This window comes from Petaurus breviceps, unplaced genomic scaffold (genome assembly GCF_028583685.1).
Source record: "Petaurus breviceps papuanus isolate PSGF00001 unplaced genomic scaffold, PetGlider_PUasm1.0 38, whole genome shotgun sequence".
NCBI lineage: Eukaryota > Metazoa > Chordata > Mammalia > Diprotodontia > Petauridae > Petaurus > Petaurus breviceps.
This window is the reverse complement of record NW_027186304.1, coordinates 86,081,166-86,225,344: the sequence shown is the minus strand read 5'-3', so window position 1 is coordinate 86,225,344 and position 144,179 is coordinate 86,081,166. Positions and strand designations below refer to the sequence as shown.

Sequence of the window (144,179 nt, the reverse complement as noted above, 5' to 3'; positions counted from 1 at the left end):
GCCAAGACTGGTTATTGGGTTCAACTACATTACTTTGTAAGTGATGAATTAGTTACGGCCAGAGGAAATGAAAGATCCCTATGAGGGATATGTCAGGATCCAAGATCACCCCCTCTCTTTTTACTATTAGGAGACACCATGTTTTCCAGAGCTAAGGCCCAGCAAACAAGCTATGCCCTGAGTTTGGCATAACAATAATCCTTTGCACTCACCCTCTGGATAAACACTGATGCAATTAAGTCACAGTACTGATGGTCCCTGAACTTGGGCAAGCACCAACAGGTCCAGACATGAAGCTCTCCTATGAATAGATTTTTTGTCACTAGACAACCTTGCTTCATGGTTGCTCTTATGCCTCACTACTATTGCTACCTATATTGTTTGATTTTTTTTTTATCTAGCCACAAATATATAAATCAAGGTTTAGCCCCATGATCTCGGGTCTCCTACTAAAGGAGGCTCTGACACGTGTGTCTAATTTCTCTCCCCCAAAAGAATAAAGAAAGCTTTTTGCTTTTAACCTGTGGGAACCCTTTGGTGTTTTTGGAGTTAAAAATGGTTGCAAAACCTCTGTGAATGTTTGGTCATTTTTAACCAGAGCTAACAGAAAGGACAGCAAAGACTGGAGAGAGCACCATCCCTTCTGTATTCCTATTCACTGGATTTGGAGTCCACCCACCCTCACCCCCATGCTGTGAATCCCAGGTACAGAGTTTCTTGGCAACATTTAAAGACTAACTCTAATAGGTGCATGAGTCAAGTTCAAGTGGGTAATCCATTCCCCACTCACTAAGGTACAGCAATGATGAACTAAACAACTGTGTTTCCAAGAACTCCTGGGTTGAAATAGCTTTCTGAGGGAACTTGAGATTTAAGGTAGGTCATTGTGCCAAAAATTTATTAGATATTCTATTGTTTTTATGATGCATTGCATGCAAGTTATCATGTACTATTTATCTTCTTATTGATTCCATGCTGGATAAAAACAAATGTATGAAGTATCCAAGCACGTTTGCTTGATTTTGTGAAGAGATGACCCCATTAGGCCAACATTACAAATCTACATATCCATTTGCAATGACTTGTTACTTCCCCAGAAAGGGAGAAGAGGCAAGAGATAGACGGTTGCTGACTCTAAGAGCCATGGAGAGCACAACACTAACACAGCACTTCTATTCTAAAGTACATTATAGACAAGCAGAGTGAGCATGGGACACCCCAGGACACCTATACTTTGTGCTGAATAGGATTGGGTGAGTGGTTATCATTGCTACCTGGTGATTAAATATTAAAAAAAAAATTGTACTAGGGTGATTCTAAAACTCAACTGAGGGCCTTGCCCTCTTCTCCTTCTTTCAGTTTTTAGCTCAATTAAAAGTCAATGTAGTCCAATTAGAATCCCTTCCAGAGGCCAACAGAGTATTAGTTCCCTCCCACCCTGTTCCAGAAATAGGAAATTAAGTATACTAACCCTAAAAAGAAAACAAAAAAGGGGCAGCTAGGTGGTGCAGTGAATAGAGCACCGGCCCTGGAGTCAGGAGGACCTGAGTTCAAATCCGGCCTCAGACATTTAACACAAAAACTAGCTGTGTGACCTTGGACAAGTCATTTAACCCCAATTGCCCTCCAAAAAGCAAAACAAAACAAACATTTTATCCATTTGCTTTGAAGAGATTTTGACAAAGGAAGTGAATGCCTCAATAGCAATGAAAATAATGTGATAAAAAACCATCTGCTCAGAGAAGAAACAACAGAGGGAGAAAATAAGCAATATTTAAACCATAATCATGCTTTGCTTGTGCTTCCAGGGTTGTATCTCTCTACCGGCTGTCTCATCCTATTCCTGGTCCAGGTTGATCGTCTTCTTCTGAGGAGGATGGGGTCCACCCAGGATTGGAAACAAAACCTTTGTTCTAAGAATCTCCTCCTCCATAAATACACCTCAGCACACCTCAAACCTCCCTCAGGTTGACCTACTCATCACTAGGGTGACAGAAATGTACTCCACTTGGGTTCTGTCAGTTCTTAATTTATAACGGTTTTGTTTCCTTTTCTTCCATTCCATTCTCACTGGCATCACCCTACTCCACATGACCCTATCCTTGTTTTACTGCAACTGCCCCCAATCTACCTAACACTAAATAAATTGGGCCTATACACAACTGCTAGAACAATTTCCCTAAAACTTTGTTTTTGGCAGGTAATCCCTTAACTTCTTAAAAACCTTCAATGGCTTCTCATTGCCTAAAGGATAAAGTAAAAACTCCCTAACTCACCATGATCTAGCCCCTATTTATCTCCAGTTTTATCTCCTATTACTCCACTGCAGGAGTCCTATGTCCTAGCCAAACCCACCTACTCATTTTTCTCTTGTAGAAGTGTGAATTCCTGCCTCTCTCAGCTGTTCATAGGATCATAGATGTAGAACTTGAAGAGACCTTAGAAGCCATCTAGCCCAACCCTCTAATTTTATAGACAAGGAAATATAAGTGAAAGAGATTAAATGACTTAACATATGCAAGCTAGGTTGTACATTGGATAGAGTGCCAGGTCTGGAGTCAGGAAGACTCATCTTCCTGAATTTAAATCTGGCCTCAGACATTTACTAGCTGTGTGACCCTGGACAGATAATTTGACTGTTTATCTCAGTTTCTTTCATCTGCAAAATGAGCTAGAGAAGGAAATGGCAAACCACTCCATGATCTTTAATAAGAAAACCCCAAAGGGGGCCACAAAAAGTTGAACACAACTGAAAAAACAACTAAACAACAACATACCAGCAATAATAAGTGGCAGAGCCAGTGAGGATTAGGAAATGAAATTCTAGTCCATTTTGACCATAATTTGGCATTCTCTCTGTCTGGAGAGACAAGAATTGGGCAATGGAATTCTAGTCCCCATGTCTGAAAAGGCCTCCTCTCAAGACCTAACTTCTTTTTTTTCTATATCCAATGCTGAAGTTTTATCTATCAAAATTAAAGAGGGAACATTTCCAAAGTGTCTATTTTTCTTTTTTCCCACATAATAGTGTTTTATTTTTTCAATTACATGTAAAGGCAGCTTTCAACATTCATTTTTATAAGATTTTGAGTTCCAAGTTTTTCTCCCTCTCCAAGTCAGCAAGAAAAATGATATAGACTGCACATGTACAATCACTTCAAAAATGCTTCCACATTAGTCACATTGTGAAAAAAGAATCAGAACAAAGGGGAAAAACCACAAGAAAGAAAAGCAAAAAATAACAAAAAGGTGAAAATAGTATACTTTGATCTGCATTCAGACTCCATACTTGTTTCTCTGGATGTGGACAGCATTTTCCATCATGAATCTCTTAGAATTGTCTTGAATCATTGTATTGTTGAGAATAGTCAAGTCTCTCATACTTGATCACTGCACAATATTGCTGTTACTGTGTACAATGTTCTCTTAGTTCTGCTCACTTCACTCCACATCAGTTCTTCTAAGTCTTTCCAGTTTTTTCTGAAATCTGCCTACTCATCATTTCTTACAATACAACAGTATTCCATTACATTGATATACCACAACTTGTTCAGCCATTCCCCAATTGATGGGTATTCCCTCACTTTCCAATTCTTTGCCACCACAAAAAGAGTTGCCCAAACTATTTTTGTACATGTGGGTCCTTTTCTCTTTTTTATGATCTCTTTGGGATACAGACCTAGTAGTGATATTGCTAGATCAAAGTGTATGCACAGTTTGATTGCCCTTTGGGCATATTCTCCAGAATAGTTGGAACAATTCACAACTCCACCAACAATGCATTAGTGTTCCAATTTTCCCGCATCTTCTCCAGCATTTGTCATTTTCCTTTTCTGTCATATTAGTCAATCTGATAGGTATGTGGTGGTACCTCAGAGTTGTTTTAATTTGCATTGGTCTCTTCTGAAAATGGTAAGCAGTTTGGTATAGTCTATACATGTGCTATCATGCAAAACATATTTCCATAATAGTCAGAGTTGTGAAAGAAGAAACAGATCAAAAGGAAAAAAAAACATGAAAAAAATAAAGTGAAAAAAGTATGCTTCAATCTACATTCAGAGTCCATCTGTTCTTTATCTGGATGTGGATAGCACTTTCCCTCACAAGTCCTTTGTACTTGTCTTGGATCATTGTGTTAATGAGAAGAGCTGAGTCATTCATAGTTAGACATCACACAATGTTGCTGATACTGTTTTCCTGGTTCTGTTCATTTCACTTTGCATCAGTCTATACAAGTCTTTCTAGGTTTTTCTGAAATCTGCCTGTGATTATTTCTTATTACACAATAGCATTCCACTACATTCATACTCCACAGCTTGTTCAGCCATTCCCCAATTGATGGGCATCCTCTCAATTTTCAATATTTTGCCACCATGAAAAGGGCTACTATAGATATTTTTGCACATGTAGGTCCTTTTCCCTTTTTTTATAATAGATACAGACCTAGTAGTGGTATTGCTGGATCAAAGGGTATGCACAGTTTGGTTACTCTTTGGGCATGGTTCCAAATTGCTCTCCAGAATGGTTGGATCAGCTTAACTTCTTTCTTGTTTATTTTGTTGTTATTTCTTCCTATAACTCATTTAACTTCTTTAATTAACTTCTTTAATTTAACTTAATAATACTATATCACATGATGAACAAATATTTAGTATTGATATTACTTCATTGTCTATTTTGCTCTTAGCAAAATGCAGTTTCCTTCCTTGTTGCTTTTTATTAGATCTAGTTTTGCTTTTGCTTTGTCTGAGATCAGAATTGCTACCCCTGCTTTTTTTTTTTTACTTCAACTGAAGCATAATATATTCTGCTCCAGTCTTTAACTTCACTCTGTGTGTCTCTGCTTCAAATGTGTTTGTCATAAGCAATATATTGTAGGATTCTGGTTTTCAACCCATTCAGCTATCCACTTCAGTTTTATGGGAGAATTCATCCTATTCACATTCACAGTTATGATTACTATGTATTTCCTTCCATCCTATTTTCCCCCTCTTTATCATTTTCTCTCTCCTTTCATCCTTTCCCTCTTCACTGGTATTTTGCTTCTGACCACCACTTCCTTCAATCTTCCCTCCCTTCTGTCAGCACCCCCCTTCTACCTTTTCTTTCCCCTTTTCCCTCCTACTTCCCTATATGGCAAGATAAATTTCTACACCCAACTTAGTGTGTATGTTATTCTATCTTTGAGCCAAATCAGATGAGAATAAGATTCAACAAATGTCACCCCCTTCCTTCTTTCCCTTTACTGTAATACGTCTTTTGTGCCTCTCCATGTAATATAATTTGCCCAATTCTTCCTCCCCCTTTCTTCTTCTCCAGTACAATCTTTTTTTAATCCCTTTTAATTTATTTTTACATTATTACATTAAAGTCAACTTATACCCACACCCTCTGTCTATGTATACTTCATCTAACTGCCTTAAGAGAGATACAGTTCTTAAGAGTTATAAGTATTATCTTCCTATGTAGAAATGTAAACAGTTTAACTTTATTGAATAATATTTTTTTTCTTTCCTGTTTACCTTTCTATGCTTCTCTTGAGTCTTATATTTGAAGACCAAATTTTCTGTACAACTCTGGTCTTTTTCATCAGGAAAGTTTGAAAGTCCTCTATTTCACTGAATGTCCATCTTTTCCCTTAAAGATTATGCTCAGTTTTGCTAGGTAGTTGATTCTTGCTTGTAATACAAGCTCCTTTGCCTTCTAGGATATCATATTCCATTCCCTCTGATCCTTTAATGTAGAAACTGCTAAGTCCTGTGTAATCCCAACTGTAGCTCCTTAATATCTGAATTGCTTCTTTTTGGTTGCTTACAGTATTTTTTCCTTGACCTGATAATTCTGGAATTTGGCTATGATACTCTTTGGAGTTTTCATTTGGGGATCTCTTTCAGGAAGTGATTGGTGAATTCTTACAACTCTTATTTTATGCCTGATTCCAGGGGTCCTGGTTCTTTTTTTTTCCTTATCATTACTTTCAGGTAGTCCAATAATTCTTAAACTATGTCTCCTAGGTCTATTTTCCAGGTCAGTTGTTTTGCCAATGAGGTATTTTACATTTTCTGCTATTTTTTTCATTCTTTTGATTTTGTTTGACTGATTCTTGATGTCTCACAGAGTCATTAGCTCCCAGTTATCCAATTCTATTTTTTAAGGAGTTTTCTTAAGTGGATTTTTTTCCTATTTGTTCAATTGTATTTTTTAAGGAATTGTTTTCTTCATTCATTTTTTATCCCTCCTTTTCCAAGCTGTTGCCTCTCTCTCCTGCATAACTCTCATTTATTTTCCCAATTTTTCTTCTACTTCTCTTATGTGGTTTTTAAAATCCTTTCTGAGCTCTTCTAGGAAGGCTTTTTGGGCATGAAACCAATCCATATTGCCCCCTGAGGCTTCACCTGGAAGCACTTTGACATTGTTGCCCTCTTCTGATTTTGTGTTTTGATCTTCCCTGTCACCATAGTAGCTTTCTATGCTCAGGGCTCTTTTCTATTGCTTGCTCATTTTTAGACTATTTCATGACTGTTAAAGTTGAGCTCCTTTCCTGAGGTACAGGGGCAGTATTCCAAGATTTTTGTCAGGATCAGGGGCCTGGTCACTGGCTTTCTGCTCTGCAGCCTCGGGTGATGGTGGCTTGCCTACAGCACTGGGATATCCCCAACTTGTCGCACCTGTTTCACCAAGGGTTCCAGGGCTGGCAGTTTGACTTCTGCTCTAGGGCTGGAGGTCCCACAGCTGGCCTGCTGTGCCACTGGCCTGCTGAGTTTTGGGGTTTTGGTTGCTGATCTTTGCTGTGGTTAAGAGCCTCTCACTGGCTTGCCCAGATACTATCTATGCTGAGCTGTACTCCCCTTCTGCCCAAGTGAGATAGACCTTTTCTGAAGTCCTTTTAGGTTATCTTAAGCTGGAAAATTGTATCATTCCATCTTTTTGTAGGTTTGTTGGTCCAGAATCGATTTAAAAGCTTAATTTAACACTGTTTCCAAGGGAAACTGGAGAGAATGCAGGCAACGGGGTCATGAAGAGTTAAGTGTTACTGAACAAAGAGACAATAATATGGATATGAAAACAAAAATTGAAATAGGCCCTGCTTCTTGTCTTCAAGGAGTTTACATTCTATTGGGGAAAATAACATGTATACATATAAGCATATGAAGAGACAAGATAACTTGGACAGGAAGGCACCAGCAGCTGAGGGAACCAGGAAAGATGAGCTAAAGCACTTGAGCTTAGCATTAGGAAGCCAGGGGCTCCAAGAGGCAGAAGTAAGAAGGGAGAGCATTCCAGGTAGGAGAGATAGCCATTGCAAAGTTATGGAGATGGAGATAAGAGTGTTATTTGTATATTTCTCTATTTGAATACTGAATTCAATTATTGCATTCAAATATCTGAAGGATGTCATGTAGAAGAATTAGACTTATCTTGTTTATGGGGACAAGTAAAAGGTGTAAAAATTTTAGATGGAGATTTGATTTCCATATTAAGAAAAATAACTTCCTAACAACTAGCACTATTCAAAAGTAGAATGGGCTGCTTTTAAAAGTATTCAGATTGCCCTCACTAAAGGTGTTAAATGGAATTCTGGGGATGAAAGAGTAATGATTCTTGTTTAGGTCTGGGTTGAACTAGATGGTCTCTGAGAGCCTTTCCAATTCTGAGATTCTGTGATTCTGTATTCCAGTGTGGGTGACAATAACTTGGAATTATTGTGCAGTAAATGTTTGTTGACTGATTTTGAAAAGTGTTTTTGGTATCCCTTATCTCTGGGTTTTCAGAAAAGTCCTGTTTTTATCCACCTTTCTCCCTAACTCTTCCTAGCATTTCCTTTAATCTGTCAGTCATTCCTCCCATTACCAGTACTATTCTGAAAACGTGTTTATATTGCCCTATAAACCTGAACACACTCTGTCTACTGGGTGCTTTTCCCATAAGAGTAAAGAGAAGAAAGCATGTAGTATAATAAAAGGGAAACCCAAAGTAACGCAGCTGGTGTTTTTATCTGAATTGTTTCTAAATGAGACTGTTAGCCCCTAGGGTAGCATCACTTAATAATTATATATGATAAGTTAAGAAGTGGCAGGCAACTACACAAGACAATGCTCTAGCATATAGCTAATTTTTTAAATGTAAAATTAAAGACCGAATCTGTTCTCTATCACAATTTCTATATTTAAAGACTATTACACCCTTCCTTTTAGAAGCTGTGATCTCATAAAATATAGGATTTTCAACAGCTGTTCTAGTTTTGCAATGTGACACTTCTTAAGCTCAAACTATGAGTTACAAATAATTCACCAAAATCTACTCATAAAAGATAAGCCCTGTTGTCTTATATTTTGCAGTTGATTAAAACTGAACTTAGTTGTACTTACACAAAGCAAGATAATAAAAATGGAATGTTTTAAACAGCCCTAATTATATTTCCTCCATATACAAAGACTGGTAACCACTCTTGAAAAACAATCCCATTTCCATTTTAAAGTGATATTTAAACTTCACCACTCTGAATCATAGGATTCTAAATCCTTTGCGGGTTTAAAAGTATGTTTTTCATAGTCCACAGTATTTTTTCCTTCATTCAAACTGAATTTACTTGTACTCACACAAAACAAGAGAAAAGGAACAACTTTATGGCAGCAATTATTTCCCTCGAGTAAAAATTGTTGCCATCTCTCTCCATACCTCATTTGATACTGGCCTTAGTAGTCAGTTGTCACTGAATTGCTGAGACCAAAAATAATTTATCACTTAGTGGTCCACCTTCCAGGGGGAGCTTTATATAGTGATACAAATAATTATCTCATTCTAATGCCTAAAAGAAATGAAAACATTTTTACATTATTTCAAGAAGAAAGATTAAAACAAAAATAAAAGATTAGCACATACTCACTCAATCGTGGCCCAACAGGCAGTAAATACTAGCCTATTTACTAGAATGGAGATTTCTTTGAAGCAGCTATTATAGGATCGAAATTAAGAAGAAAAGAAAAAAATGAAGAGGAAAGAGAACAAAGATTACTCTTTGTGTTTCCCAGTCTGCTGCTTCTCTCTAGTGAAAACAACACCTCTTCTTACTAATCTCACCTTTAAGGTAAAATCAACTAATATGTAGGGAAGTAGTGAGAACACTAATTCTGACTCTGAATTTGCAACATTACTGTTGCCATATTGCTGACTTCACAATCTCTTTCTCTTTTTACTTCCCCCTCTTCATTCATTCAAAAAATATTCATCACATGCCTACTTAGACACAATAGAAGATACAAAGAAAAGGATACAGTTCCAGTTTACATGAAGTTTAACAGTCTAATATAGGAAATCATATGTAATTTGTAACCTAGGTTCTAAACCTCAATCCACTCACTATAAGGATTCTTGAATCACAAGAAAAAGGTACAATCTTAGGCACTTGACCCCATAGGATTCACTTATCTTCCTTTTAACTTGTCGCCCCAATTAATCCAGAAAGGGCTCCAAAATTTAAAAAACAAAAGCCACACACTTTAAGTATAGCCTGTGACTAGGGTTTCCCAAAGGTAAATGGCAGGATCTCCAGATCTTATACTGGCATTCAATGTTCACTATAGTCTTTGGGTATACATCTTTTATTTCACACCAGTGAAAATGTGCAAGATGCTAACAACTTCAAGAAAATACATAAAGGGGAGGCTAGGTGGCACAGTGAATTGAGCACTGTCCCTGGAGTCAGGAGGACCTGAGTTCAAATGCGGCCTCAGAAACTTAACACTTACCAGCTGTATGACCTTGGGCAAGTCACTTAACCCCAATTGCACTGCCTTCCCAGTCCAAAAAGAAAAACAAAAACAAAGAAAATACATAAACATGAAACAATCAAATAGCTTCTCAGTTTCCCCCACCCATTTATTCAGACCCAAAGGGAATTGAATTTGGGGTGGCACATTAGCCCTCTGTCCTTCTGCTAAGTTACTGTCTCAGAGTATACTTACATAGTCTACCTAAGACTCATAGCACTTTCCTATGGAGTCTATTAAAAAAAGGTAAATATGCTTTGGAGATTACAGAATAAGCAAATCTCTTCTCATCAGAACCTGTGCTGTCTATTTCACCCACTGGCTTTGCTCTCCAAATAGAATGTTATGTAAGAACCATATGGACCATCCTTTTCTTTCTCTGAGCAGTATGCTTCACTAGGAAATTGCTCTCTGGAAGGCCTACTTCTTGAACTTGGAGTTATCCACAAGGTATTTCCTAAGGCTGGTTCAGTTGTGTTCAACTCTTCATGACCCCATTTGGAGTTTTCTTGACAAAGATACTTCAGTGGTTTGCCATTTCCTTCTCTAGCTCATTTTACAGATGAGAAAACTGAGGTAAACTGGGTTAAGTAACTTGCCCAGAATCACTCAAGTAAGTGTCTGAGGCCAGATTTGAACTCACAAAGATGAGTCTTTCTAACAACAGGCCCAGCATTCTATCCATACCACCTAGTTGCCCTCCCATGACTAGTATTGGCCAGGAAATCACTCTCTCCTTTTAGGAGACTAAACTCCAAGATCACAGTATCTAGTGAATTCAAAATCCACTCCTCCCTTCCCCCCTACACACACACACACACACACACACACTCACACACACTCACACACACGTTTGAGATTCATTAGGAATGTCCTTAAACTCCTCAGGCTGTGTTTCTATAAGCACATTTCTCCCATAGCTATGGACTGCTACTATGTCACCATTATTGCTTCCCTTGGGAGAAGGAAAAGGGAAAGAAAAATCCCCTCCCCTGGTACTCTGGAAGAAGGTATAAGGAACAGAATGAGGAGTTAGTCACTCAAGAGACTGTGTGAACACTAATTTTATAAATCAATATAGCAAGGAGGACTGATCCTATCAGCTAATCATCTACTTCCAAACCATAATTCATGCCTTGTAATCTCATTATCTACATAGTTATACTTAAAGCCATAAAATTAGATACAACTGTCTAAGAAGAGGCTACAGGTAGGTGAAGTATGAAAGGGAGTCAGTGAAGAAAACAGAGAAGTGACAGTTAAGGAGATAAGAGGAGAACCACTTAACCCCAATTGCTTAAAAAAAAAAATAAAAAATAAAATAAAGGAGTTGATGGTCTCTAAGAAATCTATGATCCTACCCATAGAGACATATTAAGGGATTTAAGTAGTAAGTAGGTGTTAAAGAAAAGGAAGCAATATGGACTTTTCTTTCAATAGTCTTGGTAGTAAAAAAAAAAAGTTCAAGGCAAAAAGAATGATAAAGTTGAGTGACAAAAGAGTTAAGGAAAGTTTCTAGTATCATTTCATTATTAGCATCCTATCTACAGAAACTGAAGTCCCCAAGTACGGTTGTCCCAAAGTGGCTGGAAAAATGATATAAGTACTGAAGGGATTAAGAAATAATAATACCTCACATTTTTATAGCATTTTAAGGTTTGCAAAGTACTTTCTTTACAACCCCAAGAACTGAGTATTGCAAGTACTATTATTTTCATTTTACAGATGAAAAAATTGAAGCTTGAAAGTGTAAAATAACTTCCCTCAGGTCACACATTTAGTGTGGGAGTGGGTACTCAAGTGGGAGTTTTCTAAGTCTAAATCACAATTAGTACTGTTTCCACTGTGCCAGATCCTGGATATCAATAGGTAGATAGATAACAGAGGAACAGATACATAAAATAGATAAAACAAGGATAATAGAAATAAAAAATAACTAATATTCATATACCACTTTAAGTTTTGCAAGTTTATCAACCTTGCATTATCCCTATTTTGCAGATGAGTAAACTAAGATTCGGGTAAAGTGACAGTATAGCATTACTATACACTTTTTGAAAGCACATTTGTCTTAGAGTCAGGAGTACCTACATTAATATGTTGCTTTCTACCTTTGTGACCTTGTCACTTAGTCTTTCTGAGTCTCAGTTTCCCCATCTGTAAAAATGAGTAATGGATGGACTAGGTTATCAACTAAAGTCACTTGTAACTCTAAATCCTGAGATCCTGATTTGTCCAACCCACTTTACAAAACTAATTAGGATAGAGATGGGATTCAAACCCAAGTACTTTGAACTCCAAGTTCAGTGAAAAGACTATGCAGACTTCAAATAAGAAGACATTGTTAACAGATGGTAGAATAACAATTAGGAGAAGGAACAGCTTTGGAAGAAAGACTTTAGAAGGAAACTATTTCTTCGGAGAGAAACCAATTAAGGAAAGAAGTGAAAGGCACATGGCCACATTAAAGAAGATGCTGTAGGAAAACTTGTTAACAATTTAACAGGTTTTCCAAAAGAATCAGTAGTAAGGACTCCAGAAGAGTAGAGAGGTGGAAAAAGCCTGGGGGTAACTTTGAACTGGATGGGAATATGAGGGTGAAAGGAGTGGAAATTTCAGATGGAGGTGAAAGAAAGAAGACGTTTGAATGTAAATGAAGAATTGGTCAGGAAAGGGAGTGTGTTGGGGCTAGAATTGCTGGATAAATTGAACCAATGTGATTATACTGAAAGAGCTTATGCAATAACCTCCCAAAATTCGTAATGAAATTATCTGTAACCAAAGTTCCGAAGTTCATTGGTATGGAACTTTCTCCTTGATGGTGTTGATCAATGCACCACTTCTGTGTCATGAGTGGGGTAAAATGGTGGAGAATGAGAGAACTCCTGTCTCATTTCTTCAGTCTCCTTCAAGCTTTCTTCAAGTTTCTGCATCTGTTCAGATTTCAGGTACTTTAGGCTTTCAGCTTCAAGGTCAACCCCAATTCAGGTTGCTGAAGGAAAAGACTCTGGGAAGAAGACATGAGAGGAGCTGGCAGTCTCCATCATGTCTATCCCCAACTTGCTACACTAGACTGAGAGGAAATTCCCTTTGAATGGGATATAAGGCTCTCTCTCTCTCTCTCTCTCTCACTGAGTTACCTTGATGCCAATGGGAGAACTCGTTTATTCTATTGTCTTGTATATATTCTCAGATTTCTGTGCTTTCATTCTGTGATTTCTGTTCTGCTATTGAATTGGATAAATGGATTTTCTTTGATAATTGCTATGTGTGTTCATTGTGAAATTACTATTTAGATGGAAAGGGGTCAAGTCTTGGGTATAGAGCTAACAGTGACCAGAAATTATCTTGACCCTGAAAACTAAGTGCTATGATATGAAAGGGAGCAGATAGATGTGACTCTATCCCAGTATGCCTTCTCCTTGAGGAGAGCAAAGCAGCTGCCTCCAGTCCCAACTTCCTGCTTCCCCTCCTGGCAGAATTAAATTCTCCCTTGGGGAAAGGAATGGGGGAGGGAAAGAAAGGCTACAGATTCTGCCTCTCTTTGAGCTACACGATGGCATGTTACATTCTGAGGACAGCCTTCATTACATATAGTTTCAGCTAAAATGGGCTCCTGCAAATTTTCTTCTCCAGTAATTTACCTGGATTTGATGAAAAGAAGAGTAGCAACTTGGGGGGAAGGGAGAGAGAGAACAGGATGTTGGAATAGATGAGTTGAGTAATAACCCTCAGCAACTTGCCTTCTCAAGAACTTGGCTAGATAAGAGCAGAAGCTTCTTGAATGGGACAAACTGATAGGGCAGGAGAAGAGGATAACTTAATAAAAAAAATCTACAAATGTTTTCTGAGTAAAAGTATGAAACCTGGGCATTGAAAGTGACTAATATATAGAAGGAGTTGTTTTCATCACTGAAACAATCAACTGTGATAGCGAAAGGTAAAAGGAGCCTATGACTGACTCCTGTTGGGATATAGTTATTCCATCAAACTAAGACTTTTTCCAGTCCAACAAACCATGGAACACTTTAACAGCAGTACCAGGAATTAGATTTTTTTTAATTTCATAAATAGTAGTCATTCAATAAATAGTTGTTGATTGCCTTCCTATCAATATTATTATCAAGGATCAAAGCAGGTACTTAATTTTTATTATTATTATTGTTATTATTGCTTTTTGGAGGGCAATTGGGGTTAAGTGACTTGCCAAAGGTCACACGGCTAGTTTTTGTGTTAAGTGTCTGAGTCCAGATTTGAACTCAGGTCCTCCTGACTCTAGGACCAGTGGTCTATTCACTGTACCACCTAGCTGCCCCAAAGCAGGTACTTACAATGACTAAAAAAAAAGAGTCAATATAATAACTCAAAATCTCTCAGATTCTCTACTTCCTCACCAAATGTTTTTATATGTGCTAAATAATATGTAATATAATAAAATATAATTCTGTTAGCTGACAGCAACCTGATCTCTGCTTTATATCATATTAAATTCATTGCCGATTTTCAAGATGTAATTAAGATAAGTTTAAAAATAAACAAGCCAAAATGATTTTTAAATGGAAATTTGAGGAAAGGATATATTTGGAAAGAGATGTGACATAAAACAAAAAAATACCAAGAAAATATGATCATTTTACAAAACAAGTAGATTGAAACTACACAGATCAGGTCCAAATACAGGCACTTCTTTTTGGCTGTCATACAGATCACAGCACAAAAGAAGAAAAAAAAATTAACCGAAGTATTCTTTAAGATGTCAGTTCTGTAAATGGAAATAAATGCTTTGCTATTGCTTTTTTTTAAGTATGTTTCTTAACTCCTGTGTTGCAAATAAATATTAAGCTATAAATGGTAGAACAGTTCTAAGACTAATGGGGACCAAAAAATATTAAAGGGTTCAAGAACTGCTCTATTTAGGGAGGAAGCCAGTTTCAAAAGAAGAGGGATAAGTTGGCTTCTACATTCTCCTTGCTGTACTGCTTCTCAGATCAAACAGAACACCAAAATAGATAGGAATGTCTCTGATCTAGATCTGGTTTCTAGTCCATCCCACACCAATAGAAGTGGAATTATGCTTTACTTCAAATTATTAAGCTCTATTTTCCCCAAGCCTAAACCATTCTCTAGTTCTGTTCAGGATGCTTAGTAGGGATGCATTAACTGATTTAATCCCCAGTAACAATAATACTACTACCAAAATTAGTGAATCCACCATTGTTGTTTTTAACCCCTGTAGGTTGTATTCTAATGAAAGTTACAAAGTCTCCTTGGTTGTTTGCTTCTTTGCACATTAAGGTTTTCTTTCAGTATTTCAGTAAATCAAACAGAAATAGCCAGCTAGTTGAGCTGAAGTTTGCCAGGGCCAATTTCCAGTTCCTTTTCTGGTAGGTTTAGTCTACTTCTTCCCTGCTGCCTTCGCTGACACCTGCCCTTATATTTTTATCTGATTATCAAATGTCTGGTGAGGGAACACTTGGCAGCATTAATGCTCATCCAGTCATCCAAAGGCCACAGAGCCGAAGGAATAACATGAATACCCTGCAATGCAGTGTCCTTGAAAGTCGGCTTCCTTAAGCCCAACGTGACACATCGACCTCTTCCTATGTACTTTTCTTGCATAACTCAGAGATTTATAGCAGATATTCTAGTGCTTATTACTACATCTAGAGAATTAAGATTCTCCTGTTCTTTGGCAGTGAGGACCAGGATAACATCTTTTCACACCTGATATCCTACTCATAGTACAGATTAACTGTTTACAGACCTTCAAAGTAATAATGGATTTTGGGCTCTACATTGCATCATTCATTCAACAAATATTTATCAAGCACCTGCCAAGGGTAAAGTTCACAAATAAATACAATGAAAATATAAGAGTATATAAGAGGTATCATAAGTAGATCGTTCTTTTTATCATGGGAGGATTGGGAACAGAAAAGTGTCGTGGAAGAGCAGGAATTTGAACTGCACCTTGAAAGATGAGTAGAATTTCAACTGGCTGAAATAGGGATACTGGTCAAAGGGGCACATTGCAGGCTTGGGAAACCACATAAGTAAGTTTCTCCTTAAATCAAGTCTAAAACTACCTCTCTGAAATTCCAAATATTGTTCCTAGTTGGGCACAATAGAAACAATCAAAATAAATCCTCAAGGCTTAATGTCAACATATAATTGAAGGCAGTTACCCTGCCACCCCTTCACCATTTTGAATGCCCTTCCAGCTAATCAATAGCCTTTCTAAAATGTAGAGCCCAGAATTGAATACAATATTCTAAATATAGTCAGACCAGGGCAGAATACAGTACAACTATCAGGAACATAGCCCCAGACACTATGCCTTTCTCAATGCAACCTAGATTGAATTACCATTCTAGGCCATTTGTTCATCAGCTCCCAAGATGTTTTTTAGATAAGTTCTTTTCTCAACAGAACACCACCTTTAATATGGAAGCAATTGACAAAATGATTTTTAATTGTCTAGGAATTTGCATTTATTTCTATTAAACTTCATCTTACCATATTTGGCTCAACATTCTAGCTTGTTGAGATCTTTTTGGATTCAATGTATGCTTTATTTGAATCAGTGATAAAAATATTAACAGGGTCAAGCACAACTCTCTGGTATATTCCAATAGCAACCTTTTAAGTCAACATGAACCATTAATGACAACTCTTTGAATTCTGAATTCAATTATTGTACATGTGCTAACACAAATTTCTCCTTCTTGTCCACAAGACTAGCATGAGAGACTTTGTCAAATGCTCTGCTTAAATCTAGGATATATAGATATTTGTGTGTATGTATATATGTATATACAAGTATGTGTGTATTCATGCATGTGTATGTGTATGCATATATGTGACAGATAAAATGTTTATATTTATAGGCATGCGTGTGTTTATGTGTATATACATATACATGTGTAATTTCTCTCTCCCATCAGTCTGGAAACAGTTTTTTAGTAGTATTTGAATATTCAAAAAGATCTGTGATTGCATCAATTTGTAAGTATACTTCAGTTATGTGCATCATAACTCTCTATGCCTGTCATCAGCCAACAAACATTTATTAATTGCCTACTATGTGCCAGGTACTGTGCTAAACTCTAGGGATACAAAGAAAGACCCACAGTCCCTGCTCTCAAGAAGCTCATAATCTAAAGGAATAGACAATATAAAAACAGCTACAAACTATTATCAGGATAAATTGGAGATTGTAGTTTGGACATGAAGAAAGCCAGGGAAGTTAGGAGGCAGATTTGTAGCTCCAGACATGGGGGATAGCCAGCGAAAATGCCAGGATACTGGAAAAGGAATGCCTTGTGCTAGGAACAACAAACAGACCAGTGTGACCGAATTGTGGGGTGGGAAAGGAAGCAAGGTGTAAAAAGATTGGAAATATAGGAGGTGGGCAGTTTTTCAGTGCTTTGAATGTTTGATACTAGAGGTGATAAGAAGTCCCTGAGTTATGGTGAATGGGGATGGTGGGGGGCCATTGTCAGATCTATAAGAAGATTAATTTGATAACCAAGTGTAAGACATACTGAAGTAGAAATAGACTTGAGGCACAGAGACCAACCAGCAGGTCACTACAATAGTCCAGAAACAAGATGATAAGGTTAAGTCCAGAAATGAGTCCAAGTGATAATTAATAAGTCCAGAAACAAGGTTTGTACCAGGGTGGTTGCAGTATCATAGGAGAGAAGGACTCAAAGGTATATGAACAGGAAAGTGCTGGTAAATGTTTAACAGCCCTCCAAGGGAAAAAAAGTATTCAGGATACAGTTTTAATTTCTTCTGAATTATTAACATTTTTCCATCACTTTCTTAAGTCTGGACAATTGACAAAACAATAAATCAAGCCCTAATTTGAAGAATTTGCTGATTCCTAAGAAGTAATGCTGACACTGAAAATTTAACAATCAGCTGTCTCGAGTCTGTATTAGTTGGCTCCAGCATACCCATCATGAGAAATATTACAAAAGCAGAAATAACAGGACTTGATAACTGAGAATATAGGAGAGGGGAAGAGACAGTAAAGAGCTGAAGATGATATCTTGGTTACCAACCTGAGTGCCTGGGAGAATGGTGGTGCCCTTGATAGCAATAGGAAATTTGGGAAGAATAGAGGGCTTAGGGGGAAAGATAATTCAGATTTGGACATACTGAGTTAAAGATTTCTGAGGGACATCCAATTTGAGATACCTATTAGGCAGCTGGAGATGTGAGGTTAAGGCTGGATAAGTACATCTGAGAATCATCAACATAGAGAGGATAATTGAATCCATAGAAGCTGTTGGGAATACCAAGTGGAATACTATGGAGAAAGAGGGAGAGAGGTCCCAGGATAGAACCCTGAGGTACACTCATATTTAGCATGCATCACCTACACAAAGATCTAACAAAGGATCTGAGTAGTGTCCCCAAAACCTAGAGAGAAGAAAATATCAAGAAAAACAGAGTGATTGACATCTGTTAAAGGCTGTGAGGGATCAAGAAGGATGAAGGTTGAAGAGAGGCCACTAGATCTGGCAATTTAGAGATCATTGGTAACTTTTAGAGAGAGATGGTTTGGTGGAATGATGAAGTCAGAAGCCAAGCTGTAGAGGATTAAGGAGAGAGTGAAAAAAATATTAGTGCAGGCAGTATTGTGGATAACTGTCACTCTACTCTCCATCCTCAGCTCAGCTTGATCTCAAGACCATGTAACAAGATGCTCCTTCCAGGATAAGCTAATCACTTCTAATTTCATTCATGTTGACAACTCAACCCTAAATACTCAGATACTTCCTTAGCCTCCTCTCCCTTTGACTTGAATGGTGGAAGGTGTAAAACTTAACTCTTCCCAAAGCTTTCCTTTATAGGGGGCAGAAATTGGATTTTCATCCCACTCCATTAACTGGAACTCTGTTTGGCTTCAACTCCTGCTTGAGTACTCCTTGAACCTCTTCCCATTTCCAAACTTCCTTTTGTGTCTTGTCTTTCCCCATTAGATTGTAAGCTCCTTGGGGGTAGGGATTGTCTTTATTTTTTTATTATTTGTATCTTAGTATAGTGCCTGACACATAGCAGGCACTTAATAACTGTTTGTTGAATTATTGGAGGAGTTTAGCAACAAAAAAAAAAAAAGGAAGGGAGAAACTGGATGATAGCTAGTGAACATGGATGGAGAAGCTGTAGGGAAGCAGTTGGTAGACTGGGAGAAATTAATAATAAGTGAGAAAGGAAGGATGTCAGATGAGGAAATCTAAAAAAATAGAAGATGAGATGAGATGGAATGGGATCACTTGTGCATGAAGAGCAGATAGCCCTGAAAAGGAGAAGAGTAAACTTTTTATAGGAGAAAGAGGAAAAGGAGATAGTTGCAGAAGGCATCTGGATGAACAAAGATGAGGAGGAGTAAAGAGGGAACTCTCTGAATTGCCTTAATTTTTTCAGTGAAATATGAATGGGTGGGAGGGGTAGCTATGGGAGATTTGAAGAGGAATGAAAAGATTTAGAAATGCCACTATGGCAAGTGAGATAGTGAGGTAATTATTTGCTCAGTCATGTCCAATTCTTTGTGACCCCATTTGGAGTTTTCTTGGCTAAGATACTAGAGCAGTTTGCCATTTCCTTCTCCAGCTCATTTTACAGATAAGGAAACTGAAGCAAACAGGGTCAAGTGACTTTCCCAGGGTCATACAACTAAGTAAGTAACTGAGGCTGGATTTGAACTTATTCCTCTTGAGGAATGGCACTCTATCCACTGTGCCACCTAGCTGCCTGAGTGAGGTGATTATGGAGGTGTTAAAGGAACTGCCTTGCCACAGTAAGGGCCCAGTAAAGGTTATGTAACATAAATTTGTAGTAGGCCCGTCACCATGGTTTCATAACTTTCCCCAGGATCGTTCGGTAATAAATGAGTAGGAGCGAAGACAGCAGATTGTGGGAATACGAGGTTGAGACTTGGCAGAGAAAACAAGATCTTTGATAAGATAAAGAGGGAAGGGCCTACAGAGGAAGGAAGAAAAAAAATATAGAGCTGAGTTGGTTCACTAAGAGGTCAAGATGGAGAAGTAAAGAAAGTATAACTAGCATGGGAGTAATGGCCTGGGAAAGAACTGAGCGATTAAGAGATTGGTGGACCCTGTGAGAATCAAGAACAGGGTTTGGAGTTGCAAGACAGAAAAGGAGGAGAAATGACAATAGATTATGATCAGAGAAAGGTATTGCAGAGTGGTGCATTTGTGGATGACACCAAAATCTTTGTATGTGGCTGAAGAGGGGTAGAGAAATAGGTCATGTGAAATGAGTAAGTGGAAGAACTGAGAAACTAAGGTATCTGAGTATCAATATGTATGTTGAAGTCTCCTGGTATGAAAGCAAAGGTTGGAAAGGAGAGAAAGACTATTAGCTAGGCACTGAACTCTTTAAAGAAAACAAGGAGAGGAGATAATCCTAGAGGTCAGCAGAAAAACAACCATGGGAATTTTGATTGGATAGTAGATATGGATGGAATGAACCACAAAGGAGAGGTTATGCTGCTGGTAGAGGGAGAGCCTAGAAGTGGTAATGAGGAAATGCAGGGAGTGATCCAACTGTCTCACCTCAACTAGTGAGTACAGGGGTTTCAGTGAAAGGGTATCTAGTAGGGAAGGTGTGTCCAGGAAGACTGTGTCATCAGGAGCCAGTCAGGTCTCAGTGAAAGCCAGAAAAATAGGAATGGCAAAGAAAAAGATTTAAGATGAAAGTAGGTTTGTTGAATATAGAAGTTATTTCAGAGAGAACAGTGGAAAGGATGGGTGGATTTTGACTGAAGCTTGGGAGGTGGAGGTATTGTGTTGAGGGAAATAGGAATAAGGAAACAGGCAGTGGAGGACAGAAAATGGGGTTTGGATGATGGCCTAGAGGAGTTCAGAATTGCTGGGATGGGAAGTGTCAAACTTGGCGGGAGTTTGTTAATCATTGAGAAATGAGTTCAGTTAGGGAAGCAACACCACCATTCTTGCTGGGAGAGCAACCTGCCCTCTCTTCCTATCATAGAATTCTTTCACGATATTTTTTATCCCTGCTCTTATTTAATATTCCTCTTTGGCTATATGTTGCACACTGTTCACATCCATCATGTGCCTCTCCATCATATTCAAAGAAATAACTTACTTTTATTCCTTTGCAGGCAGTCATAATGTCTGACCCAAGAGTAGAGTCTCAAGGCCTTGGGCAGCTCAGATGAGTGGACTCATTTCTGGGGGAAAGAGCTGAAGGAATGACATTTCTCCTCTTCCTTCAAAGACAGGAGACCAGGCAGGAGATCAAGTATAGCCTTTCTATCTTATCCTAATCATCCTTGTGTTCCCGTAAGTTTGTTACAGGGAATTCACTCAATGTGCTGGAGTTTTTGCTTTCTTTCTCCCAACATTTTGAGGATACCAGTGAAGTCGTCTGATTCTCTGTCCATCATCATTCTTGCTGGGAGAGCAACCTGCCCTCTCTTCCTATCATAGAATTCTTTCACGATATTTTTTATTCCTGCTCTTATTTAATATTCCTCTTTGGCTATATGTTGCACACTGTTCACATCCATCATGTGCCTCTCCATCATATTCAAAGTAATAACTCACTTTTATTCCTTTGCAGGCAGTCATAATCCATGTCTCATTGCCATGTAACAACAATGGTAGGATATTTAGATTTAAAAGTTGGACTTTTGTTTTCATGAGAAGCTTGAGATCCATAAAGGAACTTCATAATTTCTCAAAGGCAACACATCCAACTCTTCTCATGCTGTTCAACTCTGAAGCCATCTCATTGTTATTCTGTAATGTATGTCTTGCATTCTGAAGTTCAAGCTCTATAGGAATTTATGTATGTAGAAAATTGTACGTAGAAAAAGTATGTAGAAATTTGGGCAATAGACATTCTTCATGCACTTAGTCTTTTCTTTGGGCCAAATTCCTTTGAGTGATTACAGCTCTTTTCCAGAAGTCTCTGCAATGTTCTGGGGCTTGATGCATTCATTACAATGTCATCCTCAAATAAGGGCATCTGGCAGACCTTACCATACACAAGGAATCCTTCTTTATGCTAGTAGTTCTTTAACCTGTCAAAAATGGAAATGAGGTTTAAACTTTAAATTTACTCTAGCAAGACCTGTTCGTGATAAAGTCATGAGAATTCTATGTAATACACTTTTCAAACCAGTGCTACATAATTGTTAGTTGGCTACTATTAGGAAGTAAGCATAATTTTCTCCATTTTAGAAACAGGGAAATAAAGATTTAAAGTAATTAAGTGACTTGTCCAAAGTCAATTCAATAAAGCATAGGCTGCTTGTAAATAGAACCCAGATACTAAAGCCAAGTTTTGAAAATAACAGTTCTTCTTTATTAAGTCAACATAAGCATTTTCTTCCACTTTTGAAGCTTCTATTTTCTTTTTTCAACCATAAACCCATGTGGAAAAGTAACAAATAAAAATTCTAGCATTATATAATATATAGAATTTAGTTATTTGACTCTGGCATTTCTTTTGGTACTTACATTCAAGCTAAAAAAAAAGTTTGTAAGGTTATACACAGTTTAATAGGTGTTAACCTTTGAAAAGTAATAAAAAGTCTACACTCATGAAAAGTATTGTTGTTACTATTAATAAAAAATGACTCCACAGAATTTTTCTGCGCTCATATTTTATCTAATGTACCAATAAATACATTCAGTCATACATACTCTGAAATAGGTAAGTATAAAGGATAGAACTAGAACCAATGTGTGGGAGTTGTAGAGGTAGATTTATGTAAAAACTTTCTAACAGCTAACTTGGATGGACTTCCTCAAGTCCATGACATGGTAAGGGAGTTGACTCTGGAGTTTAAAGACCTAGGTCCAACTATTTTGTCTCTGATGCCTTTGTGACTTTGGACAAGTTACTTGATTTTCCTAAGCTTCTCTTTCCTCATCTCAGTCATTCAATAAATATTTATTAAGTGCCTATGTACCAGGAACATAGGGTAGCTAGGTGCTGCCTGAAGTCAGGAAGACTCATCTTCCTTAGTTCAAATCTAGCCTCAGATGCCTACTAGCATTGTGTTCCTGGGCAATGTTTGCCTCAGTTTCCTCATCTGTAAAATGAACTGGAGAAGGAAATGTCAAACTACTGCAGTATCTTTACCAAGAAAAACAAAAATGGGGATGTGAAGAGTTGGACACAACTAAATGTGCTAGGCACTGTACTTGTGACAAGCACTGGGGATACAATTAAGAAAAAGAAAGACAGTTCTTATCCTCAAGGAGTTTATGTTCTGTTGGGAAAAAACTCACATAAAAGGAAGCTAAAAGGGGGAGGGTGTGAAGAAAGATAATGCAGAGGGGAGGATAATGAAGAACTCCAAAGAAGTCCAAAAGTACACAGAGATGAGTGGGGATGAAAAGAAATGGCTGACCAGTACCCCCACCTCAAGCTGAGGATTTGGAGTTCATGGTTCTAACCTCCAATCACAGGGGAAGAAGCAATTGATAAAGTGTAAGTATCAAGGCTGACTAGGTCTTTCAGGATGATAAGTTTTTCCCAATGATGGGATTCCTAGGGGGTATAATAGAGAACAGGAAAGAAGTCCAATGAAAGTGAAGAGGAATTAAGAAGCGTCTTAATAGGGTAAAAGAAGAGCTTGATGCTTAAAGTAAATAAACTTCTTAGCAACTGGTCCCTTACTTCCTGGCAAATGTTGGTGGTGTTTGTCCTCTGTTCTCCAAGAGGACCATTACCTCAGGAGGGTGATGATGCCATGACTTGCAAGTGAATTGGATTTAAGTGAGGGAGGGTTGTGCAAAGTCACTAGCCTCACTCTCTCCTCCAGATCCATCTGGGTCCAGTGGCAAGATATAGTTCAGGACAACTGGAGATGGCCCCTTCCTGGCAAATAGAGGGAGAAGAAATGGAAGCATTGTCAGATTTTATATTCTTGGGCTCAAAAATCACTGCAGACAGTGACTGCAGTCCTGAAATTAAAAGAGTTTGCTTCTGAAGGAAAGGTACGGCAAATCTGGACAGCATACTAAAAAGCAGAGGTATCACTTTGCCAGCAAAGGTCCATATTGTTAAAGCTATGGTTTTTCAAATAACAATGTATAGGCTGTGAGAATTGGACTTTTTTTTTTTTGGAGGGCAGTTGGGGTTAAGTGACTTGCCGAAAGTCACACGGCTAGTAAGTGTGTCAAGTGTCTGAGGCCAGATATGAACTCAGGTCCTCCTGACTCCAGGGCTGGTGCTCTATTCACCGAGCCACCTAGCCACCCCAAGAATTGGACTTTAAAGGAAAGCTGAGTGCCACAGAATTGATGCTTTTGAATTGTGCTGGAGATGACTTTTGATAGTCCCTTGGACAGCAAGGAGATCAAATTAGTCAATATTTAAAGAAATTAATTCAGGCTATTTATTGGAAGGTCAAATATGGAAGCTGAAGCTTAAATGCTTTGGCACATAATGAGAAAAAAAGACACTGGAAAAGACTCTAAAGTTGGGAAAGATTGAGGGCAAAAGGAAAAGGGGATGGCAAAGGATGAGATAGTATCATGGAAACAATGAACACAAACTTGGACAGACTTCAGGAAATAGTGGAAGATAAAAGGACCTGGTGTGCTATGGTTCATGCAGTCACCAAGAGATGTACAGGACTGAAAGACTGAACCACAAAGAAGGTCAAAAGAGTGCAGAATCTGGGTGAAAAATGAAGTGATTGCAGGTTTGGGACCTCTCCTTAAAAGAGAGGATTTGCAATTCATGGCTCTACCCTTCAATCAGAGGGGTAAAGGGTACTATCTGGTGTGAGCACCAAGGCTAATTAGATTCATCTAAAAAAAATCAGGGGCCCCCTGAGGTTCTCTTCCAGCTCTAGATCTATGATTTTCTAAGATCCTAAGAGTTATCAAGTTCCCTACCTGATATAGATCAAGTACAGTCTGGACAGCCCCAGGTGGAAGGTGAAGATGAGAGGAGTTCTAAAGGAGATATCAGTCAAGGGTTTGATTTGATGACCTCTGAAATCCTGACAGTTATATGTTACTATTCTAATGGCAGTTACACAGGCTCGACTGCAAATTTCTTGAGGGCAAGAAATCTATCATTTCAACTTTGAATCTTTCCCTGGTTACCTGGTTGTTGTTTTTCAGTCATGTCCAACTCTTTGTGACTCCATTTGGGGTTTTCTTGGCAAAAATACTGAAGCAGTTTGCCATTTCCTTTTCCAATTCATTTTACGGATGAGGAAATGGAGGCAAACAGGGTTAAGTGCGTTGCCTAGGGTCGCGGTTAGTAAGTGTCTGAAGACAGATTTGAACTCAAAAAAGCGAGTCTTCAAAACTCCAGGCCGGCCACTCTAACCACTTCACCACCTAGCAGTCCTGGTTACCTGGTTACACTTCATAAATATTTGTTGAACGAACAAAATAATGAATTTATAGCCGTATATGCAGCTGATGTCAAACTAAAACAACTGCAACCATAAATGAGCTCGAACACCAGAACGACATAACTAAAGGCTTACACACAAGAGTTTTCATTCAGTAACTATTGCCTATCACAACATCCTTCACACAGTAGGTTTAAGCAATCTTCCTTTGAGAGATTAACCTGCCGAAAATGCCCAAACCAGTACACACAGGAGTTCCTCCACCTCCCCCCCCTACACATAGACACACGTGCACACCTACGAGCACAAACACCGATTCTCACTCGTGACTACACTAGATACACTCTCGTTCCCACAGAGGCTACGGAAGAGGAAAACGCAAACGCTTGCAGCAAGAACCAGTTCGACCACTCCCGCCAGGGAGGCGACAGTCACGGGAGGGGTTGGGGTTGGAAGAAGAAGCGGACTGAGGGGTGGGGGCGCAGAAGGGCCTGGCCTGGGAAACTCGGGGAGGGGACGAGGGGCGGTGCCCTGGCTCACGTGGGCGGAGAGCAGCTGAAGGTCCGTGCTTGAGGCTTGGCTGTCCTCTCGGGCTGAGTGCTGGCTGAGGAGGTGGCTTGGGAAGAGGAGGAGGAGGAGGAAGAGGAGGTGGAGGTGGCGGAGACGGTGGCGGTGGCTACGCCCGCGGTACCGGAGTCAGGAGGAGGAGGTGGCGGCGGGGAAAGGAGGGAAGACCAGGGAGGACGGGGGCAGCGTCGGACTGGGGACTGAAGAGGAGCGAGCTGCCCGGGGCGGTGTTGTAGGCTCGCCCTCCCGCCCGCGCCAGCTCGCCCGGCCCCTGCGTACACCCTGCAGCTCCCCGTGCCCCCGGTGTCCGTGCCCCAGCGCGGATCGCGCCCGGGCAGCCCCCTGAATGACGGGCGGAAGATTCGACTTCGACGATGGCGGCACCTACTGCGGCGGCTGGGAGGAGGGCAAGGCGCACGGGCACGGAATCTGCACGGGGCCCAAGGGGCAGGGCGAGTACTCGGGCTCCTGGTCGCACGGCTTCGAGGTGGTAGGTGGCTACACCTGGCCCAGCGGCAACACATACCAGGGCTACTGGGCACAGGGCAAGCGCCACGGTCTGGGCGTGGAGACGAAGGGCAAATGGATGTACCGGGGGGAGTGGTCGCACGGCTTCAAGGGGCGCTATGGGGTCCGGCAGAGCCTTTGCACCCCCGCCCGCTACGAGGGCACTTGGAGTAACGGGCTGCAGGACGGGTACGGCGTGGAGACCTATGGCGACGGAGGTGAGTTGAGCGCGGGCAAGCGCGAACGGTGTATGTCTGTCTGTGTTCATATGTACGTGTGTGTGTCCCCAAAAGGTGCTATGGTGTAAGCCCAACTGGCACTTCCCTTCCTAGTCTCGGCGCCAACTAAGGCGGCTGAAAGTGGGGAGGGCTCGGCGAGCGCGCGCGCGCGCGTGCACACACACACGTCAGGAAAACTGCCCCAAACACCTGGAGCTCCATGCTCAACAATCCCCTGCCACCACCCCACCTCGTCCTCCAAGAAAAAGTTGATTTTGTTTGGGACTGGTGCACTTGGGGTCATGGTCTGTACACCTTTCTGTCCTTCCCTCGGTCCCGGAGGAGGCGGTGTGTCCACTCCTTGGGGTTACGTGGCTTGAATGTACCTGACATAACGTCAGGTCCTCACTGCCAAGGGGAAGGCGGGAGGGCCAGCCTCCACCCCCGCTCAGAGCTCTGGCCCCAGAGAGCTGATATGGAAGGGGACTGTCACTTGAGATTGTCACATTACGTTCCCGATCTGTCCCAAGCACTCCTGGAGATTGAGTGAGCGCACTTTAAAGCCCTAGGGCTTGGCGGCTCCTAGGCCCAGCGGATTGCTGTGGAGACCTGTAGTCTTCTCCAGACTGGTCAAGCTTCACACAGTATTTTACTTCCAGCCCTGTTTAATTCTTCGAAGTGGGAAACAGACCCGATAATGGGGAAGGGAGCCTCGGATAATTATGCCTTATTAGACTACATTGTGCCTTATTGTAGACAGCAAGGAGAAGACATGAACCCCCAGCACAGTTTAGTAGAGGGAGGGAGTGGTTCTGGATATCACTTGAATTTAGTTGTCAGATTATTCTCTTAAACTAGCATAATTTGTTGCTGGATTGGAACTCCAAGTAGGAATTACCTCATTATTTAAAAAAAAAAAAAAAAGCCTTTGTCACCTAATGAAAAACATAAAATTTCAGAAGCAGAAAAAATGTATATCTCTGTCCCTAGCTGAGGGTTCCATTGTCATGACTGAGTTAGAAAGAATTCATATTACTCATTCACAATGCCAACAGTGAAATCACTAATATTTTTTCTAGTTGTTGGAACCTAAACACCATAGAAGGCAATGAACAAACTTATCCTATGTTAGTACATATAAACAACCTTCTTGGCAAAACTGTTAATAAGGCAGATTATTCCTTTATTATCATTCGAGTTTGGAAAATTTTAAATCATTAAGATACAAGTCAGTTGGTCTGTATTAGAAAGTTTAGCTAAAGATGTTTCCTGTGTACTTCAACAAAATAATATGGTCTGAACAATAATATAAATGACCAGTTTCAAACAATTATTGTTTTGAGGCTGTCAGATCTAAGAGTTTATGCTAAGACTTAAGAGCTTTTAAGAGTTGTCAGATACTTCAATGAATGCACGTCAAACCTATTACAGTAACATTCATACTTACCTATATGATACATTATCCACTTGCCACTTGTCTTACTTAAGAGAATGTCTATATTGTTTAAAATGGAAGTTAAAATTTTTGCATGTTCCATATATAAAATGCCCAACCTTTACATCTTAGTTTATATGATTATTTAGGGCTTTTAAATTATTTCAGTGCATTGGGGGGAGGAGTAAGAGAAGGATGTGTGGAAGAAGGGTGGTTCCTATAAATGGTATTATCAGTTGGTAGGTATATAGGTGGTGGTTCCTATAAATGGCATTATCTGTTGGTAGATATATAGGTGGTGCAATGGAGAGAGCACTAGGCCTAGACTGGACTGGATGACTGGAATTCAATTCCAACCTCAGACACTTCCTGAGCTGTGTGACCCTGGGCAAGTCACCTAATTTCTGTTTACTTCAGTTTCCTCATCTGTAAAATGGGCATAATAATAGCCCCTTCTTGCTACAGTTGTTGTGAGGCTCAAATGATATGATAATTATGAAGTGCTTAGACTGGTACACAGAAAGCGCTATATAAATATTAGCTATTATTATTCGTTGCCTTTATTAGAGGCTTAAGGTCAGATATGCAAGCTCTGCTGCTCAAATATCAATTAAGTCATGACCAGTTAGTTTTCTATTCAAAGTTCCTGGAATAGAATGTGAAATTTGTTCAATAAATGTAATAGGCAATTTCATTACTCCACCATTCTTGTGCATTGTTAAAATTTACTATGAATTGTTTCTTGCATTTTTTCTAATAATTAAAATTCTTAGGAGGCAGTGAAAATGTTTAGTAATTTGAGGGAAGAGGGCGAAGTATGTAATTCCCATAGCTTATTCACAGTATAAACTGTGAATTAGTCTTGGTGGATTTATGCTGATACTAAGGTACATTACATAATTCATGAGTTTAGGCCATTTGTGATACCCAAATATGTCCCATTTTCTGGTAAGCACAATACAAATAATAAAGGAAAATTTAAATATACATAATATTGAAGCCCAAGCAGATATCCAAGGTAGCTTTTTATTAAAACTCTCCACTTGTACATTGGGACTATCTGTTGTTTTAATGTTAATTTTGGAATTGTTATATTTAGACACCACAATATCCTGAAACTTCACCATAGTGAAGAGATCTTTGAGACAGACAGGCATAGAGACAGAGACAGACAGAGAGAACGAGAACAGATAGATGATCTATCAGCAACAACATACTTGCCACAGCCGCTGCTGTTATGTACAAACACTGCTGGTATGTCTGAATTAAAGAATATTGACATGCTTTGTTAAGGTTCTCTCGAGATAAGAGACATTATCAGCCTTGAAAATATTTTTCAAAGCCTTTCAGATCCTTTGAAATGTGATTTGTGAACAGAATTAGATGGTAGGTCTATATTTGCTTTCTTTTGTCTTTGCACATGCTTCTATCTGTGCCTTCAGTCATGTAAGCACTCAATAAATTCCATTAAGTTCTGTGGTTATTTTGATTTTTTTTTTAAAGTAAGGGACATTATGGTCCAGTGAAAAGAGTACAAGTATTATCACCAACATCTTTATCCTACAGATTAGGAAACTGAAAATCCGCGAGGTTAAGTGATTTGTTTATGGTTATATAGGTAGTAACTAGCAGAGCCTGGATTTAAAGAAAGGTCTTTGATTACAAATTCAGGGCTCTTTCCACTATACTTTGCTGTACCTTATAATAGTTCCGTAAGAACAATTATCTCATGACTTTTCTTAAAAATCAGTGACAGATCTGAGTGCTGTTGAGCTTGTGCCGTTTTATCTAAAGTAGGAAATGTTCTCTAAAAACTCAATATGATCATTAAAAATCGGATAAAACTTCACTATTCAATTACTTAATTTTAAAGCACCCCTTTTCTTAGATGTCATCTTACTGACTTTGACCTATCAGTCATCATAGATTAAGAGCTGAAAGGGACCTCCTAAGACATCTAATATAGTCCGTCCCCTCATTTTACATCTGAGGAAACTGACTTGCCCAAAGTGCTCTGGGTAGTCAGGTCAGAGGTAGAACATGAACCCAGGTCCTCTGACTCCAGAACCAGTGCTGCTTCTACTGTGCAACACTGTCCAATTGCCTAATGCTTCTTATGTATATTTTATTGTCTCTTCATTGGATTTCTACCCTTCATAAAACATCACTGCTAAGAAAAACTTGGAAGAAGCTATTTCTACTAATTTGTAACATACAAAATATGTAACAGAAGAGTTAGAATCTCACTGTGATTGCAGGTTGCTTTGAGCCAAATACTTGCGGTAATCAAGTGAACACAGTGTGGAATGCTTTTCTTTTTTTTTTTGCTTTTTTGGAGGGCAATTGGGGTTGTGACTTTCCCAAAGTCACACCGCTAGTAAGTGTGTTAAGTGTCTGAGGTCAAATTTGAACTCAGGTCCTCCTGACTCCAGAGCCAGTGCTCTATTCACTGCACCACCTACTGCCCCTGGGATGCTTTAAATTAGAAAATAAGGTTTAGTGAAAGAGCTAAACTAACAGTATGGTACATAATTTGTTGTATCATTATTTTTTTCTGAAAATGATTCCACACTTGTAAAATTGTTTCTAAAGTAGTAACAGAAAAGCCTTTTCTTTTCCCTAGTTTCATTTATCATATATAAATCTATTCTAAAGATCAAATGCATCACAAAAGTATCACTAAAGAACTTTTACAAAATCAGTTCCATATTATCAGTTTCTATGTTCTATACATATAACTGCCTAGGATGTGAAGTGTGCTGGTAGAGTTACCTAGTAGTTCAGTACAACCTAACTCCTGTAATTACTCTTTTTGCTTCAAGACATTTCCACATTTAAGTTCTCTCTCTTCTTTTAAGGTATGCCCAGATTATTTAACAACTTTTTGATAATGTAAATTTATTCCAATTTAGTTGAATAGAAAACCATATATATTGTAGTTTTGGCCTTGAGTTTGAAAACACTAAAATAAAGTCTTCGGAATATTTGTTTCAAAAATTCATCATTTACATCTGTCAGCATTTTTGGAAATTATTCTAGCAAAAATTAACTTTGCTTTTCTTGATGTTATAAGTTAGAGTAGGAAATACATGTTTCCAGTGCATCTTATTCAAGAACCACAAACTGGATGTTATATTTTTAAAATATTTTTAATCACTAGCTCAGGTGTTACTGTCATCCTGGATGTCTTTGACTGTTTACAAAAGCAAAGGAAAATGGTGAGTTTCTAGATAATTTTGCCCCTCATTCTAAGAAAATTTTAGCATGAAATAGTGGTTTCTAAATTACTATGTCCAGTGATAAAAACTCATAATGCAAATGCTCACCCCAGCACATCATTTTCACAATGTTATTGTGTATATGTGACACAAATTCCTGTATGAGATGAAAAATTCAGTCATTGAATTAAACAATGTGTATGGCATCTTGGAATTGTATAGGCTAATTATCAAGAACAGTGACAGAATAAGTGTTTTTTACATTTAGAATTCCAAGAAAGTCTAACTAAATATTTAAGAATGAGGATTTCTAATCCTATGGTTACAAAGCTAAAGAAAGGTAGACTTTCTTCGAATAAGACTACAAACATAATGTATTTATGAACTATGATGAATAATATGGTTGGAATTGTCTTTTTAAAAATAGCTAAAATACCCTTTAATTTTTATTTGGGAGTGGATGGGTGAAGCCCTAGTATTTAAGAGATAGTATATTCCACATATAGGCTCTCTCTCTGCCCTATTTAGAAGATCTGGCTTTGATTTCATCACCCTAGTAAAAAAAAAAAAAGATTCTGATCAACACACAAAGATAATAGAGTAATTGCCCTGGTTTTTACATTCTCATGGGTATCTGTTTCCTTCTAAGAACCAAAAAATATATGTCACAATTAGGTTATAATTTTGATCTCCATTATTGATTTTCATAAATAGAAGACCTTGGTTATAAATTAACAACATAGAATTTAAAGTATTTCAGATAATAGCTCAGTATTGAAAAAAAAATCAAAAGTGCTTTAAAATTGCTAAAGCCATGAATTTGATACCTCCCTGTATTGTATTTTATAATGGTGATAATAAAAAAAATTTTTTGGTTCACTACTTTATGCTATCTAAGTGGTTAAAAGTATATACATGTGTGATTTTATTTTACTTTAAATCAAGTGAAAAAGTAGAGATGAACATATGAAGTGATTAAATATTGAGCTAAATATGCATATCATGAATTGAGCCTCTTTATAGGGAATTAAAGTAAATTATATTTTGGCTAATCTATTTTCTGTTGGTCTACAGAGGAAATTTATTTAGAAGATTGCACACTATAAGACAAGGTATTACATACTTACTCAGTACCTGTAAGTAACATGATTCCCAACTAAGAATCTGGAGAATTGTGTGTTATATTAAAAAGAAATGATCCTTATCCTCAAGATGGGGAGGTAAGATAAAAGAAATAAGTCAGGTGAAAATTAATTAGCATGTGTATAAATACAAACTAAATCTGTATCTAAATATACACATATATGTATGAATGGATATTATTTAGATAATCTAGATAATCTCCACACAAAGAGATGGAATTGGAATAGCTATTGGAAGAACATAGGATATATGAGTCTGCAATAGGCTATTAAATAGACTTGTATCAGAATCATGAAGATAAGAAGAAAAAAGGCACAAGAGAAAACAAGTGTATATATTTGGAAAACAACAGGCTGGAGATAAGAACTAGGAAGTGGGATAATTTAATAGTTGGCTGACTAGATTTGAATAAGGGTATGATTTAAGGGAAAATTTTATTTAATTGCTGCTTATGACACGGAAAGCTGTCATAAGCATAAGAGGTTTGGAGCAGATTAGTGAATAATGTCATGCATTCAACAAATATTAAATGCTTTCTATGCATCAGGTACTGGGTTCTCACTAGACAGATGTAAAAATGAAACAATTCTTGCTTATGGGGGAGGGAAACGTCCCAATATAACTAAATACAAAATACATACAAAGTAATTTACAAGGGAGTGGGTCCTACTAATTGTGAGATCAAGACAGCCTTGTGTTGCTTGAGAGAAGCTTTGAAGGAAGGTGGTTTATATGCTAGGATGCAGAGGTGGAAAAGGATTATATTCTAGGTTTAAGAGACTGTTTAAAGGCATTGGGATTGGAAATAAAGGATCTTGTACAGGGAATAGCCAGAAGGCTCGTCTGGTTGGAATATAAACTGTGTGAAAGAAAGTGATGTGCACCAAGTCTGGAAAGGTAGGCTCCAGCTAGATTTCAAAGGACTTTAAATAACAAACAGAAGAATCTGTATTTGCTCCTAGAGGTAACAGGGAACCGCAGGAAAGTGACAGCGTCATATCTGTGCTTTAAGAATATAACTTTGGCCTGAAGAAATACCAGAGGGAGGGAGATCAGTTAGGCTATTGAAGTAGTCCTGGTGAATTCTAAGAGCCAAAATGAGGATAAAGGCATTATATGGGTGGAGAGAAGTATTAGAATGTATGTGGATAAGAGAATAATATAATTTAGTAGATATTTGAATGAGGGAAGAAAAGTGTTCTATCTAGTGATGCCAAAGCTAGGTGAAGAGGACAATTTGTTCACTTGAGACGATTATGTTAGTAACTTTCACATGGGGATACTCTATAGATAGTAAAGGGTGAGGTTGGGGTGGGAAGTATATTTCTGGGAGTTGCTATGTGCTGGTATATTTGAAGCCATGGGAATGAACAGATGAAATATCTGAAAGAAGGAAAAGTTTAAGAAGCCTAGTATTGAATTTTGAGTAAGACAGACTAGAGGAAAAAGGAAGAGTCAGCAAAGGAAACCCTAAAAGTACTAGAATCAATATGAAATCTAAAAGGACCATGTTTAAGAAACTCAAACCAAAGAGTCTATTAAAGAGAAGGGGAAATTCTTTATACTTTAAGCTAGGGTAGATCTCACACTGGAGCAAATAATCCCACAATTCCTCAGATACACTTTGCATAGATATTGTAGCAAAAATGAAAAGGGGCCCTTATTTAAGATCTGTACACAATGAAAATAAAGTTTCGTCTTTGAAAGTCATCGTCCTCCCTGCAAAACAAATAAAACAAAACCTTGGTTTTGTTGTTACTTTGTCTTGTCCAACTCTTTGTGACCCCTTTTTTGGGTTTTCTTGGCAAAGATACTGAAGTGGTTTGCCCTTTCCTCCTCCAGCTCATGTGACAGATGAGGCAAACAGGGTTAAGTGACTTGACCAGGGTCACACAGCTAGCCTGATTCTGGGCCCAGTACTCCAACCAGGCCACCACTTAACTGCCCCAAAAGCATGGTAGCTAGTGGAAAATCCTAATCCCGTTATTCATATTTAATCTTGTTTTGCCTTTTTTTTTTTGAGTGCAATTGGGGTTAAGTGACTTGCCCAAAGTCACATGGCTAGTAATTGTGTCAAGTGTCTGAGGTTGGATTTGAACTTAGGTCCTCCTTACTCTAGGGCTGATGCTCTATTCACACCCATATTTAATCTTAATAAAGGGATTGCTTTCTAACTGAATTATTAACACAAAACCATTCACAGACAATACACATTTCCTATCTTGTCATTCTTGTTGCTTCTCTGAAGAAATTTGGTCTCTCAAACTTAAAACTTTTATCATTTGAAAACAGTTTTTGTTCTCTAGTTGGTGATTTCACTGTAAATATTTAAGATACCTAAGGCAGTCATAAGTGTAGAGATCTTCTAGTATGGAAATTCCATCCATCGAATCTGTAATTTACAGAACTTAGAGATTTGTCTGGAGTAATAAGAGATTAGGTGATTTGCCAGTAGTCACACAGCTGGTGTTTGTTAGAGGGAGAATTTTATCTTAAATGTTCTTGACTACCAGATGAACTTTGGGTCCATTGTACTATGCTATCTCTCACATTTAAAGTTATATATGACAAGGCAATTACTAGATTTTTGAAAATAAAGACAAAAATTAAAGCACTAAAACTGAAATTTTAAATCACAGCATTTTACATAGCAGACCAGAAAGTAGAGTTATAGTGTAGCATGAAATTTTAAATAATATCTCCAGGTCTAATTATATACATTTGCTTTTTTTCTCCCATGTGTGTATTACAGATTTGTAGCATTGTCTCTTTTTACTGCTAAATCTAGTAAAAGTCATTGTGGTCATAGATAATTTATTTTCATTTCCTTTTTCCAGACTAACTCATTCCACGCTTTGTTTATTTGCCTTGGTCTTTCAAAGGTACTTATCAGGGACAGTGGACTGGAGGGATGCGGCATGGATATGGTGTGCGCCAAAGTGTACCCTATGGCATGGCTACTGTGATCCGCTCACCCCTCCGAACATCTCTGGCTTCTCTACGCAGTGAGCAGAGCAATGGCAGTGTACTCCATGACATTACCTCTGATAGCCCAGCTGGAACGAGAGGTGGGTTTGTCTTGAATTTCCATACTGATGCTGAATTAATGACTAGTAAGAAAAAAGGAGGCTTATTTAGAAGAGGATCCCTCCTTGGTAGTATGAAACTCAGAAAATCTGAATCCAAGTCATCGATCTCAAGTAAGCGTAGCTCTGTCCGCAGTGATGCAGCTATGAGCAGAATTAGCTCCAGTGATGCCAACTCAACAATTAGTTTTGGAGATGGTGATTGTGATTATTACCCAATGGAAGATCATGTCGATGCTACAACAACAGAAGCTTACATGGGAGAATGGAAAAATGACAAACGAAATGGCTTCGGCATTAGTGAGCGCTCAAATGGGATGAAGTATGAAGGAGAATGGCTCAATAACAAGAGGCATGGATATGGATGTACAGTGTTCCCTGATGGCTCAAAAGAAGAGGGAAAATATAAAAATAATGTTCTGGTTCGTGGAATAAGGAAGCAGCTTATACCAATAAGAAACACAAAAACTAGGGAGAAGGTGGACCGAGCCATAGAAGGTGCACAAAGGGCAGCTGCTATGGCAAGAACTAAAGTGGAAATAGCAACTTCAAGGTATGTAATAGCAAAATAAATATTTTATCAGGTTATATAAGCCAGTAGAATATGCTATATTTGTGATTCTGCTAGAGACATTTTTTAAGTTTCTAGAAATATGAAGTACAGGTAGAAAACAGAAGAATAAATATTCTCCAGTAATGAGAAGATTATGTCCTTACACTTTTAGGAAATTAGGTTCCTATTGTCAAAAAGATATACATTATAAAAATTCTCTTATTTTAAATTGCCAAATTACCAGTTAATGTAGTGATGAAATTTAATCAGTTTCCACTTTTATGTTCTGCCACCAAAGAGTTAACTTTTGGTTAACTGCCAAACACAGAACATTTGAAATGCTACACGAGGGAGCAAGTATTATATGTTCCAGGAACACAATATTGATCTATTTAGGAAGGTACCAAAAACAAACATCCATTTTCATTTTCCTGACTAAGGATGGAGCTTGAACAAAGTAAAATTTCTTGTGTAGATCATTCATGTAACCTTAGTGAAGAGGCAATATACCTTCTCTTTCATTTACAGAGAAGAAAATAGTTGATGATACTGAGTTTTGGAGAATAGAAGATGGAAGCCCAGGTTGGCTGGCAGTCTTTACAGTGAAATGAAAGGTTGTCATCTGCTATAAGCATAAAAGTAGAGTTGGAGAAAAGTGAAAAAAGATTTAGAACTTTGACTGTGAAAAATTAGAGATGGCGTTTGGTGAAGGTAGAAGGATTGTTGTTGAGTGCCAGCAAGGGTTCACCTGAAGCTTTGTAACATAAATTTGTGGCAGATGGCATCAGCTGCGTTTTATGATTTTCTCTCTATGATATTCTAAAGCCCCAAGAAGGAATGGAAAAATATGATGGAAAAGATGAGGATCTGAAGGTCAGAAGTGTAGAACAGAGGGGCAGGGAATTCTAGGGTAATAGAACTAAAGTGAAAGATCAATGAGGCACAACTGAATATAGGAATAAATGAAGTATAAGGAAGATGGGATAGGGAAAAAAGGATGGGCCATGGGAAAAAAAAAAGACAGATACATGTAGTCTTAAAGAATACATTTAGTCGGGGCAGCTAGGTGGTGCAGTAAGTAAAGCTCCAGCCCTGGAGTCAGGAGGACCCGAGTTTGGTTCCAGCCTTAGACACTTAACACCCACACAAAAATACTAGCCATGTAACCTTGGGCAAGTTACTTAACCCTAACTGCCCTCCAAAAAGCAAAAAAAAAAAAAAAGAATACATTTAGTGTAAGTCAAAGAATAAGAGAGGTAAAAGAATAGAAGATTGTGGTGAGAATAAAGAATTTCAGTGTTCTGGAGCTTAGAGGTTTTGAAGTTCTGGGAAATGGCAAGGTCTAAGGTGTCACTGTACCTTTCTATGACTGAAGTGTGTATAGAAATCATTAGCATTGAAGAATTTTGTGTTCAAATTGTTAAGGGGCTGTCAACATGAATATTTAAGTCCCCACAAGACAGCAAGAGACGGAGTGGAGAGGGACTGAATCTGGCACTGATGTGAAATGGGGCAGATACTTATCTCACAAAATTGTTGAATCACTCAAATGAGAGAATGCATATAAAGTACTTTAAAAACTTTGATGTGGTGCATAAATTTACTAATTGTTCATAACAGCATGGATCTCAAAGGAGGAAAGAGGCTATTGAGAGTTTATATTAGGGGAATGGTCTAGAAATAGCAATGGGGAGCCAAGGGGTGAGTCTATCCCTTTTTCCAGGCACTCCTAGTTTGAGGAAGTTAAAGGAGAAATGGGCACCACTGGAAATGGTTAGAAAGAATATAATATCTTAGGAGATATCCAGGTTATATTCAAAATGAAAAAGTCCAAAAGAATGCGGCAGGGTGATACATTACACTCCAAAGATTTTATAGTTCACAAATTCAGAGAAGAGCCTCTTCATTACTTCCTTTCATATTTTGCCTTAGAGACAACCCTACTGTGATCTAGAGAGACTTCTGACACTTACTAGGTATGGTGCATATGAGTCTATAAGAATATCATTTGTAAGAGCTTACTTTAAGAGGGTTGATTAGAGAAAGAAAAAATCTAGAGAGTATTTGGGAAATTGTCTCATTTTCCTAGTATAATTATCATAAGTCAGAGTAAATAGGGACTGGTCAAGGTTTCTTAACATTTAGCTCTTGGCAGCAGAAGGAAATGAAATATTTTAGGGTAGCAGTCATAGTCCTCAGTGGAGGTGAGCTTGTTCCCTATTCCCTGTATCTCAAGGTCATTTCTTCAGAGTTTCTCAAATTTTCCATATTTTTACTTTTACCTTTCCTTGCCATTTAGTTTTCTTGCAATCATAAGGTTTTATATTGGTTTCATATGTTAAACTTTACTTCCTTAACTCACCCATGGATGCTTCTAGTTTTACTACATTGTATTGCTTTTAGCATTAAAGTAATGATTAGCAATTACCAACAACATTAATCTTTTGATTTTGTTAAGACCGCACCTCTTTTTAAACCTTTTCTCTTGTTTTACTTTTAACTTTACACCTGGAAATTTTTCATCTGCTTTTCACTTCATGGACCTAATGACATATTAGAAGCAGTGAGTGCAGGGTAGGAATTTAGCCAAAAGATTTTTATATCCTTATCTTATTTACTTTCTTTAAAAGATTAACTTAAATTTGGGGAAATTAACTTGAATGAGGAGAATAGATCAGAAAATAACAAAAGGTTTTGTCAGATTAGATCAATAATCCATGGTATTTAGATACTTGTTTCAGTTTACCTAAACATCATGAAATTACAGCCAGGGCTCTTGGCAGCATTGCCTTTAGTGATGTTCTTTTTGAAGTTATGGACGCAGAAATGTATTTTGTACTATTAGATTACTTTTGGTGTCAGAAGTAAGGTGTGTAGAAGTAAAGTGTGTACCAGGTGTGCCAGTGCTTCTTGTAAAGCATTGTAAAATTCTTGTAAAACATTGGCTCCACCTCTGAAAAAGAAAACTTAGAGAATGTTCTTACCACATGAAATATTTTTATAATAATAGAAAAATGTGGTTTCATACATTTTCCATCTCATGATTAAGGTAAGTATATAATTGACCTGAGGGGAAAGAAAAGAACCGATCAAAATACTCTTGTACTGGTGTTCACACCCTCAGCCCTGACTTTATGCCCACCTGTGATGCCAAGCAAGGTGAAAGTGTCAAACCCACAAAATTCTCTGGTACTACCTGAACTAGATTAAAATATAATTGGGAAATATTTGACAAAAATCACTAAAAATACAATGCAACATAGATAATGTTCATTTGTAATATTCTAAGTTACCATGTAGTCCACAGGAATTCATGTCTATTGCTTTGATATTGCTGGTGTAAGACCTTATACTTTTGTCCATTAACACATTTTTTTAAGATTAAATATGGACATTTAAAAACTTTATCTTGTTATATTTTACTCATTTTCTTTATTTCCATTCTTTGCCTTTATTATATACTACAGGTATGAAGGAATGGTATTTTTTTATGTTAGCTATTATGACTTCTATTTAGTTTCTCTGTGTGATATCCCAGACTTTATATTTCTGTGTTTTTCATAAGACTTTCTTAATACAAAAAGAGAAAGGGGGGGGCAATCTTGCTGGAGTTTCTGAAGACATTGCTTGGGGGGAAGATACTATGTACATTATTGTCATTATGCATTATTATAGCATTATGTAGAGTCAGAATTTCTAGTTAATTCTTTCCCTGTTCCTTTAATGGCTATTAGTTTGAATCTTGTTCTTGAAGGTACAGAAAGATTAGGCACTTCAGGTGACATGGTGACAGAATCAAAGTTAGAAACTAGACTCTCTAGCCGCTTTCCCACTGATTAAACCACTAGGTAGGTCATTCTCTCAGTAAGAGAGAGGGAAATCAATTAGCAGCTATTGATTAATTTATATTTTGCAGTTCACCTAGTGGTTGTATCTAAAAATATTTTAGCCTTGACCTCCCCTGCACTCCAAAGATTTTATACATAAATTCAGAGAGGAGCCTCTTCATTGCTTCCTTTCATATTTTGCCTTAGAGTCAAGCATATGGTTGACTCTTGAGAAAAAAATTGCTCCTCCCTTAATTATCAGTCAATGATATTTATCTGAAAGATGTACATAGGAGTGACATACTGTATCAAAAAGATAGAATGTAGGCCACCTACATGACAAGCAATGGATTCTGAAGTAGAGAATCAACATGGAAAGTTAATCTGCCTGTCCTGTACACAAAGAGAATTTTCCTCTGAGGATTTATGAAAACGTGCTCCCTGATCCATGAAAGGAAGTTACTTAGCTTAGAGGTATCTAGATGGTTAGAGCACTGGGCCTGTAGTCAGGAAGTTAATGTGCTGTCTCAAAATACATACTAGCAGTCTGACTTACTAAGCCAGTCACTTAATTGATGTCTGCTTCGATTTCCTTACCTGTAAAATGCAGATCATAATAATTACCTATTCAACAGGGTTGTTGAGAGGATCAAAAGAGTATTTGTAAAAATGTCTCATACAGTGCCTGTATACAGTAGGTATTTAATAAATGCTTCTTCCCTTCCTTTATTCCATTCCCACTTAACATTTATTAGTTATCACTAATTGCTAACTAATAACTAAAAACTGTTTGCAAGTAAAACCACAAAAGACTCAGGTAGTTAGCAGCCCCCACTAGCTTTTTCCTGCTTTGCAGGTTTCTTTGGTTTATCCAAAAGGTAGCATTTATATTGATAAGACCCCAGTGCAATAATTTGTTTCTCCCCTGGTACTCCACCTTCGTCTCTTTGGAGTGGTCATAACCTCACAATTATCAGCCCTGGTTGAAAAAGAACCAATTTTGAGATGGTCACAATCTCAATTAGAAGGGATTTCAGAGGTCGTATAATCCAAGAGGGAGAAGAAATGTCCTTGGACTGTAAAAAATTTGAACTTGATTATCTCAATTCCTCCTCCCTGTTAATAAATTAGAAAGAAAATCAGGAGCTCAGTTGCATCCTTGGAGTGTTGTTAGGTGTACTGTCACTATGCTGCTGCCTTCAAACATGCCAAATTTATTACCTGAGATGCCTTAGGAAATAATTTGATTGGCTAATGTGGATTGGAAGCAAGGATGCTCATGGAATCTTAGAGCTACAGGGGACCTAGTTTAACCCCATTATTTTCATGATACTGTTCTTACCTAGATCTACTCCTATCTGTTCAACTTCTCTGTCTTTTCTATTGGTTCTTAGTCCATGACATGCTCACTAACCAAAGGTATCCCACTAAACTCTATCTTTGGCCCTTTCTTTTCATTCTGTCTCACTTGGTGTTGCGGCTAGAGCTGGCACTGGAGCCAGTAATACTTGAATTCGAGTCTCCCATCTGACATATAATAGCTGTGTGACCCTGGTCAAGTCAACTAGCTTCTCATTGCCTCCAAGTAATTCTTAGAAATAAGTTGGAGAATAGGTAGGGATCTGCATTGGTAGAGTGTTGCTTACTTAACTGGTACTGATGAAATTACAGATCCAGTTAAAAAAAAAAGAACAAGGGGAAATTAATGAAATGATAGTAGTATAATCTGAGCTTTTTATGTTCTGAATATTGGGTGAAAAAATCCATACAAGGTAGAAAGAGAGGGTTATATAGTAAAAGGACTTGGGGAGAGGGATCATCATCAAGTAACTCAAGAGCTCCTTGATTTTGGCTGCAGTGTCTTGGTGGTTTTAGATGAACTAATATTGAAAAATAAGCACATGGTCATATTGGTGAAGTAAAAGGCATTTTCCTGTTAAAGAGAGAGGAATATCATGTTTTTAATAGTAAAGTGTTATTTAAAGAGGGAAAGAGAAAGAGTAATATCCAATGTGTCTTACTTGTACCATTGATTGAAATAAGACTTTTGTTTCTTCCTATATTATGGTTCTTTCCTTGCAATAATGAACCAGTTGGCTATAGGAGGCCAAGTATCCTATGGAGTAGGATGTAGGCTAATGACAGTGGAAGGCCTGGCTTCTAACTCTGATTCTGTCACTATGTCATTGGAAATTGTTGATTTTTTTTTTTATGTCTCCAACAATACGATTAAATCTAGTAACTATTAGAAAGACATGAAGAGAATTAACTAGTAACTCTGACTATAAAATGCTATAATAATCTGTAATGACAATAATATACAAAGAGACATCTTTCTCTGAGTATATCTTTGGAAACCCTAGCTGGACTTTTTTTCTACCTTTTCATATTTAAAAAAATCCTTAATAAAACAACAGAAATCTAAAGATAGAGACGCTGTATAGAAAAAGTGAGTGAAACCATAATAGTCTACATTAAAAAAAAATACATGAAGTAGACAATAAGGTAAAGAATCTGGGAAGAGAATTGAAGAAAACGAGTCAAATATAAAAAGCTAAATGGAGAGGGCTACTGAAATGTTGTGATACTGTTAGTACAGCTTGGAGGTTGCTAAGAAAAGACATTTGGATTTCTGCATTTAGTTCTACATAATTAAAGCAAAGTGGAAGGCTACAGGATTAATCAATGTATTCAAGAAAGTCTAAATAGCCAATCCATTCAGAATTTCTTTCCCAACTGAGAAACCCTGCCTTTCTAAACCGCACTGCTTTTTATTTCATTATGTCTCTACAGATGTAGCCTAAACAGTCAGAGTCAGTAGAGTTGAATAATGCACATATAGCATTAAAATCTATCAATAATTATTTTCAGTGGCTGTTAACATTGACTTATCTGTGACAGTGATGGAGGGATTGATGTTATGTGCCATCAGCTGTATTTAGAAAAATAACAAAAGAATTCATATTGCTGTTGCCGCTGCCGCCATCACCACCACCACCGCCACCTACTCCATTCATAATGTAGTTGGCAACAGTGTCTGAAGAGCAGAAGCAAGGGCTGGTAAAGGGTCTGGATAAAATGAACTGCCTTTTTGGTCATAGTGGTGTGTCCCATGGCTAAACTTTTAAAATTACCAGTCCATTGACAGATTTCCTTGGAATTAATCACAAGAATTAAACTTTAATCATTGTGGAGTAGTGTAACATTTTTTTTCTGGAGGATTTAAAAAATTCTTTTAAAAGAAATTTCACAACTTTTCATTGTAATTCACCTTTTAACTAAAAATAACATTCCACTTAATTTAAATAAACAATTGTGTATTGTGGCCAATAGGAAATTACAATTAAACCAATTAAAAATTCTTTCTTTGACTAGAGGCTTTATGCTCTTACTAGAGTTAATCGTGTGGTAGATGTTCCTAATATGTGTTATATCAGACATGTAAACCACTATTTTAAAGCTGATTCCTGGGTTATAATAATTCATTTTACCATGAAATCTAGTATTCATCATGAATAGAAAAGATAGAAATGAATGTTAAAGGTGCAATTTTCCTTAATTAAGTCAACCTTGTTAGCATTGATTTTCATAATGGCAACATATCTAAGGAAGCTCAAGCAGCCAACATCTGCTTCTTTTAATAGCTATACAATCCCTACAAGTTACAATTTACATGAGTGACTTATTTTTTATAAGTTAAAGGAATCAGTGGTTTTCCTTTAATTATTTAAGCTGTGATGACTTTAGTTCAGTCAACATTTTTGACCTCAGAATATCATTTTAATATTAAAGAATAGTCTGGAAGAAAATATGCAAAACTAGAACTTATACAAAAGATAAAATCTTATGGTATTTAAAAAAATATAAGCTGGAACACGATTAACATTTTTTAAATCTTTTTGAAAGGCTATTTTGTGTTCTAATGCCTTCATTTAAAAAAAATCTATACTAATAATTATAATGGAATATGTGGAGGCAATTGGAAAAGGTAAATAGAAATCTCTGGCAAGATTAATATGCTAAAATTCTTTTTTCATTTATTATTCATCATTTGGTCTTTCTAACATTCAAAGGCCTTACTGAGTCAGCTTATATTATGGACCCAAATTGAACTTGCTACTACTATGAGGCAGGAGACCAAGTCTTGCGAAGTTATTTTTTCTTTGTGAATTTTTTATTGTATATTTTGTTTTTATATCATCTTCATTTCCAAATATATACCACCCCTCTTTTCCCTACCCAAAGAACTATCCCTTATAATTACTTTAAAAAAGAAAAAGAAACCGCTTAACCAAACTAAGGAATAGATCAATTGTGTCAGTGTCTATAATATTACACATTCCACATGGTCTCTCATTTCTGCCATAAAGGAGAGAGGCATATTCAACTCTTCTCCAGGGATTTTTGTTCAGCCATTTTTCAAAATCAGTCACATCTGATTCTTCGTGACCCTATATGGGGTTTTCTTGACAAAGATACTGGAGTGGTTTGCCATTTCCTTCTCTAGCTCATTTTATAGGTGAGGAAATTGAGGCAAATAGGGTTAAATGATTTGCCCAGGGATATACACCTAGTATGTGTCTGAAGTCAGATTTAAACTCAGGAAGATGAATCTTCCTGATTCCACACCAGCATTCTGTCCAGTGTGCCACCTACCTACCCCAACCAGTGTTAAATTTGCTTATTTTTTTTTGGAGGGTAATTGGGGTTGTGACTTGCCCAAAGTCACATGGCTAGTGAGTGTGTCAAGTATCTAAGGCTGGATTTGAACTCAAGTTCTCCTGACTCCAGGGCCAGTGCTCTATTCACTGTGCCACCTAGTCGCCCCTAAATTTTCTTCTTTTGATTATACAGAATTCATTTTTCTTTTGTTGTTCTTTCCATTTGCAGTGCTTATTAATTGTGCATATGTTTTCTGCTGAATTTTTCATATTCATCATTTCTTCTGATACAGGAATATTCCATGACATTAATGTACCACAAATTGTTTAGCCAATTCCCAGTCAGTGGACATTAATGTTATTTTCTATTCTTGGGTAGCACAAAAGGTACTGCAATGAATATCTTGGTGTATATGGTATCTTTCTTTCTGTCTTTGACCTCAGGATATATACCTGTCAGTGCAATCTCTGGATCAAGTTAATTAATATTTTGGTCACTATTTTTATAGCATAATTCTAAATTGCTTTCTGGAATGGTTGGGCTAATTCACAGCTCCAATAATGGTAGATTTCATGTGCCTGTCTCCCTGCAGTTCTTTGACATTCACTACTTCTTTCCTTTGTCATCTGCTAATTTGTTGAGTGTGAAGTGAAATTTTAGAATTTTTATTTGTATTTCTATTAGTGATTTAGAACTACATTTTGTAATGTTATTAATGGTTTCTTGCCAAGTTACTTTGTTGGAACAGTGTTTTAAAGTATGTTAGTGAATATTATCTATTGAACATTGTATGTTTCCAATTCCTACCACAACCAGAGAGGGAATCAAAATAGTTTGAGCAAACTACAAGTGATTGTATCAGAGGATAGAGATCACCCTATTACTAGAAATAGTATTCAAGGCAATGCCAGTGATAGCCCTTCTGACAGATTGGATTGTTTACCTAATAAGAGAGGTGAAAACTCAAATAAGGGAGAGTTGAGAAAACTGATTTGTTGTTCCTTTCTTGTGTCTGAAATTCCTGATGATGCTCAGGTTCATAGAGAGTTTTATACATGGGCGTGTGTTTTAAATACATTCTGTTGACAGTTGAGTCTGTCTGTAGTTAAGTGTGAAAAGATATAGCATTTCTAGTGCTCCTTTCATGAGCATATACAAAGATTATCCTTTTAAGTTGCTTTTAGATGACTGTTACTCTGAAAAGACCTAAGCCTTTAGTGGACTATAAGCTCAGTATGAGGTAACAATGTGAATATGGTAGTCAAAAAAGATAATGTGGTTGTAGAGTATGTAAAGAGATTAGAGGATGGTTAGTCCAGGTGAACTCTGCTCTGGTCAGATCATATCTGAAGTATTGTGTTTATTTCTGGCACCACATTTTAGGAAGGATATTGAACCCCAAGCATGATGGAGCATGCCTACAATCTCTGCTGAGGAAGTCAAAGCTGGTGAATTGCTTCAGCTCAGGAGTTTTAAGCTACAATAGAGTTAAAGCCAATCACATGTTTGCACTAAGTCTGGTTCCAATATAGGAAACCATCCCTTAGGAGTTGGAGGGTGGAACCACTGAGTTGCCTGGGGAGGGATGTACTGACCAAAGTCATTAACTGAGCTTGTCAAAACCTTTGTCCTGATCAGCAATAGGATCAAGCCCATGCGTGGCTGCTCTACATTCAGCCTGAAGGAGATAGCCAGATTTAGTTTAAAAGAACCAGTTTGGGGGTTTGGGGGTAGGGGTTGGAGAGAAAGATATTTATGAGGCAGAGAATGTTCAAAAGTAGGAGACTAGGCAAGTTAAGGATTTCAAGTCATGCCATAAGGAAAGAGGTTAAAGTGACTGAGGATGTTTAGCCTAAACAAGAAAAAACTCAAGGAGAACATGATAACTGTCTTGTGAAAGAGGCTCCAGAACTAGTAACAATAACTGAGGCAAAAGTTATAGAAATACTTCATAACAATTAGAGCTATATACAAATGGCAAGTTCTGCTTCAAGATGTAGCAGGTTCCCACTGGCAGTCTTGAAGCAAAGGTGAGGGGGCATGTGGTTGGCAACATTTTTGCCTTCTCTGTGATGTTTTCCTTTATCCTTCAAGATGAAGAATAGTATTGAGGAAAAATCAAGAAATTATGATTAATCGTAGATAAAAAGAGAAAAGATTGAAGAATGAAAGGAATTGGAAAACAGAATGAGAGATGATTTAAGTGGAGGCAGTTAAGTCTCACTGACAGGGCCAAAGAACTATCTGTGGGTTAAGAATATATCTCAAGTATGTAGGATTTTAGCCCTACCCCATTCCACCATCAAGTCTACGTGAAGTCATTTCTCAATATACACAGTAAATCCCCAATAATATTTTTCTAGACGCAGGGAAAAGAAAATAAGGAGGGGAAGAAAAACTAGACAGGAGACATTATATATTAAGTATGTATAAATTTGGGCCTTTAAAAGCAAACTGTGGGCAGATAAACAGCTTTAAGTCCATGATGTAATGAAGGGATACTGTATTAAACACAGCAGACATTGTATTAGAGATTGCTATATCAGCTTTTGTATGTGCTATAAGCTTTGCATATAAAGATAATATTATTGAACTTAACTCTCCACCCCTCACCAGAGGCTGTCCATTTCCCAAGGAAGGTAGAAAAAAAGGCTTGGCTTCTCTAGGTCTCCCCAGGTATCTCTTGCAGTTAAAATGCAGTGTTGCCCTTTAGGAGAAATTCATTTTTCTATCCATGTAGTTATGCTTTATCCCATATAAAAGGCTTCATCTTTGACCATTCCCCTTTAAGGCATTTATTCTTGTATACAATGCTGTGATATAACAATGTGTATATAATTATGTGGTTTAGGAGCACAGGGAGGGGATGATACTATTATCCTAACCCTCATCCCCTCAGCATAAATTCACTAGAGGCTGTTTTCCAGGTTAATAAACATACAAAAACCATTATATTACCTACTTTAATATTATATATGTATGTGTATGTATGTGTGTATCAGCATCATCTTCTGTTGCCATGTATCACAAATCTGCCATAAAGATATTCCTATCAGAATTTATTGGCAGTCATACAACTCCTTATTCACAAATGTAGGCACTAAAGTGGCCATTTGCCCCAGTAATTCCCAGTAAAACTGGGAAGACCAGTATATTCTAATAGAATACAAAGGCAATCTTGAATTAGAGTACTTAAGAGGATTATGCAGTTATCCACATATTTAAGACATTTAAAAATATATATATATATATATATATTTATCTTAATTATCTAGCCACAAACTTTCACTTTATTTAAACAATGCCTATATCTGTGCTCAGAAAGCAAGGAACAAAATGCCCAGCATAGTATGAAGACTGTAACTTGGCAATAGTTAAAGCAGTCTTGAATTTAGGAGTGCTGTTTTAGAAGACTGGAGAAAAGGGCCTAATCATAAAACTGTTACAAACAGGAATGATTCAGCCATAGAGACGCAGGTTTATTTAAACATTTTATCCTTCAGCAAAACATATCTCATTGTGTCCAAAGGTATGAATCATAGTGGGCATTTCATTGTTTTACTTTAATTTATATTGGTTTCAATTGACAAATCTATTTTTTCTCCCTTTCACCTACTACCTCTCCCCCATTGAAAAAAAAAAAGAAAAACAAAACTTTCATAGCATATGCATTATCAAGCAAAACAAATACCTGCATTGGGGATGTAAAAAAAAAAGTCTAAATCTGTACCTTAAATCCATTACCTGTTGGTTACAAGGTATGTACCATCTTTCATGGGTCCTCTGGAATTGTGACTGGTAATAGTGTTCATCAAAGATACTAAATCATAGACAATATTTCAAGGGTTACAAATGTAAGTAATTAAATAGTGAGGTTTTTGCATATAATTTTTTTTACTATATTTATAATGTAAAAAATCTTCAATGTAGTGCTTGTGTAATGATGCTAATACTTAATCAAAATGCTTAGTGCCATCCATTTAAAATTCAGCTTTGGTCTATAGTAGCTGTGGTTTCCTGTGAGTGGGAGATTTTAGCGTGCATATTCACAGAGCTTGTACTCTCCTCAACAGAGCAGCTGCTGGTCAGCCAAACTATGCTGAATTATGTGCTCTGCACACAACTTTCCATTATGGATTAAGCTGACTCTACCAATCTCACTTTACTTAAGACACCAAACTGGACACTTGCAAGACTAGTGCCTTGCAAATCTTTGAGATGCTTTTCTTATTATAGATGAAATATGAACATTGTGTTTAGGAATAGGATCCAACAAATGCCAAAGGTATTTATGTAAGTCATTCAGCTTTAGTACAAAGACATCTTAAAGTATAAAATCAAACCAGATTTTTAAAGCATTTTGCTCCTTGATCTTAGTTGTCACAATGTTTTATGTATATGTTAAATTCATGATAAGTATTTAATTCAGATTTTTAGTTGTGAAAGAATAAAAATTATGCCAAAAAGAGCACAATTAATATTGAAACTAAATTCGTTTCTCTTATCTCTGTGCATAGTAAAAGAAGTAAGTTAATTTAACCAATTAAATTTCATAATTTAGTCCCTTTTATGACACTCCAGGCTATCCTAGAGATGAGTAAATATTTATCTTTTTAAAATATTGTATTTAATAGATTTAATGGGAAAGTTTTCCTTATGAAAATAGAGTTTTTTTTAAAGATTTCCTAGCAATATGTGTGTGCTGGACTTTGTTCAACTTGATTTTGTTTTCTTAGTTAACTGTTTGTTTATTCTTCTACATTAGTGGTTGGCCAACTTTCTCAAGTGGCATACCAGGTCTTAATTTTATCACTTCTCTCTGGCTGTTTTGGGGGAGGGGTGCAGCAAGTGTTTGGGGAACCTGAACTTGTTGGCAGAGGCACTATTAGTCAGTCAGCAAGCATTTATTAAACATTTACTATGTGTGTAGGCACTGTGATAAGTGAAGAGAAATGAAAGAAAGGCAATTTTAAGGATGCATTTTGATGGGGAGACATGTAAAGTAACTAAGTTAGGAATAAGATTACATAGAAATAGAAAAATAATCTGAGAGGGAAGGCATAAGTAGCTGGAGTGGGAAGGGGAGGGAGGATAGAATCTGGAATGACTTTTTGCAGAAGGTGGGGCTTGAGTTCAGTCTTGAAGGAAGCAAGGGAAATCAAGAGGTAGAGGGGAGAGGAGGAAGAATCCCAGGCATGGGAAACAATCAATGGGAAGACATTGAAATGGGAAATGGAATGACATATTTGAAGAATTGCAAATAGGTGGCCCAGTGACTAGAGTGCTGGGCCTGGAGTCAGGAAAACTTTTTCCCTAAATTCAAAGCTGACCTCAGATACTTCCCAGCTGTGTGGCTCTGGGCAAATTATTTAACCCTGTTTGCCTCAGTGTCCTCATCTGTAAAATGAGCTGTAGAAGGAAATGGCAAACCACAGCAGTATCTTTGCCAAGAAAACCCCAAATGGGGTCATGAAGAGTCAGACACGACTGAAAATAACTGAACAACAACAATATAATTGGATCATAGATTTTATGGAGGGAAATAAAATCTAAGAAAAGTGGAGAAGTAGGAGGAAGCCAGGTTTTAAAGTGGAAGTTGGTTGGAGTCAGTAGAAACTTACGGCAGAGAGACCAACTAGAAAGCTTTTACAGGGTAGCAGTTATGTGAGTAGAGAATAGGCAATATGTACAAGAGATTTTTTTGTTTTTTTTTTTCTTTTTTAAAATAAATTTATTTACTTTTAGTTTTCAATATTTATCTCCACAAGATTTTGAGTTACAATTTTTCTCTCCCAGTCTTTCCCCTACCCCCACCCCAAAATAGCAAGCCTACTGACTACCCCTTCCCCTACTCTGTTCTCTCTTATATCCTCCCCCTTCACTACCCTAACTTTCTAGTAGGGCAGGATGGGTCTCTATACCCCAGTACCTGTATATCTTATTTCCTAGCTGCATGTAAAAAAACAATTTTTAAACATTTGTTTTTAAAACTTTGAGTTCCAGATTTTTTTTCCCTTCTTCCCTCCTCAGCCACCCCCACTGGGAAGACAAGCAATTCAATATAGATTATACATGTGTAGTTGCCCCAATCACCTGCATAGTAGTTATATTGTGAAAGACCAACTTCACTTCCCTCCATTCCATCCCACCCCCCACCCCCTCCACCTTCCCTCTTGACCATATCCCCCTTCAAAGATGCTTGCCTCTAACTACCCTCTCCTCTATCCTCCCGCTCCTATCCCCTATCCCCTATTATCCTGTAGGGTGAGATACCTAATTGAGTGTGTATATTATTCCCTACTTAGGTTAAATTCAATGAGAATCAGGTTGTCCCATTCCCTTTCACTTTCTTGCTCTTCCCCTTCATTGTAACAGTTTTCTCTTGCCTCTTTTATATGAGATAATTTACCCTAATCTATTGCTCCCTTTCTTCTTCTCCCAATAAATTCCTCCCTCACTTCTTAATTTTATTTTTAGATATTATTCCTTCATATTCAACTCATCCTGTGCCCTCTGTCTATGTATACATGAACATACAAATGTCCACACTCACATATATATTTATATACACATACATTCTCCTATACATATATATGTATGTATACATATATACACACATATATATTCCCTTCAGCTACCCTCATACTGAGAAAAATCTCATGAGTTACAATGATCATTTTTCCATGTAGGAATGTAAATTGCTAAACTTTAATAAGTTTCTTATGATTTCTTTTTCCTGTTTACCTTCTCATGCTTCTCTTGCTTCTTATATTTGAAAGTCAGATTTTCTGTTCAGCTCTGATTTTTTTTATCAAGAATGCTTGAAAGTCCTCTATTTCATTGAATGATCATATTTTCCCCTGAAGCATTATACTCAGTTTTGCTGGGTAGGTGGTTTTAGTGCTAGCTCCTTTGACCTCTGGAATATCATATTCCAAGCCCTTTGATCCCTTAAGTGGAAGTTGCTAGGTCTTGTGTTATCCTGATTGTTTCCACAATATTCAAATTGTTTCTTCCTGACTGCTTGTAGTATTTTCTCCTTGACCTGGGAACTCTGGACTTTGGCTATAATATTCCTAGGAGTTTTCTTTTGGGGATCTTTTTTCAAGAGGTGATTGGTGAATTCTTTCAATTTCTATTTTGCCTTCTGGTTCTAGAATATCAGGGCAATTTTCCTTGAGAATAATTTGGCTTTTTAAAGCATTCTTCGCCCTATTGGCTTTTTGGGCCTCATTTGCCATTTGAGTTAGTCTATTTTTTAAGGTCTTATTTTCTTCAGTCAGGTTGTTGACTTGCTTTTCATGATTTAGCCCAGGGGCTAAAACCATGTCACAGGTGGGACTGCCCTTGGCTCCCAGAGCTGAGATGGACCCTTCCTGATGGCCTGCCGGGCTTCCTTAAGCAGGAGATTTGTTTCTCTCTGTCACTTTGTGGGTTCTATAGCTCTAAAGTTTGTTTAGAGTCATTTGTTTTTTTGTTTGTTTGTTTTTATTAAGCAATCAGGGTTAAGTAACTTGCTCAAGGTTGCATGGCCAGTTATTTCTGGGTGTGGTGCTAAGTATCTGAGCCCGGATTTGATCCCTAGGTCATCCCGACACTGGAGTTGATGCTCTTACTTGCCGAGCCACCTGGCCGCCCCTAAGCAATTAGGGTTAAGTAACTTGCTCAAGGTTACACAGCCAGGTGTTTCTGGGTGGTTGCTAAGTGTCTAAGCCCGGGATTCGATCCCCAGGTCATCCCGACACTGGAGCCGGTGCTCTTACTCGCTGTGCTACCTGGCAGCCCCAAGAGTCATTTGTTATATGTATTGGAGGAGGTGGAAGCCAGAGCTGCACAGAAGTCCTGTTTCTACTCTGCCATCTTGGCTCTACCCCACCATGTATAAGAGATTTTGTGAAGATAAGATTTTAAAATAGATTGTGTATGTGGGATGAAAATAAGGAGGATGATACCAAGCCTATGAGCTTATGAGACTAGGAGAAAGATAGTATTCTTGGCAGTAAAAGAAAAGTTCAGAATACCGGAGGGTTTGTGGAAAAAGAGAGAATTATATTTTGGACATGTTTTGTTTGGAATAAGAGGAAGTATCTCTATATCACTTTAAGGTTTGCAAAGTGCTTTACATATATTATCTATCTAATCCTCACAATAATCTTGTAAGGTAGATGTTATTATCCCCATTTTGCAATATGAGAAGACTGAGGCTGAGAGAAGTTGGATATTTAGAACCAAGTATCTGAGGCAGGATTTAAACTTAACTCTTCCCATCTCCAAGGCCATCACTTTATCCATTGTGCCATCTATTTCTCAAATCCACTGTGCCATCTCTTTGTCAAAGAGATATCCAGTTCCACCAAAAGGCAGTTTTTGATGTGGGCCTGGAATTCAGGAGAGTTATCAAGGCCTGGTATATTGATCTAGGAATCATCTCCATAAAGATGAAAATTGAATCTATAGGAACTGAAAGCTCATCAAGTGAGATAGTATAGAAGAAAAAAGAGAAAAAGACTCAGGACGGAGCGTTGAGGACACTGATGGTTAGTGGGTGGGATATGATTAAAGACCCCACAAAAGATTAAGTGGTCAGATAGAGAAGAAAAAAAACAATAGTGACCAATGTCACTTAATATAGAGAGGAAAAATACTCCAGAGAAGACCATCGATTCAGGACGTTTAATGTAAGAATAGAAGATGAGACACACTCAGCCTTACCATGTACATGGACAACAAGATTGTACAATTTAGAGATGAGAGATTGTTTAACCAACCAATGAGTCATTTCCTTTCATTCCAAATTAAGTTCTTTCCACTATATCTGAGGTTCTTAACCTTTTGTGTGTGTCTTGGATCCATTTTGGAGTGTGGTGAAGTGAATGTCCCTTCTCATGAAAATGTTTTAAAATACATGAGATACATAGGATTACAATGAAAGCCAATTATGTTGAAATATAGCTATCAAAGTAGTTTTTAAAAGACAAATTTATGGACCCCATATCAAGAACTCCTGCACTATATCATGTAGTCTCTCAGCCTTGTGATTCTAGAGGTTATATATCTTTTGTCAGCTCTAACCTTTGTTATCAATTACTTTTGGCAAGGAAAGTATGTGACACAAAAGGAAGAGGAAAGATATCTGCTACTACTACTTCTCTCTACTACTGTTACCTAAATGTGAAGGAAGCAGTTGATTCAAAAGGATGAAGGTATTCAAGTGCTCATCAGTTAAGTCTGGGTACGTAGATGACACGCAGTTTCCAAAGGGATTTAGTTATCACGAGATTTTCCAGATCCAATTTCCAGTTCACTTTTATAAGCTACAGAGAAATGAAAGTGATGAAATTTCCCTCAAAAGCTTTACTTTTTTAGAATTCATAGAGACAGAGCTGACTTCATGTGGTTCTGTTCCATTTGGAAGAAGTCACAGAAAGTGACATAAACTCAAAGAAGAGATAAGATTCTGACTATCCTAGAACAGTAAGACCAGCCTAACTTATCATCCCCAATGAAGTGAACATGCCTTTTTCTGCTACCTTTAATCGCAACCCTAAAGTCACAATAGAGACAGACCAGCATTTCCTTGGTACTCCATTATGAACTTTCCATATTGACTGTTTCTATGATGTCTGGAAATAGGGCACATCCACCCCTACTTTTATTCAGCATTGTTTATCTTTGTTCTCAACAGGGATACTAGGAGGAAACAAAAGACTTTTCCTTTACATATTTATCTATAGCTGCCCCATGATTTGTATACATCTTTCCATAGATCTGGCTACACAACCAATGGAAATCATCTTGGTTCAGTGATGACATAGGTGCCATGGTGTGCCAATTAATCAGTCAAGAATTTTTTTAAGGGTTTATTGTACGGTAGGCACTGAGGATACAATGACACAAATAAAACAGTTCCTGCTCTCAAAGAAACTTACATTTATTGAGGAAGACATATAGAATTTGGTTTCTAGCTGAGATAATTATGGAAAAAGTGGAATGTGCACAGAGTGTTGGTAGAGACCCCAGAAGTCATCTCATCCAACCTGTACCTGAATGATAACGCTTTCTATAATATACCTAATAACTTTAGCTTGAAGATCTCTGGAAAGGAAGATTTCAATGCTTCCAGAGCAAGCCCATTCCATTTTCTAATAGCTCTAATTGTGAGGAAGTTTTCCCCTACAGCAAACTAAAATCTGCTTCTTTATAAATTCCATGTGGTGCACCTAATTCTGGCCCCTAAGCCAAATAGAACAAATCTAATCAATCCCCCTTCCACATGGCAATCTCATGAGCTAATACACAAATCAAACTATGTGTGTATGTATATATTTATATAATATATTTATACATATTACATATATAAATATATTATGTTTATATAATATATTTATATTTTATATATTTTTATATTATATATATTTATATACATGTGTATGTATATATTGTGTATATATATATATATATTTTAAATCCTCAACATTCCAAATGTGTTTAAATGGATTGTTCTATAATTTGTAGGCTATTTTAAAACTTTTTGAAGATTTTGGATTAGTCACACATTAGTGTACATAGCTATTACTTTCCTAAGTCTTCTGTTTGGTACGTAATTTCTGTTTTGGAGAGGTCTGAGAGGCCATAGAAATCACAGAAAATGCTTAGTCCTCCATCTTGTTGCTTACATGACCCAGAATTTCCAGTTTAATTCTCAGTTCCTTCAATTTACACATATGTGGCATAATCTGAACTCCTTTCATTGTCCTAGTCATATTTTCTAGCTTATCAATGTCATTCCTAAAATGTTCCCAAATCTAAACAGAGCATTCCCTATGCATTCCAGCAGAGTTAGCAAGACCATTACCCATCCTTCCTCTATCCGCTCCAGTCCTGAATACATGTTTCATTTCATATAACTTAACATTACATTAATAAGCCTGTGTGTGTACATGCACATGCATGTATGCCATATCAATCTCTGAACTCCTACTGAACTTAGTCTATTAAACCCTCAGATCATTTTTCGTCTGAATTTCTATCTAACCGTGCCTCTCCAATTTCATGAAATTGGTTTTTGAAGATGTTACAATTATCTCTGTTCAATTTTATTAGACTGTACCTAGTACTTAGGTCTTTTGAGATCTTATGGTATCCTTTTACAGTCAGTCAGTATATAAGATATTCCCTCCTGGCCTTCTGTCATCTGAAAATTTGATAAGCATCCTTATGCAGAATCACAGAATTTTATAGCTGAAAGAGGACTCAGTCTTCTTATCTGTCCCATACTTAAAAGGAATGCCCCTTATAACATTTCTGACAGTTGGTCACCCAGCCTCTGATTAAAGACCTCCAGTGAGAAGTAAACCACAAACTCCAGAACCAGTCTGTTGGACTTTTGTATAGGTCTACTTGTTGGGAAGTTTGCCATGCTTTAATATCTATCCAATATTCCTGGTTCTACTTTCTGAGGTCAAATAGAATAACTCCAATCCTTTTTTTCACATACCAGTCTTTAAATAATGAAAGACTGAAATCACATTCTGCCTTCCCCATTAATCAATACTCTTTGGGTCTGTACATTTAACTAATACTTACTTCAACTAACTTTTCTATTGTCTGGCCTTCTTTGCTCCATCTTGTCCAAGAGAATATCATGTGAGACTGTCAAACACTGCTAAAAATCTAGGTAAGCTATAACTATAGAAATAAATTCCTACCCATTACTTCAGTTTCTTCATCTCTATACAAGAATTTAATTACATTACTCAATCTAGACAGGAATCATTTATTATACATTTACTCTGTTGAAGGACAGGGCTCCATTCTAGCTCTTATTTTTCTAAAGATCCTTCAATTAACTTCCATATTAGAATGACTTTGGCTGCTATTTAAGTTAAGTTAAAACCTATTCCATGTCACTTTCTTCATGATGTTTTCTGTGCTCTCCCAACTGAAGGTGATCTCTCCTTTCTCAACTCTTTCATAACACTGGATTTGTGTACTGAAAGCAGGCATCATTTCATATTCGTCTTTGTACTCCTTAACGCCAAACACATCTCATCGTTACAAAGTGGATCTGTAATAAATGCTCATTTAATTGAATTGTAGAAGTTTTATTGTTTTTTTCTTTAGATATCAAGTAGAGGATCATATGTCATTTATTTCATAATATTGTTATGAAATAAATATATTTATATCATAATATTATGACTTGATTGGGGATAAATCCAGGAAAATGCATTAAGATATGCCAAACATTATTTTTGTATGTGTCTGAGTCAATCAAAAAGTAGCATAAAATACAATGTTGAGGAAATTTATTTCATGTTTTATATTTATCAAACAAGTGTCTCATTGCTTTCTGTTTTAATTCTTGACTAAAATTGCTGAAAAACATGAAAGAAGTATTAATTGGAGAACATGTGATGCCTTCTACTTTGACTACCTTCCTATACCGTATGACTGCAAATTTGGTTGTTCTTTTGTCTATTCATTTTTGAAGCACCACCTATATAGCAAGCCCCTTACTTTTAAAATGTATATAATTTAATTCTTTTTATTTTATGTCTGTCTTAACTTTTATCTTTGTTTTCTTAGACATTGGCAGAACAATTTTTATTCCATTTTAAAGGTCTAAGGAATATTAGGCATTTTTTATAGTGTTAAAGAGAAGATTCGTCCAAAATCTTCAAAGAGTTTTCAAATAACCTACAAAAAATTATGAAACAATCCATTTATACAAATTTAGAATTTTGAGAATTAAAAAAATATAGTGTGATGTGTGTATTAGTAATAAGAACTATCACATACTATTAACAATATGGGCATACTTGGCTTTATAGTCATCAAAGCTGCCACCTGTTTCTTCAAAATCTCTAGGATTTTCATAAGTGAATAAGATATAGGGCAACTAAGAATCTTAGAGATCATCTGGTACAATATCTTCATTTTATAGAATTTTTGGTGGACCTGGAATAAACCAATCATCAAGAATTTACTAAACACTTAATATGCCAAGGCACTGTGCTTACTTGGTCTTACGCATACAAAGACAAAGTGAATCAGTCACGGCTATAGGTTATTTTTTAGACCCTCACATAGCAGACATAAGGTCATCTTGACTGGGAAGGCATTATCAGCTAGAGGGACCAGGAAGAGGCCTCATGCAGAAAGTAGCACTTGAGCTGAATCTTGAAGGAAGGTAGGGTTTCCAACAGGCAGAAATGAGAACAAACAGCCTTCCAGACATGAGGGATAGTCTGTACAAAAACACAGAGATGAGACAAGGATCATTGTGTGTCTGAAGAACAGCAGAGTGAATATGGCTCTTGCATAGTGTGGAGAGGGAAGTAATATAAAAAGAAGACTCCAAAGGTAGAGAAGGGGCCAGGCTGTAAAGACCTTAAAACAGAAGAGTTCTTCTGACTATTAATCTAATGTTCTTTCCACTAAGCCATTTGCAAGCCAATGTGTAAATAGTGATGAAATAAAATTATAATGTGTTAATGCGAACATTTTCTGTATTGTATCATGTTGGTCATGTATGTTTAGAGCATTTAGATAGGCTTTTTCCCTCTCAAAGGCAAGATGGGGCAGTTTTTAGTAGTAATATTTCATAATGATAGCTCATGTTTATATAGGTCTTAAGGTAGGCAGAATGCTTTGCATAAATAATTTCATTTGAACTATACAATGGTCTTGTATACTATACAATGAACTATACAATGAACAATGAACAATGAACTATACAATGAACAATGAACAATGAACTATACAATGGTCTTGAGCTATTATTGTACACTTCATGATTCCAGTGTCATAATGTTGTAAGAATATAAAAAGAAAAAATGTTAACATCTCTTGTTTATGAAAAGTAGTTTTCTGTGCACATTCCCCCCACCCCAATTTGACTGCTTTTATGCCCTCATTCTTAGAAAATCATCACCAGTGTTTCTTCAAGGAAATATTCTGTTAGAAAATTCAGTAAAACATCACTGAGGCAATAAGAGCAATTAAAAGGAAATATTACCCCTCCCATTTGTCCCTCTTATTGAGTTGTTTCAGTTGTATCCAACTCTTTGTGACCCTATTTGGGATTTTCTTGGCAAAGTTGCTAGAGTGGTTTGCCATTTCCTCCAGTTCATTTTACAGAAGAACAAATAAAGGCAAAAAGGGTTAAATGACTTTCCCAGGATCACACAGTTGGTAAGTATCTGAGGCCAGATTTGAACTCAGGTCCCTCCAAGTCCACTACCAGTGGTTTATCCACTATACCACCTACCTGCCTACCCCTCCCATCTAGAAACTTACAATCTAGTTTGAAAGAAAAGTTAGCTAACTGCATAAAGCAGGTTGTGGTTAAAAGCAAGAATGAATGAAACAGAGAATAAGGGCTACATGAGTTAAGAAGTTCCAGGGAACTCTACATGGAAATTATCCTGGTTACACTTTGTTGGATGGGGAACCTGTGGCCTTCTAGGTCCTTAAGTGCGACCCTTTGCCTGAATCCAAAATTCACAGAACAAATCCCCTTAATAAAAGGATTTGTTCTATAAAACTTGGACTCAGTCAAAAGGCCACATCCAAAGACCTAGAAGGTCATATGTGGCCTCAAGGCCACAGGTTCCCCACCCCTGATTAGTTCATGATACTTTATAAACTTAATACAGCAAAATAAATTTTAAAATACCTATAATTCACAGTTCTCATCCATCCAGAGCATCCTTCTCCCCCAAATATCCAGATTTGAGAATTTGCTGTAATTTAAATGAGAAATGCTATTATTTTAAATTTAAATGTACATTTACTTTCTGTTTTTTTTAATGGGGGGAAATATTTGAGGCTTTTGTAATTTCTTTCAATAACTTTTCAGAATTGACAATAACTGGCATTTATAGAGAACTTTAAGGTTTACACAGTGTTATATGTATGTTATTTCTTTTAATCCTCGGTTCTATTTTACTTCCTGGGTTTTGTTAAACCTCTGCAAATGTGTATAAAAGCTGTCCACATTGAAGTCTTCCTATTCACGTTGTTTACTTAATATCCTGTGTGCAAAGTACTTGAGTAGTCTTGGAAGTAAAAAGTGAAAGAAACGGTAACTAACAGAAGGAAAAAATGTGTGTGTGTGTGTTTGCTTTCACCTTAATATCTCTTTCACTATCATCTTGTTTAGTTTTATTCTTACAAAGTAATAGAAACTGGGAAACATTTTTAACAAGAAAGTATTTTTCCTCTTCCTCCCCCCAGAAAGGACAACATAATTTGCGAAAGGAGATGGTGACTTTGCTTGGGTCAGTGTTTTGTATTGGTTTGAAAGGAAATTATACTCATTCATATAAAATACTGATGGAAGAGTGAGGCAGAAAGTATAATTACAGGAGCTGGACAGTTTCTGTCAGTTTTAGGTAACTTGGCTTAACTATAGAATCACCAAAACTCAAAACTGTAAAATCTAAACTAACCTGTAATTAAACAGGCAACCCCTTTGACTAGTATCTGCTTCAAAAATGTCACCTATAGCCATATTCAAATGAAAGTACAAAAATTAATTCTAAAAAAAAAAATTAACGTGACTTTTGGATTATCTGTCATTCAAGATTATCCACACCTTTCCTTTAGAATCTTTAGTTAACAGTTATGTTTTGTTTTACTATAGTATAGAGCAAGAGCTGCTTCAGAGAAAGAGCTAGGTCTGATAAGGAATGATGCAAAATTAAATCCTTCCCATGGTGGGTTCAAATACTGCCTCTTAATACCTAGGTGACCATTTTCCAAGTGACTTGACTTCTCTTGGTCTTGGTTTCCTCATCTGTAAAATAATGGGACTAATTTCTCTCTAATATCCCTTCCAGCTCAAAATCTACAATCTTATTAAAGGGAAGAATTTTGGGTTTTGAGAAGCTGGGGGAAAAAAATGAGGGTAGTGTTTGTTTTTTAACATGGCAGTTTGTATTAATGGAAAGCATTGGGTTTGGAAATCAGGAGAGACCTGAGTCTGAATTCAGCCTCTGACCTTTGTTAGTTGTTCAACCATGGATAAGTCACTAAAACCTCTCTGACCCTCAATTTTCTCAGCTGTAAAATGGGGATAACACAATCTATAGTACTAAGCCCACAGGTCAAATGAGAGAGTAAGAAAAGTGCTGAAAAAAACCACATTAGTTACAATTGATAGAGTATATTGGAGAAAGGGTAACATGCAATCTGAGAGGTTGCTGAGGAGACTGCCTAACTAATCAAAGTGTTAGATTAGAAGGCCTGACTTGTGGACATGTAAAACCAAAAGAAGAAAAGGAAGAAGGAGGAAGTAGTGATCAAATGGGAGAGGGAGAGAGGATTTGTGGGATGATAATTTTAGGTTCTAAGCCTAGTAGATCTAAGATCACAAAATTTGAGGGACATGATTGATTGCTAATGATCATCAGTTTTAGGTGACTGGGCATCCAAGCTTAAATTTTGAGAACCAAGCAGGATATTGGTAAGAAATTAATTTTGTTCAGGTGGTAATTAAAGAAAGGCGTTTACACATCTGTGTGTTCAAGAGGAATAAAAAAAATAAGAAGCTTCAGATTATTTTCTACAGAAATTTTCCCCTTCCTTTCTCCTCCTCCCCAACAATTAATGATGGACAAAGTGAGGGCAGAGGGTGTGAGAGAAGAAGAGAGGAAAGTATGACCAGAAGTGTGAGGAGAACCAGGGGATTTCAGGATCGTATCCTGAAATCAAAGTTAGTTAGGCATCAGAGAGGATCAAAAATGTTAAAATCATGAGATAATGCCCCGGTTTTCCTTAGAGAAACCTAATATGTAAATTATATTAAAAAGCATTTATCAAGTGTTGACTATGTACCATTTGAGATGGTATGGCATAGTGTCCAGAGAGCTGACCTCTAAGATAGTAATCTTTACTTGCAGATCAAACCGGGTGTTCATATAACTTTCTAGTAGCAAAGTTTAAGTAAGGCACTTAAAAATTCTAAACTGCAATTTTCTCTTCAAAAAAGTGAATATCCAAAATGGAGAGGAATGAATGTGTAAAACACTGGCCACAGTATCTTGTTCCTCCAGTGAAAAAAGAATACCAAAAAGAATGGAGGATCCAGGCAAAGTGATTCATTGTGATTGTTATTTTCAGTGCTTTCTACAGTCTTCCTTTCTGCATTCTGTTCAGACATTTTTCAGGTTCATTCAGTCCTTTGAAATAACCTTCTCATGATTCCCTCTTACTCCAAGAGAGTATCTATATGAATTGAAAAAACTGTATTTACCAAGGAACCGACAAGCCTTTGGTTACATGTCAGAAACAATTGAGTTTCCCTGGTTTTCAGTATCTCCAGCATATGAAAATAACGAATCATCTTTGAAAATCTCCTTTTCTTGCTAGTGAACAAGCTTAATTCTGACAGTACGTTGAGTGAAGTGTCATGCTGGACAAATCAACTTTTTTGTTGGAAAAATACTATATATACCTGTATCTTCTCTATTCTTTCTATAGGTGAATTTTTCAGCTTTGTGTTTATTGTTTTTAAAATTTTTTTTAAAAACATTGCACTGGATGTTAAATGTAATGCAAAATACAGGAATATTTTCTTTAAAAACTTTTTCTTATTCTGGCAACACTACAAAATCTTGTAGCTTTCATTAGTCATTCTTTGTAATTATGTATGTCCACATATGTATTTGGTATAAACTAGAGAAGTAAAACTTCCAGACATTTCAAAGCCATATGAAAACATCTTTTTTTAAGAAAGCTGGAAATTTGGGTTTAAATTAAATTGACTATTTATTTTTCATTACCCTTTGTAGATTTAAAGCTTGTTATAGTTTGTTAACCTGCAAAAGGTGTTACGTAATTTGTTTAGCTCATGGGGATTAACAGGTCTGTTATATTTCAGAGTTGAAGGCCCAAAGAAAAGCAAACATAAAAATTTGAAGAGAACAATTTTTTTCAGATTTTTCTATTTTCCTTTTTGCCCTGGCCTTTGTTATTCTAAGTTTAATTAGTTTTTGCCTTCTGCATACCAAGGTCCACAAATTGTACCTGTCAACTATGTAAAGATTGAGATTTGCTGAAAGCACAGATTAAAAACTAGAATTATTCCTAGAATTCAGAAGACCAACACTTAAGAAGAAAATGCTCACTTGTGAGCAACAAGTGTTTTTTCCCACTCCTTGTCACATTTAGCCAGTGTTAAGGACAGAGTAAGTGTTAAGTAAATATTTCTTATTTAGACAAAGTTCTCTGGCTCTTTTTTTTTTTACTGATATAGAAAATGTAATGCAAAAAAAAATTTGTTCAACTCTATAAAATATAATTGCTATGTGTCTAGTGCACATACTGAAAATCTGCTTGTATGTTAAAACATAATAGTAAGGAAACAAGCATTTATTAAGCATCGACTTTTAGGAGAGTATTGAATTTGGAATCAGAAGGCCATCTTGGTCATTGACTTCCTGGGTGATCCTGAGCAATTCATTTCTCTGGATCTCATGTAGTGACCATAGGATTTAGAACTAAAAGGAACCATAGAGATAATTTAGTACAACCTCCTTGTTTGATGGAAGAAGTTCAGAAAGGTGAGGTCACAGAGTGAGTCTACCCACTACCTTGAGAAGTAGCATGGCATTCATTTGCTATGACCACAACCCAAATAAAGCCTTCATTGCCTTTCACTTGGACCTTTTCATTAATATCCTAATATCCTACCTCCTATCTTGTGTCCAACCCCAAAGCTGCCAGAGTGATATTTCTAAAGTACAGGTCTCATCATGTCACTTCTCTTAGCAAATGCCATTGGCTCCTATTAACTCCAGGATCAAATGAAACCCCTCCATTTGTCCTTTAAACCCTTCACAGTCTAGCTCCAACCTACCTTTCTAACTTTTAGTCCCATTCACATTGATTTATTCCAGTCATCTTAGCTTAGGCTAGCCTTCTTGCTCTTCCTCACACATAACACTTCGTCTCTTTCCCATGTTCTTTGCACAAGTTGTTCCATATTCTGGGAGCTTATCCTCTCCTCCCCTGCCTCTTAGAGCCCCTGACTTCCCTCAAGGTTCAGCCCTTGTAAGACTTTTGCTGATTAATACCCTCTTCAAGAACACCTTTTATTTATTTTGTATGTATGGTAGAATATTCTGATAGAATAAGTTTCTTAAGGGGATAGACTTTAATTTTCATCTTTCTATCCCCAGCACCTTCCACGGTATGTAGCATATTTTACAGGCTTTATAAATTCTTGGTAACTGATATTACATATCTTCCAGCCATTTAAGGCTTTCTAATGTTATATGATGCTGATATGGTGAGTAACATTTCATCAAGGAAGCTATTATAATTCAAAAATTCTTAGTACATGAAGTTACCTGTAGCAATTAATTATTCCTTGAATCTTGAAATAGCTGGAAATGCCAACCTGTGCTTCAAGTGGGATAGGATATAGGATTTCAAGTAAGTACATATCATGAAAAAACTGAATTTATGGTAGATAAATGAACACTTCTGCCTATAGTTCCCCAAAATTTCTCCAGCATTCTAGTAAACTGTGGATATAGGCAAAGACAACTAAATTGGGGGTAGTTTTGTGGTCAGGTTTTTATAATTCATGTTACCTTCCTTTAGGTAGTAAGAAAAACATGATGTATGTGGAAGTTTAAATAGCTTTATGCTTAAACATCTGTTCCTTTGTCGCAGTCCCCAAATTGATGAATAGAACCTGATTACACTTCCCTTTTCAGCAGTTTCCCACCTCATTTTGCCTCTCAGGCTTGCTGTGCCTCATTTTGCCTCAGTTAACCTGTTCTGATGAAAGAGCTAGTGCTTTTTTTTTATTTTAAAGCAATTGGGATTAAGTAACTTGCTGAAGGTTACACGGCCAGTTATTTCTGGGTGTGGTGCTGAGTATCTGAGCCTGGATTTGATCCAGGTCATCCCGACACTGGAGCCGGTGCTCTTACTCGCTGAGCCACCTGGCCGCCCCTAGAGCTAGTTCTCTTAAATAATGGGGGGAAAAACAAATAGAAAGGTAGGAAATTCTCATTCTGCTGCTTTTTTCTGTTACAATGTTATGAAAACCAAAACAAGTGTAAAAGCTGAGAGGTTTCTTGGTGACTCAGAAGTATTTGTAGATCCTTTTTCTACCTTTTTTCTCCCAAAATCCACTTGGGGAAGTAACTAAAACCAAATTTCTCATTATACTCTTGTGAAACTACTAACCAAAAAACCACTAAGCAAAAAACAATTGAAGGGGAAAATAGGGGGAACAGTGAATAGAGACCAGCCTTGGAGTTAGGAGGACCTGAGTTCAAATGTGGCCTCAGACACTTGACACAACTTGCTCTGTGACAAGGCCTTGGGCAAGTCACTTACTCCCAATTGCCTTGCCTTCCACCCTCCAAAAGAAAAAAAATTGAAAGTCAAAAGGGCATAATCTGATGAGTACGGAGCATGCATGTTATGTTTTATGTTAGGGTTTCTTTTATTACCCACACAGTTTTCTGGGCTTCCTTAATCTATCTTTTAATCCTTCCTTCATTTCTCCTTGTGTGGTGTGCAGCAGGATCATTATTTTGTTGGCCCAGAAGATAGCAGTTCTTGCAGAATAAGTCAACTACTGGTATAATAGAGAGATGTTTGAAAACCAGCATGATAACAGAATAAAATCATTCCCTTCAAAAGTTTTTGTTGTAATGTGTACTTGAATTTTCTTTCTAGTGAAAAAATGTAATTAATAGAAACAGAGACTTCGTGGTAAAGTGAAGAAAGGACAGTATTCTTAGTAGTCCCCACTGGTTCTGGAATTGGTTTAAATCCCACTTCTGAAAATACCTCTGTTGAGGTTTAGGGGTGCTTGAGACCCCAAAATACCAACATACAGGGTCCTGCCAAATGAATTCAACGCAAGTCTTCTCTCAGCCAAAGCAAAGCAAAGTTTGTTAAAGGTTCGCCATAATGGGTAGACTCTTAAGGAGCCTTGGTATCTGTGACACTTCTACTGGACAGGTGGGTCAGAATAATATGACACAGAGTGAGTCTGCACTAGATAATTCTCTTGGCTTTTTGGAGGCAAGATGGAGCTTATATACCAAAAGGTTGTGGGAGGGCTCTAGGGGTGTTCTAGACACAGAGTTTGGGGAGGGTCTTCAGGAGGAGTCATATGAGGTCAGACTCCAGTAATGAGAGATTAAAGGTGGGAAATAGCTGGAGGCTACCTGGAAATGACAGACAATGGAGGGCTAGGCTAGTTGGGTGGATTTGGGCCTAGATATTTTGGGAAGATCCAGGGTGGGGGCTGTCTGGACAAAGGAGGGCTAGGCTAGTAACTAAAGTTTTGGGCCAAGCCACAATGAAAGGCTTATGGCCTCAGGCAAATGCCTCAGGTGGTAAGATTCAAGAAGAGCTCCAGGGGGTTCCCAGAGCCTGTACTCTTCACCTCCTGTGTGATCAAGTCTCCCTCCCTGGGCCTCTTCATCTGTAAAATGAGGATGCTGCTCTAGGTGGCCTCTGAGGTCCCTTTCTGCTCTAAAACAATGTTTCTGCTTATCAGCCATGTAGCCTCAAGCAAGTTCCTAAACTTTGGGCTTTGAATTACTTATCTGAAAAGTGAGAAATTATCTGCTTTGCCTAATTCACAGAATTGTTGTGAAAATCAAATGCTGCTAATGGAAAGTGCTTTTAAAAGTATAAAATAAAAGAGCATGATGTTATTTTATTACTAAAAATGTTACGAGACTAGAACTTTTTGGTTAATCAGATATGTTCTCTCTTCCCTGAAAAGAAACATATTATATAGGACCATGCTGTCTGTATATAATGGATATGTCTTACTATGGTGGCAGACTCATAATTAGAATTTAATCAAATGCCTATTGTCTAACTTCTGAAGACTGGCTTAAAGCCAATGTCAATCCTTTGATTTTTCTTTCTTTAAAGAACTGTATACCTGTATTAACTGGATTATTGTTGTGCTTCCACAAAGAGAAACATTTCCCTCCTAATTTATTATTGCTTAAATATATGTGTGTGTGTATATATATATATATATATATATATATATAAAGATTTTGTTAAAAGACTAGCATTGGTTGCATTTTTTACATTTCAACCAACTATTGGAATTTATACACAACTTCATTTCTTTTCATCTTATCTATTGCCTTCCTAACCAAAATTGATCAAATTATAAAATCTTCTACTAGATTTGTTTTTACTAAATATTCTGAAAAACTATGAAGTATTGTTAGGATACACATGTTCCCTTCCCTAATAAAATATAGGTGCCTTAGAAGCAGGGACTATCTTTTCGTATTTGTATCCCAGTGCCTAGCACAGTGGCAAACAGTTGCTGCTTAATAAATGTTTGTTGATTGATTGATGGTCAATGCTATTCTTACTTCTAGATCATATATAGATAGATATAGAACATAGATGCTTCACAAGCTTCAGTGACTCCATCTTGAGCTCCAGTTGAGCAACTTTCAAACCTAGGATTTTCAACAAAAGAAAATTTCTTTTTTTTTTATTTTTTTTTAAGCAATTGGGGTTAAGTAACTTGCTCAAGGTTACATGGCCAGCTGTTTCTGGGTGGGTGCTAAGTGTCTGAGCCCGGATTCGATCCCAGGTCTTCCCGACTCTGGGGCCGGTGCTCTTACTTGCTGTGCTTGCTACCTGGACACCCCCAAAAGAAAATTTCTTATTGAATAGAGGAAAAGGCAACAAAGAGGGAAAAGAAGCAGATGATAAAAGGGAAAAAATCTACTGAGGGGTGGGGAACCTGTGGCCTCAAGGCCACATGTGACCCTCTAGGTCCTTAAGTGCAGCCCTTTGATTGAATCCAAATTTCACCATGCAAATCCCCTTAATAAAAGAATTTGTTGTAAAACTTGGACTCAGCCAAAAGACCACACCCAAGGACCTAGAAGGCCATGTACCTCAAGCCCTCAGGTCCCCACTCCAGGTAGAGTTGAGTCAGGAAAAAGTTGTCTCAGGGATATGTGATTTAATTGGTGATACTTTCCCCAATTCATCTTCTTATACTTAACCTCTTTCTAGGTCAGTCTTTCTCTCTGCCCATCCTCTACCTCCCTTGTTTCTTTACTTCCTTTCCCATGCTCCTTTAGCTACATGGGATGATTATTATAATAATAGCTAACATTTGCAAAATTCTTTCTGTATGTTAACTCATTTGATTCTCACCATACTCTGTAAAGGAGGTGCCATTATTACTCCCATTTTATAGATGAGGAAAATTAGGTAGATGTTAAGTGACTTGTCCAAAGTCACACAACTAGTAACTGTACGATGCAGAATTTTTTTTCTTTTTCTTTTCTTTTTTTTTTTGGAGGGGGGAAGGCAAGGCAGTTGGGTTTGTGACTTTCCCAAGGTCAAACAGCATCAAGTGTCTGAGACTGAATTTCAACTCAGATCCTCCTGACTCCAGGGCCAGTGCTCTATTCACTGCGCCACCTAGCTGCTCCTTTGATGCAAAATTTGAACTCAGATCTTTCTGATTCCAGGCCCCAAGCTTTATCCATTGTACAAGCTAGCTAACTCTTTGTAGCTAGGTCACTCACTTTAATTTCTACTTGTAAAAACAAACCTGCTTTGACTACTAAATGAGAACTTTGACAACTAGTACAATTTTGCTCTGATGTATAAAATATCTCCTTTTTTATAAAACCCCTCAGTTTTGACTGAATAAACCATATTCTCCAGCGTATGTAGTATATTACTGAGTGTACCTTTGGAAAAGAATCATACAATTTTTTTTTTTAACAAAATTGTTAAACTGAAGTCAGAAAATAGAATAGCCCAATAAGATATCGAAATATGATTCGGTTTTTTTAAAGGATCCTTGATTTTGTCTATATTGGGTAGACTGTTTAATGAGTGAGTGAATGTGTGTGTGTGTGTGTGTGTGTGTGTGTGTGTGTGTAACCTAGTTAGAATGGTTAGAATGGTCCATGACCCATAGAAACACATATATACTTAAGGTCCTTCCAGCCACATAAGATCTGATGAAGGTTTGTGCTATGGTCTGCAGCTTTGAAATGGAACTTTAATGGGAAAAAGTGCATACCTAAGGATTTGGGGACAGAACTGTGAGGGAAAGGGTTGATTTATAACTGGAATTTCTTAAGGCTTCATGTTCTTGTTTTTATCAAACTAAGTTAATTTAAAGGAAAAAATTATAAATCATTCTCCAAATAATTTGTTATTCAAAATATCTGCAGTGAGAGGAATGAGTAAAACTGCAGTTTTCAGTAAGAACTGATGTATCTAAATCCCTATTTTTTGTGGATAAGTGTTAATTTGCATCTCATTAGGGTTTTATAGTCAGTGGAAAATATGTGAACACTTTGAGGAACTTTAAAAGAGAGAAGTTAGAATTAAGAATTCAAAGGTACAACGAGCATATTCTCTTATGAATGACGCAAATCTTGTTTCATCATACACATATAAATTCATCCTTGAAAATAGTCACTCAACCAGGATCAAGAAGCAAAAATTTGTTCTAGAGAGGTAGAAAATAAAGCCAGTTGTATACCTTTTACTACTTGGTGTTCCCTCCTTAAGAGAGAGCAAGATATGTTTGTGAGGGTTTTTTAAATTATTGCTAATTGTAAATTGTGTGTAGTTTTTTTTATTTTTTAATTTCTGTGGCTGAAGATTATTTTCAGGAAGCTACCCAGAAACTACTTATTATTTCCCTCACCTCTATTCTGATTCAATTTAGGAAGTTTTAAGATGAATACGTGGGTGCAGTGTGCCTTAGGACAGTTTATCTGAAGAATCTAAAGTAAATTAGAAATAAGTAAAGGAAGTCTAGAGTAAAGGTTGACCTGCCAAGCTTGAAGAATAAATCCTATACCCAGTGTTCACACGGGAATGCCTTGCCTGGTACAAGGAGATTCAAGAGACTGCATATAAAATCATAGAATCACTCCACAAAGCAATATGAATCTAAAGAAGCAATAATGAATTCATTGATCAGATTCAGTCTCATTTCATTTTCCTACATATCCTGAGCCCCCTGTAGGCTATGTATGAAAAGTTGGGGGTGGGGGAGGGAGAAATTATAAACAGAGAGAACTCAGAGCCCAAGGCTTTAAGAGTGAATCCATTGATAACCTTCTTCTGGACACTCAATCTTGCTTTGGCATACTGAGGCACTATACTTTCCTGGCTCTTCTGAGAAAACTACCCTATCACAATCTCCATCTCCCTTTTCTTTTTCTTGACTTCTAAACAGAGAGTAGGGTTTCTCTGGGTTTTTTGTGTTTTTGGTTTTGGTTTTTTTGCTGCCTTTTCCTTTCCTTTTCAACACTCCTATGGCTTCAACAATCACTTAGATGTAGATGTAGATGACTCCCCAATTTCTATTTCTAAACCTAACCTCTCTTATTACCCCTAGTCGTGCATTTTCATTCACATTTCATTTGTCAAAAAGATACCTCTACCTGCAATTCCTATAAACAGTTCAAATGCAGTATGTTTAAAATCAAGCTTCTCTTTCTTGGAAGAATCTGTTCTTCCTTCCTGTTGACATCAGTGTTTCTGTCACCATTCTGTGATATTGTTATTCAGTTTCCAATATTCACCAGTTAGATGTTTTTTTCTTCACTCTTCTTCACTCAACTCTCATGTCCCATTAGTTTCCAAATTCTATCCATCAGTTCTAACTGTATATCTTTAGATTTCCAAAGCCATTATCTGAGGTTAGTTCAGGCCCTCATTACTGCCTAATATTAACTAACATTAATATTAAAATTGCCTTTTTTCTCTTTTGCAACTACTCTCTAATACACATTCTCGCCTATACTCAATTCTCACATCTATTCCTCATGCTACTTTTAGATATGTCTTATGCATAGATCAGGTCATATCATTCCTATGGAATATAATGATAGTATTTACAGAGTTGCTGGGAAGATTACATGAAACCATTTACTTACAGCACTTTGAAAATTTTAAAGCACTGGATAAATGCTAGCTATTGTTTATTATTTAGGTTTCTCTGTAGTTGACATTCCAGCCCTTCTACCCTGCCTTTCTTGACTTGTTTTATGTCACCCACCCCCTCAGCAGATTCTGTTCCAACCAAATTGAATCAGAGTTTCTAATGCACAACTGATGCTCTCTTACTGCCATGCCTTTCCTTATCATGGTCTATCTGCCTAGGACACCGTTTTCCCATCACCACCCTATTCCCCATATATTGAATTGCTATTAATCCCTTAAAGACCAAATGAAATTCAGCTTCCTACATAAAGGTATTGTGACCTTCCCTCCAGATCTGTTAGTATTTGATTTGCACTTATGCATTATTTTATATTATAGTTTTTGTGTAGAAATAACTGTTAGAATATATACATAAGAATCAGGGATAATGTTTATCCAAAGTTTATTCTACCATAGTACCTAACACAGTGACCTATGGTAGATGTTAACTATTTGTTCCATGGATGTGGAGAAAATACTAACTTAGTAGTAAGGAGACCTGGGTTCTAATGCTACAGGATAAATCATTGAATTTTCTTGGGTCTCAGTTTCCTCATCTATAAAATAAAAAAAGTTAAATGATATGATTAAGTTCTTTTCAGCCTCAAAGTTCAATAATGCTGTGATTCTAATCTACCTACGTTCTTCCCCCAAAAGAAAGTTCATTTTCATCTGACATATGTATATAACTGAAATCAAAAGGTTTTTTTTTTTCATGTCTTATATAGACAATTTTCTGTTTTGGTAACTTTTTGTGACCTTTAAGCTAAAAGGCAGAAAATTGATCAAGTTGACAATGACAACCTATGTGATGATAATAATCCACAAGTTTGCATTGATAAGCATCTATTTTGTATGTGGGAATTGTGCTGGAGTAGACACTGGCAAAGACTCAAACATATGAGGCCATTAGGAAGGTTATTAGTCATAATAGAAATAAAACATGAAATGCTTTAACTTGCATAAAATAACTACAAGGCAATTGTTACCCTCTCTCTGTCCTCAATTTATTTTTTATTTACTTCTCTAGGTATTCATTGTATTTCTCCAGTGGATAATAAGCTCTTTGAGAGTAGTATAGCTGTTTCTTTTTTATCTTTACATTCCAGCATCTAGCACAGTGCCTTCTATATAATACAAGTTTAGTGTATGCTTCTTGTTGTCAATTTTCAGTGCTAGAATATATCTCCAAAGACTCATTTTCCCTCTGTACGTAAAACACACAAACTTTGGCTTCTTACCAATAAGAATGAAAAAGTAAGTCATTAATATTTTAAAATAAGACCTTTGCCCATAGAAATAGCTTTCATAATGCAGTATCAGACACATGCCATTCAGTCACCATTTGTTATGTACCCATGGTGCTCAGAGAACTATGAGGGGCTACAAATGAAGTAAAAGACCCTGTCCCAGCTCTCAGTGAGTTTCAAGTCAAATGGAGGAAATGGGACAAATACAAGTGATTATATCAAAAAGAGTAATGGAAATATGAAAATAAGTATGTCTCTCTCCAGTTTTAAGTTCTAAAATCTCTTCCAGAGCTAAATTTATGACCCTAATTATACTATGTGGATCAGTTCTAAGGAAATATTGGGAAGTGACTAGTGCCCAGGATGGGGTTAGATGGAGAAGGGTTTAAAGAAGGTGAATTTTGCAACCAGTGTCTTGGAGAAGGAAAAACAAGATTAGGGTACCAGGGGACATATAAAAGCAAAAGGCAAAGAGGGAAGTAAGAAGTTTATGCTGGTACATAAGTAGAAAATGGTAAAAATTCATATAGATAAAATATTCTCTAGTGATAGACCATAGCAATTCTTTTTAACTGTCTTTAGTTATTCTTTTGGAAGTAGGTATGAAATATGTTACAGATTGAAGACATCTTTTTTTAAAAATCTATTTTAAAATAGATCTGACTGATACCATATGCTCTATAAGTAGTACATTCTTTTTCAAATAAGACTGGCCCAAGAACTAGACAGTGGGGAAAAACCAAAAAGAATCTATGATTCATATATATTCCTATGTGCGATTGTGATGGAGCTGAATTGTGTTGCACATTTTTAGAGAATTTTAGTACAGTGCCTTACATATACTAGGTACTCAGTATATTTGTGTTTATTTTATTTTGACTTTACCTTAATACTTCTAATAATCCAATCCATAAAGAGATTGTGACTAACTCAGAACCTTTATGATAGAACAGAGTCTAGAATCCAGATTTCTAGACTTCTAAACCAGTCCTCTTTCATTTGATCATACTGTCTTTTGTTAGAAATTAATAGATATCCTCACTGGAAAGGAATATTCAGAAATAATATTAGCCTATGGAAAATACTGAGAATAGCTGAATTAGTAAACCACTAATCTAGTAAATTCAAAGCAAGCTGGTGCATTGGAAAGGACACTGGATCTGTACCAGATGTTCTAGGTTCAAATCTCAGTTATCCCACTTACTATCTATGTGTTCTTGGGCAAGTCATTTCACCTCTGAGTTCTAGTCTCATCTGTATGGTGAAGGATTGGACTAATGACCTGAGACTTCTTCTAACTCTAAATATATGAACTATGATCTTCTATTGTCAAAGTAAAAAAAAAAAGTTGCAGAAAATAGTTTGCTATACTTTATTTTGTTCTTGTAAGTATTTTGCAAAGTTACCATGCTCAGATAATACTTCACAGAGAATTTGACGGTAAAAGCAATAAGGCCATCTAAATGGACACAGATAAATTTTAATTTAATGTGTACGTGTACTACTGAGAAAAGGAAACAGGCTTAAGACAGCATATGCACATGTTACTGTGGCTGGTGTTTCAGCAGAGGAGTCTGACTAAATAAGGCAACACACACGAGTTGGCCTTATCAACATTTGACAGGAATATAGTCTAACAGCTGATACACAGAAGCCAATCTTTTCTGTATTATCAACTTCCTCACAGATCAGTTTATCTTTCATATCTATCATTTATTTGAGCTTTCTAGGTTTTTGCTTTATCCATATATCTCATTTATTTGTGAAATCTCAATAAAATATAATGTTAGATTCAATGGGAATGATATAAAGGGCTATCTTACCACTCCTCAAGTAATATACATGTTCTTTTCTGAAGAAAGTTGAGCATTTATCCAGAGTACCACTCTCTCAGTATTTTATTTCTCCTCCTTTTTCCAATTCATTAGTGGCTCTGCCCCAGATTGAATGACCAAGGAACTGACTGTCAAATCCCCTGGTTCAAAGTCCTGACAATGAACAAATGGAGTTGCTCTCCAGTGGTTCTCTCTTTGGTTCTGTATGCAGAGTGATGGGAGAGAAAGCTGAATTCAGAACTCAGAGACCCACATACCTAACCCTTTTTCCTGCCAGTTCATTGGCCACTCTCTGCATATACTGCTATTGTTCCATATGTATGAAAATTATTTCACTTTCTAGGAGTATCAGCTTAATCCTTTAAAAGAAAGAAAATCCAAGAGTTTCACCCTCATAATGAACATAGCACCAACTGTCATTTTCAGTCAAATTAGAATTGACCTTTTTTTTAAAGAGAGACTTCTATTCTAAAACTTAGGAAAAAAACTTGGCAATTTCATTGCTAGTTTACTACTCTAATATTTTCTTGTACTAGATCAGATCAGAGAATTAAAATGAGATCTCAGGGAAAAAAGGCTTTCATCTGAATTTGAATTTGTTCACTTTAACCTTAAAAGGTTTTAAAATGCTAAGATTCACTTAATTAAAAAGCTACTGATTTTACTCACATGTTCTTGATAGATTTCATAAAGTTTTAAATGCCATTTATATTATATTTTCCTCAACACAGCGCACGTCTTACAGTGTTGACAGTTTCCATCAGACCATCCCTATTCCCTTATCCTCTGGACTAATGGCATAGAAAAACAGGGGAAAATGAAATGACCGATAAAGGATGTCTTATCTTGCTAGAGAGACATTATTGGGCAAGCTTTCTGGTAACAGTCGCCATGGCTGCAGTAAATTTAGTGTATCATTTTAAAATGAAATTCTCACTTCTCCCCTAATGAAATGTCATGTCTTTGATACTGACACAATAGCAGGAAGAAAATTTAAACCATTAAGTCCTTGTGGAAGACCACAGCTCCTTTTTAACACTATCAATCCAGAGAACATTTTTAATACTGTGCCATATGCCTAGTACATGCTCAGGATAAAGTAGATTGGTGAAGGATTACTGTTAGTGTTCTTTTTTTTAATTCTCTTCCTAGGAAAAAAAAAAGGAGATGATAGTTTCAAAAATTGTACAATACCTGTACAATACTTCTATAAGCAAAAATGTAGCATAATAGATAGGGTACTAGGCTTGGAGCCAGGGAGACCTGGGTCTAAATCCTATCTTTAACAATTACTGGTTCTATGTTTCTGGGCAAGTTACTTAACCTCTGGGTTTCAATTAGCTTCCTAGTACTAAGATGAATAATGTGTTAAAGTAAGCTCCTTGAGAGCAACAATTGTTTTCTTCATATCCCTAGGTAGGGTCTAATACAATGCCTTCTACATAGTGGAAATTTATTATATGTTTGTCTAGTAGAATTGAAAAACACCAGTTGCGGGGCAGCTAGGTGGCACAGTGAATAGAACACCAGCCCTGGAGTCAGGAGGACCTGAGTTCAAATCCGGCCTCAGACACTTAACACTTACTAGCCGTGTGACCTTGGGCAAGTCACTTAACCCCAATTACCCTCCATTCCCCCCTCCAAAAAGCGAAGACCAAAACAAAACAAGTAATACTGGAAAAAGTAAAAACTGCTTAGATGATAGTACAGGCAAAAATGTGGTAGGATTCAGGAAATGTTAAGAGAAAGATAAAGAGGACATAGAAGGATTATACAAAGGTGGAAACAATAATTTTTAAAATTGAAATTGGGACTTTTACAAATATCATACTCTTAAAGAACTGAAGAGTTGGAGCGAATTTAAAGACCATCTAGTCTAATACAGACATGCCCAAAGCACAACTCTTCTATTCAGTGACAGAGGCATCAAGAATTTATTCATCCACTTCCTATTTAAAGACTTCCAGTGACAAGGAGCTCTCTTTATCTAAGGCAGTCCATTCCATTTTTATACACTTATAATTGTTAGGTAATGTTTCTTTTTCTTGAGTCGAAATCTGCTTCTTTGTAACTTGGCACATCTTAGTTCCAGTTCTTCTCTATGATTCTAAGGGAAACATGTCTTTGTGTTGCAGCCTTTCAGATATTTGAAGACAGTGTTCCATCTCCCCTAAATCTTGTCCCCTCCAAGTGAAGTATCTTTATTTCTTTCAACCTATCCTCATGTTATAGCTTCCAGTCTCTCTCACCATCCTAATTGTCTTCCTTGGGTGAATGGCAGCTTATCAATATCTCTTCTTAAATGTGATATAGAGAGCTGAGCATAGAACTCCAAATGTATTCTAGCTAATACTGAGTATAGCAGAATATTTCTACTACCCTTTTTCTAGACCCTTCTTCAGAACTTCAGAATGACTGTGCTTTCATCATCACAGGTACTACTTACACTTTTGAAATCACAAACAACCCCTCCATATCTGGTTAGTGTGGATGTGACCAAAACATATAGCATCTTTTACAAACCCCTGTAAAAATAGTATAGTCTCATCAGACTAAGTCCACTAAGTTGCCCCCAGATACTTGCTTCCCTCCCTTATACCCCTCTCTCCTCTCTTTCCCTTTCTCTTCCCTTCTCTCCCTCTTCATCTTCCTCCCACACTCCCTTCTCTTCTCTTCCCTTTCATCCCTCTCTTACATTTTCTGTTCTCAATAATTTTTACTTTCTCCTACTGATATTATCATTAAGTCACAGTTGGTTGAGTTATGACACAACCTTGTCTTTAACCCTTCCTGAGTACTGAGGAGGAGAAAACTGTTCTGGACCACGAAGTACAATTAGGGAACATTTGCCTTGTGTAGACATATCTTTAAATGGATTATTCACTTTATAAATGCTCATTAGTTGGTTCTAGTTGAGGGTAAAGTTTTCTATGATAGATACATTATTAAATATTGAGTACACTAAAACTTAAAAGTAATCAGGTCCATAAACAAATGTGTAACTAAACAGTCTTAGTGCTTTCCTCACCCACCCATCCTGCCCCATCAGTATGTATTCATCCACAGCCTCTCAGGGTCCCAAGCAAATCTCTGGTTATGGATTGCAGAATAAGAGTAATCCATTTTGCTAGGGAAAGGGGAATCTCTATATAGATGAAATCTTCCCCTGAGAAAAAGTGTGTTTATGTCCTTGCCCTTCAGTTACTTATCTATGAAGATGGGGTATTTCACCTATTATTTGTAAGCTCCCTGAACAAAAGCACTACTACTTTTGTGGTTGTATCCCCTGCATCTAGCACAGCTATCATTATAGTAGGCATTTAATAAATGCCTAGTTTGTAATCTTCATAGTTCTTATTTTCAAGAGATAATTTCTCTCAAGTGGTAAGATTCATGAGTCAGAGTTAAACCTAAATAACAGATGTATACACATTCTACATAATATATTATTTTCCTTTCTCTTCATTTTCTTTTTAACCTCTCAATGTAGATTTCCTCCATTGAGCTGTATTTGACCCTTTTTCTTGCTGTGCTCTTTTTGCTCTTCTCCTTGACAATCATATTCATTTCTGTGACTTTAATTACCATCTTTGTGCGGAGAAACTCCAAAGCCATTATCTGTTTTGAACTCCAGACCTGAGTCTACACCTGACTGCCCCTCACTCATCTTAGCATTTCCAAAGCTGAATTCATTACATTTTCATCATTTTCATTTAAATATGTCCTCTTTCTCTCTCTCTCTCTCTCTCTCTCTCTCTCTTTCTCTCTCTCTCTCTCTGTGTCTCTCCCTCTCTCTCTCTGTCTCTTTCCCTCTCCCTCCATATATATATATATACACACACACATGTATGTATATCTATCTAAATATTACATCTATCTAAATATATCTATATGTATATACATAAGCACACGCATACATGTGTGTGTTTTATTAATTCCTATTTTTATATCACATTCATTTCTGATATGTACAACAACCATGATGAATTCTTCTTTTTCAAGAAAAAAAGCAGTTAAACAAAGATGATCCAGCAGCCAAATTTTATAGCGAACAACATTCCACACCTGAAATCCCCAACATTTCTAGGTAGAGGGGGGTAGAGGTAAGTCTCATTATCAGTAGCTCAAGGCCAAGTATCATCATTACATTTAATCTGAATTTAGGTATTATAAGCTTTTTTTTTATTGTAGTCATTGAGTATCATTCTCATTCTACTTTCTTGCTCTACATTCATTCACAAAAGTCTTCTCACATATTTCTAAATTTCTCATATTCATTGTTTCTATTATGTTCACATATCATAATTACTTCAACTATTCTATGATTGATAAGCATTTAGGTTTCCAGGTTTTTGACCCTATGCCCATAATAGTGCCCTATTAATATTGTAGTGCATGTGCGGTCTTTCTGTCTTTGTCTTATATACCCAGTAGTGGAACCACTACATCAGACATTATGAACAGTTTAGTGGCATTTTTTGCATATTTCCAGATTATTTTCCAGAGTCTCTGGACCATTTGACACCTCCACCAACAGTTTATTGGCGTGCCTCTCTTTTTTTTCAATTTTTTAACATTTTTATTTAAAGTTATGAGTTCTAAATTCTATCCCTCCCCTCTCTTGCCCTCCTTCCTGAGATTGTAAGCAGATATAGGTTATACATGTGCAATTATGTAAACATTTCCATATTAGTCATTTTATACAAGAAGACTTGAACAAAAGAAAAAAGTAAAAGTGAAAAATAGCATGCTTCAGTCTGTATTCAAACAATATCAGTTCTTTCTCTGGAAGCAGATAGTATGCTTCATCATTAGTCCTTTCATATTGTCTTGGATCATTGTATTGCTGAGAACAGCTAAGTTATTCACAGTTCTTCATCAAACAGTCTTGCTTTTTTTTTTTTTTGCTTGGGGGGGGCAATTGGGGTTAAGTGACTCACCCAAGGTCACACAGCTAGTTTTTGTGTTGTGTCTGAGGCCACATTTGAACTCAAGTCTTCCTGACTCCAGGGCCAGTGCTCTATTCACTGCGCCACCTAGCCATCCCGAAACAGTCTTGCTTTTACTGTGTACAAAGTTCTCCTGGTTCTGTTCACTTCATTATCATCAGTTCATATAAGTCCAGGTTTTTCTGAAATCATCCTGCTTGTCATTTCTTATAGCACAATAATATTACATTACATTCATATATTGCAGTCTGTTTAGTCATTTCCCGATTGATGGGCATCCCTTTGATTTCCAATTCTTACCCACCACAAAAAGAGCCACTATAAATATTTTTATACAGGGTTCTTTTCACTTTTTTTTTTAATGTCTTTGAGATATAGACCTAGCAGTGTTATTGCTGGACCAAAGGGTATGCACAGTTTAAAGCCCTTTGGGCATAGTTCCAAATTGTTCTCCAGAATGGTTGGGTCAGTTCCCAACTCCACCAGTAGTATATTAATTAGTGTCCCAGTTTTCCCACATCCCCTCCAACATTTTCCTTTTTTGTCATATTAACCACTCTGATAAATGTGAGGTCGTACCTCAGAGTTCTTTTAATTTGCATTTCTCTGATGAATAGCAATTTAGAGCATTTTTTTCACATTACTATAGATACCTTTGATTTCTTTTCTGAAAGCTGCCTATTCATCTCCTTTGACCATTTATCAGTTGGGAAATGACTTATATATTTATAAATTTGACCCAGTTCTCTATATATTTCAGAAATGAGACCTGTATCAGATGTTTGTTGCAAAACATTTTCCCCAGTTGTCTGCTTTCCTTATAATTTTAGTTGCATTGATTTTGTTTAAAACTTTAATTTTGTATAATCAGAATTATTTTACATTTTGTAATGCTCTCTATAGTTTTTTTGACCCTAAATTCTTCCCTTATCCATAAATCTGACAGATAAACTATTCCATGATCTCTTAATTTGCTTATGGTATCATGGGGTGCCTCTCTTCTTGCAGCCCCTCCAACATTGACTCTATCTTTTGTTATCTTATTGGTCCTGTTACAATTTAAAAGGAACATTGATTAACTGGTGCATGTGTAAGGGAGATTGACTAGGATAATGTAGGGTCAGAAAACTAAATCATACAAAAAGTTGAAGGAATGAGTGGGTGTTTAGACTAGGAAAGAAAAGATTTAGAAGGGTTTATTGTTATTGTCTTTAAATATTTTTTAAACCGCCATGTAGAAGAGGAAGACGATTAATGCTTTGTAGCACTAGGGACCGGTTACAGGAAGGCAGATTTCAATTTGTCAGAATACGCTTTATGTTAGAACTGCTTAGAAATAGAATAGGATGTCTTATGAGGCAACGGGCTCCCTATCACTGACAGTATTCAAGCAGAAGCTGAATAACCACCCCTCAGAGATCTTGTAGAATGAATTCTGTAACTGTTGATTGAGCTAGGTGACCTCCAGAGAAAAATATGGACCTAGAGCTGGAGGGAGCCTGAGAAGCCATCTAGTCGAGCTTCCTCCTTCCCATTTTAGAAATGAGGAAACTGAAGCCTGAAGAGGTAAAAATGGTTATCTGAGAAGTGAGATTTCAACCCAGGTTCTCTGAACTCTAGTGCTTATTCATTCCACTATTACTGTGCTGCCCTTTCCCCTAAGCTAAGTTCCTGCTTCTCTTTTGGCCAGCAAAGCTGAGGGTCCCCATTTTTTGTTTTTTTAAAAGGGCCATCCCTTGACTCACTTTTTTTAAAAGGCCTATTCACTGAATGGGCATTGCCTCACTCAAAATGAGAACTTGAAAAGACCTTAGCTTAAAAAGGCCAAGGTCTCCCACTGCATCCTGGGCCATCTCCAGTTGTACCTATGAATATCTGACCACTGGACCCAGAAGGCTCTGGGGGAGAAAGTGAGACTGGTGATTTTGCAGAGTACTCTCTCACTCAAATCAAAGTCAACTGCAAGTCATGTCATCATCTCCCTGATGTCTTGGTCCTCTTCAAGAACAAAGGACAAACCACAACCACAACCACAACTTGCTTTCACTACACCCAGGTCTGTTTTCAGTGTCCAGAATGGCCAAGTCATCCTTGAAATTACCAACCTCCGTTTTAAAATATGCTCAGTGCATATTTTAATATGCTAGTATCTTCAAACTGCCTTAACCTTAGGTGGATAGGGCACTGATAAACCCCTTATATTCATTGCCATGCTTTTGTGAGTAGAAATCAAGGGTCACAATGACTGAAAGCTCTCTATTCAGTTTGTCACCATTGCTTCTTTGTTCCAGTGACTTCTGCTTCTGTCTATGCCATGCCTTTGCCCTATTGTGTCTACCACACCCCAGTTCGATTATTGCTTCTTAGAAAGTTAAAATACAGAAGACAGCCTATTTGGATGTTATCTTCCTGGTCAATTTCTAAAGACTGTGGCTTTATGACTGAATTGCTTAAGAGGTAAATAATAAAGGTGGAAGAATGGCATGCCCTTCCCTTTTAGAGTTAAATGGTAGATTGTTGCTATGGTGATATCTCCCTCTCATGAACCATAATCTGGTTTTTCCCCACCAGTTGTATTGCTCTACGATAAACATGGTCTGAATTTTATTCATATTTGTTATTTCTTTATAATACATATAAACATTCTCATTTTAAGTCATCAGGTTTTTTTTTTACATGTAGTCTTTTGGAGCTTAACACAAGAGTCCTTGGAATAAATGTAATAACACATTAGCATAAAAAGCTTATCAAAGTACTCATCTCTCTGATATGAATAATTTAAAGGGAATCACTTTCTCTATTTCCCATATCATAAACATGGACATTTTGCTAATTGTTTTCTTTCATTAAAAACTTAACTAGATGGAAGAAACCAAAATTTCCATATTGGGAGGTTAGCAACCCGTGGTATGCATGCCATAGTATGGCACATGAAACCATCCTGTTCCTTTCTGGTCAGTCAACCCAGAGTCTTATTTGGCTCCCTCCTGAGAGCCCCTTCCATTCTCTCCCCTTCTGGAACTCCTCACTTTCTCTCCACTTTATTCCCTTGACTTGCCCTTGCTGCCATGTATTCACAAGTGGCATAATGAAAGTCAGTCCCATTGCTTGCACTAATTCAGGAGCTCCCTAATCCCCACCCCCAGCCCTATTTGAATATGTTTAAAATAAAAATATTTAAAGACAACTCACAGTTGATAGTTCAAAGAAAAATTTCTTCTCAGCAATACACTGAAGTAGTACTAGGAGGAAAATATTTTGTTTCAATGGGTTATATGAAACACAGCTTGGAAACATTTTAATTATTTGGAGTTAAAAAACTAGTAATCCATAACACGTTAAAACCACAGAAGAAATGTGGGCTAAAGTTTACTGTATTTGGAATATCAGGTCTTCTCTGAACATTAGTATAAACACCTTGGCAAGTCATTTAAGTCACATTTAATTCAGAAATGTCAAGATTTTTTAAAGGTGCTAACCATTCATAGTTGAATACATGCATACATATATATGTGCGTGTATACATATATGCATATATATACTTATGTGTGTATATAATTTTAAAAAAACAAGGTGCCTTAAAATATGAATATGGTTGCTCTCCTCAATGTACCCCTATCTGGAATGTTTACTCATTGAAATTACTTAATGCTGTCCATATGCCCTGGTTTATCTCTCAGTTCAGATTGTAAACACTAATAGTATAAGGACTGTTTGTTTTACTCATTTGCACAATAATACATGGGCACCAGCCAAATCAACTTAACAAATATTTATCAAGCACTTCCAGGATGGGACTTAAAAGCATCTCACTCAGAAACACCCAGGTGAGATAGTTACCGAAGAGCGATGCTCCATGCCCAAAACATCCACATCCAGGAATTCAAGTTACCTTGTAATGATACCCCCCAGTCCACACCCAGTGCCAGTTCTGGGACTTAGTTAGATCTCTGTAGATTCAGAGCTAATGGGGAAATAGCTACTGTGAGTTGTCTACATCTGTGGGGGTATGTGGGAAAGGAACAACCAGTGAAAATGTTTCTTTGGGAGAGTGAATGTCTTATGCAAGAAACATGTGGAGGGATCAAATTATGAAGTACTTTAGATGCCAAATAAGGGAGTGTGTATGTGGTCTTGGGAAGGAATAGAAAACCACTGGAGCTCATTCAGAAGGCAGGGGAAACAAGGGAGGTGAGGTGGTTGATATGGTCAGACTCCTGCTTCAGAAAATTACCTCCACAGAGAAGAGGGTAGAGATTTGAGGCAGGGAGACCAGTCAGAAGAATACTAGCTAGGGTCCTCTTTATGAAATATATACCACTTCTGAGGCAGGAGGGGATCCTCTAAGTTCCAGACAACCAAAGAGAATTGATTGAAATGTTATCCATCTTCACAGATTGCATGGAAATCTAAGTGGCATTTCAGGGCACAGCCTAGAACTGGGGTGGGGAACCTGTGGCCTTGAGGCCACATGTGGCCCTCTAGGTCTTCAAGTACAGTCCTTTGATTGAATCCAAACTTCACAGAATAAATCTCCTTTAAAAAAGGATTTGTTCTATAACACTTGGACTTGGTCAAAAGGCCACACTCAAGGACCCGAAAGGCCACATGTGGCCTCAAGGCCACAGGTTCCCCACCCCTGGCCTAGAGAGAAGGTAGGATACAACAGTAGCATGGCACTACCATTGACTTTTCACTGTTAATGTGGGTTGAATTCTGCAATCAAAACCACTGTTCTTGGGCCCTTAATTTATGAAAAAGCCACAGATGCCTAGGAAATATTAATTGAATTGCTATAGCCAGCACAGCCTGAGGAAGAAGAAAGATGACAATATATCTTTTTCTTTAATGAAGTGTTTTTTTTTTGAGAATTCATTTCCGTAAAACATTTTGAGCTCCTTGCTGAATACTCAGGATAGTTCTTACCAAGTACTCTTAAGGTGTTTACCCCTTTATGTAATAATTCATCTGATATTATTCTCACATTGGCATTAGTCCCATGACAATTTCTTGACCCACATTTGTAAATGTTTAACCAATTCTGTTAAAGATAAGCCATCATTGTGAGGAAGACATTTCCCAGTGAGTTGTGACTTTTCCGATTAAACTGAATAAATCTTAAAGATGGATTAAGAACACTCATAATTTTCTTACCTGAAAGTAAATTTTTCAGTCATCTAAAAAGCTAATGAGATTTGGGGCTGCACAAAGATCCCAGGAATGGGAACATAAGAGACGATCCTGTTGTATCTGCCCTCACTGATCTCATCTAGAGTGTGGTATTCAGTTATGGGTACCACATTTAAAGAAGGATATTGATAAATTCTGGAAAATGTCCAAAAGAAGGCAGTGAGAATAGTGAAATGACCTAGCGTCCATATCATAGGATCCATTGAAGGAACAAGGGTGTTTAATCTGGAGGAGGCTAATGGGGCAGGATGAAGGCTATCTCCAAATATTAGAGTGACTGACTTGTGTGGGAAGGAATTGGACTATTACATTTATTCTGTTTGGCCCCAGAGGTAGAATTTACACTTGATATTAGCTATTAAAAAATGGCGTCTAAAGAAGCAGTAAATGCTCCATCCTTGGAGATCTTCAGAGACTGAATGACTGTTTACTTATCAGGTATGTTATAGTAGTGATTCCTTTTTGTGTGATTTAGAAAAGATGACCACTGAGGTCTTTTCCAACTCTAAAATGCTGTGATCCTTTAACAGCAAGGAGCCCAAATAATTCATTCAGACAAGAATCTCGCACCTTATTGATGAAAAAGTAATAGGGAATTGATTTTCTCTAGCCAGTTAAGTTAGCCCCTTTTTCTTCACTTCATCTGTGTCTAGGCAAGCTAAATAAATTTGAGAGGCAAAATCTGGCACAGGAGCAGTGAATTTATCATTATATCTCAAGTTTGAACACATAACAGGTAGTCAAATTAGAATTAGTCTTTGAACAACACTGGTTGTTGAACTGATAAGAACAGATAGTATCACTTGTAATCCAATCTGATCAGATTTGAAGGAGACCCACATTCTTTTCTGTTTTACCAATTCTCTGTCAGGGGCTCTACCTGAAAAAAAACTGTTCTTTACCTTGAAAAAGGAAGATTTTTCAAGTATTTTTTAATAACAGTCTCATTAGTTAAGAAAAGTTGCAGTTATATTGATGTTTTTGTGAGCAAATCCCGTGTAACTTTTCTCTACTAATTCTGAAAATACGAACAATTGTATGTTATTTGTATACTCAGAGGTAAAATCTATGTAGCAAAATAAAGTAGAGATTGGGCAACCCTGTAGTGAATTCAGACAACATAAATAATAAGAGTGGATAACTGGGGCACAAAAAAAGCAAGAAATTCAAGTTTTGTTTAATTCTAGCTGCCAAAGTCTGCCTCCCAAATGACTGAGCAACTATGTCAATACTTTAATCTCCCCACAGGCAAAATGAGGAGCCTAATGCCTGTCACCAACATAAACTGAGATAATTATCTATAAGGCAATTTGAGGTCTTAATATAAAAGTACTATTTGTTTTTAATGCATTTTGTTAAAATTCAAAATTTAGTGCATTTTCAATCTTCTTTATAATGTGTTAATATTTATAATTGCTATGCTGTGAGAGTTATTGAAATCTCATCTGGAAATGAGTATTTTAACTTTAAAATTACGTTGTTGATTTAGCCCACTTTCCTTCCCCATGCTCCCCTTTCTCTTCAGCCATATTGCTTTTCAGTCTAAGAACTTGAGCTTCTCATCAAACAGAAAAACACAGGAAGAAGAAAATTTTTAAAAAGTGAAGTATAAAAATTCATAATGAAAGTAGTCTTAAGGAAAACAAACTGTTTCTGAAAACATCTGCTTCCAGTGTCTGAGATGGAGATGACTTTTTTTATGTTTTGGAGACATCTTACAAAGGAGCTATTGGGTATTATGAAAACTGAAGGACATGTATTGTCCCACAAATATTATTGAACTACAAGTCCAGTGCTCTACACATGTTCCTAGAACTAGAGTTAGAAACCACAGAAGCCTTAGCGGTTTTCTTTTCCCATAGCTCATGGCTCTCTGGCTGCTCTTATAGGCTCATATTGACAGAATACCACTGTTGCTAATAGTCCACAGGGGCAAGTTCTACTTAGATTCATTCCTGCCAGCTTACTACTGTCAGAGCCGCGGTAATCACTACATGATTCTAGAGGGACAGAATTCATGAGGGTGATCCTACCTCTCCCATTTTAGCAGTAAAATAAGTACAAGGAGGGGAAGGGCAGCAGGATCATTATGCCAGTAAATATGGTATAAATATACACAAAGCTTGCTCTTAGGCCAAAGTACAATTGGATTATGTAAAAAAGGTGCCACCTCCATTTGCCATGCTTCTCTTCACAGAGCAGTCCAGTTTAAATATAGCCTACTACCACAACTTGCCCAGAATAAAAATAACTGAGAATGAAGTTACAACAAATGGCAGTGAGAGGGACTCATTGCCAAAGGACAGCTAACAGATGGGAAAAGATAGCTTTGAGGTAGATGTTAAAGGCTGGAGAAAAAAAAAAAGATAGTAGGTAGGACAGCCTGGGTTTATGCCACATAGTAAAATTTGTAAGTCAACATAAAGTCCCAGAGCACAAGAAAGAGAAAAATGGAAACATTAGTCAAGTGTTAACAGCCAGAAGTTGAATAAATTGTTTAATGTTTTAGTTAAATTCAACAAACTTTTATTCAGCACCTACTATGTGCCAGACACTTAGCTAGGATGTAGGGATGCAAAAGAAAAAAGAAAAGAAAAGCAGACCCAGTCTGCCAGGAGTTTATATTCTGTTGGGGAGAGTTTAAAAAAATATAAACATGCAAAAAAATTTGACAAATGAGAGAAAACAAGAGAATTAGGAAAAGTTTCATATTAGGAGGTAGTACTGGAATTGTGCTTCTAAGGAAGGAAGAAGAAGGAAAAGAGAGAGTGAATTTCAGTATGTGGACAGCCTGTGTGAAGGTAATTAGGCAAATTGGGCTAAAATACATTTAAATGTTATCCTGACATCAAAAAGCAAGAATATACATTTATTTAGAGACTGCTTTGTTGTATTGGAAGCAGGGATTAATCTATCTATAGCATTATATCTTAATATATATTAACAGGGACAAGGGAGAAAAGCTTAACAATCCATGGATGGGTGAAGTGCTTCAAAAAATAATGTAGTTCTGCCATGGAGCTTTTTTCAAATAAGACTAGATTTTTGACAAATTTCTCCAAAGAAATTTTGAGATTTTGGCCTAGAGTTCCTGTTAATCCATTACTTCCTGAAGGACTTTTTTCACTAAGGTTTGTTTTGGGTTTTTTTTTTAAGGTTGTTTGCAGGGGTAGAGAACCTGCAACCTCGAGGCCACATATGGCCCTCTAGGTCCTCAAGTGGGCATCTTTGACTGAATCCAAATTTCACAGAACAAATCCCCTTAATAAAAGGATTTGGGATTAGAGGATTGATTCTGTAAAATTTGGATTCAGTCAAAGGGCAGTACTTGAGGACCTAAAAGACCATACGTGGCCTCAAGGCCACAGATTCCCCACTCCTGCTAGTTTGTATCATCTTCAATAGGACCCAGCTTAACCAAAAAAGGAACAATAATTCAGTCTTCAAGACTTCAGAAATCTAGGAATGCTAATTTTCTTTCTTTGGGGGTGGGAAGCGTCCAAACCTATAGTTTCACCTGTCCAGGGAATTCTCAGTAAGAAAATGCCCTCTAACAAAGTAGACTGACAACTATTCTGCAATAGTTTAATAATTTAAGTCGCAGAAAATTTCCTGGGACACAGAGAGGTTAAAATCTAAGTAAGACCTGAGTCCAGATTGAGATTCTTACTAGCTGGGCAACCCTGGGCAGGTCACTCAGCCTCTGTCTGCCTCCTCAACTTTACCTAAAAAGAGGGATAAGAATAGTACCTGCCTCCCAAAGTTGTTGTGAGGATCAAATGAGATATTATTTGTAAGATGCTTTACAAACATTAAAGCTCTATGTAATGCTTGCTGTTGTTCAGTTATTTCTGTAGTGTCTGATTCTTCATGACCCTTTTTGGGGTTTTCTTGGCAGAGATACTGGAGTGGTTTGCCATGTCCTTCTACAGCTCATTTTATAGATGAGGAAACTGAGGCAAGTAGGATTAAGCTCAGAGTCACATGGCTAGTAAGTGTCTGAGTTCAGATTTGAACTCAGGTTTTCCTGACTTCAGGTCTAGCACTCTATCAGTTGCCACAATGTAAATGCTAACTATTTTCAAATGCTAGCTTTTACATGATTTGCAGGGGTCACACAGACAGTATGTGTCAGATTTGGGAATTAACAAATTCCAAATAACAATTACAATTTGTGAGCACATGAATATTTATACATAGTCTTGCAAATATTCACCTTAAGACTAAAATCAAAAGAATGAGTATTCTACAATCATCTTTTGAATGGCAAAAGGGACTTTATCACCTGGATCCTAGGGTAATGTCTGTGCAAAATAGAAAATAAAACTCCAAAGCAAATTCCTCAATCTTTACTTAGTCCTCATTCATGCTTTCAAAATGCCACGGGAAATGTACACTGCAGCAATAGACTTTGAAGTGTTAAATAAAAGTACCTTGCTGTTCACCAGAGGTCTGCTGAAATAAAAGGAAAAAGACCATCCACAAATTAAGCAGCAGCTTCCAGGCTTTAGGAAGGCTTTTTGGAAACCAGCTCATTAAGCTATACTTAACAAAATGCACAATGATGAGAAATAACTATTTTGGTACTTCGATACAAAAATTGTTGTTTACTTCGAGTTTACACGCTTCACATTCAAATGCAGCAGGCAACTGTGTCATGAATCTTATGGTGATGGTGGCAGATTGCTCTGTTGTTGACTAGTGCCAACTCATTTGACTTGGTTTAGTGATACCATATTAATTAATTGCCTCATTGCCTTCATTTACTGGCATTTGAAATGATTTTACTGTATGAGTTTCATTTTTGTTAGACTTTGATTTGAACTTTGTTTTTATTGGGAAAAAGTTAATTTGTGAAGAAGTTATATTAGAAAATATTCAATAATTCTGGTCATTGCTTCTCCCTTTGCCTTGGAAAAACTCTACCATTAAAGGAGAACTAATTATTATGAAAGGTAGTATTTATTCCACTTACCTACAACTCAAACTATAACTACCATTTCTTTCAACCTAACTCCCCAGACAGTCTTCTGTAGAAGTTTTTGCAAAATATTCTCATTTCTTACATTCCTAGAATCAATCACAGGTTTAGAGATAGGAGAGACCACCATCATCATCTGTTTCAATACCCTCAGATGAGCCAACTCAGGGCCACTGAGGTGGGTGCTGAGTGACAGAGAGAGGATTTGAATCCAGTGCTCTTCCTCTCATATCATGATGTCTTTCATTTATTTCATGCCCCCTCTCTCTTTTGGTTAGTACCTTAAAGTACAGTCTACCATGCAAATCTTTTGATCAATTCATTTATTGATGGAGAAAAAAATTTCTCTTAAATCTTCTTCTTTTCCTTCTCATTTATGCTTCCAGGTAGGCCCATTGTTAGTTCTTCAGTATTAGCCAAGTCTAGTTGACGACCAAAGACAAGCAAAAACTGGATAGCTTTTTCTATCTTTAGGTAGGCATCTAGTCAACTTCTAACTACAGGGTAATGTGTTAATGTCTCTCTTTGGGCTTTCATCTAGGAGTGGATCCTACTATCTGCATGTCTTTATCATAATTTACCATATCAATATATTGTCCCTTCCCCCTTTCCTCTAAAAAAATGTATGCCTCCACCTAATATCAAATATCCTTCAGTTCCTTTTTGATCTTTTCTTAGCAGTGCCTCTGACTTCTGTTCTTTTCCTTTCTAATACTAAGGTCACGATTCTACTTGTGGCCCTTTGACCTGCTGCCTAAATAGACTAATAGCTTCTTCTCTCCTTGCCTCCAGCAGCCTGCATTGCCCATATTAATCTTCCTCAAACACCATTTTGATTCTCATATATTGAATAAACAGTTGAATCCCACTCCCTGTGCAGAGGAATCTTCTGTGGTTCCCACCTCACATCTGGAATAAAATACAAAATTTTCAGATTTATTCTGCCAGGCAAGAACATTTTCTGCTGCTGTTCTGGTCCAACCTCAGAAAAACATAAAAGAGTAACTTCAGATTTACTTTTGTCAGTTGCTCACCGTGGTAGTGGACCAGGTGGACATTACAAGGGGAAAAAAATAGCCCACCTTTTTATTTCATCATGAGAACCAAAAGAGGGGTGTGGCACAGGGAAGAAAAATACATAGGTAAATAAGGGTGTTTACAATCCAAATACAGCCATAAATTGGTCTTAGAGAAAATCATCATGGATTAATATATGTCAAAGAAAGGGCAAGTAAAATCTTCAGCAATAAGAACTCTGGTATAGAAGAATTCTATTTTTTTTTTTATTTTTGCTTTTTGGAGGGGGAAAGCAGGGCAATTGGGGTTAAGTGACTTGCCCAAGGTCCCATGGCTAGTAAGCATTAAGTGTCTAAGTCTGGATTTGAACTCAGGTCTTCCTGAATCCAGGGCCAGTGGTCTATTCACTGAGCCATCTAGCTGCCCCTAGATGAATTCTAAATGATGAAATGAGCAATTTCCTTAAAATTGAAGCACAAATATCATCAAGTGGCCTGTCCTAGGTATTTTGATGCACCACTGACAGGTTAGATTTTTTCCCCTAGATATGTTTTCCTGATACTACTAATAGAGGAGAAAATTAAAGTCAACAAGCATTTTAAGATTTTATTCTATGTAAGGTATTGTACTGAGGCTTGAAGATACAAAGAAGAAATAAGGAACAGTCTTTTCCCTGAAGGAACTTGCAGTCTTGAGGCAAATGTATAGTTTCATGGTACTAACTGTGCTGCTTTTTCCATTTCAGATTCCACAGTAGTACTTAGGTAATAATGCATGCTGCCTCCAGATTACATGTACCCCCTCAGTTAAGGGGTTCTGAACCTCAGCAAAGGAAGACTTTAGTAGCCCCAAGAATAATAAATAACAGCAACAGCAGCAATGATGACTAACTTTATGTAGTTCTTAAGATTTACAAAGCACTCTACTCATCCTAACAGACACCCTGTAAGATAGGTACCATTATTATTCCCCTCTTAAAGGTAAGGAAACTGAAGCTGAGAAAAGTTAAATGGATTACCTAAGCTTATATACCTTTTAACTATCTAAGCAGGATTTGAGTCCACATTTTTCTGATTTTTTTTTTAAGCAATCCGGGTTAAGTAACTTGCTCAAGGTTACACAGCCAGTTATTTCTGGGTGTGATCTTTCTGACTTTTAAATGGAGCAGTCTATGTATTATGCATTTATTGGTCAAGCTAGTTAGTTGTTGTTTCATTAGCATTTGAATCCACAGTCCCAGGTTCACTATAATTCTGAGACTCTGTGTCCTAAGGTTCATTCTCCTATTCCTGTGTGTTAAGCCAAAGAAGGGCGGCTAGTGATCCTGCAATATGGCTCAGTGAAGGCCTTTGCATGTCTTTTGCCCAGGGACCATCTTAACCAAGTTCACAGAAGTTCATCAGTAAATTGGCCACAGAGTGTTTCTTTGGTCAAAGCAGCTTATGAAGACTGTCTTCTAACAAGGCTTAGAGAAGTTGCAAATTTATGATAGAGGAAACACTCACATCAAAGAAACCATAGATTCTTGAAGTATTGAAATATCTGTATAACAGAGGAGCTCCCATAGGTTGGATGTAGTGGGCAAGATGGGGAGGGGAAAAATTGAGGGAACCAGCATTTATTATGCACCTACTATGTGCCAAGCACTATACAAAGTGATTTACAAATATCTCATTTGATCTTCACAAGCCTGTGAGGTAGGTGCTATTAATTATCCCCATTTTACAATTAAAGAAACTAAGGCAGACTGACTTGTCCAGGGTCACACAGCTAATTAGTGACTGAATTTGGATTTGTACTCTTGGATGGGGAACCAGTTTAGGCAGTAATGTAAAGTATCAGCCAAACTGGTCGTGAAAGGTTTCTTGGGATATCCTGTATTCATAGCTCTGCCTTGATTGCTTTGATGTTGTTAGACAAACTGCTAAACTACTTTGTGTCTTTCCCTACACTTCTCCTACCTCATTAGAGGACATTCTAAAGCCTGGCAGAATCAAGATAGAGAATGTTAACATCTCAGAGATGAAAAATAATTTAGAAATTTTCAGAGACAATTTTGTGAATTTAGAAAACATGAAAAAACAATGATCGTTTGATATTTGCAGTTAAAGATGGCAGAGTTGTTTCAGCTTAAATCAATGGGAGTTCAAAACAACTTAAAAATGACTACTTTTTCCCATCTTGAGGAATAATAATCTTCTGTGACATTTCAAAACTGTAATATACAGCTGAAAATTAATGTAAAAAATATGTAAGCAACAGGAGAATGAAAACTGTAGCATTAAAGAACAGTCAGAAAAAAAGTCCATGAAAAGAAAATGTACATGAAGGTAGAGAACGCATTGGAAAATAATACTTTGAGACCCCCCCCCACCCCCACCAAAAAAAAATCTGCCTTTGACATTGAAGAGAATTTTACTTGGCAGGAAGAATATACATGTACTATAAAAGTAAGAAGATAATGATGAGTGGATTTTACAGCAGAATTGTTTTTAAAGTGTAATTAGTTAAGTAATTAAATAATAGTGTGAACCCATGAATTTGGAGTCAAAAGATTCATTCTATGCCCTGTTTCCCACACTTCTTTTTGACATATATATGAATGAGCCTGAAGGGATATTGCAAGACCTGTAATTCAATTCCTTCATTGTATATGTGTCTGTGTTAAATAGAATTGTCTACAGCTTTTGCATTTAAATCTAGCATGCAACACAATCACAGTTTTTGTTCAAATGATGGCACCATGTCACAGCAAGATCCTGTATCATAGAGAAAGATTTACTTATATTGTGTGGAAGAGTATACTTAATTTTTTAGGAAGATTTGAATTAGGATTGAAACAAAAAAGAATTTTATGGTAAACTCAAGTTAACTAGTTTTCTCTAGCTAGATCAGTCAAATTGTAACCTTCAATGAGGGTACTGGAGAGGGGGAAGGGAATAAGCATTTATATAGTATCTCTTGTGTTTCTGGCACTGCACACAGGGAATGTGTTTTACACTCAAAAAAAAAAAATCCCTAAAGAGATACAAATGATAACAAGAGAGTATTGAAATGCAAATGATGTTTTTGAAATAGCATGTTTGAAGTATCTCTGAATTGAAGGGATGTATTAAATAAAAACAGAAGCACTTAACCTTGAGTGGGACAGTGTGAAATATGGAGAAGAGTTATAGGTTTGAAGAAAAAGGACCTTCTCAGTTATGTCAGTTTACTACCTGTATCTTGTAGGCAAGTTCCTAAATGAAGAAATGATCTCTGAAATCTCTTCTAGCCCCAAATCTATGAGACAATGGAACTACAGTGAATTTTTATTAGAATTTATCTCTAATTAGATGCCACCTTACATTCATTAAAATGTTAACAAGAATATTCCTTATTCATTTATAAAACTAGAAATGCAAGACCACACATTATACACAGTAGCTGAAATCATCAGGCAATTTGCTGTGGAATGAGAAGGCTCCGTGATGTGAGACATTTCAGACATAAAAATAATTTTTCTCACGCCTTCTAAAATTTCAATAATTTAGGAAAAACATTAAATATTTTAATTCTTAAATATAGAAAAAACTGGTTCCCTGTGGTATGTCCCTACAGGCCTTTAGAGATATATATTTGATTTATCATTGGTAAGTAGGACATTAACTTTAAGAGGTTTTCCACTAGTGGTTATGGATTTTTATTGATCCATCCTGTTTTCCTGTTGGCCTCAGTTGTTACCAATAGCAACATTTGCAAGCTGAGTGATTATAGTCCTACTACATGATCATGAATAGGAATAGAATAATGCTAATTCATTCATATCCAAGTTGAAAACTCACCTTAATTCATATGACGTACATATACCATAAAGTTAACCAATCCAGGGGAAATCTAGACATTCTGGGCACCAGTCTACATTATGATTTTACAGTGAATTTTTCAGGTCATATTTTCCTTGTCCAGAGCTGCCAAGTGTGCAGTAACTGAACTTCAGTAAGTGAGCTAAAAAGAGATGTGTACTCTACCCAGATTATAAAGAAGCCACATTTGAGGCACATACATTTTGTGCATCAGCTTATCTGCTTTCCCCATGTCCTTGCAAATTTTAGCACACTTGATCTGTTTTCCTGTCCCAGTTGTTCTCTGCTTCATTCAGTCTACATTCTATTTGCTCACTTAGTAGGTTGCTACAATTTACCATTAACTCTTTACCTCCCAGTTTTATAAGATATGCTCCCCAAAGCCTGAGATCTAGTCCCTAAGGGCTAAGCATCTGATCCTCAGGATCATTAGAGTGCTTGTGTATTATTGACATTTTTGTATGTGAACATCTGGTCAAGTTGCCACCAGTGGTAGTCATAGTGATACAAGAGCTGAGTCTTTTTCTCCTTCCTCCCCAGTTTAGCTATATAGGCAACAAAGAAAACCCACTGTAATGAAGTCCCTGGGAAAGGACATAAATATTGATGAGGAAGAAATCACTCTGTCTAGGCTGGGTAGAGGCATTGGAATGCAAAACCTATTCTGGGAGGGGATAACTTACATGCATTAGCTGTGGGTAAGCCAACAAAAAGAAATTAGAAAGCACTGAAAAGAAGGGTGAGGAACACAGAAGAGAATCTACCTCAATAACTGCCAGTTATTGGTAAGGTTTGACATAAATACTTACAAATTCTCTCACAAGAAATGAAAACTATGGATAGATTCCTTCTGGGTCATAGAATCAGAATTTCTGAGTAAGAAGGGATTTTAGTGACCTTCATACCTAAACAGGATTCCCTATCCCATCATACTTGACTCATTCTTACTTCTTGACCTGTTTAGTTTGATGCTGTTTACTTCCTGGTGTCTCCTTGGTTTTCATGTCACTACTTTCTCCTGCTTCTCATTTACTGCCTGGGTGACTTTGTGCAGCTTACTTATAATTCTCTGAGCCTCAGTTTCCTCAGCCACAAAATCAGAGATTGGACTAAATAACCTCTAAGGTCCCATCCAGCTCTAAATCAATGATTCTTCTACCTGACTGGCCATTTCTTATCAATCTCCTTTGCTGGATTATCATTCCTTCTGTGTGGGTGGACACCAGGGCTTTGGCATGGGCTCACTTCTCTTCTTTCACTCACATTCTAACATCTCTCATGGGTTCAGTTATCATCTGCATTCAGGTGCCTCCCAGATCTATATATCTATCTCTAGGTTCCCTCCTGAACGCTTGTCAGGCATCACCAACTGGGGATGGACATTTTGGACTTGGAAATTGGGTATTTCTAACTAGATGTCCCAGAGCATTTCAAAATCAACATGTTTAAAGCAAAATTCATTTTCCCACCACTCCTCCAAAATCCTCTCATCTTCCAAATTTCTTTATTTCTGTTTAGGGCACCACCATTCTTCTATTCATTTAACTTCTTCCTTCCTCTCCTTCTTCTCCCTCTTATCCATGCCATCAGTTACCAAATCTTGTTGTTCCTGCCTCTACATCAATATAAAATCATTCTCAAGTCTCTCCCCTTGCCACCATCACAAGTTAAGACCTTCGTCATCTTTGCCATGGACTATGTCATAGTCTCTATCTCCATCCTCTCTGATCCATCCACCATATAGTTACTGAAAATGTTACTTCTCTATTTAAGAAATTCCAGTGGCTTCCTCCTACTGCAAGAAGACTTTCCATGTTTATTTTTAGCACCTCCTCTCTAAAATTATCTCCAATCTATCCTGTATATAGCTTGTTTGTATGTAGCTGTTTGCATGTTGTCTTCCCCATTACATTGTGAACATGAGAGGTGGAATTGGGGCTCTTTGTTTGTTTAGTTTGGGGTTTTGTTGCCTTTCTTTTTATACCTAGCACTTAACACAGTGCCTGGCACATAGTAAGCTTATATTTGTTGACTGACTCCAAGATAAAGTACAAACTACAGTGTTTGGCATTTAAAGCCATTCGTAATTTAAAAATCCTTCAAAGGTTAGCCTATCTTTCTTGACTGATTATTCACAATTCCTTCTTTATATACTAACCAAAAAAGCCAACTTGCTCTCTTATCTCCATACCTTTTACACAGTCTGTCTATCATGCTTGGAACACACTCCCTTGCCCTTGTAAAAGCTTCTGCTTGCTTCAAGGTTCAATTCAAGTATCACTTTCTACATCAGGCGTATCCTAATGCCTTAAGCTATTAGGAACCCTGTCATAGGAAATTATTTTGCATTTACTTTATTTTTCTTTTCTGTGTATTGTTCTGTGTATACTTTGTTTCCCCCAAATACAGTGTAGGTATCTTAGGGTAGAGGCTGTTTCATTTTTGAACAAAAATTGTATCCCCAGTGCGTAGCACATTACCTGGTACATAGCATGTTCTTAAAAAATGATGTTTCAATGAATAATGATGAGTGGTCATCTAGTCTGTGCTTAATTACCTATAGTAAGGACTAACCCACTACCTTCCAAGGCAGCCTCTTCCACTTCCGTCAGATTCCATCTTCCCTTGAACAGAAATGTTGATGGCAAAAATAATCTTAAATTTTGACCAAGAAAGGACTAAAAAGCAGGCCCACAATCTCTCTCTTAGCGTGCTCTATTCTTACTTTCACTTCCATAGCAGGACTAGAGAAAGAAAGTGGGAAGAATGTAAGGATAGGCTCTGGGGGTGTTTGATAGAATGCTAGATGTTCCTTTTTATAGGATTATAAAGGATTTGTTTATTCAAACTCAGTGAGTTAACAAGATGGCACCTTTGCTCACTCCTGACTTTTGTGCCCTGCTTAGGACTGCACATGCAAGAGCTAAAGCGGATGCTGCTGACCAGGCTGCCCTGTCTGCCCGCCAAGAATGTGACATTGCAAGGGCTGTCGCAAGAGAGCTTTCACCAAATTTCTATCAACCAGGTAAAAGCCGTTTGTTCTCCTTTCATGAAAGAAGTGTGGGAAACAGACATTGGCCTTTCAGTTTATTTGATTTCATTTTACTTTTCATAGAGAGTGTTCTTTGTTATACTAAATATTCCTGCCTTTTGAATCCCAGCAATAACACAAAACAAGTGAGAGAGAACAGGAACAGAATTGTCTGAGTGTTGACTTTGGAGATTTGAGATTTCTTTCCATTGTAGGGTTTTGTTTTTTTGGTTTTGCCTTGGCAACAAATAACTATCAAACTTTAGTAATAAGCAGCTGAAACTGGTAAGGGACCAGAACCTAAAAGAAATTGGGATGGTAATGCTAATAAATTTAAGTAAAAATTGAGAAGATGGTGATGCCCCTCAGGTGATTATAAATGTCTGCCAAAATTATATTAGTGAGTAATAATAATTTTTTTTGCTTTATTTTTGGAGGGGGGAAGGAAGGGCAATTGGGGTTAAGTGACTTGCCCAAGGTAACATGGCTAGTAAGTGTTAAGTGTCTGTGGGAGGATTTGAACTCATATCTTCCTGACTCCAGGGCCAGTGCTCTATTCACTGCGCCACCTGGGTGCTTTGAGTAATAATAATATTAATGGCAGCGAACATATGTATAGTGCTTAACTTGCAAAGTGCTTTACAAGTAGCCTATCATTTAATCTTCACAACAACTCTGGGAAATAGCTGCTTTTATTATCTTTACTTTACAGATGAGGAAACTGAGATACTGAAAATAAATTACTTGCTCTAGGTCACATTTAAGCATCTGAGGCCTATATGAACTCAAATCTTCCTGACTTCAACACTCTAGATTTGTGGGAAAAGCCAGTAAAAATTTTGTACCTGATATATTTAACTAATCTATTTCTTTTTTTTTTTTTTAAACAATCGGGGTTAAGTAACTTGCTCAAGGTTACACAGCCAGTTATTTCTGGGTGTGGTGCTGAGTATCTGAGCCCAGATTTGATCCAGGTCATCCCGACACTGGAGCCGGTGCTCTTACTCGCTGAGCCACCTGGCCGCCCCTAAGCAATTGGGGTTAAGTAACTTGCTCAAGGTTACACGGCCAGGTGTTTCTGGATGGGTGCTAAGTGTCTGAGCCCAGGATTCGATCTCCAGGTCTCCTCAACACTGGAGCCAGTGCTCTTACTCGCTGTGCTACCTGGCCGCCCCTCTAATCTATTTCTAAGGCTGAACTACTTATCTGACTTTGTAGGAAAAGTATCATAAGTTTATCTATAGATAAACACTTCAAATGTCATAAAGCAATAGAGTAAAATATGTAGCAGGATGAACCATCTACTTCCCAATAAAGAACTTGAAATGTATTTTCATCTCTAGCCTAGTTATCTTTTCAGTTTTTTCTGTGTTGTATAAAACAACCCCCCCTAGCTTTTCCCATCTGTTTACATAAAGCTGGGGGCTTGTCCAGTGTCATAGACTTTCAGTATTTACATACACTCTGTGCTAGTAGGGCAGAGACCTGTTGTCCAATCTATGAGCTCCAGAGTGAATTGGGTTTAAGTCTTGGTCTTCCATCAAGAAATGTAGCCAGTCACCCCAAAGGAAAAAAGGCAGCTTTTGGCCATCGAAATGTACCATCCTCTGGCAGACCACCCCCAGGTAAGGACAGAAGAAGAGAGGAGAGGCTACTAACAGGTTATGTTTGTCCTTCATTCTCGAAGAGGACCGTGACTTCAGGGAAATAACATGACTTGCAGTTGACTTGCATTTGAGTGAGGGAGGGCTGTGCAAGGTCACCAGTCTCACTTTTACCTCCAGAGCCATCTGGGTCCAATGACCAAATATTCATCAGGATGATTGGAGATGACCCAGAATGCAGTGGGAGACCTCGGCCCTTGTAGGCTAGGTCTTTTCAGGTTCTCATTGAGGTAACACCCATTCAGTACTCACCATTCAGACCTCTTTAAGAAGGGGGGGCTAGGTGGTGCAGTGAATAGAGCACCAGCCCTGGAGTCAGGAGGACCTGAGTTCAAATGCAGACTCAGTATGACCTTTGGCAAGTCACTTAACCCCAATTGCCCTGCCCTCCCCCCTCCAAAAAAAAAGAAATTAATCAAGGGGGTGGCCCCTTTAATCAAGAAAGAAAAAAAATCAAACTGGGAGAGGACCCTCAGGCTTCCTGGCCGAAAGCGAAACAGTTACTATTTAGTATTTACTATTTACTAACCGGTCTCCCACTGCATCCTGGGCCATCTCTATTTGTCCTGACGCCACTGGACCCAGATGGCTCTGGAGGTGAAAGTGAGGCTGGTGACCTTGCACTGCCCTCCCTCACAAAAATCCAAGTCAATTGCAAGTCATGTCATCATTTCACTGATGTCATGGTCCTCTTCAAGAAGGAAGGACAAACAGCAACAAACTTTCAGTAAGTATGTAGGTGAGAGCACATATTAATTCAGATTACCCTAACTTTTAAAATTTAAAGGGAGTTCAGAGGAAACCTTTTGAAGAGTGATACTTCACAAAGATTTTCTGCATTTATAGGTCTGAGTTTTATGCTTTTGAGTTACCTGATAGGATTCATTATCAACTTCCAAGTACTCAGTTCAGTCTATTACAAATTCAATAAATGTTTGTGGTGGATGATCATGATGAATTTTTTTTTACTCTGAACTTAAATACCAATAAAGTAAGCTCTTCTATATACATAGTAGAAGCAAAAAAAAATATGAAGTATATGAAGCTCAAGTCACTTATAAATTGCTTTTCTTTTTAAATATATAAGCACAACCTATAACTTTTAAAGCTATCCTGTTTATTTGTACTTCTTTCTACCTTCTGTTTTTTTTTTTTTTAAGATTCCTCAATTACTTGCTTTTCTTTTTTTGTTTTGTGTCATATCTCATATCCCTATGAGAGTATAACTAACCATTGAGACTGGAACAAGGAAGACAATCAAACCATGGTGGAAGTAAAGGAAGGATTAAGTCTAAAAATGGGAGGTTTGACTGTTATAAAGATTAAATAGATGTAAGATGAATACCTCTGGGCGATCTCTATTTGCCCAGAAAGAAAACAGGAAATGAAGGACTGTGCTGGAGAAGGCTAGATTTGCTGAAGGGAATAGTGGTTAGGGTGGGGCCCACAGGGACTGGATACGAAAGCTATACTGTTTACTATGCCATGACTTTTTGCTAGTGTCTCCATTTCAGTATTCAACCAGTGACAGAGGTGTTATTTTTCACCTGGATTCCTTGTTTTTCACTTCTTGTCGAAAATGTAGATCAGTCTGCTTATGAAACCTAAAATTTCCATTTTTAATGCAGCCCCTCATAAGTTATGTTCATACATTTAAAACCCATTAATCCTTCAACAATACCAGAGTTCAGCTGTCACACTGGCCATCCCAGCATACCAAGTGGAACTTGGTCTTGTGAAGGAGTTTTACTTTCCCCAGTGACTCTTCTATTCCTTCCAGGGTTGGCTCACCAGAGGAACTGGTCACTGTAGAGAATCTCTTCAACCATAAAACAATGTATTTTTGCAAAACAACACTTGGTTTGTGCCACATTTGAAAGGAAACAAACTTACTGTTGTTGTCACCTGATGGCAATTTACCATTTCTGTTTTTACAGTCTATTCGTGCATAGTGTCCCTATAGATTTCTACTAGGTGCTACTGAGAAGTAAATGATAACGTAGAATCATCTCAGTTTCCCTGAATGGTCTTTTAAAGGTCCTTTTAAAAGGCCCTTTATAGTGCAAAAAGTGTTTGGAAAAAAAATATTGTGGGAAAATGTAATTCCACCCTTTTCTTAGCTAAAATAGCCACATATAAGTAAACTGTCTTTCTTGTAATGAATACATCACAGAAGCATGAAATGACAACAGGGCTATTAAGAAAAGAAGTGAGGGTGGAGGCCACAATCCCTTTTGACTCATAGCCAAAACTTCTTTCAAACAACTGTATAGAAAGCTTTTCGTTTGCTGAGGTATTATTGGTGTCCCTTAGGGAATAGCTCATGCTTTCTACCCTTTATTTACAGGATGATCAAACAAGATAGGCATTTTCTAAAGGTACTTTGAATAGTTATTTCTAAGTTACACTGCTGAGCTAATTTACATATTTCAGATATAAAACTCTCAGTTATTTCAAATGAATATTATCTTTCATAGAAAAATTGTTAACCCTGGGCAGAGGAGAGGAGGACCTTCACTCATACCTTATTTTTATCTTTCACAGCTTTCAAAATTAGAATAAGTAAATTCTTTATTTGTACTATTTTGTTTCATATTCTTTTGTCTAAGCACATTAGTTTTACCTAGGTACACAACAAGATGACTGTATTTTGCTCTGGGAGAATAATTGCTGTATAATCACAAAGAACACCATAAAACACACTCAATCCTCCACCATTACAATGTGTTGGTTATTTGTTGCAGAGGCTTCCAGCAATTATATATTTTCAGGGATGATGGCAGTTTAAAGGGAATAACTGAATTTATTCTGTTTCAGGAAAAGCCAAGGAAAGATATAGCCTATGCATACACACACACACACACACACACACACACACACACACAAATACATGATGTCGTCTCTTCAATGTGAGTGTTCCCTACAGTACAAATCACATCCCATCCATTTCTTCCCATCATATTTTCCCAATTATGTTGGGGGAGGGGGGAGGGGGGCGCGCTGGGAAGAGTAGGGATCAATGTGCTGAGGTCCTTCCTCTCTTTCTCTTGATAACATAAAGATTCATACATTTACTCAGCAAACATTTTTTTTTTTTGCTTTTTGGAGGGCAATTGGGGTTAAGTTACTTGCCCAAGGTCACATAGCTAGTTTGTGTGTGTGTGTTAAGTGTCTGAAGGCCAGATTTGAACTCAGGTCCTCCTGACTCCAGGGCCGGTGCTCTATTCACTGTGCCACCTAGCCGCCCCATCAGCAAACATTTATTAAATACCTGCTATGTACCAGGCACTGTGCTAGGCATGAGTGATACAAAGGCAAAAATGATAGAATTGGTACCCTCAAGGAGCTTATATTCTAATGGAAGATGCCAATGGAGTATGCAGGTTGTCTATCGCTCACTCTCACCATGTGACCAGCCCTTTTTTTTCTGTCTTACATTCTTTGACAGTATCCTGGGTGTATGTTCATGTACATACTTATAATTGGGTTTTTATAAACTATAAATTGAGTATGTTTTGTAGTCTTTCCACCTCTTAAGGGACTGGGGTATCTTGTAGGATAAAGTGTAGTGTAAGGTATGACATTTTAAAGAATAGAACTGAGCAGAGGTTATCTAGAGGATATTAGAAATAAAATCTTATTTTCAGGGACCTGAATTGGACTTGTTATTATAACAAACATACAGTGTATTTTGTTTTAAGTTTTCTAGCAGCTGAAGAAAAGGGGAAGTATCATAAGTTACAAATTTAAGTCCATAAATATGGAAAGCAGTATCATTACAGATGAGACAAATCCTTATAATTTTTTATTTCCATGCTGCTAAACTTAGGAAACCTCAAGGGCCAATCAATTGTCAGTAGAGTTGAGCAATACATGACACGAGATCATAGACCTTGAGCAGGAAATGACCTGAGTTCATGTTGTCCAACCCCCTTATCTTATAGATGACTCAAAGATGTCATTTGTGACTTACTCAAAGCGTCCCAGTCAATAAGAGGCAGACCTTGGGATTTGAACTTGAGTACTATAATCCAAGGTCAACCTTCTTTTTTCAAAGGAAACATTATACCTTAAATGAAGTGAAAGTATCAGGTGTTCTATTCTGACTTCTGTGTCAGAAGAGAGAAGGATAAATAAGTAAATAAAAAGTGGAAGGAAACTATGGAAGAGACTTTGATGATTTGGGACTGTTGAGGTAGATCAGAGGTTGAATTTGAAAAGGAGAAATTTGGGAAATACTGAGGAAAATTTGAAGGAGGACAATCTCTAGTCCAAAAAGCTGATCCAAATTCTATTTCCAAGTTGAAAGCAAACCCCATTGCCTGTATATCTTATTTCCTAGTTGCATGTAAAAAAAAATAATAATAATATATATTTTTTAACCATTCAATTTTAAAACTTTGAATTCCAGATTTATTTCCCTTCTTCTTTCATCATCCACCCTTACTGGAAAGATAAGCAATTCAATATAGGTTGTACACGTGTAGTTACGCAAAACATTTCCATAGTGGATGTATTGTGAAAAACTGACTATATTTCCTTCCATCCTATCCCGCCCCCCACTTGTCCTATTTTTTGCTTTGACGCAGTCCCTTTTGAAAGATTTGTGCTTCTAACTACCCTGCCCCCCAAACTGCCCTCCCTTCTATTATTCCGCCTTTTATCCCCTTTCCCCCTACTTTCCTGTAAGGTAAGAAACCCAATTTAGTGTGTATGTTATTTCCCCTTAAGTCAAATTCAATGAGAGTAAGGTTGACCCATTCCCTTTTGCCTTACTGTTCTTCCCCTCCATTGTAACAGTTTTCCCTTGCCTCTTTTATATGAGATAATTTACACTATTCTGTCTCTCCCTATCTCCTCTCATTATATTCCTCTCTCACCTCTTAATTTAATTTTTTAAAATATCATCTTTTCCTGTTCAATTGATCTTATGCCTTCTGTCTATATATACCTGTACACGTATATACACATACTCACATATGTATTTATATGCACATATACCCTCCTATATAGACATATATGTATATATATATGTATATACATATTTATATTCCCTTCAACTAGCCTCATACTGAGAAAAGTTTCATAAGTTACAATATCATTTTTCCATGTAGGAATGTAAATAGTTCAACTTTGATAAGTTCTTTATGATTTCTTTTTTTTTTTTTATAGCAATTGGGGTTAAGTAACTTGCTCAAGGTTACACAGCCAGTTATTTCTGGGTATGGTGCTGAGTATCTGAGCCCGGATTTGATCCAGGTCATCCCGACACTGGAGCCGGTGCTCTTACTCGCTGAGCCACCTGGCCACCCCTGGTTCTTTATGATTTCTTTTCCCTCTTTACCTTCTCATGCTTCTCTTGCTTCTTTTATGTCATTTTTTTATTTATTTTGTTATTTATTTATTATGTCATGTTTTATTTATTTGAATGTCAAATTTTCTATTCAGCTCTGATTTTTTTTAATCAAGAATGCTTGAAAGTCCTCTATTTCATTGAATGATCATATTTTTCCCTGAAACATGATACTCAGATTTGCTGGCTAGGTGATTCTTGGTTTTAATCCTAGCGCCTTTGACCTCAAATAACGTATTCCAAGCCCTTTGATCCCTTAATGTAGAAGCTGCTAGATCTTATGTTATCCTGATTGTGTTTCCACAATATTCAAATTGTTTCTTTCTTGGTTTCTTGTAACATTTTCTCCTTGATCTGGGAACTGTGGAACCTGGCTATAATATTCCTAGAAGTTTTCTTTTGGGAATCTTTTTCAAGAGGTGATCAGTGATTTCTTTCAATTTCTATTTTGCTCTCTGGTTCTAACATATAAGAGCAATTTTCCTTGAGAATAATTTTTAAATTATCTCTCCTGGATCTATTTTCCAGGTCAGTGATTTTTCCAATGAGATATTTCACATTGCCTTCTATTTTTTCATTTGTTTGGATCTGTTTAATAGTATCTTGATTTCTCATAGTCATTAGCTTCCATTTGCTCCAATCTAATTCTGAAGGAATTATTCTCTTCAGTAAGCTTTTGAAATTCTTTTACCATCTGGCAAATTCAGCTTTTTAAGTCATTCTTCTCCTCATTGGCTTTTTGGGCCTCATTTGCCATTTGAGTTAGTCTATTTTTTAAGGTCTTATTTTCTTCAGTCAGGCTGTTGTCTGGCTTTTCATGATTTTCTTGCATCATTCTCATTTCTTTTCCCAATTTTTCCTCCACTTCTCTTACTTGATTTTCAAAATCCTTCTTATGCTCCTCCATGGCCTATAACCAATTCATATTTTTCTTGGAAGCTTTTGGTGCAGAAGTTCTTACTTCATTGTCTTCTTCCCATTCCATGCTTTGATCCTTTTTGTCCCCCCAAAAAGGAATCTAAGGTTTGATTGCTATGTTTGCTTTGCTTCCTTTGCTTGCTTATGTTGCCACTCAGTTTACTTGACTTTTGAGCTCTTTGCCACAGTAGAACTCTGCTTCCAGAGAGGAAAAAGATTTGTCCCAAATTGCTAAGGTTTTTGCAACTGCCAGAACTATTAGTTGGGTACCTTCTCTACAACCCCCACAAACTCTGGCTCACTGTTCACACACCCCAAAACCTCCACCCAAGACAGAGATCCAGATCCAGAAGAGCGATTACCCTCTGAATGGTTGTGCTTGATCCTCCTACAATCTGCAGGCCAGGAGCTCTGAAGCAGCCACATGGAAGTGACTTCATGGCTGCGGCACCTCCGCCACTTCTCACTCTGGGGGCAGAGGCTGAACCATGCTCCTGGGCCCCCTCAGTTCCAACAGGGTTCCACACTGACCTTTTACTTTTCTTTGGCATTTATGGGTTGATGATAATTCTGGAAACCGCCACAGCTGCTGGTGATCCACTCTCCCGAGGTCTGCTCTAGCCCCTGCTGATCGGGGCTGCCCTAGGGCTAAAACCAAGGGCTCAATGCGGGGCTGGGCTCTGCTCCCAGCATGCTGTGATATACCCCTCCTGTCCACCTGCCAGGCTTCCTTCAGCAGGAGATTTGTTTCTCTCTGTCACTTTGTGGGTTTTGTAGCTCTAAGATTTGTTTAGAGTCATATTTTATGGGTAGTTGGGGTGGTTATGGGGGCAGTTCATGGAGTTTTCCTGCTTCTACACCACCCTCTCCTAGTAATTATTTTCAAGTATTTGAAGGGCTGCCATGTAGAGGAATGTTGAGGCTTGTTCTTTTGGTCACAAAGACCAGAATTGGGAGCCATGGGTAGAAGTTAAAAAGGGGCCTATTTCGGTTTGACAGCAGAAAAAAAAAATTCCTGACAGTTACCCAAAAATGGAATAAGCTACCTGAACAGGTTGTAGATTTTCACATCCTGAAGGTTTTCATACAGAGGGTGGATGGCCATTTCTTGGTCATTTCTTGTATTCTAGTGGCATTTCCTTTGGTGTATCAGTCAGACTGGATGACTGCTAAGAATCCTTCCAAATCTCAAATGCTACAATAGCTGTTGTCAAGTATATCAAAAGCTATCACATGGAAGATGGATCAGACTTATTCTTCTTTGAGCATTGGAAGGAACTGGTAGATTCAGACTTAGATTAATAAGAGAAATGAGTTGTGCCCCCAAAAGAGTAGTAAGTCCCCTCTCATTGGCAGTCTTCAAACATAGGAATAAAGTATACCATCAAAGAAATTATTTTTCCATTGTAGCACAGTGGAAAGAACACTAATTTTGGAATCAAAGGATCTGGGTTCAAATTCTGCCTTATCAATTTGCTACTGCATCACTTTGCACAAGTTGCTTCCCTTGTTCTGGCCCTCATTTCCCTCATCTGCAAAATGAGGGGACAGAGTATATGGCCTTTAAAGTTCCTTCCATGATCCTGTGATCCTAGTATTCAAAACTTAATACTAATCCTTATTTAAGGAGGACCTTTATTTCGAATAGATGCAGTTCATAGTCTTTGTTCTAGCCAAGAAAGCCTATTTTTTTTTTCAGTCCCCTCAACCCCCACCTCCACCCCATACAGTTGGTTCTTTTCTCTGAACCATTATATGTCATCCCTAGAGATGCCTTCTGGAATAATAGCTATTATCCCCCTCTGCCAAACATTTCTTGACTCTCCTTCCAAAACTCTCTCCAACTATAAAATTTGTCCAGATTACTCTCATCTCCAAGCGTATCTATAGTATTTATCTTTTTTTGTTTTTCATGAATGAAACACCCATGGAGTTTTTAAAGAAAAAAGATTTTTAGAACTTGGATGTGGAAAAGTTCTAAAATCATAACCACTTAAGTCTATTAAAATATTGGGAAAGTATCTTGGGCCATTATTACCACTTGCCAACAAAATAATTAGCTGTTAAATGTTGAAAGTCTCATGTGCCCTATCAGGTGTTTTGGTTCTCTTAGCATTTTGTAAAGCAGTACTATCTCATTGGGTGTTTTTTGGTTTGGAGTTGTGGGGTTGTTGTTTTTTGCTTTGTATTTTGTTGTAATTAGGGATTCCCTTAAGTCATTCTGTGAATTAGAGAAATAATTCACAATGGAATATTTCTAAAAATAGTAGCTTCTTTCTTTAAATTCTCATTTGTGTTCACAATATGACATGTGACAAAAAAAAAAGAGATAACCAATCTTAAAGCCAGGAAGAGCTATCTCTCAGTCACCTCTGACATGCACTGGCTGGGTGGCTTTTTCTTTCAAGTTACTTAGCATCATACCACCTCAGGCAACTCTTAAGGTTATATTGCAGGTGCTGATATTAATAGATGGAGAGACCTCACTGGAAGTTGATTATATAAACAAAGTCACAAATAATAATCAAACAGTAAATTGTCTATTGAATTATATTGTAAGGGAAATTGGAGGTGGGGGAACAGAAGGAGGAGGGATGCCTGTGTTAAAGTTTCACTGTTTATATTTATGGACATAGAATTACCACAAAAGTCCTACTCTGATGCTTCAGCTGGTATGCCAGCAGAACATTAGTTCTTGTATTTCCTACCAAACTAAAAAGGCTTCAAGTATAAGGCCCAGTGACTGACATACTTGCCTTCCAAGGACCAGTCTAAGAACATCATTGAGGGCCCATCACCAGTGATAAATTGTTTAGCTATAACAACCCTTAGAGACTATTTATCTTAAAGAATTTTAAGGGCTATCATATGAAGGTAGAAGAAGATTTGATCTGTTTTCAGACTATACATCGTGAGAAGGAATTGCAAAGAGGTAGATTAAGATTACTAGAAGACATGCAGACAAAGGCTAGATGACCGCTTAGTGGGTACGTCCATTTGCTCAAGATAGACTGGATGACCTCTACGACCCCTTCTAACTCCTGAGATTCCTGGATCTATGAAACTTTAGAGTGGTTGCCATCTACATCAATCTCTACCCTAACCACTTAGACCTTCCCAGGGAAAGAGGGCTTCTACCACCTTCCTCTGAACTATAGAAAGTTCATCACTTGGTTCTCTGTCTTCTGCATACCCCAAACTAACTTGACTTCATTTAATTTCACTTTTACTAATTCAGCAGTGAGATTTTCAATTATAATTCACAATAGCCAGGGAAAAGTGAAGGCTATGTGTTTATCCCCTGACTGCCTTTCTTGGGTGATCCAGATGACCAGTCCTTCTAGGTCTTCAGAGGCTCCATATTTATCCCGTACCTGGAATCTGTTCTATAAATTCCATAATTCCTGTACCATCAAACAGTAGGGACCAATGTCAAGTCACCCAAGTTTGGAGCAACCCATCCTTCACCATTGCTTTGCCCCTCCCCCCCCAGAAAGCTAGGGTACCATTGTCAATCCCACCAGATCGTTCAGATCATACTAGAAATCTTGTACCAGACACATATAGACTCAGATTCAAGTTCATGATATGAAGAGATTGAATCATTGAGGCAAATAATTTTTAAACCTTTTCACTAAAAAATAAACTAACAAGAATCTACAAGCTCAGCTCTCCTGCTCCTTATCTTAGAGGCACCCAGGCCAATAGCCTTTGTAGGAGTAAAAAAATAGTCAAATTAGAAGAGCACACGCCTCTTCTTAATGCTAGTTTATATAAGATTCCTCCAAAATCAGGTTTTAGTGCATTAAGGCTACCCCAGTTTTGGGGTATCTTTGATAAGGTACTTTCATTCACTAACTATACAACCTTATTAAGATCTTGGCAAAAATAAAGATGTTATTACATAATTATAAGCATAATAAGTCAGGAGACAGGAATCCCTTTCCATACTAAGTGCATATATAAATTTGTCCCATCATGAACCATTTCTTTTTAGGACATCATAGTAATCTCATAAGAAAATCTTTGCTACTGCTGTCACTTCCAAGTACTCATGTCTATACCGTAAGAGTAGGCTTTTGTTCTTTAAGGTCTTATTTGACATTATGTATGCCTGGAACCAAGGTACTTTGGCTGGCTACTGTAAGAGCTTTTAAGAATTGTCATCCACCTTGCCCTTCAGACCAATTGGGTTGGCAGCTTTAACCAGTATATTAGTGTTGTTGGACCAGCTATGCCTAGGTAAGACTTCTGATGAACCTGTTTCATCAGAAGATAACATGTTAGGTGAGGCAAGTGGTATCCACCTAGGTCCTTCTTTAACTTGGAACACTAAATAAAATCACCTCAGATTCATAGACACTGCTACTGTCTTTCAAAAGGAAAGATGAAAATGATGACTGCCACACTATCAGAATTTTCTTTCCGTCGCTGGAAAGGTTCTGAATACTCTCTGTAGCTGGCTTCTCTTTAATATCATTAACTCAGTGCTTTCACCATCAAAATGGTACCATATATTGCTAAAAAGTAATGACTGATCTTTGAAATGCAGAAGAAAAACAGGAAACATTTCAAGAAACAGACCAATACTTCTACCATCTTTTTGTGTTTGTGTGTGTGTATAAAGCATTTAATGACATCAGTAGTCCTTTAATCAAGTAATTTTAAATTTGAATACCCAATTAGTCAGCCAGTCCACAATTAAAGGCTATTTCATGATTAAATGACCCATCAGATTAAAGTCATAGCACCACACAGCTATTCTCTGTCAAAAGGGATTTTTTTAAGGCATATGTTAAGTCTTATTCATTATGTTTTATGAATGCTTTAATATTCAACAGCAAACTTGAAAACTGATAGTAGAATATTCTTTAATTGCTTTGATTCCAGTTCAGCAAGTTATAGAAATTCTGGAGCAAAAAAGATCTAAGAATAACTGTTCATTGGAAATAAACATACAAGTTTTGCTTTTCATTCAGCTTTTGTCTTGGGATATGCAAATGTTTTTGTTATAATAGAACAAATGAAATGAAAGTTGTCCTAAGAGCTTAAGTTTTATATTGGGTTAATATAAGAGCTTATGAACAGTTAACATAAGACCTTATAGTTAGCACAGTGACATAAATTTGTAATGAACTTGAAGAAGGTTCCTGTTTTTTCATCTTGAAACATTTTGACTTAAAACTGTCCCTTCTTTCTGCTATTACTTTTAGACCAGATGTCAAAATGGCATTTTGGGAAGACAAGTTAATAGAATGTGGGACCAATTGCACCAGGCTTGCTAAAAGTTACTAAGTAGCAGCAAATCTACTACTGGGCAGTCAAAATGTGCAATTCTAGTTTTTAAAAAAACAAACTGATTCCAAAATGTCTTTTCCAATATAGCTTCCATAATTCTGTTTTGTTGTTATACCTTGAAACCATATCACCAGTGGCGGCCAAATAGTTCAGAAGCTGTATGAATGCATTTTAAAAGGAATTCGTGTTTAAATGTTCTGATGTTCTAATGAGGTCTCCTTTTTGAGCACCTTTCCCACATAATGAATGTACTCTTTAAGTGGGTATTTCGAGAAAGAGCATGATATAATTGACTGAGTCCTGGACTTGGAGTTGAGAAGACCTGGGCTAAAATCCTGACTCATTTTACTGCTACATGACCATGGGTGAGTTGCTTAATTCCACTGTGCTTCAGTTTTGTCATCTCTGAAATGGAGATAATACCTTATAACCTTGTTGTAAAGCCCAAATGAAATACATAAAACCCTTTGTAACTTTTAAGAGCAATATAAATATATTACATATATGGTGTTAATGCATAGTCTGGGTTCATCTCTTATCCCTGCTATTTATTCCCTGTGTAATCTTGGCAAAGATACTTCACCTCTGTAGGTGTTTCTTCATTCATAAAATGAGGGATTGGGCAGCCCTTACTCAAGAAGATGAGTCTTCATGAGTTCAAATCTGGCCTCAGACACTTACTAGCTGTGTGACCCTGGGCAAGTCACTCAATGCTGTTTGCCTTCCTTTCCTCATGTATAAAATGAACTGGAGGGGCGGCTAGGTGGCGCAGTGAATAGAGCACCAGCCCTGGAGTCAGGAGAACCTGAGTTCAAATCCAGCCTCAGACACTTAACACATACTAGCTGTGTGACCTTGAGCAAATCATTTAACCTCAGTTGCCCCTCCAGAAAAAAAGAGCTGGAGAAGGAAATGGCAAACCGCTCCAGTATCTTTGCCAAGAAAATCTCAAATGGGGTCACAAAGAATCAGATATGACTGAAAAATGACTGAATGAACAAAATGAGAGATGTTTAATTAGATAATCTGAGGTCCCTTTTCCACCACTATATATGATCTTATTAACATCAGCTCTAGGGGCAGCCAGGTAGCACAGCGAGTAAGAGCACCGGCTCCAGTGTCGGGATGACCTGGGGATCGAATCTGGGCTCAGACACTTAGAACCCACCCAGAAACACCTGGCCGTGTAACCTTGAGCAAGTTACTTAACCCCAATTGCTTTAAAAAAAAATCAGCTCTGGTACATACAAGCTCATTCACTCTCATCCTCAAAGATATTCCCTGCAGTCACAAATTGATTCACTTGTCCACACACCCCCCCCCCATATATTTAACTTTACTTAATTCGTTTTTATTATGAATGTACATTTTACTGCCAAGTAACAAATAGTCCCCCATATGCCCACTGAATCAACTTTCCAATATTCTCTCTCTTTGCACCCTCCCTGATCACTGCTCAAAACTTTCACCACAAACATCATTCTGTCAAAAGTCATATTCACTCCTTCATTATTCCCAAATCTACCTCTTTTTTTTTCTTTAAGAAATCAGGGTTAAGTAATTTGCTCAAGGTTACACAGCCAGTTATTTCTGGGTGTGGTACTGAGTGTCTGAGCCCGGGATTCGATCTCCAGGTCATCCTGACACTGGGGCCAGTGCTCCTACGTGCTGAGCCACCTGGCTGCCCCTCCAAACCTATCTCTATCCATTCACTTGACCAAACACCAACCCCAAGGTAATTTCCTGATGCTCTTAATTAAATAAGCCCTCGAGATTTTGGTTTCATCCGTCCCCTTGAAGGCTCTAAGGAATAGATAGCTGAGTCTTTCTTCTCCCTTTAGCCTAATTGTTCCCATCTTCTGACAAATGCTGACAGAGGTTATCAAGTATGTAGGGCAATTTTTTCCTGTTTTTTTTCCTTCTGTATTTTTCTAGTTGATGGCATTTCCTAATTGCGTCTTTTCTCACTTGCTACAATCACTAGGTCTGTTTCAAGTATCTTCTACCACTTTCTCATCTGCACTTCCCTTGAATAGCAAAGCTTATTTTATCAGAAACCTTTAATTGTCTACACAAGTCTTAGTCAATAAGTAGACCACAACCTAAGAGAGTCTTCATATGTCTTTTACAAAATAAAGCGCATGGGCTTTGTAATAGGCTTTTCCCTCACTACTCAGAGGCTTCTTTCCATTTCCAGTTGGTTCTTTTCAGGGTGATTCAGATGGTCAGAAATTTAGTTGCTAAATTTAATCAAGCATGACTCTTTTATACTGTTTGGGGTGAGGTGGGAGGGGGGGAGGAGGTGTGATTTTAAAATGTTAAAATCAGGTTTTACCTAATTCAATCTAGGACAAGCCAGGTTGTCTGCCTCAAGGCTTCCTTGCCCACATAGAGACATTGACCACTTTTACATAGCAATATCTTGTAAGCTAGACACTTTGTGTAGAGTGTAAGCTCTTCATAATGTATATATTTGATGTTTACTTTTTTTCTTGTTCTTCATATATAGCCATATAGAACAGTGTTATTTGTCCTAGGTGATAAGCTCCTTGGGGACATAGAACATGATTTGATTGTCTACTTTATACATCATCTATATACCACATATAGGTGGGTGCTTTTTAAAAAGCTAATGGTATTGAGACATTAAGGTGGTGGGACGGAGTTGTAAGAGGAAATAAATTTGAATCTACATATATGAATATGCAAGTTTTTCCTCCATACTCCTCTCCTCCATTCCCAGTATTGTGTTTTGTAGAAATAACTGTAAGAGGTCGTGTGGCCCAGTGGATAGCTACCTGGATTTGGAATCAAGGCCTAGATTTAATTCCTGACTGTGCCCCATGTTAGCTGTATGACCCTGGGCAAGTCACTTAGTTTCTCTTCATGTCAGTTTCTTCATCTGCAGTATGGGGTTCATATGAGATAATGTATCTTAGAGCTCTTTGTAAACTTTCTGGTGGTATAGGAAAAACTCCTTCAACTCAGGGAGGACTATTTTATTTTAACTTGGTCTACCCAATGCCTCACACTCCACCTTCAACATAGTAAGGACTTAATAAGTGTGAAAATAAACTTGCTCATTAATTAACTGGCCTCTCACTTCAGGATGATAACATGCTTCTCCATAAAGAATAAGGAATAAGATTCATCGATGAATTAAGTTCTATTAGAAGACTGTTTATGGAGGAATATTATTATCCAGTATTCTTTACTGATGCAGGTTTCAACTCCTACCCATTGGGGAACACAATCCCTATTAGTAGGTTAAATGTTTATTTGTTCTGTGTTTTGAATCACTTCTATATGATGCAATCCTATAGGAATAATTTAGAAGTAGAAATGCTTGATGTCTTCTATGATTTCTGCTGCCTTGTTAAATTTCCATACTGATGTGCCCCCACTTTTGTCTCATGAATATTTATACCTATTCCTTGCTGAAGGATCTCAGACACAAATACCAGGGTTTTTTTTTAACCATTGCTCATCAAGTTTTGACAATAATTCCAGTTCATAATACATTTTAAATGGCAAAATAAGTTCCTAGCATGTTGTGAAAATTGCTGAGCCATCTGGTCCTCAAATCAGAAGAACTGAGAGTGGGATAGTCTGGTGATGCTAACTCAACAAATCTAAGGAAAAAGTTCTTTGACAGGTTTTAAAGCTATCTAATGACATCTTAAAAATATCTAATCTCTGAGATAGAATATTATCCTATACCGTATAGGACCTATAGGAGTTATACGGCTGTTTTGGGATTGCACATGTGCCCAACTCCAGACCCACATTCCTCTGAGCACCACTGAGATAGCATATGGCAAACACATGATTCTGTGGAATGAAAACAATCACTGTAAAGCCTTTATGCGGAAACTTTAGTGTATATATTTGGAGGTGAATAGTGCCAGTGGGCACATCACTAGAAGATGGTAACAGTTAACTTCCTGTGCCCAGGAGAGGCAGTCATCACCTCCTGCCCAGATGTTTGACTGCTCTTACTGAATTGAGCTGCAGTGACCAAAGGGAAAGTGTATATATGAGAAGGGGAGGTTGCTAAGAGAAAATTATGTACAGGTGAGAAGGGAGGATGTAAAACAATTATCATACTACTATAGATTTAGAGCTGGGAGGGTCTTTAGAGGCCATTGAGTCTAAGCCCCCTCATTTTACAGATAAGGAAACTGCGGCTAAGAGGTTAAATTACTTAGTCAGCTGGCAAGTGTCTGAGACAGGATTGTGGTAGACACAGAAGGCCCATGAACCTCATCACTTTGTTAGATTTTAGAGTAAAAAGGTATCTTACAGAAAATCACAAAGTCTATACTGACAGCTAGCATTTTCCTTTGGAAGCAATGTGGTGTAATGGAAAGAGTAGTGGACAATGAGTGACCGTGTTACTGTAAGCAAGTCATTTAATATCTCTGAGCATGTTCCCATCTATACCTGTAGCACCTACTTCGTAGGATTATTTTGAGGACCAAATGAAAGAATATATGTAAAGAACGTTATAAATCTCAAACTACTTAACTATATAAATGTCCATTCTTATTCATGGAAATTTCATACTTCAGGGATGGGGAACCTGCAGCCTTAAGGCCGCATGTGACCTTGTAGTCCTCAAGTGTGGCCTTTTGACTGAATCCAAACTTCACAGAACAAATTTCCTTAATAAAAGGATTTGTTCTGTAATACTTAGACTTAGAAGGCCACATGTGGCCTCAAGGCTGCTGTTCTAGACCCCTGTTCTAGGCCACAGGAATAATTCTCCAAACTTTCATTACCCACATTCATCCCTTTGCCCAACCTTCCTAACGTGCCACTCTTAAGAGAAGCCCACAAAAGAGATACAACTCCATATCACAACTGATGAGAACACAGCATGCCACCGGTAGTTTGTTATGTTATTACCAACTTTCTAATTCAATTTAATGAGAATGTGAGTCCAAAAACAGTCTCTGTGTCTTAATATGTGCAAATTATTTTTGTTGATTTGGGGGAAGGTAAGTAAATTTTGGCATAGGACATCTGCTTAGGTAAAAGTTCTTCTGATAGCAAATATTGAAACAGGTTAATTAGAGAGATTTTAAGACTCTCCTGTCCAAGTATCTTTAAAAACCATTTCTAATGTTTCTTTGAGCCTTCTAATTCTCTAACATTATTATTTAAAATCACACAATAAGTGCTTTGCATAGCCCCATGTTTAAATGAAGAATTCCATACTTTGTATGGTTTAGATTGTATCATGTAGATCAGAATTGGATAGAAGAATTTGATGTGAATCACCATTTTGTTACCAATGTCCCTTTGGTGAATATGAGAAGAGGTCATCTGAGTCTTCTCGAGCTTTTTATTTCTGTGTTTATCCTTGTATGCAAGACAAGGGTGGGGGAAGTATTAAGAAGGGCTCTACACCTATTGTCATCAAAGTAAAGAACTTGATATTGTGACTATAGAAATTTCTTCCATTGATGCAAGTCTGCAACTTGTGAGTAACTTAAACTCTTAGAAAGTTGCCTGCAGCGCTAAGTGGTACCCAGACACCTAGTGGCACAATGGATAGAACACTGGGCCTAGAGTGAAGAAGATCTGAGTTCAAATCCAGCCTCATATCATTAGCTGTATGCCCTGGGCAAATCACTTTAACCACTTTTTGCCTCCATTTCCTCAAATGTAAAATAGAGATAATAGTGCTTCACAGGATCCAAGGAGATAAAATTTGTAAAGCTCTTAACACAGTATCTGACACGTAGTAGATGCTTAATGATACTTGTTTGCTTCCTTCCTTCCACACAGAGATGGTAGATATAGGACTCAAACCCAGGTCTTCCTAACTCCAAAACTAACCTTCTATCTACTATATCAGGATACCAGATATATATCCACTTTCAGATTAAAACATGTAGCTTATCTAAATATATCTCTGTCTCACATGTAAAGGTAGAATAAGTGAATTTAATCCAGCAGAAACTGTCAGAATTAATAAGACATCACATCCTATCTTAGTCACATTTTTCCATTGTCATCTCTTGCAGGTCCTGATTACATCAAACAGAGATTTCAGGAAGGCATAGAAACTAAAGAAAACCCAGAAGAAAAAGTTCCAGAAAAGCCACCTTCACCAAAGGAATCTCCTCATTTTTATCGAAAAGGCACAACTCCCCCCAGGTCCCCTGAGCCAAGCCCAAAATCAAGCCACTCTCCTCAGCCTTCCTCCCCAGTGAAAAAGCAAAACCCTAGCTCAGGGGCAAGACTAAATCAAGAAAACAAGGCTATAGCTGATGAGTATGTAACAGCAGTTGTCAACAAGCCCCTACTTTCAAAGGTACCCCCAAAGGAGGAGTTAACAGCATTGCCTCAGCCCAAGTACTCTGGCCGCCACAATACCTCCTTCCACCCTGGCAATGGAGAGTTGCATTCACAGTATCATGGCTATTATGTGAAACTGAATGCACCACAGCAACTACCAGAAGACAAGGAGGAAGGTATGAGCCAGTCTTCTTTGGCACTGGTGCCCAAGCAACCACATCAGAAGTCAAGTCCCCCTAAGTCCACGACAAAACTAGCTGCCAAAGAAAGCAAATCTGAGCCAAAAATGAAGAAGTCTGAACTTGCCACACCAAAGAATCCAGCAAACAATGATTCATGTTCTTCTTTGGGAAAAGAAGATAATTCGGTGAGTTTTATAGGAAGCTTCTCCCTTTTCCCTCGTATGTGTACTCTTAGGGGATTTCCTTTCTGCTGGCAATGTGGGATGATTATTAGCCAAGAGGTTATTGAATTACTTAAGCCAAGGTATAAATGTCCACAGAATTGCTTCTAAAGTTTGACAAGTTAGTTTGAATCCATGGATTTTCAACTCAGAAATCTTCTAATATTCATTTTCTAATTAAGTTAAAATAATACAGAAAACTAATGGTTACCTGTCCACTTTGTTTTAACCTTTATTGTATTCCAGCAATAGGAGCAACTTTTTAAGTGCTAGGAAGGAATTGTAGCTCTTGCTTCCATGGCTGCTGTTTGCAAAACACTATGATGGGCTTAGAAGAGAAAAAGAGATGATACAGAAGCTGTTCTCCAGAGGCTTAAAATTTAGTAGGGAGTAAAAGGCATATGCACTAAAAACTCTGATACTAGAGAGAGTCTGGTAAACACAAAAGAGCACTTTGAGAAACTTGAGGAGGAAGAGATGACTTTCTTCTGGGGTTCCCAGAAAAAACTTCAAGAAGAAAATGTTATCTAGGTTAAAAGAGAACTTCTGACAGATAGATATGAGGTTAGTAAGGGATTCATTCTAAAAAAACAGTATGAAAAAAAATGACCGAGAAGGGAGAAAGCAAGATGGGAATAGTCCCTAAATCTTGGCTGGTTTTCCTGGAAAGTACACAAAGAAAGTACTGAAAAGGCAGATTGGAAGTCAGCTGTAGAGTTCTATACATTCTAGGATCAGTTTATACTTTATTCTCTAGGCAACAGGGAGCCACTGAAGGATTTTTAAAGATTTGTTTCTTTTTCAAGTAGAAAACTGATATGATCAGTCATGAGGAAGATTATGGAGTAAGTGATGTGAAGGATAGTTTGGAGATCAATTGGGAGACTGGTGCAGTGGAAAAGGGATGAAGGCCTGCCTGAACTAGGATCATTTCAGTGATAGTGGAAAGAAAGAGACGATTGGGAGGGAGATCGGAGACACAGAATAAACAGAACTTGATAATTTATTGGATGTGGAGACTAAGGGAGAGAAGGAAAAGTTGAAGATGACTATAAAGTTACCAAGATGCATAACTAGGAAGTGATATCAGCAGAAATATTGAAGCTGCAAGAAGGGCAGGTTTTGGGGAGAATGAGCTCAGTTTGGGACTTACTGAGTTTGTAGTGCTATCAATTCATGTAGGCAGAAATATCCAGCAGGCAGTTGGAAAGATGGATATCGATCTCTGAGGAAACCTTGCCAGTGAAGGTAAAGATTTAGGGGTCATGAGCATAAATGTGATCATTTAAACCTTTGGAAGTTAATGAGCTCAGCTAGGAAGAAAACAGGACCTAGGACAGAAGCTCCTTATCCCTCCTCCCCACCTCCATGTTGAAGAATGGTTGGAAGGGATATATGGAAATATTGTATCACAAAATCTAATTGAAAATTAGGAGGGTGATCAAGTGTCAAATGCATTAGGTCAGTCAAGGATAATGAGCAGAGAAAGTCATAGATTTGGCATAAAAGAGGTCGTTGCTTTGAAGAGAGCACTATCAGAAGAATGGCAAGGATAGAAGACAGATTGCCATGGACAATGCTCCTAGACCTTCCTTTGGTACCAGAGCTAGTCAACATCCTTACACAGAGAGACACACATAGAACCTCTTAAGTCCTCAGTTTCCTCATCTCTAAAGTGAGTGTTATTCTAGTCTATTGGCTAGAAGGTTAGCCAAATAGTCAGGAATATCTAACATTAACTGTGTGAGTATAGGCAATTCACTTCAGTGCCCCGAGATAAGTCTCCGAGTCTCTAAGTTACAGATAGACTCCTTTGGGTCTACATCAACCAATCAAGAATTCTTCATGCCAGTCAATCACTAGTACAAATCCCCCATCCCTACTCCCCAAAACCAAAATATGAGGGAGTAGAGGAGTTGCTTCAATGTTATGTGACTTTTAGAACCAGGCATTTGACTGAAGACATTTTACATGACTAGTGTTATCCATAATATCCATTATATCCAATATTATATAATGTTACCTTCATGTATACTTCTTTGAATTTAATTTGAACAAAGCTTTGCAGCCAGAACACCTTTCCTCATTACCAGCTTCCTAAGTAGTGACTAAAAAATTCCAGCATTTTACAAAAGAACTTTGTCCATGCAAGGAAAATGTACTAGAATGTTCTTAGCCAAGTTTTCTAGTGGATGATTTTGTTACCTATTGTTTCTATTTTATTTATTATCACTGCATCTAACTTAGTATTTGTCAACACAAAATCTGTTATTATTCCCTGTGATTGTGTTGCCAGCAAATTCTAAATTCTCATCTACATGTGACTGATCCTCCTACATAGCTTGTGAAGCTTGTCTCTTCACTACATAGTGATATCTGGTACACAGTGACAATGAAGAAAGTGTGTTCTTGATTCAATAGTACTTGTAGGCTCTGCAACTACAGTCAGTGATTAATCAAAATCTGTCCAGTAATTACAAAGCAACACAAATGCTTGTGGGTGGAATAACTGAATTTCAGATTTAGCTTAAGAAAAAGACTAACAATTTCAAAATGATATTTTTTATTCAGATTTGGAATAGTTTAACCGAAAAAAAGGACAGTCTGACTATAACCTTGATATGATGATAAAATAGTTGAAGTTCATTAACTGAAATTAAAATATACTTGAATTCTGTCCCCTTGGGTCTTCTTTTTTCTAAGAGTATTACAAATATTTATGACATATTAGTTACCATTGTTATAAATCTAGTTTGTTTTCTCTAGATAGGTGTTTGTTGTTGTTGTTGTTGTTTTTGCCTTTTGGGGGGCAATTGCTGTTAAGTAACTTGCCCAAGGTTACACGGCTAGTTTTTTTGTGTGGGTGTTAAGTGTCTCAGGCCGGAACCGAACTCAGGACCTCCTGACTCCAGGGCCAGTCCTTTGCTCACTGTGCCACTTAGCCACCCCATAGATAGGTGTTTTTTAAAATTACCAAAGATAAATTAACTAGTTGACCTGTATCCTCTCCAAAAATGTCATTCTGAAATAGAGTAAATTATTTGTTAGAACATTGAGTGCTTAATGAGGCATCGATAGGGTGGTATACATTGACAATGTCATTAAATTTGTTAAACATAATTTACCTGTCATTTATTTTTCAGTATTTGTTATCCTTATAGAGGTTATTCTTCAAGGTCTCATGAGTATTAAATAATATACACATTAAAAAAAATTAGAACCAATGTCCAGGTACCTTTTCTTTGTATATATATGGGTGAAAGTCATTCCTATTCCTTAGCTCTCTTAAAAAGTGGTATTAGGGGCGGCCAGGTGGCTCAGCAAGTAAGAGCACTGGCCCCAGTGTCGGGATGACCTGGGGATCGAATCCGGGCTCTGATACTTAGCACCGCACCCAGAAATAACTGGCCGTGTAACCTTGAGCAAGTTACTTAACCCCAATTGCTTAAAAAAAAAAAAGTGGTATTAGACTTTAATTCAACTGTGTGGTTTAACAGAGAACCAAGATCAAAGAGAATAATGGTTAGAGAAAGCAGATTTCAATACAGTAGTTGTCTTAAAATGGAATAGGTTACAAGAGTTGCACCCCTTAAATGATAAGCTCCTTACTAATGGCCATAATCAAGTAGAAGTTGGATGAACATTTATTAAGAATATTGTAGAGGGGATTTATGATATCAAATTAGGGGACTAGAATAAATGACTATAAGTATGGACTGTGTAAGGGACTAGGATAAATGATTATAAATATGGGCTACATAATATAGTAGATGAAGTACTAAGGCTTGGAGTCAGGAAGATGGGTTCAGATCTCATGAGCTATGACACTATGGTCAAATCCTTCTACCTCTTAGTGCCTCAGTTCATCTGTGAAATGTGAATTATAGCAATAGTACTTACCTCACAGAGTTAGTGTAAGGCTCAAATGAGATATGATATGTGTACAGTGCATGGCACATAGGTACATAATAAAATGTTTATTGACTGACGGTCCTTTGTAAACTTAAAAACCCTTTATAATGTTGATAATTAATAGTCTATGAGTCAGGAGACAAGAGTTATAATTCTGTCATTACCAAAATTTACTGTGAGTTTAGAATAAATTATATTCCTGCTATCCATAGTGTCCTTTCTGTAAAATTATTTTGCTAGTTGTAGAAGGTAGAGGCATACCTATCTTAGGTGAAGAAAAGCTCTGATTGACTTTGAAAGATTATCCCTCCATATTGTAACACATTCCTTGCTCTGAATCATTGAATTACTCAATGAGTAGATTTCAGGGTTGTGTTTTGGATTCCTGATGCCAAACCCTTGGGTACAGAATTCTTCTCCTCACCATTAGAATCCCTGATTCCAATAACAATTGGCAACAATCCTTGATCAGGTATATGTTATCTATAAAGATTTTTTGTAAGTGTTTTATGTTGTCATCTTTGAAAATTAGAGCTGCTAGTCACATCCTCATAATTTTTTTGCTCCTAAATAGTCATTCAATACCAGTATCTACTACTTGGTGGATTTTTTTGGGCTGGGGGGGTTGTTTGTTTTTTTTTGTTTTGTTTTTTGTTGTTTGTTTTTTTGGTTTTTGGGTTTTTTTTGCTTTTTGGAGGGCAGTTGGGGTTAAGTGACTTGCCCAAAGTCACATGGCTAGTAAGTGTGTCAAGTGTCTGAGGCTGGATTCGAACTCGGGTCCTCCTGACTCCAGGGCCGGAGCTCTATTCACTGCACCTTCTCGCTGCCCTACTTGGTGTGCTTTAATACCAACACATACAGTCCCCCTAATAAACTGTGCTAACAACCAACATGTCTCTCAGATTTTCTGTGTCTGAGGTATGAGAATTATTTAGCATATTTGGAGAGGACTTAGATAGCATAGCACAAAGCAACATTCACTATAAATTTGAGAAGGAAAAACTCTATGTAGTTTTGCTGCAGTTCTCTCTACATCTTCATAGCAAACAAGTTCAGTAATGTCTGCCTTCCTCAAGACACTAGGAAAATGGATAGAATAAAAACCAAAAGTTTTACATCAGGAAGTTGGTGTTTATGGTGGGCCTACTGAAAATGCTACTCCAAGACACAAGAAAGACTAAAGCAAAGTGAAGTGGAATTCGGCAATAATTTTCAGTAATCACACCGGTTCTGCAGAAAAATCCTAAGGAATACCTGAGTTCTACAATAACACTTGATCCATCTGGAAGGTGATACTAGGTTCTCTCTAAATATCCTAGACAGTTCTCATATCTTAAACACAGAAAATCAGGGACACAGGTTGATTGTTAGCACATTTTATTAGAGGGAATGTGTGTGTTGAGGAACAAGGGAGAAGTTGGGGATTACCCATGAGAATTGTGTATTATATGAACATGTGACTGCACATGTGTAACCTTATTCCATAAGTGGGCATTTCCTTTTGATACACAAATTCATGAGATTTTTCAACATGATGACTTTGTTATGGGCCAGTAGAAACAGATTTAAGATATTGTCTCAGAGCAAGCTGGGACATTTTCCAGTAGAAAATCCTAACCAATTATCTTTGAAAATTTCCCATGATTTTTCTTGGTTTCTTCCAGCCATTACTCTGATCTCCTTCCAGAACACTTTTGAGCATTACCTGAATAGAATTCTTCCTCAGGTCATACATAGTTTCTTTTGAATTGAAGTAAGCCCTAAATAATCCCCAAATCAAATCAGGCTTGAACCTGGAATAATCTGTTAATAATTATTTTTAGAGAGAGGCTTCAGGTTTATTTCAGGTAATAAAGGGGACTGTTTCAAAATAATTCCATTGTACTTGAAGGATAACAACCAGGCTCAGTTAACTAACAGTAGAATATCAAAGAGGAATTTAGATATATGTTTTCTCCAGATGTATTTCTAAATATCTTTGATTCACTTATCTTTATTTGTCACATCAGATTCAGAATTTCTTTCCTAAAGAAAATTCTTCCTAATTGAATATAAGAGCAATAATACTCATGAATAAAACTATATTTCCTTAAAGTTAAATTTTAATTCCATTTTTTGACTGTCCCACATTTTGTTATATAAGATATTATGTTGGTTCTAATCAAGACTGAATCTTCATGCTGCTGCCACATCTTTCATTGCACCTGTCCTGATCAGTCTTGAAAAGCAAAGACTGATTTTTCATTTTGCTATGTTAAGCTCCTACTGGGAACGACAGTCATATTTCTGGGACTTTGCCTTTCCCTGCACATAACATAGATATTTGAAGAATGAAAGGGTCACCCACTGGCACCTGTCTATAAAACACTGTGGCCTAGAGCTAAAAGTGACAAAATAGCCTTTTTTCTTCATACTGCTGCTACTTGAGCTTAACAACATAACTTTACTGAGACTTCTTTAAAAAGAGTTACAGAGAATATTCTGAAAAGTAGCTTAACCAGTGATATATTTCATAACTTATGGAAAAATGTATAAGATGGTTTGCAGACTTGCTCACTAAATCTGGAAACCAGAACAGTGGGATGCTGCTATGATGTGTCCCAAAAGTAATAATACCTCACATTTTTTTCTAGGACTTCAGAGTTTTATTAAGAGCCTGTGTATATGTTTTATCATTGAGACTTAGAACAGCCCTGTGGAGCAGTCAAGATAAGTGATTATTATCCCCATTTTACAGATGGAAGAGGCTGTGGCTTGGTGGTTATTAAAAGATTTGTCCAACATTACATCATCAGAACCCTCCTATATCTGATTTCCTTTGATTTCTACCAAAAAAGCCATGAGGTTTATGCTAGTAAGCATAATTTATACCCTAGAGACTATACATTTTTTGACAAGTTCTTGGGTGATTCCACAAGGTTGTTAAAAGAAAGGATAACGAATTTGGGATTTTAATGTAGACATCATAGAGCCAGTATGGTATAGTGGAAAACAGGCTGGAGGACTTGACTAAGGAGGAATCTGACTTGAAATCCTACTTCTGCCACTTAACTAGGCATTTGATCATAAGCATGTCACTTAACCTCATTTTCCTCATCTTATAAAATAGGGTTGGTACCTACAGTCCCTCACAAGGTGTAATTGTGAGAATCAAAAGAAATGTTGTATGTGAAGTGCTTTGCAAGCCTTAAAAGGCTACAGAAATGGCAGCTCTTCTTATCTATACAGGATACTTACCATACTCTAGCACAGTCCTTAGTGCCACCATGGTGCATGGAATGTGGTATGTTTTACCCACTGCTGTTGGTATAGGCTGAAGTGTCCTATATTTCACTTCAGAAGTAATGTATGAATTCCAGTATCCTGAAAGAACTGAAATGCTTTGCATCATAACATACTCATTGACAGACTGCTCATTGGAGTAAATTGAAATACAGCATCTAATTGGTCTCCATAGTGAATGATGGCAGAGTCCAAACTAAGATCACCTGAAGATTTCATTTGTACATGTATTAATAACATGGGACATATAATTAGCATTAACATAAGTAAGGCCTCATTTTGTACTAGTTGGAAACCACCTTTGAAATTCTATGTGAGAAGAGGTTAATTAGTTATTATCAATGCATCTTATTTTTCCCATAGTCATAAGGAGACTACATTATGCAGATAGAATGCAGATTTTAAGGAACTTGGCAGCATACTGAAATTGCTTTGTTGCAGTCTAATTTTATGTAAATTAAGATCTATTCCTACAATATTACCTTCTATAAGTATCTTTGTTCTTGCTGCTTGATGCCAGCTCAAGACCAGCCCCATTTCCATTTCTTCTTCCTGATTTTGCCAAGCCCATTTTCTATCTTAAAATTGTCTATTCTCCTTAGCCCCAAAGAATTTCTCCTTATCAAAACTTCCTTAAGGGTGGGGACACCTTGGAAAATTTTTTCTGATAAAATTTGTTTAGTTAGTGTTAATTTACATTCTATACAAATACTGTTCTATTACAACTATTTCCTCATCTGTAAAAGAAGGAAGATTATTTCCACCCTGTTGTGAGGGTCAAATTGAGATAAAGGGGTATGAAATATCCTTGAAAAAAGCATTAAAAATTTGTATGAACCGATAGAGAAGCATCATTGGCAGTACCAAGAGAATAATATGCACAGTGATGCCAACAGTGTATGTGAAAAGGAAGTTGAAGTCTGAGAAACAGAAAAAACAATAAATATCCTGAGGATGAAGTAATGAAACCTACCTCCTTCCTCACAGTGCTGAAGTGGAGGGCTTCCAAAATGCCATATCTATGGTCAGACAAGATTTCTGCATCACATATTTTTACTTAATTATTTCTCTTTATCCCAAGAAAGCATTCACTTTAAGAAAGGAATGGGAAATGACTGATGTGAACACATAAGACATAATTTTAAAACAAAATGTAAGTGTAAAGCTCCATATAAATACAAGGTTATTAACCATTTAAGCAGCAGGCATTTATTAAGCACCTGCTATAGACCAGCCACAAAGCTAGACAATAGAAATAGAAATAGAAATACAAAGAATGAATAATCCCTATTCACAAGGAGATTGCATTCTAATGAGTAAGCATTGGGTACATATATAAGTATATGAAGAATAATTACAAAATAGTTAAGAATAAGGGCACATGAGAGGGAGCAGTAATGGTTAGGGGAAGTGGGGCAGGAATCTGAAGAAATGTAGATAAGGAGAGGGTGATGTTTGAGCTGTGTCTTGGAGAAAGAGAACAATTCTATGAGACAGAGTTAAGGAAGAATAGTATTCGATGCATGAAGAAGAGCCAATATAAAGAAACAGAGATGAAAAATGAAGTGTTATGTGAGAGGAACAAAGAGAGAAGGCTAATTTGACTAGATTGTAAAGTAGGAGAGGGGGAATTAATGTGCAGAGAAGCTTGGAAAGATAGGAACCAGGTTGAGAAGAGCATTAAAAGTCAAACAAATGATTTTCTGTTTTATTCTAGAAGCAATAGAAGCCACTGGGATTGATTGAGCTGGGGATACTCAGTTAAGGAGAATCACTTTGACTGCTGGGTAGAAAATGGATTGTAGTGGGAAGAGACTTGAGGTGGGGACATAATTAGGAAACCTGCGATTATCTGGGTAAAAATTGATGAGATCTTGAATTAAGGTGGTGGCTGCATGAATAGAGAAAAGGGGTCATGTACAAGAGAAGCTGTGGTCCTAGAATCAGCAAGGTTTGGCAACAGTGTTGAATATGTGGGGTGAGACACAGTAAGGAGATGAGAACACCAAGATGATGAGCCTGAGAGGCTGCAAAAGGGGTGATGCCTTCTATAAGAAATAGTGGCCTTTGGGAAAGGATTGGATGGGAGGAGGGGGACTGAATAAGTTCTCTTTGGGATATGTTGAATTTGAGATGTCTTCTACTTCCAGTTTGAAATATCTAATAGCTGTTGATGATGTGGAATTCGATGTCAAAGAAGAGAAGGAAACTGGATATTTAGATGTGAAAGTCATCTGGAGAGAGAAGATAATTGAACCATAGGACCCAAGACAGTCTGAGTGAACACCCAGTGTTACAGGGCGTGATATTAATAATGAGCCAGAGCCAGCAAAGGAAACCAAGAGGGAGTAGTCAGATAGTTAGGAGAAGAATCTAGAGAAAGTAGTGTCACAAGTACCCAAAAGGAGTATCCAGGAAGACAGGACAGTCAAGATTGTCAAATGTAGCAGAAAGGTCAGTTAGACTGGACTGAAAAGAGAACATGGGATCTGGAAATTAAGAAATCAATGATAATTTAGAGAGAGTAGTTTCAGTTGAGTGAAAGTGGAAGTAAGATTGCAAAGAGTTGAACGAAAGGAAAGAAAATGGAAGCAGTAAGCATAGATAGCTTTTTCTAGAGGTTTTGAGAAAGGGAGGCAAGATATTGAATGACAACTTGAGAGGAACGGGATCTAGTGAAGTTTTTTTTTTTTTAAGGATGGGGCAGAGTTGGGAATAGTTGAAGGCAACAGGAAAAAGATGCACTAGATTGGAAAAAATTGAAGATTAAAAGGGGATACTATCTGCTGGAGAAGATAGGAGAGCATGAGATCAAGGACATGCCTTGGAATTTACCTTGGCAAGCAGAAGAGCTACCTTATTATCAGAGACTCACATATAAAGTGAGAAAGGAAAAGGAAAGATGAGTCAAGGAATTTTGTAGTATAGGCAGAGGTGTCAGACTCAGCTGTAGTAAAACAATCAAGTGCAGCCCAAATGAGATTAAAATGTAATTGGCAAATGCTTAACAAAATAAATAAAATTACACATAATATAATGTTGATTTGTTGTTTTCTAAGTCACTATGTAGTTTCCAGGGATCCATTTCTATTTGAGTTTAACACCCCTGAATTTTTGAGAACTATAAAAGAGGGAGTGCATGTTGAATGGCCTCACTTTTCTCAATCAAGTAAGAGGTAAACTCAACTGAGAAAGGGAGTGGGGATGGGACACTTAGAGCAAAGAAGAGAAGGTTTAGAATAGCTTCTGAAAAAAGAGAGAGACAGGGAGAAATGAATTTATAGTATACACAGTCAGCATGGTTCTGTGAGTTCCCCCAATTCCGTTCAGCACATGAGTTAGGTGCAAAGGAGGAGCATGGTGGGAATAATTCAAGGCTTATCAAGAGCAAAGGGGCAAGGGATTCAAATTGATGACAGTGTGTGGAATTAAATTGCTTAACTATAGGGTGAATATTGGGAAGGAAGGAAAGTAAAATCAGAGCAGAGGTGGTAATGGCCTGAGAAAGTACTGAGGAGTAGAAGGATTAACATTCACAGGGAGCTCAAGGAAAAGGTTTGGGTGGGACAGATGGAATGATAGAAAGTTATGGTCAAATAAAGGAATGTCAGAGTTTTTAATTACGGAACTGGAACACTTGTGGGTAACGATAAATCCAGGATATGACTATCCCTGTGTATGGCTAAGGTGGAGTTGAGTGGGTTGTAGATTTTGAAATTGAGGGATTAGGAGGTTAGGAAGTTTGAGGAAGCATCACCATGGATATTGAAGCCTCTAACATAAAGGTAATTGTAGAGGAGAGGAAGACAGTGAACTAAGCAATAATTTCTTTAAGAAAGGAGAGGGAAATGACCTAGGAGCCAGTAGACAACATATACCATGATTTGAAGAGGGTAGAAAAGTTTGATGCAAAGAAAAACTTTGATATAAAGGAGAAGGGGTTGCTGAGTAATGGTGGGAGAGTCTAGAAATGACAGTGAGGAGCAAAGAGTATTCCAACCAGTCTTCCAAGACCAGTATGTGGGGAAAAATAAGAACGGGAGTGAAAGTATAGCCAGTACAAAAGATTGATTCCTAACTGGACCATATCTGGTGAAGAGATTGATTAGGTGAGACTTTTTATTAAATAGAATTTGTAATCAAATCAGCAGGGCAGATAAGTGCCACAGTAATAGAATGCAAAGACCTGGAGTCAGAAGTTCAAATCTGGCCCCAGACACTTAATAGTTGTATGACCCTGAAGTCATTTAACCTTGTTTTGTTTAGTTTACTCATCTGTAAATTGATCTGGAAAAAGAAATGACAAACCTCTCCAGTCAGTATCTTTGTCAAGAAAATCCCAAATGGCATCATGAAGAGTCAGGCAGGACTGAAGAACAACAAAAATCAAATCAGCAAAGTCATTAGGGCAGGCCATGTGAATAGCCTTGAATAGATGCTGATATGGTTGTACATTAAAAAGGGAACCTGCCTCGAAAAATCACCATTGAGCATGATGATATTGGGTTTTAGAGTGTGTTTTGGATATGAGTATAGGAAATGAGAATTGCAGCAATGAAGTTAATTCTGGAGGTGAATAATTTAATTCTGATCCATTCTTACAAAATTGTCAGGAATTTTTAAATTTTAGTTTATTTATTTTGTTATATTTTAAATTCTGAAATGTCTCCCTCCCTCCTCACCCTGCAACTAGAGAAGGCCACCATTTAACACAGATTTATAAATATATGTAAAATTATACTATGTGTACTTCTGTTTATCACTTCTTCCTCTGGAGGTAGATAGTAGTTCCCTTCATAGATCTTTTATAGTTGATTTGAGTATTTGTAGTACTCAGAATAACTTGGTTGTTCACAATTATTCTTTGAACAATATTGCTTTTACTGTATACAACGTTCTCTTGGTTCTGCTCATTTCATTCTTTATTGTTTAATACAATTGTTTTCATGTTTTTCTAAAATCAGTTTGCTCATTATTTCTTACAGCACAATAGTATTCCATCACAATCATATACCACAACTTGTTTAGCTATTCCCCAGTTAATGGGCATCCCCTCAATTTCTAGTTTTTTGCCACCACAAAAAGAGCTGCTATAAATATTTTAGAATACCTTGGGAAACAGGTCTAATACCTAGGTATTGCTGGGTCAAAGAGTGTACACAGTTTAATATCTCGTTGGGCATAATTCCAGATTGCTCTCCAAAATGGTTGGATCAGTTCATAGTTCCGCCAATAATGTATTAATGTTCCAATTTTCCACTCCAGCATTTATCATTTTCCTCTTCTGTCATTTTAGGCAATCTGATAGGTATAAGATGATATCTCAAAGTTCTTTTAATTTACATTTCTCTAATCAATAATAATTTAGAGCATTTTTCATATGACTATAGCTTTAATTACATCACTGAAAAGCTGCCTATTCATATCCTTTGACCACTTATCAATTGGTGAATGATTCATCTTCTTATAATTTGACAAATATATATTTGAGATATGAGATCTTTATTTGAGAAACTTTTTATAAAAGTTTTTTTCCCCAAATTTTCTATTTTCCTTCTAATCTTGTCTACCTTGATCTTATTTGCACAAAAAAACTTTAATGTAGTCAACATTTTCCATTTTCTGAATCTTAGTGCTTTCTATTTCTTATTTATTCATAAATTCTTATCCTATTCATAAGTCTAACAGGGAATGTGTTCCATGTTGTTCTAGTTTTCTATCATGTATTTTTTAAATATAGCGTCTATCAAACTGGCCTGGGGCATATAGACTTGAGAAAATATATGTAAAAAGTATTATTTCCTGTGTGTGTATATGTACATATGTATGTATATTTACTTTAAAAAGGGGTGGTATCCAAAAAGGTAAGAGAAATGGAATTTCATTTTAGCTTTCTCTAACTTCTTATTATTTAAATATTTGGTACAGAGCAGGGATTCTCAACGTTTTTTGTGTCATGGACCCCTTTAACAGTCTGGCAAAGCCTGTATACTCCCTCTCAGAATAATGTTTTTAAATGCATAAAACAATTCATAGGATTGCAAAGACCAATAACATTGAAGTAATTATACAAATTTTTTTTGCCTTTTTTTGTGGAGGGGAGAGGGCAGAGCAATTGGGATTAAGTGACTTGCCCAAGGTCACATGGTTAGTAAGTGTTTAGTGTCTGAGGCTGGATTTGAACTCAGGTCCTCCTGACTCCGGGGGTGGTACTCTATTCACTGTACCACCTAGCCTCCCCTGTACAAATTTTTTAAAAGTAAGTTTATGGACCTCATGTCAAAAAAAAAAAACCTTTTGTTGTAGCTTTTACTTAACCTAACGACATTCATGAGAAAACAAATCAATATTAAAAAGTAATATTTATTTTGTTTTATTTTCAGGGTCCTAATTCAGTCATGATTGTCCTGGTCATGCTGTTGAATATTGGGTTAGCCATTCTTTTTGTTCACTTTCTAACTTGATTGGAATTAGGAAAGGTAAGACTAGTATCATTTTCATGTAAACTCACAAGACATAATAGTTTCAATTCCCTTATTCAAATTTATAATCACAATTTTTTTTGTTTTGTTTTTGTTTTGTTTTTGTTTCCTTTTTTTAATATTTCTGTAATGTTCTTTATTTTCATTTTGGCTATGCCTGAATGTGATTCAACGTAGCTACTTACTGATATCACTGTTTTGACCCTTCAGCGAAGTCATGACAGCTAGTGGAATTAGCCCACAGTTCTCTGCAGTAGTGTCATCAGCCTTTTAAATGGCAACACACCAGTCATGCTCAGACACAGGGAAGGAGGCTTGGAATTAGAATGGGATCGCAAGAGAGATATCTGAGACTTGGAAAATTCAGCCAGAGGACCTGTGCAGTTCCCTTGGGGATGGTTTGTGGCTTTGGGGTCCTCTGAAGGCTGAAGCAAGCAGCTATGTTGGAGAGCAAAACTTAATCATTTTTTTTTATTTAAAAAGCAAAAGCCAAACAAAACACCAAATCTGCCGCTGCAGCCCCCAACCGGTGAAGTGCATTGGCTACTCCATCTGTCCTAGCAGAGTGTGACTAAACTGGAAATGTATGGAGCTGCACTTTTTGTTGATGGAAGCTAACAGCTGCCTTACTGTTTTACCATCTGACGTTTTTAGTAGGGAGCTGGGGAAAGGACTGCCAGAGGAATGCGGTCAGAGGATACTGTTGCTGTGGAAGTGACTCCAACATTCACTCCTTTCTCATTAGAAGAAATAGTTAGCAGCATCACTCACCAGTCTTATGCCATTACCTGCTGCTTTTAACTTCTCCTGTGGTGTTCTGGGAGATTACATTTTCTTTTGCTTGTGCATGACTGTTCATTTTGCTGTTGATTTAAATTTGATAATTAATGGTGTGAAGTCCTGGCTAGTGAAAATGTCATTGGTGCATCTTGAGGTAAATGCAAAACAGAAATCTAGTATACATGTGTATTTGGATGGACAGGCAAAGCTCTTCATGACATTCATTTTCCTAAACTGGTAAAACTGTTTTCTCTTCCATGTTGATTGGGCAGAGTCTGGAAGCACTATTATGTCTTCCTGAGTAGTCACTAGGTTTTACATACTTGTGTCAGTACCACACTGAATTACTTATGGAACATGGAGGCTCTTTGGGGTGATATTCTTAAATGGGTAGCTAGACTACAAAAGGATTCTGAGAAATAGAATCAAGGCTTTGCATGGTTTGGGGATTTTTTTTCTTTTATTTTTTTAGTGCCTTCATGTTAATAGTGATAGGTGTTCAAAGGATTCAGTTTCATCACTGACATGCCCTATAAGTAAATAATCTTGTTAGAGGCCAGTTCCAATGAAAATGAAGCTAAAATGCTAATAATAACTATTATTGGGGGGAGAGATAGACTAATTTTGTGTTGAATACATTCAGGTAGAGCATATTAATTTGTTTTTAAAATCACTGCTTATCAAATTTATGCTGTTCCTGTTTTTTTAAAGACCATATGTAATTTTGTTTCAAGTTTAAAAGCCTTAGAAATTTTCATTTGGGGTATTTGTTTTTTGTGATATTTATTATTATATGAGCTGCATTTATTTTGTGATGTTAAACTGTAATTACTATATCCTTTATTATTAAAAGCATGCATATTTACTTGCAGAAACTGTATGTAGGATGCTTGTCCTCAAAGTAAACATTTTTGTTATTTAAAAAATAAATTGGAGGAAGAGACTTCTGTCTCTTTATTTCAAATATTTCATAATTTGCAGTTTGGTAAATATTTTGTAAACCCTTTTCATTTTGTGCACGATAGAACAAGAATTATTTCCAACTTGTATGCTGCCTTTTCAGGGCAGCACTTACAGTAACATAGGTGAGGACTTAATGCTTTGTCTCCTGAGCCAGCTAACTGCAGGGTAGTAACCCAGTGGTGTTTTTTGCAGAAGTACAGTATGTTGAGAATCCTGTGTGTGACCAGTATGGAATCAAGAAGAAAGCAGAAAGAGAGCAAATGAAAATTGCAACCTGTGTATTTATTTTTTTAAAAAATCATACTTTTACTTTGATATTTAGGAAGCAACATTTTTAAACTAAAAAATGTTTGTCTCTATATAAATCTTGGTACTAGAGGTCACTGCTCCTTCCTGTCCCACTCCATGTCTCCTTACTGGGAAAACTGATTTTTTAACTGAAATATTTAATTCTTATTAAATGTTTATTTAAAGTACTTAATGCTTTGGAAATAATGAGTAACAGATAACTTCAGAAAATGTTTATAAAGTAAGCATGGTGGTTCCATTTATAAATATATGTATGATTTCTAAGCTTTTTTAAAAACAAAGCTCAAACAGAAATTGTTGGTATTTTTCTAAAATGTGCACAAGCTGTATTTTACATGAAAGGCTATTTATAATGGGTTGTTATACTGTACACTACATTTTGGACAGCACATGAAGTCTGCCAATGTACTTAATATGTCACTTTGTTTATTTAAAGTTTCTTGCTGTGAAAGAACTCTTTACCTATGAGTTCCTTTATTTATAGTCCTGGACCCCAAAATGTATAATGTACAGTTTTCACAACTGTATTTGCTCTAATAAAAAAAGTTGGTTATTAATAAAGTTGTAGGTGGGTTTCCTTTGTGTTTAAATTAATCTTGTACAGCATGTACTTTTCTGTTGTTGACATTGCCAATGAAAATTTAAGAGTAGAAATTAAAATGGATCAAAGCAGTCCAATGTCAGAAGTTTCCCATCACATTATTTATTTCTTCATTTCTGCCACCTTCCCCTTTAAAAAAAAACACAATCATTTTAAATGCTAAATATAAAATTTTATCTAACACTTTCAAAAATTGGATTACTGCCTTATCAAGGGAATTTACTTTTACATTTAAAGAACTCTCTAAGTTAGTATAAACTTCTCTCCTACATAATAACCTTTCAGTTAATTAAAGTTGATTCAGCTATTTTGCTCCTTTTCTTAATGCCCAAAATAAATTAGTATGTTACCATAGTCTCCGAGTGCCTAAGCTGATAAGTGGCAATTTAGACACCTTTGGAAGCCCAATTAACTCTCAGGTTACTGAGTCTCCTTGAGTTTTAAGCTCCCTTTTGAGCCCAGAATGTTGCTGCTGGGTTAAGATTAACCTGACATGTAAGTATGCTTAAGCAACTAAAAGGTCCCTCTGCCACCAAATAGCTTCTCCATTTTCTTTTCCAAAATAACTACCTACAATTTCCATATTAGTTACTCCTTTGGGTAAAAGGATTAAAGGTCCCTATTAAGGTGTTTGAGTCATTATCACAACTAAGAAAAGTACCTGATCTTTAGCAGACTAATTAATTTTTTTTTAATGAAAAAAAGGTTTAACTTTTCATGGAAGGTGGCAAAGACCCATAGTATGGAAGGGCAGACTGCTTATGCACATGATTACCATTGTGGAGAAAGGGGCTTGAAAAAACTAAGAGCCACACAAAGATCTGTGGAAGCCTGGGCCCAAAAGAAAAAGAGAACAGCTTTATCGCAGGTCGTAATGGGCTCCCACTGAACCAGGTGCCAGAATATATAAGCACACATAGCTTTGGAGAATCTGAAAGATTCCTCACAGCCCATTTCTAGTAAATGATTTCTGATGGCATGAAAAAAATTGGATTTGTCCATGGTCACACAGCTGGTTCAGTGTCCCAGGCAGGATTTGAGCCCAGGAAGTAGCTAGGTGGTGCATTGAATAGAGAACTGGACCTAGAATTAGGAAAATCTGAGTTCAAATACTGACTCAGATACTTACCACTTCTGTGACTATGGGCAAGTTGCTTAACTTCTATCTGCCTCAGATACCTATCTATAAAATGGAAGTAATAATAGAACCTTCCTCCCAGGATTGTTATAAGGATCAAATGAAGTAACATTTGTAAAGTGTTTTGCAAAATTAAAAGCAATATATAAATGTGAGCTGTTGTTATCTTTATTGCCTGACTTCAAGTCCAGTATTCCAACCACTATGTCACATGAGTTAATAAAGTACTCTTACTATTTTTCTGGCATAGGTCTCCTTATCCTAAAAATCTGCTCAATCCCACTGCTCCCATACCTCTCCTCTCGTGCCACGTACACAGTGATGAAGAGTCTCCAACCCTGTGGCAGTTCACTGTGAATCACAAAATTTGACATCTCCATCCTGGCCCAACCCAGTAATATGGCTGTCTGTGACTTTCAGCTTGTGTAATATGTGAAGAGCACTCTGAACTCCAAATAGAAAGGCCTGCTTTGCAGTCCCAAAATCTGTCAGTATATAAAGTATTCCCTCCCCAACCTTTTAAATCAATCATTTCAATAATGTAAATTGAGTTAATAACCCATCCGAATGGTTACATAAGAAGGAATGAATGCAGGCATTTCAACACAGTATCCGCCCCTTTCTTTAATCTTATCCCTGCTCTATGCTAACAAATGTACTGGGGTGGGAGACAGGAGAGAAGAGTGAATAGGGAGAATGTGATATAAAGGAAAAAGTATAAATTAAAAGTATTTTTTTAAGATCATTGTCAGACCCCTCTGTAGATCCAGGTCACAGGCTTTCTCATGACTTATTAAATCATTTTGAAAGTTTCTATATGTACTATATACATACATACATACATATACACATATCATCTACAGTATACTATATACATATATACAGACACACACATGTATGATATAATACAGTATGTTTGCAGAGAGAGAAAAAGAGTGTATGTATGAAATCACTGACTGTCCAAACTTCTGATGGAGAGCATCCCTGCGAGGCAGCTGGTTCTCAGATGACAAGCACATAAGCTTTCCCAGAAGTGTAGAAACTGTCAGAACTTGCACTTCCCTGTAATTTATTGCCTTCAAGAACCCAGAGACACTCCCATGTCTTGATGAAGCGCTGGATTTTAGTAGAGCTTTAATGCAGGGTAGTATCCCCCCCCAAAAAAAAAAAAAACCATAAAGCAAAGCACAAAAAACTTTCAAAGTTCCTTAGAGCATATCAAAAAGCACGCGTGTTCACTGGCGCATCTGTCATAATTGGTTCAGAAATTTAGACCATTCATTATGGATGCTAGGTATAAACATTAATGCCTGTTACGAAAGCAGCATGATAGAAAGATATAATTAGGGAATATGAGAAATGAGTCTGACAAAGGCCTGCCACATTGTATCCTTAGCGACAAGAACTGGATTACCAATAAGTGTACAACCTAGAAAGATAAACACTAGTACAGAGAAATGTATTAATAGGCTTACTCAGCCATTGTGTTTAATCAGAGGAATTATGAAACAGATAAATGGCTTTGACTTTAGAGAAATGAAAACATGCCTAATGAGAAAATGAAGGCACACCAGGGTAGCACAATGTCCAAAGATGTTCCAAGAACTAAGCATACAGTCTCACTAATGATGGCTTGAAGCTCTGTGGTTGATGCAAGAATGATGAGAAATAAGACTATTTCCTGAGGTGCCATATGAACAGCTGAATCGTTCGTTACAAATTCTGCATCATCCTAAACCTGTGGGCTTTTTCTTAACAAGTAACAGGTAAAAGAAGCTTTTTAAAATCTAACTGTATACTTCATTAGCTATTTAAGGGGTGTTTGGTTATTATAAAAATAATTCACATTTATGTATTGCTTTAAGGTTTACAAAACATTTTCTGTACATTGTTTTGCTTTATTCTCACAACAACCATATGAAGTAGGTGCTGTTATTATCCCTCTTTTGCAGGGGAGGAAACTAGGGTTGGGGGAGGGAAAAAATGACATACCAAGTGTCAAAAAGTTGGTAACTGTCTGAGGTGGGATTTGAACCTGTCTTCCTGAGTCCAAGTTCAGTGTTGTTTCTACTGTGTCGTGCTAGTTAGGAAGAATGGGGAGCCACAGAATCCTAAAACATTCCCTCCTCTCCCCCAACTTTCCCCATAATAAACATGGAGATTCAGGTCACAGAAAACCTACATTTACCAAATCTTATTCCTTTTTCATCAGTCCCCCCGCCCCTACCAGAATATCCTACTTATCAAGCAAGTAATCAGTAACAGAAGTAGTATTCTGTGATGGATAAAGAGCTGACCTGGGAATCAGCAAGACCTAGGGTCTAGTCCCTCTGACACTGCTGTGTGATCCCAAACAATCTAACCTTTCAATGCCTAGTCAACTGTCTATGACTGAAAGTTGCAGAACAGGTATCATCTAGCTACATTGGCAGAGGGAGTTTCCTCATCTGGAGCACTCCACCAATGAAATCACAGGTCTGAAAAAAAAAAGAAAGAAAGCATCACGACCATAAGATGTACCCAGCGTTAGAGACCAAGCCATTGTGACTGCCAGGAATTAGGTAAGCTGAAAAATGAACGCTACCTCCCAGGTGTCAATGAGACAGCCATGTGCAGGAAGACAGTGTGTTTTCTGTGATGTTATTGCACCCAAGTTACACCTAATTTAAGATAGCTTGTCTAACAGACCTTTCCTTTCAAGTCTGACCATATTCTTCTTTAAGTATGCACCCTTTAATAATGATCTTATTTTTACCAGCCTGTTCTCAAATTCCCACATTTGCAAGCCTACACAGAACTCCCTCTGTCCATCTGTGTAGGCTGCTAGTGTGTTCAGTGTTCTGGTTAACAGATGAAAAACCATAGAAAATATGGAGGGACGTGTTATCAGTCTGCATGTATAGCTTTCATCCCATCCTGCCCAATTCCCTGTGAGACCAAGGACTAAAGGAAGCTTTGTTATCAGGAAAGGCTTAGTGATTGGCAGGAAGTAAGGGGGCTTTTAGGAAAACATCCTGCTGTAGCTCCTTGTGCCGGTAGTTATGGAACAGATGAAGGAAATCAACTCTCTGAGGAGGCTTTGGGTGGGCTCTGCATTGACTTACAAGTATAGATCATTAGCATTTTCACATTTAAGGTATATATCGGAAATTAATGAAAAATGTTACTCAAAGTTTCACTGCAAGTTGTCATCACTGGGCATCACTGAGGACATCACTAGGACTAGGGTACCCCTCTAAGGTCCTCCCAAAATATGATCCATACAGAGAAACAAGGTTACAAGGAAGTGGTCAATACCAAATTGGACTAATGTTGGTCATCCTAAAGCACTAACATATGGGTCACCTAAGGAGGGGAAAGTCTGAGAATTACTAAGGCGACAGCACAAAGATGTGTAGTGTTCTTTGACCTGGACTACAGCCTGGTCTTCTTGCCTATGAGGTGTGTTCTGTTCACTACCCAGTATCCCTCAAAGCATTCTGATCTTCTATTCTTTAAAGTAGAACTCTCTACTTAGGAAGGCTCTATTAGTTTTGCTAAGTTACTATGCATAATTCTACATACAATTTAAATTTTACCAAAAGCAATAAAATTACATTTCTTTAAAAACATTCCGTAACTGTCATTTCCCTATAAAAGCCATCCTGCTGGCTATTCTGACAGTTTGGAGCTTCATTATCTATAGAGGCATTTTCCATTTATATAATAGTGTCTCCTTGGGAAAAAAAGGAACTTGAAAAGGTTGCCTGAAACTTTTTGAACCACAGTTCTCACTTGTAAAAGGGAAAGTGTTTTGCTTGATTGCCTTTTTAAGGTTTTTTGGGGAGTTTTTTTTTTTTTTTTGCCTTTTGGAGGGCAATTGGGGTTAAGTAAGTTGCCCGAGGTTACACGGCTGGTTTTTTTGTGTTAAGTGGCTGAGGCCAGAACCGACCTGACTCCCGGGCTCTGGGGCTTTACTCACTGCACCACCTAGCCGCCCTGCCTTTTTAAGGTTTTAATTTTTTTTTATTGATGTCTTGTTTTTTCATCACCATTATTTCTAGATATGTCCCCATCCTCCTCCACTAACCAGAGAGCCATTCCTTGTACTAAAGAACAAAAAGAAGGAACAAAAAGCAATTCAACAAAACTAAACAACATAGCAACTATCTCACTCTATAGTTAATGTTCCACACCCATATTCCCCACCAGTCCTCCTACCACCATCTCTTCAAAGAAGATGGGGAGGTGTATTTACTCATACTTTCTCTGGGACCAAGCTTGATTATTATAATGTTTCATTTTCTTATGGTTGGGGTTTTTTGGGGGAGGGCTGTTAGTCTTTCCATGTACATTGTTGTGAACTAGGTGTTCTTTAAATATCCCTTCTAGTGCTAAATGAGGGGTGTTGTGACTTAGTGAATAGTGCTAGACCTGAAGTCAGGAAGATATACATTCAGATCTCATCTCTGATTCTAACTATGTGACCATGGATGGGCCAACCACTGAATCTCTCTGCACCTCAGTTTCCTCATCTGAAAAAAAATGGGATTAAAAATATCTGCAAGTACTTTACTCACTGAGCTGGTTGTGAAACTTCAGTGAGACAATGTGTGTGAAGTGAGATGTACATACAAATGTGCATATTTATATATGTACACAAGTGTGTGTGTGTGTGTGTGTGTGTGTGTGTGTGTGTGTGAGCTATTATAACTAGTCAATGGGACGACTGGGTGGGTAGGTGAAGATCAAGTTATCGTTAATACCTGTGAATGCTGAGTTTTCAGAGGGAACAGTCAAAAAACATTCCCCCTAAGTTCCTTCTATGTTTCAGGTACTATGCTAAGCTCTGGAGATACAAAAAGAGGCAAAAGACAGTCCCTGCCCTCAAGGAGCTCGCAATGGGATGCAAGACAGCAAGCAAACAAGATGTACAGATAAGCTGTACACAGGATAAGTAGGAAATATTCAACAGAGGGAGGGCACTAAAATGAAGAGGGGTTGGGAAAGGCTTCTTGTACAATATGGGGTTTTAGTTGAATGATACTTGAAGGAACCATAGAAGTAAAGGAAGCCAGGGGTCAGGAGAGCTTCCTAAAAGGTTTTAAGGAAAATCCAGGGTAGCTTGCCAGATGGAGCCCTGGGGGAAGGGCCAGAGGGGCCAATTGCTCATCCTCTCTTCATTCACCACCCATTCTTTAGGGGACACAGGATTTCTTTTGTGTTCTTCTTGGTTTGTTTCCTGTGTACTTGGAATAGGAGCCATTCAGTGGAACTTACAGATCAAGAATGAACTCTTGACAAAGTTTAATTTTAAATCTGAAGAGAATGTAAGGGAAACAGAAATGAACCAGAACCGATGATCTCATCCCAGGCCATATCTTAGATTTGGGGGCTTTTCTTTTTCTGTTCTCCCTCACTCAGGAAGGGACTTACTGGCACCCCAAAATTATTGTGGGTACAGCTCCTCTATTCCACTACTGCCCCCAATTCTTGACTAGGCTGCAGGATTTTTTTTTTCCTTTTTCCCCTTGACTTTATCCCAAAGATTGGAATTTTCTAAAACAGGCGTTAGTAGCACATAAGTTGGAAAATAATAAAATTCAAGTGACACCTAGAGAGGTTGTTGAGCACAAGAAGCTTAGCCTAAACTAGCCAAGTAACTCAGCAGATAGAACAGAAAGCTGTATTGTGGAGTCAGGGAGACCCAAATTTAAATCTTGCCTCAGCTACTTATAAGCTGTGTCACCTGGGGCAGGTCCCTTTATCTCTCTGTGCTTTATTCCTCATCTAGAAAATGAGGGGGTTGGACTAGATGCTCCTAAGGTCCCTTGGAGCTCTAATTCTATTACCACTGCGCCATCGTCAGTCATTCCTGAAGGAGAAAGTGAAGCTGATGACTTTGTGTGATCTGCCTCACTTAAATCCAATTCACTTGCAAGTCAAGACAACTGCCTTGTGATGTCATTGGTCCTCTTCAAGAACAAAGGACAAACAAAAAAAAAAATCTATTATCCTATAACTAACAAGCCCATTCCTCTTTGCCAGCATCTGGCCCGGTTGTCATGTGGCCTCTCCGTTTTTCCTTGTGAGAAACCCTGAATCTAAGAATTGGAATTGACCTCAGAGGCCATAGCATCCAATCCATTCCCTTGCCAGCTTCCCTGACTATTGATTACTCAGTGTCTTCATGAAGACTTCAAGTGAGAGAGAACTCACTACCTCCTGGGGTTGGAGGCAAGCAACCCATTCCAGTTTTGAATAGCTTTGATGGTTGGGAAGTATTGCTTACACATAACCTACTTAAATCTGCTCTCTGCCACTTCTTCTCATTTCCCCTAATTCTGTCAAGACTCAGGCAGAACCAGTAAGACCCTATGTACACAACTTGAAGTATTTTATGAAGCCACCAGTGTAAATAGAAATAAAGGAGAAGGCAGACAACTGCACAGTAACCACTAGTTTTTCTTCCATTACTGTTATGCAGTGAGGTGGTGCAGTGGATGGAGAGCTGGGCCTAGAGTCAGGAAGACTCATCTTCCTGCATTCAAATGTCACCTCAGATACTTACTAGCTGTATTATCCTGGGCAAGTCACTTAACCCTTATTGCCTCGGTTTCCTCAGCTGTCAAATGAACTGGAGAAGGAAATGATAAATCACTCCAGTATCTTTGCCAAGAAAACCTCAAATGGGGTCATGAAGAGTTGGATATGACTGAAAATGACCAAACAATAAATATGCCATTTTATCTAGATAGTAGAAAACTTGATCGAGGTAACTTAGAAACATTTTTGTGCCTAAAAGCCCTAAACTGGGAGTTGGAAGGCCTCGGTTCTAGTCCCAATAACACAATTTATTAATTTTAGCACCCTGCTTTACGTATGAGTCTGTTTCTTCATTTGTAAAACAAAAATTCCCATATTTCTTGTTTCCCAGGGATGTTGCCAGAATAGTGGGGAGAGGTAGAATGTTACCATGGAAATGACACTTAGTCCCTCTGGGTGTCAGATTCCTCATCTGTAAAATTAAGCTAGATGGTCTCAGAGGTTCCTTCCGTCTATAACCCTTATGAGAAGCACCCAGTGGTCTACAAAGATAGAACACGTCACCCCCTTCTTACTCATGAAGCTTCTGGATAACAAGACCACCAGGCCTTGTGCATGCTTGCCAGAATCTGCTCCCAGAACGCAGCAGTTCCCGCCTCTGGTCATGGAATACACCATCTCCTGCACATGCCTGATGCAAGGTGGGCTTCCAGATGTCTCTTAAGAGACAGTTAAGGATCATGAAGAAATCTTGACCCAACCTTGACCCTTCTATCTGCCTTCATCATCAGGCTTCACTGATACTCATTTCCCAATTGTTAGCATAAGCTCCACCCCCACTTCCTCCCACCTCCACTCTCTTTTATTTTGCCCATTCTGGTAATACTGAACACCTGAATATCGAAGAACTCAAATACCACCTGTTGGCTTCCTCATTTCCATTCTCAACCTTCCTCCAATGTCTCACTCCAGATCGTTCCACTCTTTCCTTCCATGGTGCCCTTCAGAAGTCAAGTTCCATAATTAACAAACTTCTTTTCATATTATACCAGTTCCTCTCTGATTTCTTCCATCTTCTGGTACTCACTAAGACCAAGGCTTTCTAGCTAACACTGCATCTCTGGTCATTCTTTCCAGTAGTTTCTCTCATTACCCTCCTATTCACTGGTCAGAATACTCCCCATTGCCACTTCTAGGCTTTCTCTCTATTACTATTTCTTTTGCTTGAGACAACTGTCTCCTCTAATCCACCTTCCCTTTAACACCTTCTCCCTTTCTCTTGTCCCCTTCCCCACATACTTCCCTGTTGAGTATGATAGATTTCTATGAGAGAGAGAGAGAGTATTGCTTCTTTGAACTAACTGCAATGAGAGATCCAAGTGTTGCCCATTACCCACACTTCAATTACCCCCACACCATAAAAATTCTTCCTCTTTTATGTGAGATAATTTCCCCAATTCTTCCTTTCCTTTCCCCCTTCTCTAACTACATCCCTCTTTCTCACCCCTTCATTTTTTTTAGATCATCCCAACATAATTGACTCATACCCATGCCCTGTGCCTATGTAGAATCCTGACTGCTCTAATAATGATAACGTTCTTAGGAGTTACCTGTATCATCTTCACATACAGGAATGTAAAAGGTATAATCCCTTGTGATTTCTTTTTTGTGTTTACCTTTTTATGCTTCTCTTGAGTCTTGAGTTTGAATGTCAAATTTTCTGTAACACTATAGTCTTCTCATCAGGAATATTCAGAAGTCCTTTATTTCACTAAATGCCCATTTTTTCACCTGAAGGATCATGGTCAGTTTTACTAGGTTGGTTATAATCCTAGCTCCTTTGCCCTCTGCTCCATAAACATGAAAGCTGCTAAATCTTATGTGATCCTGTCTCCACAATAGTTGAATGGTTTCTTTCTGGTTGCTTGCAATATTTTCTACTTGACCTGAGAGTTCTGGAATTTAGCTAAACTATTCCTGGGAGTTTTTATTGTGGGATCTTTTCCAGGAAGAGATGAGTGGATTCTTTCCCTTTCTATTTTACCCTCTGGATCTAAGATATTGGGGCAGTTTTTCTTTACAATTTCTTGAAATATGAGGTCTAGGTTTTTTCTTTGATCATGGTGTTTCTTGCTGTTATATGGAGTCATTAGCTTCCACTTACCCAATTCTGATTTTTAAGAAATTATTTTCTTTAGTGATCTTTTGTACCTCTTTTCCCATTTGACCAACTCTACTTTTTAAAGAGTTATTTTCTTCAATAAATTTTATGCCTCTTTTATTATAGAGTAAGTTCTTGTTTTTTAAGGTGTTATTTTCTTTAGGTTTTTTGAATTTTATCAAACTGTTCATTCTCTTTTCATAATTTTCTTTCATCACTCATTTCTTTTCCCAGTTTTTCCTCCATTATTGATAGAAAGACAAAAATGAAATAATTCCTGCTCCCAAGGAACTTGTTTTCTACAGGGGAGGGGGTAATCCAACTAAATAGAAAGTAATTTGAAAAAGGAGAATGGGGAAGAGGGAATCAGGGAAGGCTTCTTGGAGGAGATAGCACCTGAACTGAGTCTTGAAGCAAGATAAGGAATCTGGAATGGAGTTGAGGAAGGAATACGACTCAGGTGTGAAGAATGGCTGTGCAAATTTGTGAAAGTTAGAAGTGGAATATTGAGTCTGGGGAACATGGAGGGTACATGAAAGTAACTTGTAAGATAAGGTCAAGAGTACCAGCAGTGTGATCCTGAGCAAGTCACTTAACCCTGATTGCCCCCCCCCAAAAAAAAGATAAATCTCAATAAAAGTTGGAAGCAAATCGTGGAGAAGAAAGGAGGCTGTATGTTTTCTAAGAGGCAACAGGGGACACACAAAGGTTTTTGAACAGGAGAGTGATATCATCAGGCCTGACATAAAGAGCCATAGATCCATTGGAATCAAGAGACCTTGGTTTATTTAAATCCAGCTTCTACCTCTTCCTTACAGAGTGAGTATGGACAAGCCACTTTATTTAGATGAGCCTGCGTTTCATCTTCTAGAAGATGGGTTTAGCCAAACTAATTCTGCTTCACAGGACTGTTCAAAGAACGTGTTCTATTTGATCTCCATGTTAACATATCAGCTGTATCATGCTGTCATATTCAAAAGAATTTCCTAAGGACACTCCCAAAATCACATTCTGTTTTAGTAAATCCTAAAATTTGTATTTGTTCAGTACTAGAAACTAGCCTTTTACCAAGTGATCTAGTTTCAGAGCTCTCCAAATTGCATTATATATTGCTGCAAGATATATATTCCTAATGCATAGAAATGATGTTACTCCTTGCTTACAAACTTCCATTAGCTCCCCATTGCCTCTGCCTCTGCCATCTGAGACAAGATCAAGGCCAGACTACTCAGCCTTGCATTCTAGTCCCTCCATTGGTCCAGCTGTCCTTTCCAGCCTTATCTCATACTATTTCCTTACACATATCTTATACTCCAATAAAATTGTACTACTAGTCACTACTCAAGCATGTCCTCAAACAAATCCTATGCTTCCCTACTTCTACACCTATATTAATTGTCAATTTCTAGGCCTGGAGGGCTTTCACTTGACTGTTGAAATCCTATCTAATCTTCAAGGCTCAACTTAAAGGATACTTCCACCATACACCATTCTTCCATCCAAAAGAAATCTCTTAAGCCTTTGGGTTAGATCAAAGCTTTATCTACACATAAAAAGTGAGTTAGAGAATTGAGACAAGTATCTGGATCATTCAAGTTCCAAATTAACACTTTCAATGTATTT

The 144,179-nt window shown here is 37.4% G+C and overlaps 1 protein-coding gene across 4 annotated transcripts; it reads left to right on the top strand.

Annotated features, from left to right (window-relative positions):
* The first annotated feature begins 25,702 nt into the window (after window positions 1-25,702).
* On the top strand, window positions 25,703-132,692 carry JPH1 (junctophilin 1). 4 transcript variants are annotated; one of them, XR_011170699.1, is made up of 7 exons: window positions 25,703-26,447; window positions 35,126-35,882; window positions 96,337-96,455; window positions 115,727-116,367; window positions 129,981-130,076; window positions 130,257-131,013; window positions 132,015-132,692. XR_011170699.1 is itself a non-coding variant. In XM_069100138.1 (6 exons), the coding sequence occupies exons 1-5, from the start codon at window positions 26,069-26,071 to the stop codon at window positions 130,059-130,061; spliced, it is 1,977 nt and encodes a 658-aa protein (XP_068956239.1). In that variant the 5' UTR covers window positions 25,703-26,068; the 3' UTR covers window positions 130,062-130,076; window positions 132,015-132,692. The 4 variants fall into 4 exon arrangements, 3 of the variants coding, with proteins under 3 accessions (XP_068956239.1, XP_068956238.1, XP_068956237.1); XM_069100138.1 differs by lacking the exon at window positions 130,257-131,013; XM_069100137.1 differs by having other exon boundaries at window positions 130,563-132,692.
* The last annotated feature ends 11,487 nt before the right edge of the window (window positions 132,693-144,179 follow it).

Coding starts and splice junctions, on each gene's coding strand:
- JPH1 (XM_069100138.1), top strand. CDS start 26,069: ATGACGGGCGGAAGATTCGACTTCGACGATGGCGGCACCTACTGCGGC. Junction 26,448..35,125: donor GGAGACCTATGGCGACGGAG/GTGAGTTGAGCG, acceptor GGTCTTTCAAAG/GTACTTATCAGGGACAGTGG. Junction 35,883..96,336: donor GTGGAAATAGCAACTTCAAG/GTATGTAATAGC, acceptor TGCCCTGCTTAG/GACTGCACATGCAAGAGCTA.